Raw genomic sequence first — 121,510 nt, 5'->3', positions numbered from 1 at the left:
CCCCCCCCCCCCCCCCCCCCACGTCTCACCCCTCTCCGGAAAGTAAGTAGGCTCGTGGTCCGGCCCAACCCCGCTAGGTCCATAAGTCCTACTAAAAGCTACTTTCTACAAAAACATAATTGTCGTATACACAATGACAATTTCTGAACTGAAATAGCAAACTCAGTCCTAACAAACTATATGAAAATGGGCCTGCTTGGTCTACTTAATGTCGCATTGGCAAAGCCTGGATAAGATCAGTCGGGGGCACACTGGTGGGGCAAACTTTCCAACAAGGAAGGAAGTCAAATTACGTTAAAAACAAGACAAATATTCAGGGCCATGTGTCGCCAATATTTCCCTTTGTTATGAGCATTTTGGATACATCCAACATAAAGAAGTTTCAGCGAAGCGTTCAGCGTTCCATGTAACAGTAAGACGCTTAACGAGATGGATTAGTTGCTACTTCCACTTTCTATGCAAATAAAATTCCAGGTATACAACACACGCGATAATAATGTCTCCCCAACTAACCATCGACTTTTACGATTTCTGCCGGACGCCAAGACGCCAAGAAGGGCACTCTCTGGGTATGCCATATGGGGCAAATCCAAAATGGCCGCCATCTGATAGTACAGGTCAAGTGTAGTTACGAAAGGAAATGGGCTAGCTAGTATGATAACAGTTTATATATTTATGGGGTTTTCGGGGTCAGAGAATCTGATTATGATATTCTTTCATCGATTTGAGATCTCCTCGGGTCATACTGGTAATATTGGTCAAATCCAAAATGGCCGCCATCTGATAGTTACAGGTCAATAGTAGTTCCAAAAGGAAAAGAGCTAAAAATGATAACAGTTTATGTATTTATGGAGTTTTCGGGGTCAGAGAATCTGGATATCATGTTCTTTTACCAATTTGAGGTTTACTTGGGGATTTCATGCTGGTCATATTGGTCAAATCTAAAATGGCTGCCACCTTTGAGTAAAAGGTCAATCGTCGTTCCAAAAGGAAAAAGACCAGTATGATAAAAGTTGATAAATTCATGGGGTTTCCGGGGTCGGATAATCTGATTATGATGTTCTTTTATCAATTTTATGTCACCATCCTGTCCTAAGGCTACAATGAAGTCCATTTCCTGGTTGAAGAAGATGAGGGAAGATGCGCCAAATTCACCCTTGAGTGGATATAAATCTTGGCCTGCGCCCATTATGTTTCATCAATATGCAAACTTTCCTCTGTGAAATGCATAATAAATTCATTTTCGAGGATTGGCAAGGAAAGTAGATAAACAGTAGGACAGACCATGGATAAAGAAATAAACAGCTTGTTCGATTTGTTTTGAAGCATTATATTCAAAGACCCGGACAGCTTCATCTTTATCATCCATATAAATAACGTCTATAATCACTCTCAGATGGGAGATAATACCAATACGAAATGCATTAAGCAACGTCTAGTTGCATTGGCCCGCCCCCCCCCCCCCCCCCCACTCCGAGAACGGACGGACCCCATGCGTGTTGCCAAAATGTCCTTTTCGTAACAAAAAAAAAAGGTCGACCCGTATTGACTTTGCACACCGGACTTTTGCTGAAAGGGGGGGGGGGGTCGGTTGGAACACGCATATGCGTACCCTAAATAACACTGAGTGGGGGGCCGGGTGCATGGGATCTTAATCCTGTTTTTCTACATACATGTACATCAATGCCCCCATTTAAGCATACTTTGAATCTGGCCACTCTTCGAAAAGTTCGTGGCCTAGCATTTTGCTTCTGTTGATGATCAAATAGAGAAAGCACCCTTTATAGATCAGGGAGAGTGTGAACAAAGCACAAAGTAGGAGCAGTGCAATTTAAATATCAAGGGGATGGATTAGAGTTTATTTCTAAAATGAAATGAAAGGGCTATTTTATTTTCAAGAGTCATTTCACTTCATTTAAGAAATAACCTCACTTTATATCTTAGAGACACTTTCTCTTGAAAGTCAAATAAACTCGAGAGCATCCTGGGACGGACCCCGGTAGGGGCTCTTCCAGGCCCCTAAAGCTGTGTCATATTGTACGGATCCATTTGAAAGCAAAATAAGCCCAATAAATAATGTGTATATATATCCAGTGGCGGATCCAGGGATGGGCCGAAACGGCCGCGGCCCCCCCCCCCCCTATTGGCGGCGCAAACAAATTGAGAAGGAAAAAAGAGGAAGAAAAAAGAAAGAAAAAAAGAAAGAAAAAAAGGGGGAAAAAAGGAGAAGATAAAAGAAAAGAGAACAAAAAAGTAAAGAACAGAGAGAGAGAGTTCAAAAAGAGGAAAGAAAAAGAAGAGAGGAGCCGGGGAGAAAGAAAGACAACGAAATGGCATTAAAAATTAGTGACAGTAACGACGAATAAGGGAAAGACAAGGGGAAGGGGGTGCGTGAAGGCGGATGTATTGAGGGGAGGGGGGGGGGTGACTGGCCGTATTCCTTTTTTAGGTTATGCGAAACTGAGTCGAAATTATGCTTCTTTTCAAAAAAATCTTAGCATGCTTGTTTATGTTAAGCCGTAGTGCATGAAAAGGTTAGTGTAGAAACACTTCTGAAAAGGCCGCGCCCGGCCCCTCCAAAGAACGGCAGAATGGTAATCTATAAATTATGGGGTCATTCTTGATGGCTTGGGAGTCGTTATTAAGGAGGGGGCCGGCCCTACTCAAATGGTAGTGACGGTAAAGATGGATAAGGGAATAAGGAGGAAGGGATGCACATGCAGGCGCGTACGCAGGGGGGGGGGGGGTCGAACCCCCCTCAAATTTTTGTCAAGTTGTCAAGTTGGTCCTGATGTGTATAATGCGTAGACCAGGGGTTCTCAAACTTTTTCTTTGACGGTCCAGAAGCGATTTCTATGAAAGCTGTAAGGTCCGAAATGACACTTGTATACTGAAGATAATGAGGCTTGTTTTTGGTCTATATCTGATCCAAGGAGAATTGTTACAGTTTAAAAAAAACAGAATCGCCAGTGCTTCCACTCGTTTAAATAGAGTTTCCTGAAAAATAACATCCAATATCCTGGAATTTGAAGGAATTTTCTTAAAACTTTCAAAATGCCTCTTACGTCGATTTCTTATTTGGATGAATCGCTATGACGTTTTAATATATATTAATTATTGAGTGGGCTTATTTTGCTTATAAGAGAGGAAGAGAGGTTATTTCTAAAATGAAATGAAAGGGCTCTTGTCAAATAGCCCTTTCATTTCATTTTTTCTCTCGAAATAAACTCTCTTTTCTCTCTTATAGACAATTTTATGAGATGGAATCTTCAATCTGAAGCCTTTTTGTGCTCTTTGAAAATGGCACACTGAATGGGGGAAGTGCAATTTAAATTCCAAGGGATGGATTAGAGTTTTTATCGCTCTTGAAAGTCAAATAGCCTTTCATTTCAGAAATAAGGCTCCCTTTCTCTCTTATAGACAATTTTATGAGATGGAATCTTCAATCTGAAGCCTTTTTGTCAAATATCCCTTTCATTTCATTTTAGAAATAAACTCTAATACATTTCTTGATATTTAAATTGCGCTGCCCCTATTGTGACCTCTTTTTAAAGACCACAACAGAGCCCTCAGATTAGGCAGCAAGTAGCAAAACAAACCCGTAACACTGGACACAACATTCAATGGGATTATGCCCATATCATTGAGTTTGAAACGCACTTCTGGTCAAGAATGGTAGAAGAAGCATCTGCATAAAAAGGATGAATCCTTCACTGAATAGGGATTCTTGCTATACACTTTTACCTTTGTGTAAATAATAAAAGGTCCACGGGCGTGGTTGGTAGAAGCTTAAACTACATAAAACTCTCTCCAATTTTGCAGGGGGAGAGCCTTTGTCGGGAGTTAAGTAATACGCTAAGCAGGCGCGGATCCAGGGGGGGCCGAGCGGGCCTTGGCCCCCCCCCCCCCCCGCAAAAAAAAAAAAAAAAAAAAAAAAAAAAGAAGAAAGGAAAAGAAGGGAAAGGAAAAAAGGAAAAAAGGGAAAAAGGAAAGAAAGAAGAGGAAGATAAAACGAAAAGGGGGAAGAAGGAGATCGGGGGCCGAAAGGGCCTTGCCTCCCAGGCTGTTCCCCCCCCCCCATCAAAAAAATAAGAGAGAAGGAAGGAAAGGGAAAGAAAAAAGGAAAAGAGGAGATACTGGCGTACTGATAGAGTGGGGGGGGGGGGGCTTGGGGGAAATCAAATTCAAACGTGGTTTATTTCTAATTCCACAACGGTGGATTACAAATAATGCTGAAATGACATAATTTCCGAAATTTTTCCTCACTTTTTAGTAAATTATACGTTTGTATGTGTTTGTTGAAAAATGACAAATTCCTAAATTTACAACCAGGCAAAAAATATGATTCTTGAGATTCGTCGTGTCAGGGCCCGAGGTACGGCGGGGATCGAGAGCATCGAGCTCCCCCCCCCCCCCCCCATTTTTCTTGACAAAGTATGTTAAAGAGAAATAAAATAGAATGAGAGCAAGAAAGTGAGAATAGTTAACTGCCAGTGTTAACAAAATAATGAGGCATCAAAATATGCTCATCTGACCGTGATTAAATGCCTAAAACCCTTAAGCTTCCGGGGGCTTTGCCCCCTGGATTCCATCTAGGGCCCTACGGCGGGCCCTTAGATGATCATCTGACGGTAATTTAATGCCTAAAACCCCTGATTTTTTGGGGCTCCGCCCCCTGGACCTAACGCCAAATAGTGACTTGCCAGTGTCACAAAATAATAAGGTATACACAAAAATGTGCTCATCTGACCTTTATTAAACGCCTAAAACCCCTGAGCTTCCGGGGCCAGCTCCGCCGCCTCGACCCCACCAGGGGCCCTAAGGCGGGCCCCTGAATGCTTATCTGATCGTAATTTATTGCCTTAAACATCTGAGCTTGCGGGGTCGGACAAGGTATCAAGATGTGTTTATCTGACCACAGGCGCGTAGCCAGGGGGGGGGGGGAAGGGCGGTCCCCCCTCCAATCGGAAGAGGACGTAGGAAGAAAAAGGAGCAGACAAAGAACATCTTTGAAATTCAGACAAGGATTAAGAGTATAGAGAACGGTACAACGCATCGTTTCTTTCTCTAATAATAAAACGTCAAAGCCTCGCGCAGGAGGGGAGGGAGGGGGGGGGGGGGACTGAATTCAGACGAGAACGGTAATACGAATCTTTAATGAGTTAATGAAACGTAATAGCTTCTGCGCTCCGCGCGGGATGGAGGGGGAACTTAATTCCGATGAGGTTTATTTTCGAGAACGGTACAATCGTCTTCTTCTCTAACGATTAAATGAAGATTAAAACGTAAAACGTAGAAGCTTCCGCGCTTCGCGCAGGAGGGGGAGGGGGGAACTGATTTTAGACAAGGATTAAGAGTCGAGAACTGTACAACGAATCGTTTTCTTTCTCTAATGATTTAATGAAACGTAAAAGCTTCCGCCCTTCGCGCGGGAAGGGGGGGAACTGAAATCAGACGAGGACAAAGGGTCGAGAACGGTACAACGAATCGTCTTCTTTCTTTAATAGTTGAATAAAACGTCAAAGCTTCCGCGCTTCGCGCAGGAGGGGGAGGGGGAGGGGGACTGAATTTAGACTAGGATTAAGAGTCGAGAACTGTACAACGAATCGTTTTCTTGTTCCAATGATTTAATGAAACGTAAAAGCTTCCGCCCTTCGCGCGGGAGGGGGGGGGGAACTGAAATCAGACGAGGATAAAGGGTCGAGAACGGTACAACGAATCGTCTTCTTTCTTTAATAGTTTAATAAAACGTCAGAGCTTCCGCGCTTCGCGCAGGAGGGGGGAGGGGGAGGAACTGAATTTAGACGAGGATTAAGAGTCGAAAACTGTACAACGAATCGTTTTCTTTCCTTAAAAGTTTAATGAAACGTAAAAGCTTCCGCCCTTCGCGCGGGAGGGGGGGGGAACTGAAATCAGACGAGGATAAAGGGTCGAAAACGGTACAACGAATCGTCTTCTTTCTTTAATAGTTGAATAAAACGTCAAAGCTTCCGCGCTTCGCGCAGGAGGGGGAGGGGGAGGAACTGAATTTAGACGAGGATTAAGAGTCGAAAACTGTACAACGAATCGTTTTCTTTCATTAAAAGTTTAATGAAACGTAAAAGCTTCCGCCCTTCGCGCGGGAGGGGGGGGGGGAACTGAAATCAGACGAGGATAAAGGGTCGAGAACGGTTCAACGAATCGCCTTCTTTCTTTAAAAGTTTAATTAAACGTCAAAGCTTCCGCGCTTCGCGCAGGGGGGGGGGACTGACTTTAGACAAGGATTAAGAGTCGAGAACTCTACAACGAATCGTCTTCTTTCTCTAATAATTTAACAAATCGTAAAATTTTCCGCGCTTTGCGCGGGAGGGAAAAAAACTAAATTCAGACGAGAATTATTTTCGAGAACGGTACAACGAATCGTCTTCTTTCTCTAATAATATAATGAAACTTCAAAGCCTGGGAGGGGGAAACTCGCCCCCCCCCCCCCTTGCACCGACCCCCCCCCCCCCCCGCATTACGTCACTCTTGGTCGCCATTACGTACCAATATTTGGCTCGCATAATTTCAAATTTGGGCCCCCCCCCCCCTAAGAAATCCTGGATCCGCGCCTGACGCTAAGGCTCCGCGGGGGGCGCGACGTCTCCGCGAGCCTTTGTATTCTATTGTTTTTTAATGAGATCGCCGACCGAAGTTGGTGCGGCTATCTCCTCCTGAACCCTCCCCTCGGGGTACCCGTGCCTGGTGCCATCGTCCGTGGGAGAGCCTACTCTGTGGAATTGGCTATACTCCGCCCGAGGTCCTCCTCCGTGTCGACGTCCAGGGCGAAAACAGACGCTATATGCATAATTCAGGATATGCGTGACGACAGAGATATCTCATGGATATTCAACATTACATCCGTAGACACACCACCGATGACTATCCACTCACATTAAGTTACGTATTAAATGCACGATGCACAGGGTCGGGATTACCCGAGTAAATTAAGCATCTTTCTATAGGATATCCTTTGTAGTAGCTGCGTAAGCACAAAGCTAGAGAGATACACGGGCTTCCCGTCTAGTCTGCAAGCACAAACCCTGGTCAGTCGTAAAAGTGAGTCTGCACTATAAGACTACCATAGGCCATGTACTGTAGCTGCTCCTGACACACAAACAGTAGGTAGCTGGGCTAGACTTCTCTCAAGGCACAATGATTTTTTGATTAAGTGTCAAATTAGGGTCTGACACAAACAGTAGGTAGCTGGGCTAGACTTCTCTCAAGGCACAATGATTTTTTGATTAAGTGTCAAATTAGGCCTGCAGACTACTTCCCGTCCACGTCCAAACTTAGAGACATATTTCCATCATGATTGCCGCGATTTTGATATAGTTTTCGTGAATGGAGGTATGAAATCAAAGCTTATTTTGTGATTATTACGGCCATTTTTACTGAATTTTAATCATCATTTCTTAAAGGAAAGTTTTCACAAGAAAATCATTGGACTGACAGTTCAGTCGCAAGCTACCTTCAGTCAACACACATACATTACACACAGTGCAGTGTAACTCCTGGAAGCTCCAACACCGGCGCCGCACGCCTGGGGTGCCGGTGGAGCTTCCAGGAGTTACACTGTGCTGCTGCTGTCGCGCGGCGTGGACTTTGACTGAGTGTAGAGTCGAAAAGTATGGGGGGCCAAGCAGGCCAATATTCGTACAACTATACAACTACACATACATCTATCCATCCATCGAAGAACCCGTCAAAACAACAGCGTGCGGGCCGAAGTGCCATAATTTTGTCCACCTATACAGCTACAAAACTATACGACTCTACGTTTACTCGGCCATATCTACAGTAAATTAAGAGAAAGCATTAATTTTAAATAAGGTTATGAATTGTACTCAACCAGACAGAAGTATGTGACTTCATGCATTGCAAAACAGTTACGTAATGAGTAAAATCGTTTGGGGGGGGGGGAGGGCGGGTGCAGAAAGAAAATCTGAATCACCATGCACCATTCTTGCATGTTACATGCAGGCTCCAAGAAACGTTCTTCAAAGTGGGGGGGGGGGGAGAGATCAGATCGCAGCGAGTTGAGTGTATATATAATATAGGCGTGGGGTGCACGGGTTTCAAGGGGCCATAACCCCCCGAAAGCTCAGGGGTTTTAGGCATTTAATTATGGTCAGATGAGCATATTTTTAAAACTTTATTTGTGACACTGGCAGGTCACTAATTGACGTGGGGTCAATACGTAGTGTTGCGTAGTGTTGCGTACCAACTATGCGTACTTTTTTGCGTACTTTCGGCGTAGAAACTTGACGCAGAAAGTACGCCTTTTTACGCAACACTACGCTACATGCCTACGCAACAGTACGCTACCCTACGCCAGATCGACAAAGCAGTAAAAGCTTTCCACACAGTAAGCAACCATAAGCAAACCTGTACGCCAGCCTACGCATAACATACGCAGGGACTATTTTCCCCATTAATACGCAGCCTAATTTCTGCGTAGTCGGTACGCCACACTACGGAACTCTACGCAGTTCCAGTGGCTTAAAGAATAACTACCGGTACAGTTGGATTGTTTTTTTATTTTTATATTAGGCCAAATTAAAAAAAAAACATGCTTATAGCGTCCTGTTTTTTCGAAAAATGGGAAGGAGGAGGCTCTGTTGTTTGTTTTTTTCTTTCAAAATGGCCGCTCCGTACATTTTCCCTGACATTCGGGCTATTTTTCAAGGTGGCGGCCGACAATTTTTTTTTTTTTTTTTTTTAAATCAGAAATACATTTTAGCAGTGCTTTTCATGTTTTTTTTTCTTTCAAAAAAAAAAAAAAAAAAAAAAATAGGAGGCGGCCCCAAAAAAGGAAGCAGGCGGGGACGCTTAACATGTATATTTGTTAATGGCCTGAATGGCAAATAAAGTTCATGGTGGTTTTAATTTAGACAGTCACTATACTATTTACACCCCCGCCCCCCTCTAGAATCCCGCGGATTTCCGCGGGTCCTGCTAGTTAATAATAAGAGGGATAAATCCTTCACTGAATAGGGATTCTTGCTATATGTTACATTTCTTCGTTCCAGTAATCTCGAGGCAGCAGACAGCAAGAAATTGTGTAAATAATTTGCTGTTGCCGGGAGTCTTGCATGGGGCGGAGCCCCAGGAAGTTCTTGAACTTTAAACATTTTTAGGAAATTCCAAATAGTCGTCATGAGCGATAGAAATTGTAATTTCCTCCTTGAGAGTCACATAACCCCTTTCATTTCATTTTAGAATTTAACCTCTCTTTCTCTCTTAAAGACAATTTCATATAACTTCTGTTTTCGTATTGTTGTACTTTCGTCCGCAGACTTCTTAAGCACATGTCGAGCCAACTCAGTCGGAAATGTAATATGTAGGCCTAAGTGTAAAGTTAAGTTTCATGTTCTTCCTTTTTTTCTTTCTTTCTTTCTCTCCCTCTCTCTGTCTCTCTCCTTTTCCTCTATCTTTAAAAAAAAAACATTATTCTTTCTTTTCTTCTCATTTTTCTGTGTGTGACATGCGTTACGTGTACGTCTATCAATGTCTTAATATGGTAGATTTACATTTTGATGTTTCCCTTTGTAGGTGCACCTTATATTCCAGAAAGTGCCCTATTTTGATGGTGCCCCCCCCCCCCCCCATGTATTGATCTTGAAAAAATAACTTTCTCATTAATTCTATTTCCAATATATCTAATACTTGCACTAATCTCCAATTTTAAAAAAATCGTCTACTTTCTCTCAGGACAACATTATATAAAGGATTCATTTATGCAAGGCTATCTCGCGAGTAATCTCTCAATTTCTAACTTCCTGCATTCCTCATCTCCTAGTCTCCCTTGCTTTAATATTCCTCGTTACTTCCTTCCAAGATGTTATACACTGTATCTATTCTTCAACTACAGGTAGATGCAAATGTTACTCAAAATCCATCGTATAAATCACACTCAGGATACAGCCAACTGACGAGAATTGCTTCAATCTATATTTTACATGTATCATTAATATATGGTTTTACAATGGCTATGGTGATGAGTTGTCTAGGTAACATGTTGATGTGTTTGTTAAAATGTATTACCATGGTGCACCTTCTTGGTTACAAAAAAAATATGTGTATGTATTAACGTAAGTTCGTGCCTTTACATATCACAGTAGAAATCAATGTTTTATATTTGATGCAGAATAATATTAATATTTGGAGATTAGAAACACAAACAGTTTCCATAACCGTTCAAGTGTTTCAAGAAAAAGTTAAGCAAACTTTCTCCTGGATGTTAATTCACACTAGCGTATAGCACTAGCGAGCTCTCCGATCCAGGCTAGACTCTTCGCGAGCCGTTTCATTGGAATTTTAAGCGGTTTCATTGGAATTAATCGAGAAATTCCCCTCGCTAGCGTGTAAATAAAAAATACGCCGGCCGGCCATACGTAAATGGCAGTGACGGTAACGACGGATTAGGAGGAAGGGGTGCATACGTGCACTTCCTTTGCTAACTGCCCTTTTATTTTGAATCGTGCCCCTTTTCCTTTCTAATAAGGGACCTATCCCCTTTTCATAAATGCCCCTTTTCACCTCTGATAAATCAATTTCTGATGGATGCCCCTTTTCCGTCAACAAATGCCCATTTCCCATACTCATAAGTGCCCTATCTCATTTCTGGTGAGTGCCTCCTTTCAGGTGTAAGAAGTGCCCCGTTTGAACCTTTGATAATTACTCTTTGTACCTTGATACATGCTCCTTTTCTTTTCTAATAAGTGTCTTTATCCCTTTCGATATGTGTCCCCTTAACCTCTCATCATCAGGCACGTAGGCACGGGGGGGGGGGCACGTGTCCCTAACCTGCTCATCATTAGTCTTGCACCTAATTTAAAGCGACTAAGAGTAATTTCCCCTAAAGCTCGCTCGCTCGCTCGCATTTATAGATGATACAATTATATGTCACTTTAAAACAAATGTTTTTTCAGTCTTCCGTGATGCCCATGATAACCCCATCATGATTTGGTTTTTTCCTCTTTATAAGATGTAATTTTTCACTCTGCGACCTCACAGATCTTACATTTTTCTCGCTCGCTTTGCTCGCTCGCAAATGAATATTCAGACAATCACACCCAGCCGAAAGTGTGATGCTTAAGCAATATCTTGTATGATATATAAAGAAAAACAAATATTGAAATCGTCCCTGATAATGGAATCACAATGAAAGGGTATATACCAATGTCTAAAAAATAATTTTAGAGGGAGTCTGAGGGGTGATGTGCCCCCCTCTGAAGCTGACATTTTTTGGATTTTTGAAACTGGATTCGTGCGTTTTAGTTAATACTTTTTTGGGGAGTCTGATTTGATTTCAAAACACCTGCAGTTAATGCGGGATGGGGTTGCAGCCTCTCTTTCCCCGAAAATTTAAAAATTACCAATATGCGTTTGTTATATCTTATCTCGTATATTTTGGTGACAATTAACACTTTTCACAACAAAAAAAAAGCTCAAATTTCCGCTCACTCGCTAAATTATTAAACCAGGAAATAGTTATTGGGGCAAGAGGCTTCAGCCCCCACTGATGGAAATGTCAAAAAAATTGCGCGCGAGCATAACTTGAAAACGGGGAATGTTGATATCGGACAAGAGATGTGACGTGAGCATGTCCCCTTTCCAAAATAATTGTGCCCGTTTGTAGGTACCAGTACACTATTAAAGTACAGTGCTTCTAATATGACCTTGTCAGTATTGGTAAGTTTAAATAACGGTCTGCGCGAATTTCGAATTTCCGGCCCCCCCCCCCCCCCCCCCCCCCCTATTGGAAAATCCTGGATCCGCGCCTGCCATGCATGGTTTGACCAGCAAGAACCTGAAAGGCGTTTTTCATGAACTTCGACAGTTCGAATCGCCACACATCGCATCAGATTTATGCCCTTACATAAGACTGTAATACCAGCAATAATGTTGCAACTTCTTAACTTCTCATATCTTTTTGTGTCATTTTTTTGTTTTTTAAGGAACAAATAGCTCTACAAGTGACCATCGCTGGTGGAATTTTACGAACGCCATTAAAATATCCTCCACTTCGGTTACATTGTAAAGCCTTGGAGGGTCCACAAACAAAACAAGAGAAATTGTTTGCATAACTATCGCATCTAGAAATGATGAAATGAGTGAGATGCCAATTTCAGACTGGTTTGAACAGCAAGAAACCGTAAGGTGCTTTTGATGAAAAACGACATGCTAATATAAAATGGTGGAAGGGTAAAAAACGTTATGAAATAGAAGAAATATATAGGCCCTATACAAGTTATGATGAATTATTATGTTATCGACATTGTTGATTTCGTAATATCATACTAAATAATAAATACAAGACTTGCTCTCTCCCTCTATTTATATTTCTTCTCTCTCTCTCTCTCTCTCTCTCTCTCTCTCTCTCTCTCTCTCACTCTCACTCTCACATCTCTTTCCCCATCTACCCCAATCACTTTATTCCCTCCATCCTCATTATTTATTGTCCAGTTAACTTAAGCAAAACTTTGGAAACTTTACCTTGGAAGTCCTGCCTCCTCACAGTATTTCAAGAGCGCTCTTTGGGGCGGAGTCACGATCACGCCTCCGAGATCGAACAGCACAACTTTCTTGTCTATCATCTTGGATGTGTGCGACGACGTCGACGACGATGTGGATATCGATGAACAGTATGTTTGCTTAATTCTCTTCGGCTTCAGATGAGAGCGCAGGTAGGAAAATACTCTCCGGAATTTTCTCCGTGTCTTTCGACAATGAAAGCAAACGGTGTCGGAAACGGTGACGATTTCTCCCGCATTCAACTGTGCTCGGTCGTCGCTTCGACAGTTCGAAACGCACTTCTGGTCAAGAATGGTAGAAGAGGCATTAAACTACATAAAAACTCTCTCCAATTTTGCGGGGGAGAGCCTTTGTCGGGAGTCTTTAATAATAAAAGGGATAAATCCTCCACTGAATAGGGATTCTTGCTCTGTGTTACGTTTCTTCGCTCCAGTGATCTACCATAAAAATAAGCCCAATAAATAATGTGACCTCCACATACATGCGGAGTGTGCAATTACGAACTCGCTTATTGATAAAAGAACATCATAATCAGATTATCCGACCCCGGAAACCCCATGAATTCATCAACATAATAGGGCATTTACACCGTCTTCCAAACACGCCAAAAAATGCCAAACCGGAGCCTGGCCGCGATGTTACCAAGGGCAACTACGCTTTACCGGCAGAAACGCCAAGCCCCAAACATTCCAAACGAAGTGTGATCTTTTGGCGTGTTTTGGCGTGTTTTGGCGTGTTTGGCAAGTATAAACGCTCGCAGTTGCAACATCGCGATGTTAGGTAAAGTGACTTGAGGAGCGGGGCTAGATGTCGTCCTTTTGAAGACAATGATAGAACGATTAATACAAAGAATAACATAAGAGAAGGTGACATAACGAAGAAACTAAGAATAACATAACGATAGACAGAAAGAGAAAGTGATAGAAGGAAGAAACAAAGAATAACATAAGGATAGACAGAAAGAGAAAGTAATAGAAGGAAGAAACAAAGAATAACATAAGGAAAGACAGGAAGAGAAAGTGATAGAAGGAAGAAATAAAGAATAACATAAGGAAAGACAGAAAAAGAAAGTGATAGAAGGAAGAAATAAAGAATAACATAAGGAAAGACAGAAAGAGAAAGTGATTGAAGGAAGAAATAAAGAATAACATAAGGAAAGACAAAAAGAGAAAGTGATAGAAGGAAGAAACAAAGAATAACATAAGGAAAGACAGAAAGAGAAAGTGATAGAAGGACGAAATAAAGAATAACATAAGGAAAGACAGAAAGAGAAAGTGATAGAAGGAAGAAATAAAGAATAACATAAGGAAAGTGATAAAAGGAAGAAATAAAGAATAACATAAGGAAAGACAGAAAGAGAAAGTGATATAAGGAAGAAACAAAGAATAACATAAGACAAGGTGATAGAAGGAAGAAACGAAGAATAACATAAGGAAGGACAGAAAGCGAAGGTGATAGAAGGAAGAAACAAAGAATAACATAAGGAAAGACAGAAAGAGAAGGTGATAGGGAAGAAACAAAGAATAACATAAGGAAACACAGAAAGAGGGAGTGATAGAATGATAAAAAACAAAGAATAACATAAGAGAAGGTGATAGAAGGAAGAAACGAAGAATAACATAAGGAAGGACAGAAAGCGAAGGTGATAGAAGGAAGAAACAAAGAATAACATAAGGAAACACAGAAAAAGGGAGTGATAGAATGATAAAAAAACAAAGAATAACACAAGAGAAGGTGATAGAAGGAAGAAACAAAGAATAACATAAGGAAACACAGAAAGAGGGAGTGATAGAATGATAAAAAACAAAGAATAACATAAGAGAAGGTGATAGAAGGAAGAAACAAAGAATAACATAAGGAAACACAGAAAGAGAAAGTGATAGAATGATTAAAAAACAAAGCAAGTGATAAAGAATAACATAAGAGAAGGTGATAGAAGGAAAAACAAAGAATAACAAGGAAAGATAGAAAGAGGAAAGTGTTTGCATCGGAGTGCCGCGCATGCGCATTTCCAACTGAAACACGCCAAAACATCACTGAGCTTTTCAGTCGGTGATGTTTCCGCACAAGTGTAAACGGCTGCGCGAAACATCGCGGCTTTTCAAAATGAGATAATTGACAGTATAAATGCTGGTCCTTTTACTTTTGAAACTACGCTTGACCTTTAACTCGGATGGCGGTCATTTTTTATTTGGCCAATATGACCAGCATGACAGCCCCAAGGAGACCTCAAATCGATACAAGCACATAATCAGATTCTCTGACCCCGAATACCCCCTCAATATATAAACTTTTATCATACTAGCCCATTTCCTACGAAACTACACATGACCTGTAACTATCAGATAGCGGCTATTTGGGATTTGACCAATATGACCAGTATGGCAGTCCCAAGGAGACCTCAAATCGATGAAAGAACATCATAATCAGATCCTCTGACCCCCAAAACCCTATAAATATATAAACTATTATCATACCAGCGCTTTTCCTTTTGGAACTACGCTTGACCTTTAACTCATAAGGCTGCCATTTTGGATTTGCCCAATATGGCAGTCCCAGAGAGCGCCCTTCTTGACGTCCGGTAGAAATCGTAATAGTATAGTATAATCTACCTCTGGGCCAAATTTGATGCTTTAAGAAGAATCTACAACAAAATATCCCTAACAGTCCCCACTATAGGCCTTTTTCATTTTATGAATAACGACCCTCATCCCGTATTATGAATAGCGACCCTAACTCTATATTATGAATAGCGACCCTCATTTCGTATTATGAATAGTGACCCTCTACTCTTATTGTGAATAGCGAACCTCATTTCATATTATGAATAGCGACCCTCTATTCCTATTATGAAAAGTGACCCTCAATTCGTATTATGAATAGCGAACCTCATTCCGTATTATGAATAGCGAACCTTTACTCCTATTATGAACAGCGATCCACTACTTCTATCATGAATAGCGACCTTCATTTCGTATTATGAATAGCGACCCTCATTTTGTATTATGAATAGCGAACCTCATTTCGTGTTACGAATAGCGAACCTCATTTCGAATTATGAATAGTGACCCTATTATGAATAGTGACCCTCTATTCCTATTATGAATAGCGACCCTCTATTCCTATTATGATTAGTGACCCTCTATTCCTATTATGAATAGCGACCCTCTATTCCTATTATGAATAGCGACCCTCATTTCGTATTATGAATAGCGAACCTCATTTCGTATCATGAATAGTGGCCCTATTATGAATAGCGACCCTCTGTTCCTATTCCTATTATAAATAGCGACCCTCGATTCCTATTATGAATAGCGACCCTCGCTTCGTATTATGAAGGGCGAACATTTACTCCTTTATGAATAGTGAATCTCTACTCCTATTATGAATAGCAATTAACCCTCTACTCCTATTATGAATTGCGACCCTCATTTCGTATTATGAATAGCGAACCTCATTTCGTGTCATGAATAGTGGCCCTATTATGAATAGCGACCCTCTATTCCTATTCCTATTATGAATAGCGACCCTCGCTTCGTATTATGAAGGGCGAACATTTACTCCTTTATGAATAGTGAATCTCTACTCCTATTATGAATAGCAATTAACCCTCTACTCCTATTATGAATTGCGACCCTCATTTCGTATTATGAATAGCGACCCTCTATTCCTATTATGAATAGCGAACCTCATTACCTATTATGAATAGTGACCCTATTATGAATATCGACCGTCGTTTTGTATTATGAATAGCGAATCTCTACTTCTATTATAAATAGCGACCCTCTACTCCTTTTATGAATAGCGACCCTCATTTCGTATTATGAATAGCGACCCTCTATTCATTTTATGGATAGCGACCCTCATTTCATATTATGAATAGCGACGTTCATTTCGTATTATGAATAGCGAACCTCTTCTCGTATTATGAATAGCGACCCTCTATTCCTATTATGAATAGCGAATCTCTACTTCTATTATGGATAGCGACCCTCATTTTATATTATGAATAGCGAACCTCTTCTCGTGTTATGAATAGCGAACCTCTACTCCTATCATGAATAGCGACCCTCATTTCATATTATGAATAGCGACCCTCATTTCGTATTATGAATAGCGACCCTCATTTCGTATTATGAATAGCGAACCTCTTCTCGTACTATGAATAGCGACCCTCTACTCCTATTATGAATAGCGACCCTTATGAATAATGAACCTTATGAATAGAGACCCTCATTTCGCATTATGAATAGCGACCCTCTTCTCTTATTATGAATAGCGACCCTTATGAATAACGACCCCGATTTTGCATTATGAATAGCGACGCTCTTCTCATATTATGAATACCGACCCTCTTCCCTGATTATGAATAGCGGTCCTTATGAATAATGAACCTTATGAATAATGACCCTTTTCTCAAATTATGAAAAGCGGTCCTTATGAATAGTGGTCTTTATGAATAACGGATATTATGAAAAGCGGACCTTATGAATAGCGGTCCTTATAAATAGCGACATTGACCCTAATACATGGACACCAATCAATTCAGACAAGGTATTGACCACAACCCGGCCGAATTTTTCAAAGATTGTTCCTGAAACGGAAAATGAAAGTCAATTGAATTAAGTGTGGTGAGCATTGTGATTAAGATTGGCGACCGAGGAAGGGGGAGAAGGTGTGAATGAGAAAATAAGATGGGATGAATAAAGAATTTGAATATTATATTTTTTTTAAATTGAGAGTTAGAGGGTCACATCGAGACAGACTGAGAGTTGGAAAGAAAGGAAAAGCATGAAGTAAGAGGAAAACAGAGAGAGAGAGAGAGAGAGAGAGAGAGAGAGAGAGAGAGAGAGATAAACGTGGAGAGAGAGAGAGAGAGAGAGAGAGAGAGAGAGAGAGAGAGAAGGGTAGGGAGAGAGAGAAAGGAAAGGAGGGGCAGAGAGAAAAAAAAAGAGATACGGAGAGACAGAGAGAAAGAGGCGGAGAGAGCGCTCGAGATAGGGAGAGTGGGAGAAAGGGGAATGGAATAGAGGAATGAGAGGATAGAGACAGCTATAGATATACAGATAAAGGCAGAGTAGGAAAAATGAGAGAGGGGTGGAAGAGTGAGGAAGAGAGAGAGAGAGAGAGAGAGAGAGAGAGAGAGAGGGGGGTAGACTGTCCAGCAGTGTTCCTGGATCTGACGTCCGTTTGATAGGGATCTAGGAGGACCTGGACTTAATCCTAGGGTTTCCTGAACGCCATTGGATGGGGGTTCAGACTCTCATCTTGGCCCCCAAAACAGTAGGGTCATGCCTAATTAAATTGGCCTTCAAGCATGGGCCACTTGCGGTCAAGTTAACAATAACCATGGATGCATCAACGATGCGCATCAGCCAATCTTTATCGACGAGCCAAAATGATGCATTTTCAAATGTATTGAAAATACAGTCAAATCTGTCAATAGCGACCGTCCAAGGGAAGCACAAAAAGTGGTCTTTGTAGACAGGTGGTCTTTGTATACATGTTCCTTTAGTACTGCATGTTTCGATGAGAAACCATTTTCAAGGGGGAAGTGGTTTTTGTAGACAGGTGGTCACTAAAACAGGTATGAATGTACTTGTATTCTCAGAGTCAACTCCATGCAGGAATTTAACTAAAATTTCGTTCTGCATCTAGCAAATTTCTAGTCGCACTTTTTTGAGGATTTTGTTAGCAAGAATCATGACAATATGTTGAGGTCTCTAGACATCAGCATTATTACTGCTCTTCTCGCGAGCCCAGTTGACCCCAGCAATTCAAGGTTGAGAGGTCCAAATAAATGTGGGCAAAACTTATCCAATGATAAGCACCGAGCGAGAATCGAATCCAGAACCTCTCTAATGACAGTCAACAATTATATACCAAATGGCTCCCGATAGTTAATGAAACGGTTACTATAAGTAACAGGTGACGAAGATGAGAAACACTTAGCAGCCATCCAAAAACTCAAGATGGTTAGGCTAAAGATCCTAAAGACTTTATTGGTCTAATCTAACCTGTTCCGGAGAGCTAGTGACGTTGAACTTGCGACTTGACCTTAATTTTCGTTAACCGTGAGGTCACGGAGAATTCAGATCGCTCTCAGGCACGTTTCTTTTGCGGTAGATTTTAAAATAACGTTTCTCTTCCTCAAAAGCACAGTTTGTAATAACTTGATGGAATATATCTTCGGGAGAATAACTAACCATGCTAACTCCGTTCACGCATGGATACCGTTGAGGTCAATTTCATCATCCATACTATATATTTGGCGTAGATGCTTAAAGACCTGGTTTAAAGAGAGAAACGACACATGCTGTTTATTACTATAGATGAGGAAGGAAAACATTCATTCCTTAGTCATCCAAACGACAAACCAAATACCCCTGGCGATGATGAAGTGAGTGTATAAATTATGATTTGAATCATAAGAAGTGTCAAACCGTTCTCACATCGAGACCCGACAAATATTTATTTTATAATGAGACACAGCAAGGGTTCATAGTGATGATAGGTCTCAAGTTACACGCGAGTAGTGCAGTCACTTTGACTCTCCTTTCCAAGGCAATTATTTTTTTTTGTAATAGCCTCACAAAATGGTAAAGTTTTAAGTTTTAAGGTTGATGTGTAACTTTTTACAATAATGATTTTTATGGATTAAAAAAAAAAAACCCTGCGACGTGAACAAAGAAAACGGCATTTGACACGGTGGTAGGGGGCAGAAACTAAAAATAGGGAGACCTGTGTGTCAGGGAGAGAGAGAGAGACAGGACGAGAGAGAGAGAGAGAGAGAGAGAGAGAGAGAGAGAGGGGGGGGAGGGGGGGGGGGGAGAGAGAAATTAGGGGTGGTGGTACGAACCTGGATGAGCTTATGACATCATCTCGAATACACTTTCCTTCTATGAAATTAGTCTAAAGACACAGAACAAAATACTATCGACACAAGGAGTATAATGTTGGTATGGCAAAATGTTAAAATTCATTTCCTCTTTCAGTCGAACACGTTTGTCCTAATAACATGGAAACACAGAATTCACAAGAAATCCTCTCGTTAGAATGAGATTTGTAATTAATATTTACATTTCTAAATGAAAAGGTGATACAAGCACGCATTAAATATATGCTAAAATTTCGAACAGGAAAGTTAGACATTGGGCCTCAAAGAGAGTTCATGTTGAACATAGGCATTAACGGGAATAGAATAAAGGGCGGAGGTCAGGGGTGTCGCTCAAGGAAGTGGGGAGGGGGGGGGGGGGGGGGGTTGGTGGTATGATCAACCCCACCCTACTGTGTGCAAATCCAAAAATTGCCGAGCTTTATAGAACAATTAAATCGCAATACCGATGACACTTTTTTGTCCGAGAACTTAGTGTATTCATTGACATTTTCGTTAATGCTTGTTTGGAAAGTTTTGCCTTACTTGTTGGCAAATTTGATTCGAAATTCACCGATTTCTTTTCTTCCAAGAGGTACCTTACTAATTCCGCATTATAACAAACCATGACCTGATTCCTCACAGAAAGAACGCTCACCTCATTAATCTTTCCTTACCAAAACTTCAACTGAAATCGGAGACTTGAAAGGGATAATTGAGTTCTGTTGCAGAGGGCGCTACACAAAATATCTTTTGTGAGATAATGAAAACTGAGTGTCAAATTTGAAAGAACGTACAATTTAAATGACAAAATCATCTTTGTTTGATTAAAATCGGTTCAGAGACGGCTGAAATATCCATAAATATAACGATTTCTAATATTTGTGTACTACCACAAATATTCGATATTTTGAAAAAGCCGTTGAAAAAACGAAATAGCGCTTTTTACGTTGTATTTCAGCTAATGCCGATGTTTAATTTTTTTGTTGGCTTTGTCGTGTTGGTAAGTTATGCACAACCCAGCAGGCCCATGTATTGTTATTATTAATTAATTAATTAATTAACGGTCACCATATTTTTTTTGAAAGTGGAGCTGAATTGGTATTGTATTTGGCTAAATTTACACAGTTTGGGGTCTAAATTTACCTTCATAGAAATTTTAGGTCCCAAAAGGGCACTAGAAATGTCATAGATAAGAATAAGAGCAATAAGCATGCACTTTGAAGGCATTTGCGGTCTGAAAACATAACTTAACTATCCCTTTAAGTTAGCCCATACTGCTGGTAGGACTATGAATTTAGCATCTATAATAATTGGTCAAATATTAGAGTTACGCCAACTTTATCTGAAAGATGGGTATAAGAACATGCTATAGTGATGTGTAGTATTGATCAATGATTAAATCTGGCAAATGACCACGATCAAGAGGGATCGATTGATTGGTGAAAGAATCGCCAGGAGTATAAGACGAGTGCTTTGGCAGGTTTTCATGAGGAGCAAATGCCTCTGGAAATGTAGGCAAGGGTGTGCTATTAAAATCATGTCTGATGTAGTTATTATTTGGCGGCATGTGGACACCAGGAGACTCACACGGCATAGTGGAACGGTTTTGATAACGACTCTGAACCATTGGATCGTCCAGGGACTGATGAATATCCGTATCACGATGGGGCTGTCGATGAGGATGATGATGAGGAGGGTGGTGCGTGCTATAACCATCATCAAAATGAACTCCATTCATAGAACAAAGATTTGAATTGATGGGAGCTACATGAGATACCTCCATACTTGAATTAGTCGGCAACATTTGACACTCTGCGAAAACCCGCTTATGTTCTCCGTCTACTTCTGTCTCTTCGCTTCCCTGATCGATGGCGTCGGGCCAGTAGTCAATCATTTCATGAAAGTCCGTCGTCGGGAGAAGCCAATCAAGCGCTGCAGTGTCCGACGTCGAAGACGGTGTCGACAAAGGTGGTGATAGCAACGACGATGGCAATGACGTCGTGTCGCCGGAGCCATGGATGCTTATAACTCCCGAAGAGTCGGACACTGAGGGGATTCTTGGTTTCGGCTCTGCGAAAAATGACGACGGTAAGTTTCGAGAGCGAAGCGGCACTTTTTGACGATCCTTTTCTACCCGTTCTTCGGTCGTTGAAAGGTTGTCCAACACTTTCGTATCAAAGAGTGCTGTCAGAGACCGATTTTGTGGACCAGACCTCAACGTTTGTCGTCGACCTGTTCTATTACTAGCGACTTTGTTAGTGAAATGTTGACATGGAACTATTTGGGATATGACGGATCGCGTCTTCGTCGTTTTACCACTATCGACATCATCTACCGTATCATGCACGCTCACATCTTGCCCATCGTCATCATTCTGCTTCTCCTTCTTGTCATTCTTCTCCTCCCGGCGTCTGATATGTTTCTGAAGATACTTCCGATGGTTGACTTTCCTCTTAGATCTGGTCGGCCTATCAAGCGCCATCTTGATATCGTTTGAAGCCAAATCTACAAACGCAAGAAGTCCCATCGTATCATCCGGGTGTGTTGGCAGTATCCCCGACATGGTCGTTCAAATTTAAATAGTTATTAAAACACTTGAAAGAATCTTGTCCTTCCTTTGCATATCTGCTTACACGTTCCTTCTTTCGAATATCTCTGTTGTAATCCAAACATCAGACAATTTCACATTCTCTTGACTGATGTTCATTTATTCTTGAGCCAAGAAAGTAAGTACGTACTTGTAGGCAAGGAACCAGTGGACCTCCGGCGCCGAGTCATATGCGATGGATACCTTGGTCGAGGGATACAAACTATACCGATACATGTATGAATTCCTTCTGAAACTGTTTGAACGGATCTCTGTCAAACGTTTTCACAACATTTTTCCATTTTGTGCAGTTGGATGGTCGGATCAGGCTGCCTTTTACTGAAACTGCCTTGATTTCCGCATGCAAGGTTGTCGGATCTTGAGATTTTTTAATTCTAGCGCATCTAAATAAAATTCAGAGATGAAATAATGTGTAAAAAGCGGAATGATTTTTGCATGGTAAATCAAGATGAATATTGAATAAATGAAATGAAAAAATATTTCTTACCAACATAGCACAATTTTAAATACAGTAGTTACTGTTGAATCCATTTTGATTTCGGTGGTGATAGATTTCTTCATCTTTAATTAGCTTATCAAAAATTGTAGGAAGTGTTTTTGCGTATACTGGTTAATATCATAAACTCTTTGAATTGTGATTTTTCAGAATAAACAACAAAATACATTACACTTTTTTTTTTTCGTAGCTTCCTTTGGTTAGATTTGTTACTACTTTTAATTATACATAAATATCCATGTATGGCTCGATATATTCCAGAAAACCGTCTGATGAAGAGCTGCGATTGATCCAAATCACACATAAGTTGCGATTGATATCAACTCTTTTTAAGACGGGTTCATGTCTGTAAGAAGAAAGTAAGATCGATCAAAGTGACAGATATTGGAAAATCAGATTAACCGTGTAATCTTCTAGACGACATAATGTACATGTAGTGAAAGTATAACTTCATGAAACGGCATACCTTACCTTGCAATCATGAAATCTATTGCACAATAACCCCTTAAAACACTGTAAGTAGAATAAGTCCAACTGTTGGTTGATATAAAGCTTGAAATGATGGTACACGTCACGTGTGACATGATATCACCAAGGCTATCAAAACCAGAGAAGCTTGGTCGTTTCCATGGATTCGTCAGTTATTTTCATTGTTTGTCATGTGACAGGATCGCCTTTTATCATTTTCTTTCAATCGCAGGAAAAGTAAATAATGTGCATTTATTCAAGGATGTTTAAGACGGAATTATGACGGACATCTAGTGCAGAGTGTCAATATTATACTTGGGAGATGTTGAAAGAATGGGAAGTTTGAGAAAGAAGTCCGCATAGCTGGTAATTGCAATATGAGCCCTGCTTTTGTTACAGGGAACAAACTATTGATAATTGATTTACAGTTTTCTCTAGGGTACCATAAAAATGAAATATTCGATGGACACGCAATGTTTAATGTTAACTGTAAAGTAAACAAAAAAGGAGGGAGAAACACACAAATTACCCCAATATTGATATCTTGACTATTTTCATATGATTGTGCACCACCGTCGTAGAAGAAATAAAGGAAACAAAAGTAAATCGAAAATGATCGTCAAAATAAGTGATGAAAGTGTCGTCAATTGGCAATGATTGAGGGAGGGAGGGAGGGAGAGAGAGAGAGAGAGAGAGAGAGAGAGAGAGAGAGAGAGAGAGAGAGAGAGAGAGAGAGAGAGAGTAACATACACTTTGCTCTATTTATACATCACATACCAAATTTAGTCTGAATAGATAATTTTTGTAATAATTGTATGACATAAAAGTATTTGCTCCTGATCTCCTTCACATGTGCCTAATATGAGGGTTAATTGTAGCATAGACCTACCTGGTGGTAGGTCTATGATTGTAGTTACATATTCATGTATAATTATGTTGACCTTATCTTTATATTTTGTTTTATTTATGCACCAGCCAATGTGGAGAGCCTCTCGACAGAATTTTAAATTCTTTTAGGTGATCCCCAGGCATTGGTTGGTGATAAATATCATTACGTTAATGTTATATCATTTTGTCAACCTAGAGATGTTTTGTATGAAATGTTATCATTTTGCCTGGAAATAAAATAAATTGAATTATTTAAAAAAATAAAAATAAAGAGAGGGGGAAGGGAGAGGGAGAGAGAGGACAGCTGCACGTATATGAAATGCTCACAAACCAAACAATACAATGAAACCTTGGAACAATGATAACTTTGAGATGCATTTACCGTTTATTATAAAAACTGTTTACTACAACATGATTTACACTGCTTAAATTATATACATATCATGCAGGTTTGGCCGATTTGAAAAGCAAAACCACCGCTTTGAGTATGAACTATAAGATTTGGTGAAATTAACATACTGAATAATAGCAACTACATTAGTACCTGTTCAATCATGATTTTCACATTGAGAAATAAAATATGAATATCAAACTTTGACGTGATCTGGAATGTTGAGAGGTTTTCTATCCCAAACCTCATATGGCACACTTCCTCTAAGTACATGTTTTATGTTTTTTGTTTCTTTAAACAAATTGATGACATAAATAGAGGAATGTCCGTTTAATATCAATGAATAATCCTGCTTGGTCTAAATCATCAAATATCCCACCCATGCTTAGGACTATGTACCACATCTTAGTGAAAAAACTGTTTTATGTACTCTACAGACTATAACTACAATGTATTCTCTTAAAGTCTACAGTATTTTTCTTTTTATGAACCAGTGCAACCAAAATGAAGGAAAATAACTCTCTGAATTCCAGATTAACTAAACAGAGTAGCCGAACATTCACAATGACATTGACGCTATTTGCTACAACTTTTTATAAAAATCACACAAATTTCACTGGCACCAACTACATTTCTTCAGAATATCTCTTTCTTTCTTTTTTCTCAGTATGTTACAGCACAAACCCTGGACGGAATAGCCTCTATACCAAGAACTTTGCTGAAGGCACAACATAAGCAACATAACAACCATAATCATATTTTATGTATACATATTCTGCTTTTTACAAACACTATCACAAGATAGGTTACAATGTTCAAATGCTGAAGTACGAGAAAGACCCATTTGAACACAAAAGAACTTGGGTAATTTATCTCTTGATAATCATCTTGTATCAGACATTCTTGATTGAGAATACCAGTATGCTACATGTATGTTCGAACATCATACGATGACAGAGGCATTTGAAGGCTCATACAAAAATATATCTTTACACATCTACTACGCCTTTTGAATGCCCTGTCGGTCATCTTGTAAAGCAAAATGCTAACCATTTGCCAAACATGCCATATACATGCTGCAATGAAGCATGGTAAACTTCTTATAAAGATACCAAATACTCAAGTGGAATGATGGTATACACTGTGGTAAAGTCTAAAGATGAATTGCAGTGGGAAACTCTCCTGGATAATTTTCCACTCAGATGCCCCCCCCCCCCTAATAGTTTTGGAATTGACTAGGTATCCAAAGTAGCATAATCATCTAGTTAATGCAATATCCCTCCCCTTGTGATTGTGAATATGAATCTGCTTGCACCCATTTCCCAATAAATTTAAATGTCTATAAATATGCCTATTCACAATTCAGGATTAGAACCTACCAAAGGAACTACCTCAACCAGAAAAGGAATATCTCTCATGAAAACTGTCTTGGATGACTATCCATGTCTATACAAAGGGGAGAGGAAGGGTCTAAAGTGTAGACAAAAGTTAGCCCAGGGAGTTGGAATTAGACTGATCTAAATCAATGATTCATGTCTTGCAAGAAAAAGGAATAAGTTTTTCACTGAAGCCAAAAACAAGAATTTGACAGAAAGTGTTTCATTTCACACCATTCCAGCTAGATTGACAGAAATACAATCCTTGCCTACTCACTCGATAACAGGATATGATTTCTTTTTGGCAAACTGGACCCCTCTAGTTAACAGGACCTTTTAGATCTCTTCACACTTGCATATCTTTTCACACTTGCCAATCTACTATCCAATCTGGGGGGTTTAATTGGGACGATTTGACCACAACCATGTGTTGATTGCAAATCGAGCACCATATTTTTACAACAAGCGTGCTAGGTTCGGGTCCCCTTTACTTAGCAAGGGTCGTTCTCATCATAAATATAGCTCTACTGTCAACTTCCTAACATACCCGATTCCTCACTTCAACCCAGAACCTGATCCCATTTCTAATTTAAAAATTAACCTTAAACCTAACCCAATACCAAATTTGAACTTAAATGTTAACCCTACTTTCTTTTTTGACAAAAAATGAAGGCATGCCTACAATGCAGCCAGAGCAAATAAGAGATCATCCACTGCCACCCATATCTTACCAACAACTTATACCTTCATGACGTTTGTGGTACAATTATTTTAAAGTGTGGCTGCTTGTAGCTCATAATAAGGCTGTTAATATTTTGATATTGTCACATGCACACCATAAGGGGGGGGGGATATTGCATTCTGGTATTGAATAATTTTTTTTGGTACTCCAATAAAATTTACACTGAATGTTAAAATTTCAAGAAGTGATATCTGTAAAACAAAATTAAGGAAAATGTCTAGCAGAGTGTAAAGTACAGACATACATCAAAGTGCTTTATAATGGGAATACTTTGTGTCATACATGTACATGTATGTGTTAATATCTGCTACTTTTCAGTGTACATTCTTATCATGTTTTCATCAGAGATTTCATTTTTCCTGTAACTGGTCAAAATCAATGTACATTTGCGTACTGCGTACTACATAACAAACAATAACTCAGGACATTTAAGCCATTGCCAACAATCTAATTATGGTATAACATGTGTTTTCCATGCACCGGAGCCTAAATTATCTTGGGATAAGTACATGTATATCGTCCCTATTTTCACAAAGTGACGGTAGTGAATGAAAATCGCATTCACTTTGCGTTACGATTTTCCTCACTACCGTCACTTCGTGAAAATAGGGACGATATGTATTCAACAGGTTAAACCGTAACTTGAATTTCATTACCAGCACTCAACATTACATTAAATGGACTTCCATGTGTTAACAGCAATGACAACATCTCCTTTATGACTTGCCACAGCATGAGAAATAATTGTATGTTCAATAGAACACTACTCTCTGTACTTACAGCATTATGAATATTTCATACATTTTAAATTCCATCCCAAAATATACATGTATTCACTAGAATTATAACTTTCTGAACAGAAAACACAAGAGAATAAATGAGGGCCTTCAATGATATCTACTCAAACTAAATTTACAAATTAGAACAATAAAAATCTAAATATAGAATACAATATATATGAGCAACCTCAACATCAACATATCACAGCAAATTTATACATACACAAAATATTTGATTTGTATACAAATTGAAATAGGAAAATATCAGAACATATATCATTTACTTCACTCTGATAATTTCAAATGACATAAATTTGAATAACTGAATACAAAATAATTTTGGATTATTTCCTCAACTTAATGTACATGAAGGAATAAACTTGCTGCTCCTACAATTTTTTTCTTCAAATAAAAATATTGCATTTTCAGCCAGCCCTAAAATTGCCTTGGTTCAGTCTCCATTTCTAAAACAAAACATTGCTCAAAATACAAAAAAAATGTATAGCTATGCTATAATGCATACTTAAAGGTGTTGATTTCAAATTAAAAAAAAGTATATATGGAGTGAATTCCTTTGTACAATAATACAAATAGGAAAATTTAACTACCTCAGCAAGGAGCAAAGTTATCTATTCATTAAATCATCTTTTTCATCTTGGTCATTGCAAATTCATGGTCTTACATACATGGAAAAATCAATCAATTTGGTAAATTGTGAAGTTTCATAAATGTATTACTTCGTTGTCTTTATAACAGTAACAACAAAATGAAATGAACTTTTGGTACATAAATGCTGAAAGAAGGAAACTAGCACCCATGTTAACATTAACAAGCAATTTGAATGCTTATTAAACAAATGCTTCATTTCTGATGACTTACTTAACACTATGAAAATATAAAACTTAGTACATGATTTCATACACAACGATATAATAAATGTTTTCCCAACATGCATGCACACTTGAGTTTATATAAATCTTCAAAATTATTTTTATTTCTACAGAACTTTAAAGGGAACACAAGTTGATCCTTATCAAATGTGTTTCAATATCTCAATGCACCATATCATTAGAATCACCATTATGAATCGATTTATCATAGATATTGAAAGATCAAGGTGCCTTTACTGTGTAAATAATTTGGTATTTGCTCACTTTCTACACATTCTAAACTTTTTTTAGAGGAGATGATTCTTGACAGGGAAAAAATATATAAAAATAAGCTCTACATTTCAAAAGATAAATAGAAAAAGACTTGCACTTTTCTGGGTAAATGTTTATAGAATATCTTGCACATAATGGGTAACAGCAGCCTATAAGCAGTTTAAAGCAGCCTACTTGGACTAAAATAAACAAGAAATGTATTCATGCAAAATCAATAACAGATTCAGCCATTCACTTAGCAGTACAGTACATCCAACAATAGAATAAGTGAAAATCATTGCAATGTCTTTAATGCAGAAATATACTTTTAAATCATAATGCTATTTAAATTGCTTCACTGCATGCACGTTGGACATGCAATATCATTTAAACATTTCTGAAAAACAAAACAAAATCCAAGGTGCCTCGCTTAAAACTTTCCAAGGTGAAATTGCCACACACTTCCATGAAACAGCATACATTGACAGTTTCATTATGTGAGAACATTAGAACAGTAAAAGATACAAATATATATGCATACTAAATTTGGACTTCTTGTTTTGGCCATTAGATTTCCTTTTTTTCACGAAATAGTGATATTCAGAAATAGGAAAAAAGAACAAACTTAGGAGGAGAGATCAAGACCTCTGAATGAAAACAAACTTTATAAAATAACATGCTTCAGCTTGTGGTCCAACCCTTGAATTTCGCTTATTTTTCCGTTTTTCCCTAGCAGCATATCAAAGCAAAAATGAATCTACGAGCTTTTAGGCTATAATAACACTACAAAAAACTCCTTGGTGCATGCAGCTTTACTTTCTCATAATATCCTATAAAAATTCACATCCAATTGACTAACAAAAACATTTGAATATTTGAGCTTCAAAAAAAGAGGAAAAAAAAAACAGTAAAATATTCTTCTCATTTTTTTCTTCTTTATGGAATATGTGAAGAGAAACAACAAATCGACTTGAAGTAACTCACAGTCACTCCACGGTGGTAGTGGAATCTCTGTTTGAATAGGATATTAAGGTTAAAGTGTCTTGTTAACATAAGCTGCTTGTCTCGTATCTGTTATTGTTTGTTCACCACCGGTGCACATAGCTTTCCATAGCCATGGTTCAAGTTTGAATAGTCTTACTTTTCTGTATCTATTTCAGAAAAGTTTGGTCTTCATGCTAATATATGTTCATGTTTGAATGAGAAGGTATTACACCCATGTTTACTTTCTTCTCAAAGTCGACCTATGGCCGCTTCCCCATTTTCAAGGAGTACCGGTATTTTTTCTTATCTAATGGTTTTCATAATTGAGTTGCAGTTGTATCTTTGTTACTTTACCCTATTTGTATATGATTATTCAATGATCATTTATCAAATCTGACTATTAAGAAAGCAGCTACTTGCATGTGCAGAGACCTACAACTTTAGTCCTATTCAAAGGACTTGGTAATTGAGAATACCACATCGAATTGGTTTTAAACCAAGGCCCTTGCATAAACATGAACACTGCTAAACTAAAGGGCTACCACTAGTCCTCAAACGTCGACATTGAGGAAAGGAATATTTCTGATCAGAAACCCATTTATCATACAATTTCACGACAAATTTTCGCTGCCACGTAAAGATATTAAGATGCTATCACTATTACGGCTGCAGAATAGACTAGAACATTACAGAACTGTCAGTCAACTACACAAAAACAAATACTTGGATAATGTAATACTTCCCATGTGAGTGTGTGTCTACTTGAAGTGGATTATTGAACAATGATAGACTCTCATGCCTCGTATTGGGGACACCATGTCTGGATATTATTTGCTTAACAAATAATAGCTGCTAGCTTGAATTGTGCAGAAAGAAAAATTGAAGTATCCTTGAAATGCGTCCAGCGCTGGATGACTGTTTACTAAGATTTTAGAAAAATTGTCAAAAGGTGTAATTCTCCATCTACAAGTGCAAAATCAAACGCATTAAATCTAAAAATTATTAATGTGAAGTATTTCTCTGTACACAATGAACAGTGGATATACAGACGGCCAAATATCAACATGTTCCTAAAATTCTTGATAAATTGAACAGAAAGACTGTAATAACAGCACCATTACATTCTGACTAAATTTGACTTAGTAATCTGAAAAGGAACATAAAACTGAATCTTGAACATTAAAAAAAAAAATCGTTAAAATGAAAGAATACGATGTGTAGTTACAAAATATGGCCCTATAGTAAGGACAACAGCACCCACTTGTTGGAAAGAACTTTCCTACTCTGTAACTAGAGCATTTCCTTGAATAAAAACCATGTACCATAAATAAAGAACAGAATTACTCATGATAATAGTCTCACTTAATCTGGCTTTATAAGGCTAAGCAAAGGATCAGACTCAAAGATAATTAAAAATAACATGGAGATTTTTTTTTTGCTGCCAAGAGGATTTCATGAGGCATCGGTTGCGGCAATGTCAGTGCTGAAGCATACGCAGACTTCTCATGAGGGCAGAGAGGAGAGCGGCCATCGTCTGGGCTTTTCGGAGCAGCTGTTGCATCCTGGGATCACTCATAGGCTTCCCATGAGCCTCGCTGGCTGCCCCAAGGGTAGCTCCGAAATTTCTGGCCACGTCTTCAACCTGTAAACAATCATAATAGTCAAATGTCAAAATGAATGGGATTGAATCTTTCACATTAATTACAAACTTGATTTTTTTGTTTCCACTTTAAAACTTTATTCTGGTACACAAATTGGTAACTGACCCCCCCCCCCCCCCCCCCCCTCCCCCCCCCCCCCCCAAAAAAAAGAGAAAAAAATGAAGGAAAAAAATTAATAGGAAAAATGGAAAGAATGCATCATTTTGTTGCAGATGATAAAGCTGTATTCCTGGAAATATTTGGTAAACACAATGACCAAAGAAAGAAAAGTCACAATGACCTACATAGAATGAACCCCACTCATAATTAATCATTTCAGGATTACGACGCATATGGTCTTAATTGTTTTCCTTATTGCACATTTTATCATCCTGGAAGTTAAATGAGTCAACACCGACAGTTTCCATCCCAAAGTATGACTTAACTCATCAACAACTCATCCTTAAAGGTAAAGATCAGTATTGGAAACGCCCCAATTTCAAAAATGAAATGGAAGCTCTCATTACCAATCATGTGAAAGCATATGTTTTGACTAATACATGATGATAAAAAATTTGCCAGGAAACCGCCAGGAAACCGCCTACTAATTCATATATTTGGTAAATTTGTTTCTCTCATGGTCTGTGAGAGATATAGGGTAGTCCCATATACATCTTTCTGTGTATAGTGCTTGTAACTTTACTAAGAATGGGCCAAATTTCTTATCATTTTGATGATTCCAGAACCTTGCAGATGCTAGATGCTAGAAGATCAACCTTTTTGATCGATTCCACAACGTTTCTTTCACAATGCAATCGCATGACCATAACTGGTCTTTACCTTTAAAGAGCCATCATGCAACCATGCAACTGTATAATTTCATCCAGTGCAATGTTTTCATGCGAGGTTTGCATAAACCATTGGCAAGGGGAGTCAGAATTGGTTAACAGGTAGCTTTTTTTAATAAATTAGAAAAGAGGGGGTACTTAAAATGTATATACTGTAAAATAAAGAGTTGCAGGATACAAGCTAAGGAAATGGTCTCCAAGTTTGACTCTTATCTTTTCCTTGATGCCCCTCAATACCTTTTAAAACCTCCAATAATATCACTAGTCAATCAAGGCCAACTCCTGAATAGCCACAATAATTAAATGATAAATGATGAATAAAATATAAGAATGAAGATGGATGACTTTTGGAGTGTATACATGTATATGTGGCCAAAATTCACTTGAAAATAATAGAATATAATAGAATGAAAACTTGCTCTGATTTATGATAGAAACAAATATATGCACTACATGTAATTTTAAGGGTAGGTGTGGGAATACCTCAATATAAACTTTCTACATACAACTATACTCATGTACTGTATATACATATGACAAATGCATTCAACTATGACAACCCTAATTGATGGACAAATTAAATGTAGATTTAAAATAACTGTACTCTTTCTAATCTACAAAAGGAGAGGGGATGGGGAATACAACTTCTGTACGAACAATTGAAGTTACAGCAGCTACAATTAAAATTAGACGTGCACAAACAACTGGGTGCATTTAAAGGGTAGTACTAGAGCTCCATGATTCAACTGGGATGCCATCTCGCTTCAACTATTGCAATATGTTGGTGCAGTATTAAACATTTTTGGTGCAGTATTAATACTTTGTTTATCATCAACATTTTTAAGAGTAATTCATAATACATAACAATATTATTTTCCCTTCTGTTTTATCTCCTTTAAGGGCTACTAGTTTTTAATTGTTTCCAACCAATTATGTTGATAAAAAAATGACCTGGTATAGAAATATGAACATGATTTTGGACATTGTAAGCAAGTCAAATGGAATAGCAATACGAATTACAAAACTTTTCTATGTAAACAAAAGTTTTTCAATAACGATCTTTTACAATGGAAAGAACAGTTTCAGGGAATATTTTTTGTTGTTGTTGAAAACATTTAATTCTTGCCCAAGCAGCATTTTCACTACATTTTGAGTATTTTCACTCACTTTGGAGACAACAATAAGCCAAAATATTTCTACTAAAATACACATGCTACAATCTACTTTTGAACAAAAACAAAAGCAAATACAAATACAAATATCTATTCCTTGGAATGTTTTACATGTACAGCCCATGATAATATTGATCAATGGGAAGTTGAAATATACAGTATTGTTGACTTTTGTTGTGATTAGAAACATTAAACAAACAAAAACAAACAATTAAGCAGTGTTTTTTAAAAGCAGTGTTCCTAGTCAGAAATTAAAAGGCATGCTTTTTTAAACTTACTATGATTTATAGAGTGACATAAATAATATGCATGATTTGTGAATGTGTTTTCTCTGTAAATGGGGTTTACAAGCCAACATAGAACATCATCTTTGTTTTCCACAATGTCATGAACTTGATGCAACATGAAGCACCCCCCCCCCCCCCCTTCGTGCATATGAGGTGTACACATGCAACATAAGCAACTTATTACATCTTCTATTTTTTTGTGGTGACTAGTCAATGTAAAAGGTTACCTTCTGATATCTTTTCCTTCTATGGTTCCTTTCAAAGCTGAAATTTTTAAACAATTGAATCAATACATAATGACAAGATCAACTTAATTTCCATCTCCTTTCACAAGGGGCTGAAAAGGTGTAGATTCAATGAATCCTACATGTATGAAGCAATACAGTATTCACATTACAAGTATAGTCAAACTTGTCTATAAAGATCACCCAAGGGGGAAAAAATGGCCATTCTAGACAGGTTCTACAATACACATTTATCTCTCCAAGGAGACAACATGCATGGCCACTATAGACAGGTGGTCTTTATAGAGAGGTGTTCACTGATACAGGTTTGACTGTACATGTACATGAACATGTATGCAAATCTTTCCAGTAAGAGGTTCTCTGTAGGTTTCCAATGGTGGGTGAGTATTCAAGACAGTGTGGTAGCTTTACGTGGAAAGGATTATCCTTTGTGAAAGGATTATCCTTTGTGAAAGGATTATCCTTTGTGAAACGACTACCAGGAGACACATTAAAGTCACATAGAAGTCAGCTCTCATGGGGAATTCGACAGAGTTTGGGTGTTTACCCAAATAACAGGTGTTGTCAATCACCAGGGTTATCCTTAAGTTTTATGACCATTATACCTTATGTGACAATGACAATGACAATGATTTTTTATTTCTTTAACGGCCCCTACTGGGGCATGGAAGAAATACAGTTGAATAGTACTTATATAATGTTCAACAATGATATTCATATAGAATTTTTTTTTTTTAAACACACACAGAAAATCTTTAAAAGCAAGAAAAACTTTGGCAGCGAACAACAAACAAATGAAGGCAAGCTTAAGGGTATAGGTCTACTTTAACAAAAATTAAAATAAACCCTACATCTCAACTGGCAGTACTAACACTACTATATACATGTATGTACACTATGCTACTAAAAACGGCAACAACCAATTAAAACTCTAAGGTATTAAAAAGGACAAAACAAATTATCCAAAATTAGACATAATGATCTTACAAAATTTGGAAAGGTTCTTTAACTGCTTAACAGAATTTGCATTGAATAACTGATGGACTTTGATAACGTTAGGTCTACTGTAATGCTTTGCTTTTCCTTCACCCGAATAATCTCCGAGCATGCTCCGAGAGACTAGGGGGTAATTCTTGACGGGCCAAAGGGTTTGCTGTGTGCAGATTTGTACTCCCATTAATGGTATTTCCACCAAGTCTGGTGTCAGCGAATTATAGCCTTCTGCACATGGAAACTGACTACCCACTCCCTTTAACAAAAGACCATGTCCGTTTGACAAATTAATTGATCAACAGTCTTCATTCAGCAGCTACCACATGATTTTCCAGAAAGCTTTCAATGGTGACTCCTTCAAGCCAGTATTAAGTACTGTTTGGCTGCATTATCATCGGAGAACATTCCATTCAGTTTATCACCCAAACAAGTACTTGGATCCTTTTATGAGCATTCAGATCAGGCTGTGATCAGGGGCCCATTTCACAAAGCCTTTTTTCAATGAAAAATGACATAATTAATCAGAAGCAAGGATTTCAGTAGCTTATAACAGAAACTGTCATTTGTCACTGATGACAAGTTTTGTGAAACGCCCCCCTGGATTGGGGTCCAGGTGAGGGGTTATCATTTGGGGTGTGAGTTGCCTATGGGTAGCACATGTACATGGTTCATTTGTGGTAGAGAGTTCTTTACTTCAGAATTTTTATTTCCCTTCTTAAACAACATACATAATTTGTAAATTTTCCTCTAACATTAAAGTTTAAGAGATTTAGGCAATCTCTCACTTTTTCATTTTGACCCAATTCTATAGGGATACAATCATTTCTTCAAACTCAATCACATCACTTTTTCAACCAAAATAGTCAGATGGGAATAACAAGAATTCATGATTCAATATTATTCCATCATAATACAAATTGGGAAACGAAAATGCTGATATAGCACTTCTAATGCAGTTCAACAGGCTTCATTAGACTTTAAACCGGTACTTTAATCCAAAACTGCAATCTCAGTGTTTACAACACCATGTTGCCATTTTCTAGCACTCTCTTGGGTCTCTAGCTACACTTTCTCAATGCTGTTCCACTTCATGACGTTATTGCATACTCTTTCAATTAGGCAGCTTGGCTGAGCTCAACAACTACATGTGTGGAAATAATTGCTTAATTTGCCGCAGTCAACCTCATTGCTTGTAGCCATAAATTACAACTTGGGCACACCTCTCCAAATTAAGAGGTCACAGGATTGACTAGTTCCATGTAATTCTCTGATCTCACTTCTGCTATGGCATGGTTCTGGTTAAACCTACATGTACAGGGGGTGTTTCACAAAGATCCTGAAGTCAAACTTAACTCTAGGTTGGACTTAAAAGTTATGGAGAGCCATTTGTAGCCTTATAATGATAAATATTCAAAAGCAAAAATTCATTTATTTTAGACTTTTCATAAATTCCACATCAAGAACATGAAATATACCATGATAACAGAAAATATGAATGATTTTAATCAACATTTTATGCCTTTTAAAATAACTTTTACAAAATATTTTCTAAGCTGCTAACTGCTTGTCATATTTGTAAAGCCTAACTTGAAGATAAGTTCAACTTAGGATCTTTGTGAAACACCCCCACGTGTGCACTTTTACTCTGACTGCAGGATTCAAAGTAACCAGAAAATAGTTAGATGTCGGAGAGTCGAAAATATCCTTCTCAAAATTGAATATATATCTAACCTTCATCACATTCCTTAGTTTACAAATTAAACAAAATTATAAAATTGTGAGTTAGAAGGGAAATTACCCCATTTGTAGTAAAAGTGAGCATGTTCAATAATAATAATAATACATGAGATTTATATATTTTTAGCGCCATTATTTATTTTAATTAAATGCTATTGTGAAAATCCCATTTTTAAAGGGAACCTTGTTATGGTCTTGAACAGTATTTGCCATCTTTGGCACTGAAAAGGCTAAAATTGGAATTTTGAAGATCTTTCCAAGGTAAATAGTCATGATAAACACTGAAAATCCTTTGGTTTAGTCCTGTCATAGCTATCCCTATTCGAAGTGACGGAGTGCAGACGTGTTTCGTTGCTGCTCTGAATTTCCTTCGCTATGCTACGCCGAAATTGACTTAAACTTCATATTTTCCCTGGAATTTGTGCTAGAATTGTATATATGGTGATCTTCAGAAGAATTTTATATTGACAAGCTTCTGATTCTAGGGAATTTTTGAATACCCTGTACTTTCACTATCCTGAAGTTTTGTGAGTCACTGTGAAATATGGCTAAACGCACAACACGGTCTTCAATGACGGACATGTCGGAGAATATAAAAGATGAAGTGCGTAAAGTGCTTGACATCAACGGTGAGTTGGTAGACATTCTTACGCTAAGGATCAAAGATATTTTCATTGATGAATTGACAAATGTTATTGCTGACAAGGTTGCTGAATCTATGAAGGAGAGTATGGAGTTTGATCTTGCTGAGAGAGAGATGAAAAGATATCTGTTTTACAGAAGGAGCTACATGAATGTCGCTGTCAGCAGGATGAAATGGAGCAATACTCCAGGAGAAATTGTTTGATTTTTCATGGTGTTAATGAGAGAGAAGGAGAAATCACAGATGTTATAGTGAAAGACCTATGCAAGGATAGGCTGGATATTGACATCAGCGCCAAGGATTTGGATAGATCACACCGTTTGGGTCAATCAAAGGGGAAGAACAGAACAAAACCCCGTGGAATATTAGCCAAATTCACAAATTACAACATTCGTAATCGTGTCTACCAAAGTAGGAGGAATTTACATGATCAACAAGGACCTCCCATTTTCATCCAGGAAAACCTCACCAAACTTAGGACTGATTTATTCTGGGAAATCAAATCAAAACTGAAAAATGACATCAAGCATGTTTGGACTCAAGATGGCCGCATCAAGGTTGTAACTAGTGATGATCGACGGATAACGCTCACAAACAGAGAACGCCTAAAGCAGATTAAACCGTCTTCTTAGTACACATTTCCGGAATGTATACCATAATTACTGTACCTGCCAACTTAGTAAAACTGCTATTCTTTACGCTTCTTAAGCCTCCGCCCACTATGAGTTCCTAAGCAGTTTTAATTGGCCAAATCTTTAGTACACGTCATTATCTTTTCTTTTGCCGTGTGCATACTGAACAGGACCATTCACCCATGTCATACAAAGGGATCAAACTCTATGTGGGCGTCATAATGCACATGTTGGTCGTCGTTTTAATTGGCCAAATCTTTAGTACACGTCATTATCTTTTCTTTTGCTGTGTGCATACTGAACAGGACCATTCACCCATGTCATACAAAGGGATCAAACTCTATGTGGGCGTCATAATGCACATGTTGGTCGTCGAACTCTAGTCTGTTTAATTGGATAGTGACTGAATGAACTTTTACATTCGGCGTAGACTTAAAGTTGTTTACTTATAATCCTTTTTTTTTTATCCTTATTCCTTTTTACATTACTTTATTTTGTCTTTGTTTTTGCTTCTTTACGTATATAGTTAAATAATGGTAGTTTGTGACCCTCCTTTCCCTTTTAGTAACCTATCCAACTTAGAATTTGACTGTTTATTCCAAGATACGCAAAATGAGTTTGATAATAATAACAAAAATAACATGTATGGTACGAATATGAACCCGAATGAAGAGGATAATTTATCGGATGTAGACCCTGACGTTAACTGTCCTGTACTTGACAATCCAAATAGATACTGGCTACCAGCTGATTTTAATTCTGAAATGAACTTTGATAATGATTCATTAAGTTTACTCCATTTTAACGCAAGAAGCCTAAACAAAAACTTTGATAATATACATGATTTTATTTCGAAAGATATAAACACAAACTTTTCAATATATGGTTTCAGTGAAACATGGATACACCCATTGACACCAAAAGAATTATTTCATGTAGAAAATTACAGTTTTCTTCATCGTGAGAGAACAAAGAGGTGGTGGAGTAGCCATGTTAATTCATGATTTATTGAATGTAAAAGAAAGAGCGGACATAATTTTGGCGCAAAATTTATGTCAGTCTCTCTTTCTAGAAATTGAAATATGTGATAGGAAAAAGGTTATTGTCTGAATTATTTATCGTGATCCTAGTTCAAATATAGCTGATTTTAATGATGATGTAAATACGTGCCTTAATAAAATGTCAAATGAAAACAAGGACATTTATATTATGGGTGACTGGAATATAAACTTACTGAACGCCTCATCAATTGCAAATGTTAATGACTTTGTAAATATTATATATAATAATTCTTTTCGACCCCTAATTAACAGACCCACGAGAATAACACGAGGCTCGACAACCCTTACTGACAATATATTAACAAATGTCTGTGAAAAACAAATTTCCTCTGGAATATTATATAATGATACAACTGACCATTTACCTATTTTTTCTGTTACCCATAATACAAGGTCCTATTCTAAAGCTGATGACAATATAAATTTTACTGAAAGATGTTTTAGCCAAGAAAATATCAATAGTTTTAATAAAGATTTACTCTCATTTGATTGGATTGATACACTATCATTACGTAATATTGATGATGCATATAATAATTTCTTTGAGGTATTCAAACTAATGTTTGATGTTAACTGTAAAATGGTAAAGAAGAAAAAATCTAGATCTTCAGCTAAAAAGCCTTGGGTAACTCAAGGATTAGTAAAATGTATTAATAGAAAAAGTCGTCTACATAAATTATTTTGCCAAAAACGTACTGAATCAGTTGAAATTAAATATAAGAAATATCGAAACAAATTAAATGAAATCCTAAGAACGGCTCGTAAAAAGTATTATTGTGACTTGTTAACCAAGAACAAGTATAACCTTAGAAAAGTTTGGCAAATTATAAACGATTTGATGTGTAAGAAAAATAAAAAAAACTTTCCATTATATTTTATGAAAAATAATGTAAAAGTGTATAAAAATGAAGATATAGTAAATGAATTTAACAATTTATTTTCTAATATTGCTGCAAATACCTTAAAACAAATTCGTCATAGTTCTAGAAAACAATTTAGCCACTACCTTAAAAATCCATGTCAAACTTCCATGTATTTTTATCCAACCAATGAATTAGAAATCATCAAAATTGTTAGAGATATGAAAATGAGTTATAGCACTGGCTTTGATGATATCAATACTTTTGTTGTAAAAAAAGTAATCTATTCCATATTAACCCCTCTAGTCCATATAGTTAACCTATATTTATGTTCAGGAGTAGTACCTAATAATCTGAAAATTGGAAAGATCATTCCTGTATTTAAAAAAGGCGATAAACACTTATTTTCCAATTATCGACCAATTACATTATTACCATGTTTTTCCAAAATCCTAGAAAAAATAATTTATAAAAGATTAATTTCTTATTTGGATAGAAATAAAATATTAAATAATTGTCAATATGGCTTCAGGGCAGGACATTCGTTTGAACATGCATTAATTGATTTAAATAATACTCTTTTAACTAATATTCATAATAATTTTCACTCATTTGGTATATTTCTAGACTTGTCAAAAGCCTTCGACCTCATAGACCACAACATACTTTTGTATAAATTATCCCATTATGGTATCAGGGGAGCAATGTGGGAATGGTTCCAGAGCTACTTACTTGATCGACGTAACTATACTTCATTTAATAATTATAATTCCCAATACTCGACAGCCCAGTATGGTGTCCCCCGAGGCTCCATACTGGGCCCGCTCCTCTTCCTAATTTATATTAATGATTTATGTACAGCGTCTTCTTTTTTTGATTATGTCTTATTTGCAGACGACACAACTATCATTTCAACCCATAGCAATTTCATTTTTTTGTTAGAAAAAACCAATAATGAATTATGTAAAATAGCCGATTGGTTCGATGCTAACAAACTGATTGTTAATTATGAGAAAACTAATGTTATGTATTTTAGAAAACCTCATGTATCACACAATTCTTTAGATTTTTATATAAAAATGAAAGATGTTACTTTAAATTTTGTTAACTCTGTCAAATTCCTAGGATTTATACTTGATGATAATCTATCATTTAAGGAACACCGTTTTTTTTATAAGTAATAAGATGTCAAAGAACATAGGTATATTATCTAAATTACGCAGTACCCTTACAGAAAACCACCTGTTAATGCTTTACAATTCGTTAATACTTCCCTATATTTATTATGGCAATATTTCTTGGGCAAGTTGTGGCACTACTAAATTGAACCCTATATATAGACTGCAAAAAAAGGCTTTACGCATATGTTCAAATTCCCCTTACTTAGCTCCGTCACGCCCAATATTTGCAAGATTAAACACATTGACAATTTTTGATATTCATGAAATCCAAATTGCGATCCTGATGTATTACGTGAAACATAATTTAGCACCTCTTAATATAACAAATCTATGTCAGTATAATAAAGACTACCATCAATATAATACCCGTTCCCACTCCAAATTCCATTTTCCATTAGCACATAATCAATCGACTCTTATTGCATTAAATCTGCTGGCCCTCGAATATGGAATTCGCTCCCTTCTGATGTAATCTCCAGCACTAATGTTACTTCATTTAAAACCAAACTCAATTGTTCAATAATAACTACCTATGTCAAATAAACATGTAATTTCATCTCTCCTCCCTACGTTTTCTTATTTCGCCTTTTCCTTTTCCCCTTTACCTGTATGTTTAGTGATTAATGTTTTAATGTTTTTTTATAACTAAGTTTGTTTGTATCTCATGTTTATGCTATGTTTATTTCTTTATGTATTGGGGGCCCCATTCATCAAGCCTTGGCTTTTAGGGGCACCCTGACCATTTACCTGTATCAATAATGTTCATACACGCATAATTTGTATACTGTTTTGATTTTAAATGGTTTAATAAAACAAATTGAATTGAATTGAATTGAATTAATCGTGTTTTCTTAAACTTTGAAATCAAGTATGCTCAAGCAAATCTTACTTTTCTGCCGAGATTCTTTGCTTGAGGGGTTGAGGACATCACATCCATGGATGCCTGTGTAGCTGAGCATAGCCTTGCCAGGGTGTGCATGCTGCTGTTAGTACAATCCTTGAGCTGCTGTCCAGGCTGACCTGCTGCACTCACCACCATCTTGGTGTTACTGGTGAACTCCCGCACCTCCGACAACAAGCTCTCCTTGGTCTGTCGGAACTGCCGTGAATTCGGCTGACTCTCCACCGTGGAGATGCTATCCCTCATGTCATCTGCAAGTAGTTCAATGTCCTGGATGGCCCTACTGATGGCTGCTTCCCCATCATAGTCTCTGCTTTCGATATCCATTATAAGATCAGCATTGTCGTTACCGTTGCAGTACTGATCATCAACTGGTGAAATGTCCCCTTCTGGTTTAGAGAAATCTGGAGGATTTGTCGAAGGTAGTGGAGGTGGTGTTGGAGAAGAGACTTCAGTGTCTGTATCAAAGCTGCTATCGAGACTTGGTACAGGCTCGGGGGATACTACAGGAGATGATGGAGGTATTGGTGAGATAGGTCCTGTCTGGACATACATTCTAGTTGAGAGTTTGCTAAGGCTTGCTGCCTTGAGGACAGGAGGATTGGAAGGTCTGGGAGGGGGTGGCCTCCTTGGGTGATAGAACGGAGGAGGGAAGCTCTCTGTCAGGCTAATCATGGATGACGGACGCTCCTTCAAGGTACCACCCTGTCTGAGGTTCGGTGAACCCTTCGGCGTTTCCATATCAGACTCAGAAGTTGAATCCTCACTGTTGTTTCTCATCAAATTCATTGAGAAAGATCTTGCTCGTACTTCCAAGCTATAGTCTGGTTTTGTGTTGAACTCTGCCGACTCAGACCTCTGAAACATCCCCCATCCACCTTTCTCCAATGTGTTGCTACGATTTTCTGACGCTTCTTTCGTTGCATTGCCTATGTCTCCTGGAGTGTCCATTGTCGCCGATGGCCAAAGAGCCTTCAGTGGTTTCCTAGACTTTGACTTGGAGCGACTGCTGCCGTTTCCCTTGAATGATCCTTGCTTGAACGGAAGTGCATCTTTAAACTGTCCCCAAGTTTTATTCTTTGGGGTAAGTAATCTTGACAGTGATCCAGTAAAAGACTGCTTCTTAGATAATGATGGAGAATTACTTGCAGATGGACTTCTTTGGGAAAGTCTCGGAGAAGATGTCCCTGAACTAGTAGGTGACGCACCTGAGGTTTTCTTTGGTTTAGGAAGGGGAGCCGGAGGAGCTTTTCGAAGCGGAGCTGGCTTTATACTGGAATCCTTTGTTGGAGAAGAGTCTGAAAAAGTATGACTGCGGGTCACAGGTTTACCACTCTTCTGCTTTTCTTGTACATCGACTTCACAACCATAGGTGGCTATATCAGAATGAAATCTTGTCAGCTCTGGCTTTTGAGAGGAATCAATATCACCATCTATGTCACATGGAGGGGCAAAGGACTTTGGTAGAGTTGCAAATCTTTCAGGGCTCCCTTTCTCATGAGATTTATATACATTGGTGTTTTCAAACCTGGAAGCTTTGGCTGCGATGCTTGGAGCTTTGTAGCGCTTCCGAGGAGGAGGCTGGGGAGGCTGGGGAGCTGGATACTTATTGCTTTTCCTCAGGGCTGTGTCACCTGCGTACTCATCCAGCTTCAGTTGAAGATCCTTGGGTCTTGCCGGCTTGGGTGGTTTGGGAGGAACATTAGGCTTGCCTCCCATAATCTTTGGTCTGACTACAGGCTTCTCTGCGTTACTGTCCTCCATCTTCTCTGTGGTACTTTCTTGGATCGTCTTGTCTTCAAGTCCATCTTTTGGGTGAGCACTGGCACTCATTACCAGGGCATCAAGGATTCCTGAGCAATTGTTGTCCATACCAGTCACGGACGATGTCTCAGATGGAGAGGTCACTGAAAGCTGGTCTTGATCGGGCTGATGGAATCCACTGTCCACGCTACCCTGTAGCTTGCTCTGTTGAATCCCACGAGGCTTTGCATCCAAGTCATGAGGAGAATTCAAAGGTTTGTCATAACTTGGGGTAGATCGATTTGATGAACTTGATACATTTGGAGATATGCCACCTGAAATGATTGCATCTAATATATTTGCAACTTTCTCTTCTGGAGATCCATGGCCTCTCAACTGCCCATAACTATCATACTGAACCTTTATAACTTCACCCTCTCCATCACTTTCAGCATTATCTGGATTCAATGATTTAGGCCTAGGTGTAAGTTCCTCTTCAGTTTCATTACAGCTCTCAATTTCACTGATGACATCCTTGTTATTTTCCCATTCCAAGTGGTCCCGAACAACTTCGGAAGGAGTGATAAACCCTTCTTCACTAAACTCACTTGGTTCTGCATGATGTATACTACCAATGGCATTTGACAAGGTGAGCTCTAGGAGTTCCCTCAGACCAGCCTCTTCCTCAAGATCTCCCATATCAGAATCAAGATCTTTGTCTTCTTCATCATCATCATCTCTGCCATCTTGCTCTGCATTCCAACCAAATGTTCCTTCACAATCTTGGGGATCAGGAAATGAAGATCTCAAGTTCATCCCATTGTTGGATTTAATACTGGTGGAGGTATCCAATACTTCCGACATGTCGGGCTCATCACCTGGTGAAGGCATCTTCAACAAATCCAGTGAGGTTGCAAGTTCTGTGACGGCTCTATCTTCCTCTTCATCAAGTTCCCATGATTTATTTTTCAGGAAGTCTATGTTAGGATTAACAATCTCTTTCTTCTCATCTTCATCATCTTCACTCAGATTCATCTGTGGAAATGCACCTTCTATAGCACCCTCGTCAAACCCTTCTAGGGGTGGAGGAGGGAGGATGGCCTGGAGAAGTTCTTCATCAATTTCTCCACTGTCCAAGAGCGGAGGTGGCTGTACCGCCAAAGTAGCGATGAGGGCTTCAATGTCATCAACATAGCCACCTACCCCTGCACTGGTTTCTGGTGCTGCAAGTGAGGGGAGAACATCATCGATGTTCTGATGGTGTACTGAAGGAGCTCTGTCATCTCCTACATGCATGTCGATCGCGCTCAGGTTTGGACTGCTACCGTGCAGAGTTGAAGTACTTTCAGTATCTGAGCTAGTTGCACAGCCCGCTGCACAACCGTAAGGCTCATGAATATCCTCATCTTTGAGAGAAGTAGTACTGCTCGATTCAGGCTCCACTAAATCTACGGAATCTGTGAAATTAGATGCTGTATCAAATGATGCATAGTCTCTAGGGGATTGGTATGTGCTGGTGTGCTCTGTGTTATTATTGTCAATTTCTGAAGAAATAGTCTCGTTTCCAGAGTCTGACTCACATTCGTTGTCAGGACTCTTTGCAGCTGCTTGGAGCGATTCTGTAGGTTCTTCCAGACTGGCATTTAGCGCTACCAGGGCTGCTAGCTGCATGCCATGTGCCTCATCAGAAGTATCCATAGGTGATGTTAATGAAGGTGATGGTGAGACTGTATCTATGACTGATACTGGTATGTCATCTTCATCTTCTACTTCCTCTTCATGGTAATCTCCTTCTCCGTGGTTATCCATCTTATGTTTATTTTTATCAACATCATCATCATCATCATTGTCAAATCCTGGTAAATCAAGTTCTACATCACTTTCATTGCACAGGGCTAGCATTTCACTGTCATCTTCCACTCCAGGAGAGATATTATCATCTGGCTCTGAGCCTACATGGAACTCCACTTGATGCATTTCACAAACTCTGTCTGAAACCTCATCATCATCCATAAAGACATCATCGTAAGCATCAACACTCTTCGTGGGTGAGAGATCCGAATCAAAATCAAAATCACCAATGTTTGTCAAATCAATAATGTCACTGTCATTTGACTGTCCCTCTGTGTTTTCAGAGGACACCTCGCTGTCTTCGCTGTCCCGACGCCTCTCTAACCTAGGACTGATTTTCCTGTGCTGAATCAAAATAGAATCCCTTGCTCTTAATCTTGAGTTTGGCCTCTCCTCACTTGCTTCATCCTTCACAAAACTTTCTTCAGCAGAATGGACTGAATTGCTTTCACTCTCCAAACTTGTGTCCTGTGTGGGAGAAGCACTAATAAACTTTCCCTCAGTGGTTGTCACATTTTCAGAGTCATTGGATGCCACTGTGTCCTTCACATTGAATTTCATCCCGGTGATAGATCTAAAGATCTTTTTACTGATTCCTTCGGTCAGCGACCTGTCTCTCTTCTTGCCTGTTTTCTTGGACTTTGCTTCACTCTTCCTGTTGCTGTCGATTGCAGCAGCACCGCTTACGCTTGAGACGCTACCATCGCTCTCTGGACTGGATGCGCCGCTGCTCAGAAGGGAGAGAATCTCTTCCTCCTTCTCACTGTCTGCCTTCTCCTCAGAGAACTGACTGTCTTCTGACTGGGGACTGGAATCGTCCAGCTGCTCCGGTGAGACCTCTGGCTCTGCTGCTGCTGTCTTGGGCTCAACAGGAAGAGAGTCCTCCACATTTTCTTTGGTATCGTGCTCCTCTGCCAACTCAGGAATGTTTTGAAGACGGTCATGCATCTTCAAGCTGTAAATGTGAAGAAGAAGATGAAGACAATGAACATTATACCACTCAATAATATTAACAACAACAACAATAATAATAATCAGAATAATAATATGTCTTGTTTAACCAAGGTACCCTCATCAGTATTAATATTGTTCTCCCTGAGGGCCCTGCAATCATATTATTACCCAAGTTTTAGCCGAGCTACTATAAGGTGCTCAAGCATTCAAGAGATTTCTTCATATAGGGTACCTATTTACCGCATCTGGGTACAGATCAGCAAATGTAGATTAATATCTTGCCAAAGGACATTAGTGCCCCGGAGAGATTAAAACTGTGAACCATGTGATCCACAGTCTAGCAACGTATCTGCTAGACTATGACACCTCTTCATAAAAAGGATGATATTGATTGCCTGACTTTCTTCAGTATTTAAAAGCCTGATGTTGGGACATGTACATGTAGCATGAGTCTTACACAGTAGTAAATAATATTCATAAGATATCTACATGGAATATCTGCTTCACACTTGTCCTCCTCTGTCTAAGATTTGTTTTATGATATCATTTTATAGTTATGATACCTGTTTGGAAAACTTGCTGTCACGGTTAAAGTTAATGACCCAAACACACACATGTAATTCTTTAACCCTTACTGTACTGGGCTATTTTGAGCACCTCCTGACTGGGGGGGGGGCCTGGGAGGCCCCCCCCCCTATGATCTCGGCCGTCGGATGTCCGATGAACACGAAAATTTGCATGTTTGTAGATATTTACGTAACGAACAAGATGGTGTAATTAGTTTTTTGCAAATATGCAAATTTTTGTCGTTATAGCCTAATTAATTATGCAAAATGCTAATTTTATGCATTTTACAGAAAACGTGTCAAACTTCACTTTTTGAACGTTGAAACTCATTATTCATATGAAACTTCTTTTCTAACACAAAATATTTATTTGGATGTAATTAATAATGATAATTTATGCAAATTTGATGCGATTTTCAAATAATTATTTTCTTATGTATTTTATTGTTTTTTTATTTCTTATTATATCTATTGTTTTTATTTCTTATGTATTCTTTTGTTCTGGAATACATCAAGTTACTTTGAGAAACACATAAAAGCAATTCATATCAATTCATATCACCCACTTAGGAAGGAATACATCTAAACCTGTATTCACATTTCTGCTTGTACATGAATATATGCAATTATAGCATATTTTTGATGACATGCGCATACTAATTGTTATGTAACACCTCACAGGTATATCCGATTGCGACGAAAATGGTATCAAAACGTGCGTAAGACTTGAGGGAAAAAAGTCATGAAACGACAATTCAAAATTTCAAGCGGTTGCGGCGCAATCTCCGAAAATGTCGAGGGGGGGGGCCTCCCAGGCCCCCCCCCCATTACAGTAAGGGTTAATTTGTATATGTATATATCAAGACTATCATCACCATCATCATCACCATCACCATCACCATCACCATCATCCTCATTACCATCACCATCATCCTCATCCTCATCATCATCATAACTTACTTTCTGATATATGTCAGATCAGGTTGATAGGGAGGGGGTCCCGCTGACAGGTCAACCCACTGCTCCCCCTCTCTTGTTTTCCTTCTCTTTGGTGCTTTCTCAAACTCAGATGAATCTACATTATTGACCTCTTCCGATATGACCTCCGACACAAGGTCATCTGGGTAGTTCCATTTGGCGATCGAGACATGGTGTTTCCCGTAGTATGGTGGAGCTATGTGGAAAAAGGGAAAATAAGGACAGTGGCGTGAAAATTAAAAACAACATTAATCTTCAGAGAACTGGAATGAACACTTGAATAGGACAGGCAATTAACATTATGAAAATAAGAAACATCATTATAATTCTCATTTCAAATTAATCTATCAGTTATATGCAAGACCGCATCTTTGCTTTTCCTCACTTATAGACGGGTCAAAGGGGAGTAGTTGGCTCACAGAGATTCATTACAAATTTCATCCCATACCCTAACAATTTTGTCACACTTTTGATCAAATGGTGTCAAATGACAGAGGATAGATGCCTATGATGGCAGCCGTAGGTAGGGTAAAACTATTACATACAGAATATTCTTTGCCACTGATGCCCTTAATACATTCCTGCTAAGAAGTAATGGCAAAAATTTGGCAAATCTGTGTTCTTCTGTATAATAGGGATGAGAGGAGGAAGATTAAATGGGGGTCCAGGGGTTAAGGGCCTTACAATATATTTACTTAAAAGGACACATTTTCCTTGCATTTAAATTCTAAAATTTGAGAAACATTTGTTACCCCATCTTGTTTAAAGGGACTCTATAACATTCTTCAGATGAAAGAAAAATACTGCTACAGTAGTGAGGTCAATAATAGATTTACAATTAATGATAATCTGGAAGTTTCAGGGTTTTTTTTTTCTTGAAATCTCAAAATCAGCGAAAATATGCCAATCGGTAGAGGAACCTCATCCCTGGTATAAACATATACATCTAACTACTGTTACAGGTGTAACTTGGTATTTCAAGCCTGGGTTAGATTTGTGCATTACCAGACTTTCAGTTAAATGATTATAAAAATTATGTACATTTATAATCATTTGCAGTGAACTAAAATGAAGGACCACTTCATATCTTTGTCTAAAGTAAAAAGAGGAATTGCATGGTAAAGTACCTTCTGTTTTGGCAGCTGGCATCCCAAGACTGGTTTCAGTAAGGAGTGTTCTACTCCTGTTTACCAACAGTCTGTAGTATCCATTGATAAAGGACGCCATCTGTTGGGCATCTTCACTCTGCATCAGGAATATAATAGCCTGCATGTAGAAACAAAAGTCCCGCATATATCATCATCACTGTGACAATAATATATCAATACCTCAAAAGCAACAAGATCCCTAAGTATTTAACACTTCTGTTTTGCATGTCTGTTTTTATTTTAGAATATGTTTGTCTCCTCCTACCTGTATTAATATAACAAATTATGCAATATTATTTAGAGTGCATAATTAAAACAAAACATAAAGTTGAGCTCTCTTACGACAACAATTATTCATCCTTGTGACACAATGTCTAATCCTAGTCTTGACCATTGGAAAATAGAAACCATAAAGCTCTAACAGAATCTGAAACACCTTAAGTGTAAGTTCACCATTACACACCACTACAATTTAACAATTTCATCAAAATGATTTAGATAAGAGGATTGTGCAATTTTTGCATGGTTTCATGTTATTTTTTTTTCTCCACCAAAATATTAATCTTATAACTTGATCATTCTTGGGACCATGATCAACCTGTCAAACCTCAATAGGTTTTTAATGATGGCCCTTTTATTTTTCTTATTTTATATGAATTCATTTAATGAACGTTGTATTTTACAATGAAATGCTTTTGTATATATTTCAATGTTTATCATGTTTTGAAACTAAAGAACAAATAAAGAAAGAATGAACTTAAAAACAGTGATTAGAGCTGGTGGCAGCACATGATGCATCAATTCTATTGCACCAATCATAGGCATGTAGGAAACTACATTCACAGCAGAGCCACCAATGCAGTCTCAAGGCAAAGATGCGAATTCTTACAACAGGTGCACTGGCCTAGCACAAGTCTTCATATTTGTCCCGAATTGTATATGATAGCAACACTGGCTTTATGGTTACTCAGTAAATCTACAAAAGTCACTGCGTGCGGGGAGGAGATTGGCTAGACTCCCTACATGTATCTGCTGCCAGCCCTGTCTGCATTATTCAATGTCTCATCAAATCAATTATATTGAAAGGAATAAATCAATTGGAGGAAGAGGAATGATGCGATGTCTGCAGCCAGCATCATTTCCATTTTGCTGCTAGATGGAAGTACATGTACCATTAACTACATACAAGAGGAATTACTTGGAAAGGACGCTGTGGTATGTTTGAAGTTTCTCTTTTTTTCTCATTTTCATATTACCCAACATATTCCTGAATTCATTATGTTGCATATGTTTCTAAACCAAATTCACAACCCTTTTGTGTCAGAGCAAGATGTCTCTATTTTCATGTATTGCACTGTGTATTTATTTTGTTTAAAGGTAAAGACCAGTATCGGAAACGCCCCAATTTCAAAATATGAAATGGAAGCTCTTTATTACCAATCATGTGAAAGAATATGTTTTGACTAATACTTGATGATAAGAATTTTGCCGGGAAACCGCCTTCCAATTGATATATTTGGTAAATTAGTTTATCTATTGGACTGGGAGAGATAAACGCACGTGTCGCGCAAGTGTGCGTAGTCCCATATACATCTTTCTGTGTACAGTGCTTGTAACTTTACGAAGACTGGGCCAAATTTCTTATCATTTTGATGATTCCAGAACCTTGCAGTACACACCAATACTTATATGCTAGATGATCAACCTTTTCTGATCGATTCCACAACGTTTCTTTCACAATGCAATCGCATGACCGTAACTGGTCTTTATCTTTAACTTAAAATGTAAACAAACAAACAAACAAACAAACCTGTCCACTTTTCTGATGCAGCTCTAGCCTATGAACCCCTTCCTCCGTCCCGCACTCAACGGTCAGCAGGATACGGGTCAGGTGGTTGAACTCTAGGACCGGAGCCCAGTCACCGGTCTTAGCTAACAGACTGATGTCACAGTGTGGTCCTATGATCACGCTCGCATCCGACTGCTGGTCTACATCAGGGAAATCCTACATAACAGGGAATAGAAGAGGATAGTGACATAATAAACATACCTGGGGAGTGTTTTACAAAGACTAAGATCAACATTTAATTTGGACTTTACTATGGCAGGCCGTTCATGCCACTAGTTCCTCTTACCATTCCAAGCATTCTTTTTTCAAAGGACGAACAAATCATAGTCACAAATCTACAGAATTTCCATTTGTTGATATTTCATTACTGAAGGAAAAAATATTATCTAAAGATCATAATTGAAGTTGATCTTAGTCTTTGTGAAACACCACCCATGTCTCATACTGAAGATAATCATACTTCCACAGAATTTACTCTACATCCACCCAGGAGCTTGGTAACTTTCTTTCATTTATGTCAATGAGAGATGCACTCATAATATATATGTTAATCACCATCAGCAATTCAACAGACGAGAATTTAAACTTAATCTCTGTCAAAGTCAAACTTAGTATATGTAAAAAAGCATGGAAGCTGCATATCTCTCCCCCAAAAAAATCAACAAACAAAAACAACAAAACATAACAAAACAGAACGCCTGTAGATGAAATTACAATAAATGAGCATTATCTAAGGACAGAATGTGACCTACCAGTATGGTTGTGAGGAATGTCCTAGTCCCAAATGACTTGAGCGTCCCAAAGATCTTGAGGTAGTGAAGCTTGGCTTGCAACTCGGTCAGATGCTGTGGTAAGAATCAAATAATGATAATAATAATAATACTCAGTTTTTATATAGTGCTTATTAGAATCACTAAAGTGCTTCCAAACTTGGAGATTATTAACCCGGCTTTAGCTGTGCTGCCATTGCGGCGCTCTAGCATTTAAAGAATTAATTCCTGCCAGGTACCCATTTACATCACCTGGGTTGAGTGTGGCAAATGTAGAGCAATGAAAGGTTTTATTGTCACAACTAAAAAACACTAGGAGAGAATATGGTTTGATCTCCCTTTATACTAAATGGGTATCAATATTTAGAAAGATATTACATACATGGTTTGATGGTTTGCTTTACCTGACTGCTAAGAGGGCATGTGCATGCTTGTAAGTAAGCAATCAGGGGACCAACAGATTAAAGTCCTCTCCGAGGGACATGGTAATGAGGATTAATGTCTTACCAAAGGGCACTAGTGCATCGACTTGGTTTAGAATCCGGGACCCTCCAGGTTACGAGATCAATGCTCTACCACTGAGCCACCATGCCTCATTCTTTGAATGAATTCTCCAACATATTAGCAACCATTTACTTTATCCAGCCGATCACATAAAGGAATAGTGAAGAGAGTCCCAACAACATTGAATGTCTTAAAGTGACTCGGTAACATTGCCTCAGATTCTGAAACAAAACCCTGGATTTAGTTCATGCTGCAATCATATATACCTTTTATATTATATTATAAACCTTTACGTCAGTCAGGAATCCCATGACTTTAACAAGCCGATCGCCTGTCTGATTATCAAGATATTTATGATTGGAATTCAAAATTTCATTTTTTCATTTTCCTAACGGTTTTTATAACACTACAGCCTGAAAATGAGTATGGTAAAACCGGTCACTCAAAGATTTGTAATTTTTCGAGGCAATTCATGAGCATTTTGAAGCGCAATTTGTTTAGAGCTTCAATATGACACCATATCACAGACACCGATAAGACGTAGGCCGTGCATCTCAAATTTAACATTGTAAAACAATGCCTTTAATATGACACAAGGATGTGCTTCTCAAATATTTGCACAATATCATTCACTTGCACAATATCCTTGAATTCCCTTCCCTACCTTCTGCCCTGGAGCGGCCAGGTTTTGGTTCTGTTTCATGTGTTGTGAGATCATCTTCCTGAGTTCTTTGGCCTTCCAGTGAGACAGGATGTTCCTGGGTAGAAAACTTCCTAGACCATCTTCCTTCCTACAAGTCACAAAGAAAATAGATAAAGCATGATGATGATGATGAAATGTGTCCTAAGATGGAGAGCCACATGTGATTTGCTTTCATCACATGAAGTTCATGGGGGCAAGCCTAAGTTTCTATCATTCATACCAATCATGAAAAGGACGTTCCGTGCTAGGAATCTTCCTAGACCATCTTCCTTCCTACAAGTCACAAACAAAATAGATAAAGCATGATGATGATGATGATGATGATGATGAAATGTGTCCTATGATGGAGAGCCACATGTGATTTGCTTGCATTGTATGAAGTTCATGGGGGCACCATCATAACCATCAAGGGAAAGGATGTTTCTTATCAAGACCATCTTCTTCTCCTAACAATGAAATTCAAAAGAGAAGTCATTAGAATGATAAGTGTTTAAAGGCTGGAAGCAACACTTAATTTGCTTGCAAGGTTGAGGTTTGTTTCTAAGGCAAGTCTACATGTATATTTGCTACCCTACATAGCCACAATGGCACTGTGTTAATAGAAACATCAAGTGCTTGAAGTGTGCATAAATTATGTACACTTTCAGGCGCTTGAAAGAGAAGTGTTAAGTTTCAAGCATATAACAGAGGTACCGGTAAGTCCTTTTAAATAGATATCTACTTCTGCTTTTTGGGGTTTTCTAAGTCTGGCTATGAAATAAATCACACTTTTTTTTTAGACTAAAACAATAATCAACTACATGTAAATTGTGACAGATACAACATGTATTTTCTTAAATTGTACTTAGTATTTTACGCAAATACGCAAATAATTGTTTGCTGAGATGATACCACTATCTAAGTACAGGTAAGTCAAGTTTGCATAGTCACATGAATATTTCTATAATTTGAAAAATAAAGAAGCTCAACCTAAATCAAAATTGCAGACAGCTCTGCAAATTTTCCAGATGACCAAAACACTCCATGAAGGTGAAAAGTGACCTTTTAGTTGACCCTTTAGTTCTCAACACAACTTACTCAATGACTTTAAGAGAGAGTTTGGTGGTTTGCTTGCTGGCTAAGTGATGCTGCTGGATGTGGAGGGATGCTAGCCGCATCACAGTCTCTGGTTTCATCTCGGTGGAGAACCTCTCCTGAAGAACATCATTGCAGCACTGTAAATAGGAAAGAAAAGATACTTGATAGCTCTCTTATCAATCTGACCAATCGCCTATCGATCTTATCACTCTCAACAATGTCATCAATCTCTCAATTATACAACAAATTATATGCACAGCATCAACCAATATTGATCATCCCATGCTTCGTAATCACCTAACAGTCACTGATTCTCACCCTTTTGTCTACGTTTCACTGCTCTAAAGAAGCTTGTGTATTAGTGATATGCACTGCACTTGGTTTTTTTTTTTAAATCACAATTGGCCGGATAATGAGCTTGACAAGTCTTGTTTACTATCCAATTGTGACTTTACATGCATGTAATTCATATTCATTAAAGGGACTATGTCCCATTTGCAGGCCAAAAAAATGAAAATGTTAAATTCCAACAGCATTTGAAAGATAATACTAATTTAGAACTTCCATAAAAAAGGTGGGGCTTTAAAATGTCTTCAAGTAGGAAAATAATGACTATTAGTCGTCAAATCGACTTAGGGGCTATACACCGATTCGGTTTTGGGGTTTTATGTACCTGCCCGCCGGTGGCGGCGCTATAACTGGGGGGCTTCTCCGATCCAGCTGACAGTACAGAGAGCTCGAGAGCGGTTACTAGCTAGCGGAGCGGCGACCCTGGCCGGCCTGGGCGAGGTTCGGTATAGGTATAGCATACCCGTTGCAATGTAAGCTAGCTAGCTGCAGTCAGACGCCCCCCAGTTATGGCGTCACCTTATGAGGGCGCACTTCCACCAGAAGTCGCCCGAATCGGTGTATAGAGCCAATAAGTAATTGTACCGAATGGTCATACGTTTTATGCTGCGCAAAGATTCAATCAGTTTAATTTTGGCCATCACAAGAAGTGGGTTATTGATGTAGACAAATGCTCATGTACCCTTTACAGCTCATTTTATGTATGTTATTACCAAAGAAGAAAAAAAAAGCCAGTCAGTCACTCAATAGTGTCTGACAGTTAAGTCTAGCAAGTAAATAGGTCACCTTGCATAAATTGAATATTAGGACACTGCTAACGCTTAAATTTCACAGATAGGACATACATGACATATTCAAAATTCCTGCAAAGTTCTACAGAATTTGAGGTTGGCTGCAAAAGGGACATAGTACCTTTAAACTAGCAAACATAAATTATTTGTGAGCTATAATTTCAAATCATAAACAATGACAATTGACTAGCTTGAAAACTGTTATGTCAAACGTGCAACTATCTAATTAGCAATTGTTTCAATACAGAAACTATCTATAAAGCAACTATGTCAATACAGAAACTATCAATTAATGTGCAACTTCAAGTGTTGATTACATTAAATGCACGTATGCCACTGTTCTACCAGGGGCCCAAGATCGGAAAAGACAGCAAGTACGCTCTCACATTAATTGATTGTTGTACCATATGTCAAAGATATCGTACCTAGTGTCATCAGTACAATCAATACATTTCCTTTTGTATACTGTCCTATGCCTACACGATTCAGGATTAAGATTTGATATCAATACAAGTAATTAGGTAAAGGTTGTCCCTATGTCACAGAAACCAAACAAGTCCTAAAAGATACATAGACAAAGATAAAGGTAAGCCTAGACATTGTCTGTGGTCAACAAGTGACTATTACTAAGGTCAACATACTGCTATGGTCAAAATCAGGACCAACTAGCCTGCACTTTGAAAAATCTTCTTGGGTTTTTTAATATCAACTCATACCATTTAAAATTGGATCAAACCAAAAATGTTGTTTGATTTGGTTAAATAATAAACATAACAAATTTCTAACTGTGCTCGTCACACATTAAATAATGACAAAAATATACAGGTCTCATATTCATAGCTCAATCGGTATGTTGACCCCCTCAACATTCTAACTTTTGGCTAATATCATTCAACAATAGAGTCTCAGAATGTCTGAGGTAGACTTGAGATGGACTGACCTGTTGGTAGAAGTAGTCAAAGGCCTGAGCATCTTCATTAAGAAGATCATACGCATCAGAGGGTATGTAGGTGATCCTCAAGTGGCACTTCCAGTTCTGACTACCCGGTCTCTCTGCAATCTGGTAAGGACCAAGTAATCAAAGAGCAATTATAGCAACAATACATAATCAGCATCTTCGTTAAGATGATCATACACATCACAGGGTATGTAGGTGATCCTCAAGTGGCACTTCCAGTTCTGACTACCTGGTCTCTCTGCAATCTGGTAACGACCAAGTAATCAAAGAGCAATTATAGCAACAATACATAATCAGCATCTTCATTAAGAAGATCATACACATCACAGGGTATGTAAGTGATCCTCAAGTGGCACTTCCAGTTCGGACTACCTGGTCTCTCTGCAATCTGGTAACGACCAAGTAATCAAAGAGCAATTATAGCAACAATACATAATCAGCATCTTCATTAAGAAGATCATATGCATCAAAGGGTATGTAGGTGATCCTCAAGTGGCACTTCCAGTTCTGACTACCCGGTCTCTCTGCAATCTGGTAACAACCAAGTAATCAAAGAGCAATTATAGCAAGAATACAAAATCAGAAAAGTTCTAAACCAAATAGAAAAGTGGAATACTATACGTTCTGACTACCTGGTCTCTCTGCAATCTGGTAACGACCAAGTAATCAAAGAACAATTAGAGCAAGAATACAAAATCAGAAAAGCTCTAAACCTAATAAAAAGTGGAATACTTTACGTTATTAAACTTGCCATTGATGTGTAGACTTTCACTTATTAAGTATTTGGCATCGCCTGTGCCTGAAAGGGGGGAAGTGAACCAAATCGCTGTGACCCTAGGGTCTATCTTCCAGGTATAATTGATTGGGGTTGTGAAGATGAACCACTAAACTGGGTTTTTCCCCCTACTCTTATACAAATAGTGCAGTGTGTTCTTAATGTGCAAAGGTAGCGACTCTCCTATACAAGGGACCTCTATTTAACGCCCTACCTGAGGGACAGAGTGTTTTCCCCTATAACATATCCTGCTTCTATGAAGCAGGGGAGGGGCATGTTAACACCGCAGGCTCCAGTCATCCACCTGGATTGGATTCAAACCTCAATCTTTGGTTTGAATGGCAGACACTTCACAAACTGAGCCAACTTGCCTCCACTCAACTATAAAAGCCTGCTCTTCATCTGAACAAATGGTCTTGTTTAACCCATTTGTAGTATTATTCATTATGCAATTGCTGCAGAAGTAGAATGTATACCAGCTTTTTGGATCTCATTGTAGAAGATGGTATTACTATGAATTTCTCATGCAGTTTTCTGGCTCAAATTCTTCTTCCAACCTTAACTGCCATAAAATGGAATCACCATCATCATTATATGATGAGTTTAAAAAAATTCTATTGTTATTTTCAAATCTGCAAAGACTATGAATTAAGCCTGGATGCTGCCCAACACCAAACCCAGGACAGAAGTGAATGGAGGCAGACCACCCAGGGACACTCCGTCCTGTGCACTTAAGTCAAGTAAGTCAAGTTATTGGATGGAAAACAGTCTCTAGTCATGTCAGGTAACAATTAAATTGATAACATACTGTATGTTACATAAAATAAAATCAACTGCACAATATGGAGGACTAACCTGTCTGAGTGATTCCTGTTCTTGTAGGATGATGAACTTATGTTGGGATGGAACTCGTACATCCTCTACTACCAATGAGAAGTATTCCAGGCATTTCAGTCCTAGCTTCTCCTTCAGATTCACCAACACCTCCTGGGAATGGTAGCATACAAGCACAAATAATGAAGGAAAATAAACAGAATCATATTAAGACTTTCATACTTTTGGAGAAAAATTGTACATGAACATAAAAAGAGCATAAAAGCATGGATAAATTGAATCTTTTTCTATCACAGTACATTATGTCATTGATGTGTTTAAACAGTTTAAATGAAAACAAGCATTGGATCTTTATATACTGGTGATTTCACAAACCAATTAGATCAATGTCCTTTTTTTAATAATTTCGATAATACTTTTTTTAAACGGTATTTATTTTTAATTTTATGTGAATTTTTTAAATTTCATTTGATTTTACTTACTATAAATGCAGAAATATTCGCAGTACATTAATTTCACGGATTTCGCGCTAAAGTCGGTGTTCACGAATTCTAGAACCCGTGAAAATATAAACATGACTTCTTATGCATGTTCTGAACGGGCTGAATTTGATGCAACGCAAATCTAAGAACCAGCGAATATGTTTTGGGGTTGCTCAGCGCGAAAAAATAACAGTGTTTACAGTAAGTTAATTTAATTTAATCTAATCTAATTTATAAAGAGTTGCGATTGATCCAAATTACTCGCAAGTCCTCCAATCAATCGCAATTTTGCAGTCTCCCAATCTCTTATGTACATGTACATACATGTATTTGCGTTTGAAACCAATTGAAAATGAGTTGCGATTGATGTCAACTCTTTATATTAAAGATGGGGGCCCAAAGGTTAAAGGAAACCAAAACCTTCATACTAAGTTACTTTTATTGTAAAGTTTAAAAGATTTGAATAAAATCAGTGAAAATTTGAACAAAATCGGGCAAGGAATAAGAAAGTTATGGCTTTTTGAAATGACTAGTCACTAGAGGGCGGTATTCAATTTGATGACATCATCTGTGAACAACTCTCCATGCCTTTTGTACATAAAATTTCACAATTTTGTTGTTTTCTTCGTAGATATTTGTGTTCTTGATCCGACTTCATAACATGTGAAGTAGAATATCATTTTGCATTCCAAATCTTGCTTTCAGGGGAGTACATTATCTCAATCACAAGAAAGAAGGAAAAACATGAAATTTGATGTACAAAAGGCATGGAGAGTTGTCCACAGATGATGTCATCAAATTGAATACCGCCCTCTAGTGACTAGTCATTTCAAAAAGCTCTTACTTCCTTATTCCTTGCCCGATTTTGTTCAAATTGTCACTGATATTTTTCAAATATCTTAAACTTTACAATAAAAGTAACTTAGTATGAAGGTTTTGGTTTCCTTTAACTTTTCGATTTTGGTTTCTTGTGTTTGCCCGTAGTTGCTTAGCAACTTCCAAAGAACCACAGAACGTGGATAAAATCAACGATTTTTGCTTGCAGTGTAAATGCAGCTAATGGGTAATCAATTCCCTTTCATATGCACATAATTATACAGATATACCTTGACTGTAGTGGAGTCATCATACTTGAATGATTTGGTTTGGCCGTTCTCGAGATAAACCTTGAGGACGTTTGGTAAGTACACCAGACTTGGTGGCATCTTGGGCTGTTAGAGAGAAAAGAAGATAGATAAGGGTTACCTCTTGAAAGGTATTGATTACTGAAAGGCATGAATAATCATCCTTCCATTTGAGAAAGACATCTTCACATGAATGGATGCAAGTCCCAGTATTAGAAAGTGCACAGTACTGTACATATCACTGGTGTGGTAATCCACTCACATAAAATCCATGGCATCGTTTCACAAAACTGTCAAACTTCAACCGACATCCCATTCAAACGTGTACATATCAAAATGTACCCGCGTTTCAATTGGATATCGGCCAACTTGTACTTATGACAGCTTTTGTCAAACTGTACTCTAGAATACATTGACCCAATTTGTAATCAAATAAGTAACATCCACAAACGGAGTATACATACATGATGTCTTTACATGCAGGCTGTTAAAGATACTATATAATAACAAGATGCAATGAATATACAGTCATCATTGCTGATTTGTGTATGTTTCTCAATCATTTTGTTAATCCTTTAGAAGCATATTATGACAAGATAGGGAAAAAAAAGCTGTCAAAATAACAGAAAATGTTTATCAGTCTCATCATAATTAGCTATACCGTATTAAATAGAACAGGAAATTTAAGTCTGATTACTTAAGATTTCAAATCAATAACATAATTTTTACATGATATAAAACTGTTTCCTTTTCATGAAGGCTTACATGTATAGTATGTATCTCTGTAATTGTGGCAATGTAAATGTTTTCTAAAGACTTCTGACTTGATATAATAATTGAAAATGCAAATACATGTACATGTACATGGTAGATATACCAAGGTTTCAATTTAAAAAAAAAAGATATTCACATTGACCAACATGTATTTTTTTTAAAACATTTTTATTGAAACAAGTACATGTATGTTGATATGAAGTGATTGCATACATGTTCCATTTCCATTTACTGCCTTGAAAATAGAGTCTTTCTGTTATAATATAGTTTTTTTTTTCAAATCCCAGAACCCTATTCAAAATGCCAATGTAACAAACTCGTTAATACAGCTAGCTTGTTTACAAAATGTTTTATAGGCTTCCAAGGAAGTACACACCATTGCCCCCCCCCCAAAAAAGCACGACTTCTTAAATTTCTATTGGCGCATGACTGCAAACACGCATGACTGCTCACAATACAATTGTGCATCTTTTGATAAGCCAATTCACCTTGGAAATATCGCCTGATCCTGATAAAAGGCAATTTGTGTAAACATAGCATTCATTTGAATGATGTCGATGAAAAATATGAAAGAATACACCTATGGCTTGTTACAAAAAGTGTTTTCATGCAACATGGGCTAACCAAATAAATCCTGCATCAACCATAATCGCAACAACACCCAGCATTGTATTTTAGATCCGTACATGTATCACCGTCATGTACAACTCAATAAAAACAACCTCTTTATGGTAGAGCATGATTACAAAAGTTCCTTCTATAACATTGCAAAACATGTTTGTACCCAATCTCTGAACAACAATGACGTCAACTCTTAACAGATAATAATAACGTTTCATTTATAAAGCATCTTTTCATAAGATGCAAAGTGCATGAAATAGATGGAAGACTTAAGCGCCTGACTAATCCGGAGCCATCGCAGTAAGATACTGATCACAAGACTATTAATATCCATAATGTTCTCTCAGTAACTGTGTTAACTTATTATGGACTTTTCCAACTCAAGCTATGCTTTTCGGGTTTTCGCCTCCTTCCGTATCTGAATTACTTACTGTATGTTTTCTATGTTGAAATCATTGTTACATATTGTGTTTCATATATACTGTTGAGAAGGAAATAAATGTTAATAAATACAACAATGTATCAAGTATGATACATTTAGCCCAGTCTCAGACTAACAAAGCTCCAAACATAAACAAATTGAAAATAAATATGTCACAGAATATTGATGTTCTTGCATTAATAACTCCAGCGATTTATCAGACATTAAAAACAGAAAATACATTGTTTAATATGGACAAATGGCAAACTTTAATAACATTTATAATTATACTAGCCTTCCTGTATACATAATGTACATGCACACAAGTTTATTCCCCCCCCCCCCTCAAACAGAACACTAAAAATATCATTGTTATTGAAAATAATTACAAAGACCATTAATCCTATAATGAGTGTCACATTGCATGGTAAAGTTACATACAGTGTACATGTACAAATGGTCTACAAACTTTTCTCCGACACAAGACGGATATATCTGAATAATATATTGTCTAGTTTTGTAGCATTCCTGTCAATAACGAGTGGGTGGATGAAGAAAAGGATTGTACATAACAAAATTCCTTTGTTCAGTACATTGCCTTAAAATAGGTGTCTATTTCTTGTGTTATTTACTTATCACTTCATCTGTTCTACTGAGCTCTACAGACACTGTCTTCACAGAGCATGAAGAGAGATGGCATTTATTATAGATACAAAATCATGAAGTAAATCACTATGTCACAACTACATGAATGTTGGGTTCAAATTAAATAAAGAACATTTTCAAAGATTAATGAGTCTTGAAAATGTGATAAATTAAAAGGCAAAACATATAGTTTAGGGAAGAGATATTTACCAAGCAGAAACTTCCAAACTGCGTCATAATCAACCCTGATGTGTGTACCGTATGTGCAAAGTAATTCTTCAACTGAAGGACTCAACTGCATAATGCAATACAATAAACATGCAATACATATAAATCAATAGCGTTGAAATAAAAACTCTTGTGAAGAGAAATTAATGACAAATTGAGACTCAAAGAGTTTTATAACAAGAAATACCCAGGGACAAACCAGCTCATACCCACTCCAATCTTAGACTTTGACAAATTGAACATTGGAAGCTGAGAGCTGAAGAGGAATTATGATTTATCTGAGGAGCCAGCTATCCAGAGACAACTCATGACACGCAGACTGATTGGTTTTCAGAAGCTCCCCTCCCGTAAGATAGCTTGATGTGATAACAAAACACTTACCGCATTGGAGGGAAATGTGTTGACACTGTCAGCAAAGCGTACACGAGGGGGTTTGGCTTTCAGTTTCTGCTTTTTTGTCGCGCTGAGGAATGACGACTTCAGGCCCGTCTTGTCGATGTAGGGCTGAATAACGGAGAGAGCGATTTCATCAGTGGAGTATCTGTGGTGGAGGAAATAAGGGAGAAATTGACATTTAACAACATTAGGCACTAGGGGATGGCAGGTTTCTTTCTCCTGAAGCGTTTTAAAAACGTTCAATTTCAATTTCTGAGGGTGCAGAGAGAGAGATGAAGAATCGTATCAATTCATTCTCCTTTGTCTTCCAAGGCAAGACTATAATGGTCTTAAGATTCAGAGACAACCTCCTGTCAACCTATCAAATTTGACCTTTTCCAATCCTCAAGAAAATCTAAGAAATGTTAGGAAATGATGGAATAATCCTCCAGCATTCATCCTGATGGTCTATAAGTAGAATTATCTGTTACCCAGTGTGGATACTGTGCAATAACGTTTCTAAGATGACTGAAGCAAATGTGTGTATGATGCAGATATATGTATGTGTGCATGACTTTTTATATACACACACAAACATAAAATTAAAATTAAAAATATGCAAGCATGAAAAGAAAAATATAAATCCATGCATTCGAAGCATTTTGTACCCTTTTGTTACCCTTGTATCTACACACATTGGCAGCCACCTACATGTACAAATGTAAATGTACCTTTAATAAGTACATGTGTGTCAAGTCATGTAACAACGACTCATCTTAATTTTGATATGTTATGACATTTACAAGTAGAATATCTCTCAAGTGCTAAAATGACAAAAGACATAGCATTTTCAGAAATACTGTCCACTGTCACCGAGTCCATTAAGTCTTTGAATAAAGGTAAGCCACAAATATGTTTGAATAATGTACATCATATATCAATGTTCAATGTTATTAGTTTGACATTAATGAGGAATCATAATTCTCTTGCGCAACTTGCAAAAACACTAGCAGATGGAGCTTTATTGTTCTGACATCCTGTACAGTAGCTGTAATAAAATCTTTTAAATACCACATTTAAAGGCCACCTCTAAAACAGAATAAAAGTATTAAAAAGAAAAGAATACACATGTATTCTATTATTAAAGGTACTGACGACATGTTCCTTAACTTCCTTTTCTTTGCAGTATTTTCCTTATTCTTGTCCAGTACAATTGAGCAAAACACTGTGAACTTTACATAGAAGTCATTTTGATCATACTGCTACAAGTTCTTTCTGTTGATTACATACCCATGAAACGACTCAGTGAATATTATTAAAGAATTAATGTGTAATTTTGCATCTCATTGATCTACAGGGGCCACACCCTATATTGCCAATCACCAACTCTTTGGACTTAGATACAGGTGTTTCATTGAAACGTATTGCACCCATTACTCATACACCACTCCCTTTTCTGAAATCAATGGTTGCCATGGTAATATGTATAGATTTTCTTCAAAATGTACATAATGTAGAGAAAGCAAAGTGCAAAGTTCTAATAATGAGGAAGAGAGCAAACGACATAGCGCAAGCAGATTATAACGGCCGAGAGCTAGCGTACTGAAGATTGAATGCTTTCCCAAGTCCCCATCACCTGTTGCTTCAGCTCAACAAAAGAACCGAACGCACGGAACCATTATGAAGGGTAAATATGAATGATGAGAGATCTTTTCATCAGCGAGAGAATTTATGTATGGCCTATTTTCCCACATGCCAGCAAGATCAATACGTGTCCCTAATCATCTAAGTACGTTTCTTTCTCTGCCACCTCCATTCAGTCAAAGGAATATATGAATATGAACATGAAGAGATGTAGAGTTCTAAGGCAAGTCTGGTATCGGAAATGAAAAACAGTACAATGAAATGAAACATGATGAAAATTTGTTCTCTGCTACATGTAAAGGTGGAAAATGTTTTCACATTAATTCCAACCCGGCAAACATGCAAATATTAGAGCGCAGCCAACCAGGAAGACACCGCTCTGTATATATACGGTACGATACAGGCACAATCTCCCCCAACATGACAATAATGCTATTAAAACAAACTCAAAGGGACATGATCAAAATCTGGAACAATTTTCGGAATTCACCGTTTTCACTGCGTATTAAAGCAAAATCAAGATCACATGTCATATTTAGAATATGAAGGCATTTGAAGAGCCATGCTTTTCAGGGAAAAGTTTTTTTCTCATGTTCTTCCACGCTCACAAATTATTTGTCATCTCTTTTTCTTCTCCTGTAGTGAAAGAGGGAAGGGTATTTAGGAGAGCTTTTTGAATCTCTGATTTTCTCACCTTATCTTATCAATGATGTACTGACGATCGCTGTTCCTCACATCCTCTCCGTTCACCTTGAGAATCTCATCTCCAGGAAGTAGTTTACCGATGGAGGGTCCACCTGCGAACCAAGAAGAATGCATGTAAACAAGTAGATAAAGAAAGATGGCTCAGAGAAGAATGGAGCATGTGAGAGTGAAAGAAAAACTGCTTAAAGATAAAGCTGTTTTTTTGAAAGGGGAGCTGAATTGGTATGATCGTATTGGCTAAATTTCACACTTTTTGGGGTCTAAAATTACCTTCATAGCAATTTTAGGTTCTAAAAGGGCACTATAAAATGTCATACACTGTAGATAAGAATAAGAGCAATAACCATGCACTTTGAAGGCATTTGCGGTCTGAAAACAGAACTCAACTATCCCTTTAATTACCCTTCTCTTTATTTGTTCAGATATGAAGTGGTATTACGTAGCAGTTTCTTATTATACAACGTGTTAATAAATGGCAACGCAACAAAGCTCCCAAGCACATTCACTGAGCTCTGTGTTTTAAGACGTACACGTACATGTTGTATTTTATACAGAATGTGAAGTGTACGACACTGTGGTTTACCACATTATGTCTCAACAATGTTTTAGTGAGTTTGAGTTCTGGGGGGTGTTTCACAAAGATCCTAAGTTGAACTTATCTCTAAGTTGGACTTAAAAATTATGGAAGGCCATTAGCATCTTTGAAAATATTTTGTAAAAGTTATTTTGAAAGGCATTAATTGTTTATTCAAATCATTCATATTGTCTATCATCAAGGAGATTTCATGTTCTGGATGTGGAATTCATAAAAAGTCTAAAATACTTGAATTTCTGCTTTTGAATATATTTCATTTAAAGACTCCAATGGCTGTCCATAATTTTTAAGTCCAACTTAGAGTTAAGTTCTACTTAGGATCTTTGTGAAACACCCCCCAGGAATCAACCAAATTCATGTATGTTAAAAACAATAAATTACTATCTGAAACCTGTAACATTAACATGGTAGAAAATTTATATGAGGCTGCAGAGTAATCTAAGCAAAGAAAATGTGGCTCTGTTTGTAGTTTTGGGGAGTGGTCGTGACAACAAATCAATTTTGAACATGTCATAATCTTGCTCGAACTATATTGATCCGTATGTCAATGGGTGTGTTTACTGTATGTGAATTTGATGTTAGGGATATTTCTTAATAACATATATGTATTTACGGTATGCATTTCGTGAAAAGAGTGATTTTTTCCTATCACTCATGTTTTTATACAAGTCAGGTAATTTCTGAATCAAAAAGCAAACACAAGTAGCATGCAGTGTGATCATGAACAGAAGACAAGCAAATACGATGAGAAATGTAAAGTAAGCATTGAATAATTCTCTTTCAACGGACGAAGAACAAGTGTACATGTACGTTTTTGCACGACTCTGAATCAAAGAGCGGATATAATGTGCATGTACATGTGTATTTATAAGATGTCTTGATGAAACAAGCCTAATCAGCATGAAAGTGCACGCATAAATCTTGAATGGTTGACAAGCGTGGCACTCTCCAATAATCCAATCAAATCAAACCTGCCAGCTTCCATTTCATTTAACAGCAGAATATTGATAAACCACACAATCTCAACAGAACGATGCTAACAAATGTATGAGAAAGTTTGCCCTTTTATGTTTCGTTCAATATTTGTTATGTTTGACAAGGTTTACAGTGGGCAAATACATCTGTGTATGTACATGTATATCATATTTTCATCGCTTCAGCTTGGATGTGTTTGAGCAAACAACTTTCGATCTTACAAATTTGAAAGAAATATTTTACATTAATTTCAAAGCTGATTCTCTCGCTCTGCCCCTTTCTCTTTCTCTCTCCCTCTTTTTCTCTCTCCATCTCTTTCTGTTTCATTATATAAGTGAAAGTGTCTTTTTCCCTATTATAAAATAAAATAAGCTGTAATGCAGAAAGCGGGTGAAGTAATAGTACTTATAGTTTACAAGTGCCGTGAGCATCGCCTGGATGGATACATGCATAGTTACATGTAGATATTAATACATGTATCATCATTAATCAAAGTGAAAATTGGATACCCCGGTACATGTGCAATTGTGTATCCCCAATGCAACAAATGATGTAAATTGAAAATGCATCTATTAAACTTTAAAAGGGCAGAATATCCCCCCACCCCTCCCCCCTTCGAGCTCTAGATTTATATAAACTTCGCACTCTTTAATGTACTTCCTTTCATTTTAAGTTCCAGATTTCTTTGATCTGTGCCCTTACCGGATCTATTTCAACATTTTTTTCAGTCATATTCACCAGCCATATTTCAGATCTCCCATTCATTTTTTACAATTAAGTACCGGTAACGTGAATTTTACAGAAGACAATTAAGATACCTTCGGTGACGGATCGTATGACGACCGGTCTCTCGCTGCCTGCGATGAAACCGAAACCCAAGGCGGTGTCTCTGACCAGGATCACATCCCTCTGCTCAGGGGGTGCTTCCTCCAGGTCAAAGGGGTCTTCTCTTGTCGTGGAGGACGTCCTGTGGCTGCAGGGTGAGAATGGCAAAGAATCATTGATAAGATCATCAAAATGTTAATACTGCTGCTTACTGTAACATTTAAACTGATGATTAAACAGGGACACATATGTACATTGTACACTGTATGTGTCCAAACTGCATATCTGAAATAGAAACAGACCTTCATCTTTAATATTCTTATCATTCACTGTCCATTTTAATAGTGATACATGTGATTCAGTTAACCCAAAGAAATACAAATCAATTTCTACAATGCCCACATCATTACATATGATTTTCATGAACTATCAAATTTGAATCAGACAAACAATTTTTCAATGGAAGAAAACAAAAAAAGTGACTAAGATGTTGTAAAATTTATCCTACATGTATTTCTTGAATTTTCTTCCCCCCCCCCCCGCCACTTTTATTTAAGAAAAATACTAATTGAATCAATACAATGATTTAAATTTTAAAAAAGAAATAAAAGAACATAACATATGTACATGTGTATGTATGTATGAAGGAGTGGGTTACATACTGTACAAGGTCAGTGGATTACATTAGATTATTTTACATGATATTTGAGATACTTCAAGCCTCGAGAGTCATTTTGTCATTAACTGATACCAATCTATGTTGTAAACCGAGACAATAGGGATCTCGAGAAATGGACTTTCAAGGTTTCAAGGTTCTAGTATTCCAAATTAGATGTGATATATTACCGGTAATTACTTTGAAAGTCCTTGGTATGCATCCATCTATAGGTTATAATACATATGGTATTCAAAAGCCAAACAATGAAAATTCAAAACATGAATATCATGAGATATAACAAATTCAGTCTTCTTCTGGAGAATTTATCAACCTTCCATAAAAAAAGAAGTACTCTATATATATACTTGTAGACAATCTATTTAATGCATTAACTTGAGAAATACAATAGACTATCTACATGTACAATATAGATCTCTAAAATACATGCAGTATACATGTCCATGTAGGTTTGATTAGACTATTGTTCATTTTATTGGTGACATTCAAAAGAAAGAGAAAATTCAAAGAAGAAACTCATTTGATACATGTACAGTATAGAGGTGTCGTGGTCTAGTGGATATGTCGTCGGACTGATGATATGTGGTTCGCAGCTTGAGTCCTGCTGTAGTAGTAATGCCCTTTGGCAAGACATTTGAATTAATCTACATTTGCGCCTCTCTCCACCCAGGTGTTAAATGGGTACCTGCAGGAAGGAATTCCTTGAATCCTGTGAGCACTGATAAGGTAGCAGGCCTAGCAGAGCCGGGTAACATTGGAGCAGCTTGAGCACCTTACGTGGTGGATGGGCCCTATACATGTATATCCAATATTCTTATAAACTGTAATTAATTCCATGAGGAAAAACAAATAAGATTTTAAAAGCAAGGGAAACGCTCTCGGCGGTCTCACCTGCATTACGCAACTCGATATGATGACAAATTGAAGTTGGAACATTTATAGGCAGGGTGGCCCATTAGCAGGCCCCCAAAAATGAAATCCTCTGAATATAATCAGCATTTTAAATGGACTAAGAATCATCATCAGAATTATTTACTATTATTTGTACCAAGATCAATAACTTTAAAAAAATATGAACAAATAACAAAAATTGATATATTAATTCTCATATTAAGTTGTGAAAAAATAATCCAAAACCGGAAAAGCGGCGCCTACACATGTATGTCTCACTTTTTGCTACACAGGCAAGACAACAAGTAGTGAAAAAAGTGATTATACTAATTTCATGTTATGTACTACAATTTAAAAGTAGAAAATGGGTGTTCACACTTGCCAGTTTAAATCTACAAACAAGAGGATTGAGAGAGCAAACACAAACGACTCCAGAATATAAATCCATTGCGTGAACGCAGTATCCATATCCGGTGAAAATTGGGTCCCAGCATCCATCGCTTCCAAGAACACACTTATCTCTCATTCTACTTTTAATGACCAATAATTAGATTATATGATCCTTCTCATCAAGAAATAATTACAGCCTTCTCCTCGTGACTAGAGTTGGAGTTGTTGCACAGGTTTTGGAGCATGTTCCATCTACGTGTATGTTTAGCGGGAAGGGTGGTGACAGTGGTCCATAATGCAATTACAATCAAATGAACGGTGGGAAATATGACATGGAGACTGCACGTCCCTACAAAATTTTAGAGGCGACTTTTTAAATTTCTCACGTCAACGTGTTATAACATAAAAGGCTTGTGTAACAAGTGTCAAGGCTGGTATCTTTCTCCTAGCACCTTGTATTGTACGAGCACCCAAGATAGAAAAGGATGTTATTTTTCTTTTATTGTGAGGGGCAAAGGTGCAGTCAATGGATCTAAAGCAAGACTTGCTCTAGAATATTGAAAGAAAACACATTCAAAGTCTAGACATGTACAGTGTTTTGTTTTTATTTTGTCTCTGTCAATAATTATCAATTTAACAAATTACTGTCTCCATCACTCCATACTATGTTCTGTAATTTTGATCACCCTGTAGCTTCTCACCATCACTTTAACAAATTCATGTACCGTAACATATTTTGTTTGCCATTTTACCTTCTGCAATCATCATTTTGGCTGGCCTTTTTCCTCTTAAATTTCTATTCAATTATCTGTCTATTATTCTCTTCAACACTTGTCTGTCTGTTTCTATCATGCAAGAAAAGAATTTCTTTCTTTATGGTATGTATCTAACCATGGACCTACTAATTTCCATGATCTAACGAAAGAAAGTCATATCTTTCACTTTTTTTTTTCCTTTGGAAAGTGGAAACTAAAGGTTACATGACATGTGCATGATCTTCTGCTGGCTCCCAAGGGTATTGCAATTTACATGAAACTCCTGACCCATCCATTTTCCCAAGAACTGCATGTATGTTTTTCGTGTTAATTTATCTTCCGGATTATGTACGCTACTTCATGGATTTTCGGCAAGATCAAAGTTGTTTGTCCAAAGCACATCCCCACCCATTCTCTCTCTACAAAACTTTTGCTTTCATGATCTTTTCTTTTGACTGAAATATGTAATGTAAGGCTCTTAAACATGTTTGCCTCTCTCCCACTCACTTTCTGTCTATCTCTCTCTCTGTTTCTCTCCCCACCTCTCTGTCTGTTTCTCTCTCTCTTTCTCATTCTCACTATCTCTGCTGTTCTCTTCTTCTTGTCCTATACCACTCCTTGTCTACTTTTCACCCTTGAATAATTGACATGCAGGCATTTCAGATTGGGACACACCGACACCACGAGGGTGGTTCCACATGAATATGCAACCCATTTTTTGACACTCTGTGGGGGGTGCTGGCCAGGTGACCTTAACTTCTAACACCCAAGGCTGTCGCTTCACCCCAGCAGGTGAGACAGTGTGGAGAGGCATCTCACACCATGCACAGACAAAATAAAATTTAGACTAGAAGGCTGATCAAACTAAACAAATTTTAAACACAACTTGTATTTATATAAGGAAATGTTATAAAGAATCCTCATATATATAGCAAAGGGAGCGTACAGATTAGAAAACAATATTGTATAAAGAAACTAATTATGGAAAAATGTGGGTATTATACAATCTAATCACTTTTTGAAGATGATTTTTAATCATTTTTCAGATGAAGCTCCACTCCCTTTCTCACAAATGCATACAAAGTACAAAGCACACTTTGTTACAAAACAAAATGGAGAGAAGTGGATATTCAAGAAAATTCCCACCATGACTATTGCACGAGATAACAGATTGTGTTTGATCTGAACAAGAGATGAACTCAAAGTCAAGTATGGATGATGAACATTTACAATAGGATCAATTACATTCACTATCCATGCCCAATGAATGAACACTGAACTTGAACTGAGAAAATGAGCCCCCCAAAAAATACCAGGGAAAATTAACTCTTAGTTTATCAAGCGTGCAGGTATTCATCGGGGGAGAGAACTTGATATTATGCAAAGTCAACAGCCATACATAACAAATATCAAAATATGCTCATTATTACCTGCATATTCCAGGCATATAACCTGGTGGATAATGAAAACCTTGTACATACCAGAATTGTATAATTTTCCAATTATATGCCTGCACACGTACAGGTAAAAATGTACCATGACATTTGAAATCATGTTTGCCAGCTGTTTCACAGACATATATACATAGCTGTGATTAATATTATTTGAAGAACTACATGTACATGTACATGTATATATGAGCATGCAGGGAATAATTTTCTTCAAATTTTTTGATTAGCAATTTCAGGCGATGGATAAATATTTCAAATGAAATTCTGTACATTTCTATGGAAGAAAACTGCTACGTAAAAGATATTTTGTATAGCAGTCATGCAAAAATGCATAGCAAATTGCGATGCGATACCAGGAAAATTATTCCCTGGCATGTATTGGTAGCTTGAATTATGTGTACTGTACTCTGTAGGTTCAATTCATGTGTTTAAAAAATGGGAGAAAAAATTAAAAAGAACATTCATTCAGATTCAGACCAATAAATTGTCAATACCATACTCAACATTTGTAAACATTCACTGTTTTTCATGATTTTCTCATGAATGCAATACACTGTATATATCTGTCAAGACTTCAGAGCCAGAAGGTACTACATGTACATGTACATGTGTATGTGTGATATATGGCATGTGAGTTAAAGCCTTCTGACTCCAAACAGACAATGTTTTATATTGTCAGCTATCAAAATAGGCGGTGTCACACAGAGGCCAAAAATCTGAATTTTAGTTATCCGGTTTTTAATTATCCTCTTTTTGGCTGTCTGACATCAATTATCCCTTCAAAAATCCCTTCAAAAAACCTCATATGAAGCAAGATAATTCTCTCTTGAAAGGATTTTTCAAGGTTTTTTTTGAAGGGATTTTTCTGTCTGACACCAATGTTGAAATAATCCCTTTTAATAAGCATTGTGACATCACACGTTTAAATGCGCGCAGTTAAACGTGTGATGTCACAATGCTTATCTACCTTAACTGCGCATATACTTTCGATTGAACGTATGATGTCACAATGCTTATCTACCTAAACGGCGCATACTTTCGATTGAACGTGTAATGTCACGATGCTTATCTACCTAAACGGCGCGTGCGCAATGGCCCATCAAAAATCTGGATTTTAGTTATCCGGATTATTCGTAGCCTGTCTGTCACCGACTCAAATGAAAAAACTAGATTTCTAAAATCTGGTTTATTCAAGATGGGTCGGGATTTTTCTGTGTGACACCGCCTAATGTCTCTCCATGAATTGACACACATGACAATCTTGAAATATAAGTCAGTATGGACAAATAATAAAATAGACAATGGAATGATGATTCAGCATTACAATTAATATAGCCAATTCAACATTTTCTTAAACTTTCTTAAAAGTACTACTACTTTTATCAACAACCACACTAGTGAAACAGTAATTGTCTAGAGTAGCACACATTATTATTAAATTTGGCTTCTTCTTTTTGGTACAAAATCTTAGCTTCATTGCAACACCAATATGACATTCAGCCTTCAGGGCTTATAGTAGATTTAGAGCTAGGCCTATATACATGTAGCAAACATGTTTTCATGCAATATCAGTCAAAATGTCCCTCAAATCTTGACACGTGATAAGTAAAAGTAGCACTACATATTCACACATTCAAACAATGTACAATGTTGATTGAAACCATTCACCTTCAGAGAAAAAAGAAGTCATAGTACAGTCAAGCAGAGATTTACCCTACGTTCAGACTTCCAGAATTTTTCTGGTATGAACGTTATATTGTAAAGAAACATTGAATGACAAAACGTATATTTGAGCGTCGTTTCAAATGGAAACTCAATAAAAAGTCAGGGTCCAACTCTAGTCTGAATGTCATATCGTATAGAAAAATGGGGCGGGGCTTAGTGAGTGCACACTGGTGATTGGCCAGCTGTCATGTCAAGTCACCTCTTCAAAATTAGTTTCTTCAGACAAAGTTTCTAGTACATGTATATGATGCTGTTTTATAGTCTGTAAGTATATGTGTACCGGTACATGCGTCTTTCACTGTACAATGATTCTTTATACATAAATTTCCTTTAGTCCGAACAGGCTAAAAGATGACTTCTTTGGTTTCAGGCTTTAACACTTGAATTCAGACACAAGCAATGCTATTCTTCTTTTTCTTTCAAGACATGGAGCAGCGGGAACAATTGATACTTGTTATAGTATTTAGTAGGGTGTGGATTATGATAATCGCCTACTGTCCAGAGCCCCCACCAAGTAATCTCTCAATTTGCTTTGCTCTGTCTGTATACAAACTAAAGAGATTATTCTTTCAAGCTGAAAATGTTCAATATTTATCAGGCCTTCAACTCACGACCATAGAACTACTCCTTCGACTCACAATATACTTGTATTTTTTGTGTTACAATACATTTAGGCCTAGGCTCTACTGTACACACTCAAGTGAGAATAATTTATGTTATTTACTGTACCTTCATATACAGGTACAGGTACAACGTAGCAACAGATTTATTCATACCCCATGTTATAAATTTGGTGGGTCTTTTTTGTTTTCTTTTTCGTAACTCAAGAATAAAACATGGACAGAGGTTGAGTTAAAGATAAACTCCAGTTCTGGTAAAAAAAAGAAAATTAATTCTCACAGAATGAAACAAAACTTACACTGAATGTTCAAGATTACAAATAAATGACATGTGCCAAACAATTTTTCGAAGAAAATGTATACTGGCTGAGTAATGAGCATAGAAAGACAAGGAAATCAAGGTAGTACTAGCCCCGACACCATGTGTGTTGTCCCATATATAGCTTTCTGTGTACAGTGCTTGTTACTTTACCAAGACTCGGACGAATTTATTATGATTTTGATGACTCCAGAACCTTGCAGTGCACACCAATACTTCCATGCTACATGATCAACTGTTTCTGATCCTTTCCACACCTTTTCTTTCACAATGCAATTGCATTACCAGTACTAAAGTTTATATTTAAGGGCCTTTGTTGAATACTTTTAGATGTACAGTGTAAGCTTTAATATGCCAAATTATCAAAAAAGTGAAGAAACATACAAGTTCATTGCTCAACATGTACTTTATCAAAGTAAAAGTGATAACTGGATAAACACAGGAAAGTGTCCATATCAAATAATGAATGACCGTGGCGTTAATATATTTTATATACAGAAAAGAAAGTAACAGAATAGTGGGCGGGTATAGTGGGCGGGGTGAAGATGAAATACATGGACTATATACATTGTACACATTTACATTGTAAGCAGAGAAAGTGCTACATATATTTCCTTGTATTTTCAAAAATGATGTAAAAACTAGTAATTTGTGATCCTCATTGCACTCTACTTGTAGGATGACACAATCACAAGACAAGATCCTGTTCTAAATTTGCTTTTAAGCCCCACTGCACTACTTACATACTGTATAGCTACTTGCGCCCTCTACATGTACACAACAAACAATGCCTAAGTGGTGACCATTGATCCCCCCATGGTCCCCCTTTTCTTAAATGTTAATTGAGAGCTGATTTGATGAGATAACCACCTGTCAGTGACCATGCAGGGAGGTCTAATACTTCATGGCAAACTAGAGCAGATAGGCTTTAAAAGCCTTTTGTATTGTCATTTTCTTTGTCCTTGTCCATTAAAAAATGTACCACATGCATGTGCACAAAGCATTGTGTTTGGATTACTAATGTAATCATCCTCTTAAGAAAACATAATTACTTTAACTCCTATTTAAGTGGATTAAAGTGGCACGTTCCCGCCAGTGTAGTTATCGCTGCTCTAGTCATCGCCATCTTGGTTCCGAAGATCGACTTCTAATTTGCATACAGCTGTCAATCAAAGTACGCGCGGCCTGGCCTGCCTTCGCGAAGCCAGCTGATCGCTGACGATCGCGACGTCACGAAAGTGGGCGGAAACAGCAGCCGAATCTTAGAGCCGAACTGCGATTGGCATTACTTCGGCACATGTATGCGATAATCGGTGTTGTCCGGGCATTCGGAACATGCCATCTGCGTAAGAGCCGTATTCTGTTGGTGTCAATAGGCAGCTAGCACCGTCCGCCAGCGGGTACGTATTTTGAACGCCCTCTGGAATACGGGGAACATGCCTCTTTAAGGTTGAGATTAAGACACAGTTATAACATTATACCTTCATGAAGGCTCATGAAGGCTCAGGATGTCTCCCTCTTTTACCTGTTGGCTACTGAATTCTCTTGTTCCAATAGGTTTTACACAGGAACCAACCTGTTTATGTATGCAATGGGTTAATATAATCCTGGAATCTCAGGATTACAATTCATGTACATGTACTACATGTACGGATGTGTACAATAGTTGGCTGTACTAGAACTAGTACAATCCTTACACTACAAAGAAAGGGAATCCTATTGTTACGCCATTGTGCCTTCTTCAAAGAAAACAAACAAATCTACAAAAGTAGCAGTATTTACTCTGAATCTTGGTTGCAAGCTAGTTTGACAGGAATGTATGGAAAAGAACTATTATATTCCTTCTTACTATTCTACATAGGTGGGAAATTTAATTTGGGCATGTACCTTGACAGTTATACAGTAAATGTAATTCAGCATGACTTTTATTTGATTTAATTGATTCCCTGTATAGATCTACCTGTACAGTAGGTCCTGATGTCAAAACAAAAGTTACCAGTATACAGGATTATACAACGCCTACAAAGATTCTTGCAACCTCATTGGTCATTTATTGATCACATGACATGCGCTTTAAGTACTGTTGAACAGCATTATTCTCCAGCCATGCAATGCCGTTTGATCTTTTCGCACCATTGCACGCTGACGTCACTAACGATGTACAAAGTATATGGTGAGGTAAGTGACGTTGCCGTGCAATGGTACCAAAGGATCAAACGAAATTGCACTCCGCGTCAAAATAAACATAAATCTGTGTATGCGTGGCGCATGGTATGCGCATGGTTTGCTGCCTGCTTAATAGTGCGCGCTCACTATTGGCAATTTAATGAATTAAAAACAAACCAAAAAATTGCTGAGATTTAGGCCCAGAAAAACTGTTTTAAGCCCATAAACGTCCGAGGTTAAAACAAATAGTGAATGGCCTTTATTCGTGCAATGGAACAAGATTTTGCATTCGGTGAAAGATGAGACGCTCACTATTCAACTCAGCTGCGCCTCGTTGAATTTAGCGTCTCTTATCTTTCACCTCGTGCAAAATCTTGTACCATTGCACTCATGGCCATTCACTATTTGTATACTACAGGTACATGTATGGTAGTTATGGTAGTTTTATGAGTAATTATGAGATCCCATGGGCAATTTGTTTGTTGCATACATGTAGCTTGTATTGTTGTTGAACTTTCTAATAGCTTTCATTTGCCTATTGCTGCAGTGGAGTGAGTCCTATTGTATTGATCTACACTGTGATTGTACTATTGACTGTAAACAGGCAATTAAAGATAGTTTTCTCATCCTGCATTTACCAGTACATGTACAAAGATTCTGTATGTAAACAACAGCAAACCAACACAAAAACAGTTCAACTACTAAGCAGACTAAACATAAATAATAATAATAATGTAGCATTGGAAACTTTTATTACAAACTTATTCACCACCTGGCAAGGTGCTCCAATATTTTCCTGACTCTGCTATAGGCTACCGTTTTTAGTGCTCACAGCATTCAAGGGATTCCTTCCTACCGATACCTATTTAAACACATGGGTGGAGAGTGGCAAATGTAGATTAATGTCTTGCCAAAGGAGATTAGTGCCATGGTGGGACTTGAACCATGAACCATGTCATCCACAGTCCGGTGACGTATCCGGTAGACCACAACACTACCAGAACTGCTCCTTCATTACTAACAGGATACAGAAATCCCCAATTCATTTGAATATCCATTCTTAATGTGAAACTGGAAAGCAAAGTCAAATAAAAACAAAGATATATCCGGTACTTACTTGATATAGTATTCTTTTCCATTCTTATCACGAGCAGTCTCCCATCCATATGGGAGATCCCCAACCAGAGACCAGTTAGACAAAGGGGGAATCCAGTGAGATGTTTCATTGTTGTGACTGCAAGTAAAAAAGGGAATTGTTCAATCCAATATACATGTACTGTACATGTAACATGTACATCTATCATCATAACTGCTACATGTAGATGTGTATGTAAAATGTACAAGTACAGTGTACAGTAGGCCTACCTACAAATGTACAGCACCTGGAAAAAAAGTATTGTAAAGCTACAGAAAAAATACAACTTTTGAATGGGGACCAGAAGTTCAGATACAGTATACAAAAGTCATATGCCCAAAAAAATCTCACAAATAACAACAATTATTTTTTTAAAGCAAAATGCAAGTTTCTCAACATGCAATAATCATACTTAACGATTTGAAGGAAAAAAATATGCGAAAGTTTCTGTTTTTTCAGGCTCATTGCCAGAGAAATGGCCCTTGTACAGTATGTATACCACTGATAACCCATGAATCTGTTTACAGCATAAGATGTACATTATAAACTATAAAGGGGACCAATTTTACTTTTAATTAAAAGGTAGAGCTCTTCCTCCAGTCATTAAAAGTCTACAATACAAATCTGTTTGATTTACCCCCTGTATCTCCCATCAAAAGACAACCAACTTGAAAGAAACGTGCTGTGTACATACTGTACTCATCTACATTGTACGTTAGTAACTACTTGATTGTACATGTACTGAATAAAGAATATACTGAGTTGTTTTATTACGGTTGTCAAGTACTCCTTGAATAGGAGTTGTCAATGAAGATGTCCCTGACATTTTGATTACTCTGCAGCTTGCATCAATTGGAAAGATTTCATATTGTAAGGAATGGATTTTAATAATCCAAACTGTAATTTCAGACACAATTGAAGGTTTATGAGCTATCAATGGATTTTAGCTTCGATTCTACATTGTGGCTTAATCTGTTTATAAAAATGTCAATTGTAATTCTCATATTTTTTGTTCTGCTTCCACTGAAACAGAATACACTGAAAGCAGAAAACACAATTATATGACAGTCACAGTTTGACAAATTTAAAAACAGACTTAAAACATATTTGTTGAACAGCAGTTTTGATTAAGTTTATGTTTATTTATAATTTGGTATCTGATTTGAATTTTATTATTGTCTAATTCTATTTCTGTCCTTACACCTCCAAAGCACAAACAGTACAGTAGGGACTGAATAGTGATATCAGTATCTTACTGTCATTATGATTATGACTCTCATCAGTGCATGTAGGCCTACAAAATATGGTTCCTTCTCAATTAAATCAATGGTCCTCCCAAACAAAGCAGATTTACATTAAAATCATACATACAGTACAGTGTAGATAGATTTGTGATATCATAAAGTACTTCTGTATTTCTTGTTATTGTTGTTGTTCTTAGAAATCATATCTTTGTTACCCTTCCTCTTGACAGTTACTGTACAGTATATACATGTACTGTAGGCCTAGCTCCTTATCGACTACTTTTAATGGATGTTGACCTACATGTAGGCCTACATGTAAAAGTAGGTTTCCCAAGAAACCAAAGTTTAAAAGGTCAAAACCACACATTCTTTTGTATCACTGCACACAATAGGTTGTTCATTCAGAGGTGGTATTATCAATTTACTCCTCTCTGGCATTCTAAATCCTCTTTCCAAAAACCCTACAGGGACTACATTGTACAGTTATCCACCATTTGTCTAACATGAACTCTCAACAATGGTGTCTTTTATTTCTCTTTAAGGTCATCCCACTGTGCCACTAACGGATAGTACAGAATTCATTTATTTAAAATCAGAAGTGAATGAGTCTTCTTCAATCCCCCTCCCTCCCAGTCCTCCTGCCATTCTTGTTTTCTTCCAAACAAAAGGACAATAGCATCCTTCACTGAATGATTTGAACTGAGACCTCAGAACAATAGTTCCACCACAAAGCCTAGCCACTGGTCTCTTTGAATAGAGAGAGATTAATAGTCTACACTTCCAGACACAAAACTACTCTATAATTCATGGAATGACATTATACAATGTACATGTATTTAGCACTATAATGCAAGTATTTTTTAGTGGTACATGTATACTTTTACATGAGCATCACATAAATGTACCATAAATGTAATCGTGATTTTTTTGTTTTAGGTGTCAGTGTACAGACTCTACAGAGTATGGAGTAAAAACTACTCTGTAAGTAACTCAAAGTCTGCTGTACATACTATGGGAATGGGTGTACTATTCCGTATTTAAAATTTAAAAAATCGAAGTTTCCTTAAGAGGCATTTTTTGACAATAATTTTAAACAATTTTTCCAGAGTTCAATTTCAGATCGACAGAGCTCCAATATTACAAATGGTGGCATGCTCCAATTTGTATACTTGAGATGTCAAACAAAAATATAGCATTATTCAAGTAATCAACATAATAACAAAACAGAATATATTCTTGTATTATTTAAGTTTTAACAAAATTTGAGAATTTTGTTTAAAAAAGGAAAAAAAAGGGAAAATTCACATTGCCACCCCCCCCCCCAACACCCAATCTCAGTGAGAGAAAATTATAATTTGCATGTTCAGTGTACGGGTACTCAAGGACAAGATATTTCAGATAAAAGCTAGAAGATCTAGCCTAGCACAAGGGATTTCTTTATGTTTCAGTGTTTCAGATTGGGTGATTGTCTGACAAGTGTGGGTGGTGGAAAAAATCTCTTTAGGCCTGTCCTCATCAGCTTGACTTTGCCAAATAGCCCGCTATTTTGTGATTCTGGACATTAGTCCGAAGTTACAAAATCGCGCCTTCATCAGCTCGAACCTCGGTCTTTGGGCTGTTGAAGACGAACCACAAATAGCAGGCTATTTTGGAAACAAGACAAAGATTTCTCAGGATATTTTCTGATTGCAACAAATTGCAACTGCGGGCTGATGGAGGCGCAAATTAGCTGGCTATTTTGAGATCGGGCTTGTAAAAATAGCGGGCTAATTTGGGAAAAACCCGAGCTGATGATGACAGGCCTTTTGAAACTAGAATTAAGAAAAAGTCAATGATTCACAGTAGGCTAACCAGTAACCAGGATGTTTTCTGAATGAGACAAAGTCTTCCTGTCAAATGCTTTGAAGATCCATCTAACTTTGAAGTCACTGCCAAATAAATATTGTGCAAAATGTGCAACTACAGTACGTGATGATTTTAACAAAATGTACACTGTCAATGTAGAAAATCTGTATCAGTACAACCTACATGTATGTAAGGCTATCATATTCAAAAATTTCTATAGCTCTGAATGAAAACTTTAATACATTTATTATAGGCCTACATGTACCTATTTGTAAAAGGGTAAAAACATGTAATGTTATCAATATCAATCCATCCTCATTCCTCAAACGTTCTATTCTTTTACTGGATATTATAACCACATTATTGGACTTAACATGTTTGTTTTTTTTTAATGTTGAGAAAAATAGAGAAAACATTTACAATGCATGCAAACAAGCTTTAAAATTAAAAGGCACGAATTCATATTTTAAAATAAAAAGGCACAAATTCACATTTTAAAACTTACTTTAAATAGTAGAGACGTCCATCTTGTTTGAGTTTGCACTGCCATCCAACCTCCAGTGATTTGTTGAGACGGGTAAGGAATGTATCTCTGGCTCCGTCAAGCTCCATGACAAATACAAGATTCTCATCATCAGCAGAGACAAATAGTCACTTCAGTTACTCAGATGCATTGCCTTTCAGGTATCAGCAAGTTAATTGATGAAAATTGTGAAATGCAGAAGTAGAGTTTGTCCCACAATCAGTCACACAGGATTATCGTTACTAGTACTAATAAATCAAAAAGCACTTAATTATATGGCTAATTTCTTAATCGTCATAACAGTTTTTTAGCTCGAAGTATCGCTCTCCCGGGTTGACGTCACATACATGTACATGTAAATAGCAGATAGCTTGGATCCCTCGGGATTGAATTGTCAGATACACAGTCATCATTCATCGGTAATCACAGCCTTCTGCGCACATTGCTACATCTCTCTAATCAAACGCTCCACATGACCCATTAGCAGTCAGTCCGGACTGAAGAGAGCTTGTCTTAGGAGCAATGCATCTCTCTCATCGCGTCATACACAGTGAGACTCCTCTCTTTTCAAAACACAATCCTCTCCGAGCACAAATTGATGAAACACAAATTGCCACCGAGCTCCAGCATGAGATATTTCCGGTTACTGCCTAATCTGTAATGTCTTATTGTCCGCTTAATGCCAACTTCATACTGAAAAACGTTTTTGATGTAATATTAGCCAAAGTGGATAAAATATTCCTGGCAGGTTTTATGCACCGGGGAGCGGTAATTGTGTTAGATCCTTGCCTCTGTATCGCTGGAAATGATATAAACTGCTTGGAATCCGAGGATGAGGCAGTAGCCCAAGTTGAAAGGAATTAGTCGGCAGGGGTTGAGCGCCACCGCGCAACCTTCCTTGGCAGGAGTACTCCAAATTTGATTAAGAATCACTTTGATTGTGATCCTATTGAAATCTTACTCACGCTACAAATTCAATTGCCCATCACCAATTGGACAGTATCAGCGGCACCCCCATAAATTATGCTGATGAGCCCGGACTGCAATTTCAGATGGGTGTGGGTCAAACGAAGACAATTTTCATAATTTTCTCAGTGGTTTCCTCCCCAACTTATGCAATTACAGACAGGATGCCGTGTGAATGACCTGTATGTTAAGCCATAATTTAACCCTTTTTTCAGTAAATCAATTACATTAAACTGGTAGTACTTGTGCTTAATAGGTAAAGTGGATGTACTTCTTTCCCTTTCTAGCAATCTGGAGCTCATTCAATTATCTTCTGTTGTTCATGCAGGAAGATCCAATCCTTAGACCTGGAAGAAATAGAAAAATGAAAAACTGGTAAAAAAATCTGTAAAAAGCAAATGTTGGAAAGATTCAGCTTTATATGATGATTGTTTACAGTGTAATAAGAAAGTTGTCTCTGTTTTTTCTGTGCTTCTGGACATGTAGACAAAAGTAAAGTTGCCTTCAAAGTTGTTTAAATCTTTTTGTAAAAAACATTGTACAACACAATTGAGTAAATCATTACCATTATCTTCATTTTCTAAATAAATTAGGTGTTTGTTTTTCTGATTTATCTTGGGAGTCACATACTATTTGGATTAAGCTTCCACCAAAGCAGAAATACATGTATGACAATTATTTTTTTTATATCAACAAAACTTACAAATTATTTTGCTTGGGTTACATTGCAAAAGGCTGAACTTCTGAAGAGCTCCATATTACCTTTTAGCCAGCCAATTAAAATAATCTTCTTCTATATCTTATATATCTTATGCTCCAAACAAGCAAGCCTTAGAACTTTTAAGATGACAAAGACATTAAAAAAAACATGAATGCTCATTCACATTGCTCTTCCTCTTTCTTTACAATACACAGACCAGCCTGTAATTATTGTCCAAAAAAACATGTTACATTTGATATAGTACAATTGGGTCATAAAGTTTGACAACCCAACTTTTTTACAAAAAGCAACAACAAATAATGGAAAAAGTACAAGCAACCATATCAATCACTTCCTAATGAAGATACAAGAACATTCCTATGATGTCAACATTGTGTAAATTGTAACTTCATGCGAACAAGATTTAAGGACTTAGAACTATGATATCAGATGTATTTCTAGGTTCACTTTGATTTTTCCCCCTACATTCTTAAAATGTACAAATCCCCTGTATGTACAGGTAGCTAGAAAAAATAAAAAAATAAAAACTTTGCCTCGCATTCTATACAATATATGTAAACTGAGAAGGAGTATGAAGAAAATAAAGGATAACATTAAACCCTGGGTAAAGGGCGTGCACGAAATACAAGTCGGACTGGGGCTTTGTGCTCCTATACATGTAGATTTTATGCTCAGTGTGTGTGTAGTTCTTAACTAGTCTACTCCGCAAGGAACAGTGTGGAATTGATCAGAAAAGGTTGATCATCTAGCAAGTAGCATACAGTATTGGTGTGTACTGCAAGGTTCTGGGATCATCAAAATGATAAAAAAAAATTAGCCCAGTCACATAAAGATGGGACTACACGAACATGTACCATAAAGATCTGTCCGATTGTTATGCTGTTACATGCTATATAATCTTTAACTACAGGTTTAAGTGTAGTTTGGATTTTTTTGGTAAAATCTTTGAAAGAAAAGTTTTCAACATATATTTCTACTATACATATTTGATGTCTCATGAATTCGCTTTCAAATACACTTAGTACAAATGCAAACCTTACTTGATGGGGTGAAAGGGCATCGGCAAACTGTAAAAAATGTGAAAATAGAGAAACAGTACACCATGTATTGAACGCATGCCCTGTGTCACTTGACGAGGGACGCTATACTTGGCGCCATGACAACATACTTTTGTATCTTGCCGAAATTATTCAAGAAGGCATCGCCTCTCTTAGCGACACTATTATGTACACAGACCTAAAAATAGAGCGATGGACAAAAAAAGGCATCTCCACAAGTACCCAAACCAACCTCATCCCATACATTTGTGTTTTTTGGAAAAACTTTTAAAAAATCCTCATACTTGAGTTGTCAGTTCCCTTTGAAATGAATATAGTTAAGGCACACGTATGAATATAAATCGAACAAATATGCCAGTTAGTTACTGATATAGAGGCTAATGGATATTCTGTGGTGTATCTTCCTTTGGAAATCGGCTCTGGAAATCGGCTCTGGAGGTCATATTTTGCCAGATAATGTGACAAGGCTAAAGCAGCTGTTGAAAGAAATTGGAAAACCAGTCAATTTGAAACAAGTTCGACAGAATTTATCCAAACTATCTACCGGAATTATTTCTTCGTTTGTCATCTACTACTCAAAGAATGCCAATAAATGGGAAACCAAAATTCCCCTTCGCATTTCAAGTATGTAAGGGATTAATTACTCACACACACAAATTGGGTTTAAATACACCTTGTCACCAGTCTTATATTTCTTTCTATTGCTCGCCTCTTTTCATTGCCTGGCACTGACAAAATCCTCTTTGTATTAAACATTAACTCAAATCAAACTTTTATAATACTCATTATGTATGCTTCGTATTTATTAAGTTGATATATCAAACCAATTTTCAATATTTAGCTCCTCTTATTTCATCAATAACTAGAAATATCCATAACTCCTCAGTCTTCACTATGTTGTAAAATTAGTTAATTTTTGTTTTGACGATGTATGTACGGTATATAACATTATACACTTCATTTACTTTTAATGCCCTGCATTTCCCAGTAAAATGGAATTGTCCTGGGCTATTGTATCTTCTCCTTTGTTGTGCAAGTTTGAACAATAAAGTGATGTTTTAAAAAAAATTGCACAATTGTGAACTCAGCTACGGTGTTTGCACTGTTCACCCACTATATCTGCAATTTGACCAAAAAGCACCGTTAAAAATTAAAAAAAACTATAGGTACCCAATCCATGTTTATGGCATAAATAAGAACTTTCTGGACATTAAACTTTGAGAGCAGAATACCTTACATATTACTATTGCATCTGCGCTCTCATTCTAGAATGAAACACATTAAGGATTATAACTCTTGTATAATGCTAAATTTTTGTGTTAACAATTGCAATTTTCTTTGTGCGTACATGTACATTAACATGCATGTGAAGCAGAAATGTGCGCTGCTGTACGCTCGTTACGCTTCGGTAATCAGCGCATTTACTTACATGTAGGTCAACTCGTCATTACACGTTGACCTTTGAAATGCATATCATTTTACTTCTGAAGATTTACAGGGTGTCCGGTATTACCGGTAGGTCAAGTGACCATACTCTTAGGGCGTGTTGAAGCGACAGTTTTTCAACCTAGAATCACGTTTTTCAAAGACGTTTAGGTTAAAACACAGTTGCGTTTCAGCGATTTTTCATCGGTCGTAAAAATAAACAAGTTTCAAAACGTAAAAATAAATCGCTGAAAAAGATGCTTTTGTAATGCTAATATTTGCTTCAACGAAACGGAGATCTCAAATCTCAATCATGTCCGTCATTACGCGTCGCGCGTGGCCTGCTTCTGTTTTTGCCCACAGTTGAACGCAAACAAATTCAGAAAGCGCACGCAGAATTTCGGAAGTTGACCTATAAATACTGGTCAAATTCCCCCATGTGATGCACAGTGGTATGTGGTTGGGCTTGAAATGAGCGAGAATCAGCGATGATGGGAAATCGCTTGAACGATCTCCCGCAGTAACGGCGTTTTGATATAGACCTTCTATGTGATTCTAGCTTTAAAAAATTTGGCAAGAACGTACCCTTAGCCTTATTCCTAAATTAATACAAATGGTTACATGATTCAGTCAACAAGTGATTGTCCAGCACAGGCTAATCACATCACATCAATTTCATTCTTGAATCTTCCTCTTTTCTTTTGAAGAAATTGAACAAGTCAAGTGCTTGCACTTGCCATATTGTTAAAAAAATCCCCTCCCCCTCCCAACTTCCAGTTTAAACATGTGCACAAGGTTATCATCTTTTCTAGATCTACATCCCCCTCGGTCTAGAATGTGATTGCATTCTTTTAGACCTATTCCGAACTGAGTGATAGTGATAGTGAGATGAGAGTGAGAAGAGGACTCAGCAGCTCAGCTCTGCGTGCACTGTGAACAGCTGTGACTGAGCTGTGCTAGCTAGCTGTGCGGTGGGGAGAAGAACTGTACACACACACTCTCACTCAGTGACAGTCTCCCGGATTCAAACGAACTTCTCTCTTTCTCACTCTCTCAAGACATGCTCTAGAAAGAAGACTGAATGTGCTCTTACCAGGATTTCAAAAAAATCATCCATTAGTTGAATATATCCTTCAGAATCAGATGCTGCATTGGAATAGCTAGCTGTCGATCGGTTTACTTGATAAATGGATGCAATAATGTTGAAAACATCTGTCAAGCTAGCGGCTATGCGATGGCTTCCCTTCACCATCGATACGTAATTTCTCGTTCAATATAAATTTAATTCGAGGTTGACGCCCAGCAATAGATGGCGCTCTACATTTTAGAGCATAGAGATCCTATATACTATCTCTATGCAGGGAGGTGAGACTTTAACTCACATGCCCTGCTCTATGGATTGATTGATTGATTGATTTTTATTCGCCAAGCTTCCAACATGCTACAATATAGGCCTACAAGAATAACAGCTTGAACAGGATAACCCACGAAAGCTCGAGAGCTTATTTCCAGCGGGATCTCCGACAGACATGCACACAATATTTACAGACTGATAAGAAAAAGAACAAAAACTTAATAAAGATAATAATTATGATATTCAGTTTCAGTTTATTAAAAAACACATGGCATAGTATTAAATAACAACATTAAACTGATGATAGAAATGATAAGTATAAGAAGAAAAGAAATAGGAGAAGAAGAAAAGGAGGAGGAGGAGGAAGGGGAGGAAGAGGAAAATAATGTCGACTCTACTCTGTTTTCCGTGTGTGGAAGACTTTTAAACAATTATGTTTCACAATAACATCAGGAAAACTACATCAATCAATAACCTTTAACAATGCAAAGAACAGAATCAGAATGCATTTACAACTGAAGGATGTTGTAATTTAAAAGGTGAAAGCGAATGTCCGTTTTTTATCGAGGGGCACTCCACCGTATCCAGTGGTAGCACCACCTACCCCGCCCCTTCTCTCTCTCTCTCTCTCTCTCTCTCTCTCTCTCTCTCTCTCTCTCTCTCTTCCTTAAAAACTAACATTACATGAGGTATACTCCTTTTTATAAAGGTGTCATCAGGCCGAGAATGCGATTGAGATAAATTCCATTTTATGTTGTAGAAACATCAAAGTCTAAGTCATTGTGAAATTTCAAATTTATATATATGAAAATGAGCCAAGAAAATTGTTTAGAATATCATTGAAACAATAGGGGAAAATACATATCGTAAAATAAGCAGTAAATGAGAACGATCAGAGTGAGCTCGAAAGAGGAGAAATAAATATGTTAACAAACACAATTAAATGCTCTATAAGAACCAGTCTTTCATTTGTTTATACATCATCTGAACATCAGTTAAAGTCTATCCTCAATTTTCGAAAGTGAAGAGCAAGTCCATAGTATATTAAAATCAAGGGCAATTTCAACAAATCACGTTTCGGATTAAGTAACCCTTCATTGTAATGTTGGCACACTTAAAAAGGTGGCGCACAAGGCTATTTGAAATTGCCTTAGCAAAATTATAATTTCGGAAATCTATAAGGCCCTTAGGTTTTCCGAACTTAGCAGTTGCGATCGTGTTAGAATAACAAGAGGAAAAGATACAAGCTGGAACTGATAATTCAGGATATTTGTTTCATAGGCGGAACCACTTTTGCCTCCGCTATATACTTATTATGATTGTGTATACAGTGCGAAATTAACTGTGATAATGTCAGAGGCGCAGCTTTATGTATACACTAGGCGCGGATCCAGGATTTCTTAGGGGGGGGGGGCGAAATTGAAAGCCAAAAATTGGTACGTAATGGTAACACCGGCAGTGGCGAAATGAGCAAAAACGTTTTTTTTTTTTTTTTGGTTGGGGGGTGGGGGGTGGGTAGACAAAAAAAAACGCATCACCCCACTCTTAAATGCAGGCCCCGCTAAACGGTTCTCTAAGTAGGGGGGGGGGGGGGGGCGGGGGTGGTATTCACGATCAGGGAGAGCGTAGCGTAAATTGGCGTGAGTCTAGGGGCGAAGCCTCGGCGGGGGGTCAAGGGGTGGATCCCCCAGAAGCTCAGGGGTTTTATACATTAAATTACCGTCAGATGAGCATATTTTGATACCTTCTTCGTGACACTGGCACGTCACGAATTGGCGTGGGGTCCAGGGGCGGAGCCCCCGGAAGCTCAGGGTATTTGGGTAATAAATTACGGTCACATGAGCATATTTTAATACCCCATTTGTGACACTGGCAGGTCACGAATTGGCGTGGGGACGAGGGGGCGGAGCCCCGGAAGCTCAGGGGTTTTAGGCATTTAATTACGGTCAGATTAACATATTTTGATACTGGCAAGACATTAATTGGCGTGAGGTCCAGGGGGCAGAGACCCCAGAAGATCAAGGGTTTTAAGCATTAATTTACCGTCAGATTAGCATACAAGGGTCAGCCTTAGGGCCCTTGGTCGGTTCCATAGGTCAGATGAGCATATTTTGATACCTTATTTGTGAGACTGGCAGGTCACTATTTTTTCGTTAGGAATTTGCCATTTTCCAACAAACGCATACAAAAAGTATAATTTACGAAAGATTGAGAAAAATCTCGGAAAATTATGTCATTCCAGCAACATTTGTAAATCACCGGTATCGAATTAGAAATAAACCAAGTTTGAATTATATTTGGGAGCATCTGTTACCCCGCCCCCTCCCCCCTCCCATCAGTACGCCAGTGCCCCCCCGATCTACACCTTGTTGGCGAGAAAAATCGCATCTGATTTCCCCTACCTTTCTTCTTTCTCTTTTTTTCTTTCCCTTTCCCTTTCTCTCCTCTTTTCCTTTTCCTTCCCTCTCTTCTCTCTTTTTTTAGGTTTGCTGGGGGTGGCAATAACAAATTCTTCTTCCTCTTTTGTGTTCCCTTTTAGCTCTCCTATGTCCCTTTCCTTTCCTCCCCCCCTTTTTTTTCGGGGGGGGGGGGGTGGCGAGGCAAGGGCCTTTTGCCCTCCCCACGAACTACAAATTGTTGGCGGAAAATTGCAACTGATATCTCCCTTCTTTTCTTTTTCCTCTTTTTTTCCCTTCCCTTTATCTCCTCTTTTCCCTTTTTCTTTCCCTTTCCTCCCTTCTCTCTTATTTTTTGACTGGGGGGGGGGGGGGGAGGAAACAGCTGGGAGGCAAGGCCCTTTCGGCCCCGTCATATCTCCTTCTTTTCCCCCCTTTTCCTTTCTTATTCCTCTTCTTTCTTTCCCTTTCTCTCCTCTTTCCCTTTCTCTTCTTTTCCTTCCCTCTCTCTCTCTCTCTCTCTCTCTCTCTCTCTCTCTCTCTCTCTCTCTTTTTGGGCGATGGGGGGGGGGGCAAGGCCCACTCGGCCCCCTGGATCCGCGCCTCGTATACACCTCCTTTCGCCAGTAGCCCCCCCCCCCCTGTTTTAATTATTTTTGTTTGCCAATATTTTGTGTGTGTGTCTATAGAGCTAAGATGATGAGCAACGGTGCAGGTAGAGCTACAGCTGGGAGGCAAGGCCCTTTCGGCCCCCTCATATATAATTTTTTTTTTATATCTCCTTCTTTTCCCCCTTTTTCCTTTCTTCTTTATCTTCTTTCTTTCCCTTTCTCTCCTCTTTCCCTTTCTCTCCTTTTCCTTCTCTATCTCTCTCTCTCTCTCTCTTTTTTGGGGGCGGGGGGGGGGGGGGGGGCAAGGCACGCTCGGCCCCCCTGGATCCGCGCCTGGTATACACCTCCTTTCGCCACTAGCCCCCGCCCCTGTTTTAATTATTTTTGTTTGAAATATTTTGTGTGTGTGTCTAGAGCTAAGATGATAAGCAACGGTACAGGTAGAGCTACATGCAGCTACTCCTCCACCATTATCTTGCTCTCTGCTTCAGAGGCTGCCTAACTGAACACCCGCAAGGCTCGGGTGGTTCTAGACCGGGGGGCTTGAACAGTGGCGGATCCAGGGTAGAGGTGCCCTTTGGGAGAAAAAAACGTGTAAAAACACGTTAATTTTACCTTTTTGGGGAGATGGGCAAAAAAAAAAAAAAAAAAATTGTGCTCACTAACCGTGTTTTTACAAGTCCTCCCTCCCCCCCCCCCCCTGGCCATACACCGTAAAAACACGTCTATTCAGGAACAATAATTCAGTTTTTAAATCTCCGGTTCATGATCATGACGCTATATGGCAGATACCGGCATAATTGTTACCGGCAGAATAAATTTGAGAGAATAGAAGCGTGATGATTATAATTAGTTCTGTCCAGTGGCGTACGCAGGATTTTTTCAAAATATCGCAACGACTCAGGAAAATTTGAAAATCGCGCCGGCCAAAAAGTCGCTCAGTGGGGGGGGGGGGGGGGGGGGGGGGGGGGGGGGGGGGGGGGGGGGGGTAAGCGGACACTTTTTTTTTTTTTTTGGAGGCCAAAAAAAATCGCAACGACTCAGCCAGCCGAAAAGTCGCTCAGTGGGGGGGGGGGGGCTGAATAAGCGGGGGGGGGGGGGGGGGGGGGGGTAAGAGGACACTTTTTTTTTTTTTTTGGTCTCGAAATTTGAAAATTTGACATTTTGCTCCGTTGGGGGGGGGGGGGGGGGTTTAGGGATTTTTTAGGGGGGTTTACACACGTAAAAATACCAAAGGGGGGGGTTAACCCCCCAAACACCCCCCCCCCCTGCATACGCGCCTGGTTCTGTCCCATATTGCTTACTTAAAACAAAAAACATGTTTTCTTAATTAATTAGCGGTTAAAAAGACCTACAAACTGCAAGACGAGTGATTTATAACAAATGTATTTTCCTCCCCACCACATAGGCCTACGCCCTAACCCTGACCCATCCTCTTGGAGACGTCATTTTTTTCTGCGGCACAGATTGGGTTTTTAAATTTTTTTTTAAGGGGTCTTGATTTAACCCTAACCCTAACCCTAACCCCAACCCTAAACTTTTAGGCTCAACACGCACCTAACCCCAATCTGTGCCGCAGAAAAAAGATAACGCATCTCGAAGGGGTGGGGAGGGGGTCAATCATTATGCTAGGCTTCAGTCAAATTGTACGTTGTCTTTGTTCTAATTTTATTGTCCCTCATTTACCGTGATATTGTTTTAGGAAACGATAAACGTTACTATTTTATAGTTTTATCAAGTTAATGTTCAAACTTTATGTAAAAGCTATAGACATGAGGGATTTATTCGTAGATGACTTCGAGATACAAAACCAAGCATTGATTTTGTCTGGTATTCTCCCCTAAAATTTCCTTACAAAAGACTACATATCTATATCCACGTCCGTATTTCTAACCTTTCATGTATGTGCATGTCGAGCGAAATCAGCTGAAAACAGCTAGCGCGCTGCTGCACTTTCACCATCGGTACTGCACAACTCGATTCCCCGCATTGGCAGGCGTCGATCTGCGGTGTTTACGCTGCGCTATTTGAGCTGACGGAGTTCAAAGTGAGACACGATCCAGTAATTCTGAAGGAACGAGGCATAGTGTTCATCATTCTTGATGAAAAAATGCTGAACTTTATTCATACATAAGCATTTCAAGATGCCGAAGGTTTCAAAGAAGAGCACGGTAGCACAAGGAGCTAAAATTACAGATTTTCTGACGACTTCAAGTTTAGATGCAGAATCGAGCATCTCATCATGTTCATCTAAGAAAAAGAAACCAAAACACACGGGCAGAGTTGATCCGAAATTGACCAGTTCTTTCTCTTCACTTCAAGACAAACTGGAGGATGTGTTTGGATATGCTTCCTTTAAATCAGAACTGCAGAAAAAGGGAACAGAGGAAGTGTTTAAAGGTAATCAATGCCTAGTCCACAAACATGACAAGTCATGAAGTCACTCAAAAGCACAGTGACGGTGACAGTGGCAAATGTAAAATATAATGTATGAAGGGGTGACCAAAATTCGCGGACATTTTAGAACAGCTTACAAAATGTGATATTCGATCTATGATGTCTCATATTCTACACAAATTTATTTATTTAAATTATTACCAAATGGACGGCAAAGTTTTTTACTACAGATTGATGGAACTACAAAATTTATCGTCGAAGGATTTCGGAGATATCGCGATCTAAAAATTCGATGTTCGATCGTGCGTGCGCGCTGCATCTAAAAAAGTCATAAAAAGAAAGAGACCTAACTTCACGCACGGGGATTTAGATTTACAGTTGATTTACCAAAAAATGTGATCCATCAAAAATAAGGTAATATCATAATTTGCAAGGCAATATATCACACAATCAGTTGGTACCACTTTTTACTTACAATTTTGAGGAAATGTGCTCTTAAATTGAAGATTTCTGACCCTTTATCGGTAAATTGATAATTTTTCGGAACGGACGCAAAAGATGGCAAAATTTGCCGATCTTTTGTCTATATCTTCACAATTTCGTACCCAATTCCAAAGAAAATTTCATGTTCGAGTAGTTTTATGTTCCTCTTTCCATTGGTGATATCAGATTTTCGAAATCTTACTGATTTTTTGAAATAGCGAACTTAGGTCACGTCACGCGCGAACTTTGGTCACACCACCATAGGTATAGGCCCTAGTAAAAATATTATCTTAAACTCTCCTCAATTAATGAAGTAAAGAATAGAAAGTGAGTAAGTAAGTAAGTAAACACTAGTCTACACTCATTGCATCTAAGTTAGGGTACAGTGTATGCTTTTAAATTTTAATAGTAGGGTCTATTAATATTATCATTGAAATTCAGTAATCAGGCGGGAACAAATCAGTAAATAAATAGATCTAGGTCTAAGTAAAAGAATCCACAATCATGGCTTTATTACATTTGTTGTTACCAAATATCTTTGGCATCGGATTATCTATCCAGATTTTGACTTAAACAAAATAGAGAGTACCAGTAGATTGTGAGAGAAGTAATATAATTCCTGATGCAACCATTGACTTCTACTAAACGTTGACATCAAATCCAGCACAGTCTTCAAATCTGCAACCCCAAAACTAAATCAAATAGCATAACCCCTGAAATTCACAAATCTATACTCTCGTCACGCCAAGTTATACTTCCAGTTTTAGTTCCTAGCGGACCTTTCGGAAGAGACGAACACAAGGTACAAGGTACAAGGTACTACTACGCCGGTACTTAACAGGATCCATCAGTCAGGATATAACGCCAAGCATTTACTGTAAATTGATAAGTGCTTTGTCTACACATCATTACTGCACTTCATGGTGCTCCTTGTACTTTGTAGCTACTCGCCTTGCCTACCATTCCAGTATAGCTTCCCGATGTGAGATGATAAAAGGGATAACTCCTTAAAGTATCACGTATCAAGAGAGAAGGGAGATAGAGAGAGATGAAGGTGCATATTTAGTTTTAGGACCTATTAATTCAATACACTTGCCACAGGATTTAGTATCCACTACTGACATTTCTCTAATAATAACGTTTCATTTCCCTCAGAATATTGTAAACAGAAACAACAAAATATAGGGGTTTGTAAGACTTTTCATAATCTGAATACACGTTGCTTGACTCTTGGTTCCCCATGATGATTTATGGCTATTTACTCTTGAAGAAAGAAGAAAACAGGCACGGTTGTCAATATTCTACAAGATAGCAAATAACCAAATTGCGATACCAATACCGGATTACATCAAACCGAGGGAGTGAACTACAACGATATATGAGACTAGGCTCTTCAATGGACACTTACAAATTTAGTTATTTCCCCAGGACACTTAGGGACTGGGACGAGCTACCTCAGATCATCGTTGAACTGCCTTCTTTGGAGCAGTTCAAGGTGGCTCTTGAAACAATTTAGTTCCCTTTTCAGGAACTGTACCGCATAGAGCTGTATGTAACAACTCTATGCTTTACCTTCATCTAGATGCTGAACGGGTGTTGATGTGTATTACCATAGAAGTAGATGTAGAAGTTTAATGATGGTGACCAATGCTGTGCTTTTCCTCTTTTCAGCAAAGAAAGATGTCTTCATATTGATGCCAACAGGAGCTGGAAAGTCCCTCTGCTACCAACTCCCTGCAACCTGCAAGAAGGGTGTTACTCTTGTCATCTCACCGCTCATTGCCCTCATAGAAGACCAGCTCACACACTTAGATGAACTCGGCATCCGAGCAGAGAGTCTCAACTCTAAAATCCCTGCTGCTAAGAGAAAGGTATAAATTTGGCCCAGTCTTGGTAAAGTAACAAGCACTGTACACAGAAAGATGTATATGGGACTACACAAATGGTGTCAGGGCTACTAACCTTGATTTCTAATCTTTCTATGCTCATTACTCAGCCAGTATACAGTGTACATTTTCTACCAAAATTGTTTGGCAAATGACATTTATTTGTAATCTTGAATATTCAGTGCAAGTTTTGTTTGATTCTGTGAGAATTTTTTTTTTTTTAATTTTTTTTTTTACCAGAACTCACCTTTATCTGTAACCTCACAATGTATTGTCACTATAATTGTCTCCTATAGATGGTTATGTCTGACCTATACAGCAAGAAACCCAAGATCAAGATGCTCTACATCACTCCAGAAACAGCAGCAACCTCCACCTTCATGACAATCCTCAAGAACCTCGACAACAGAGGGCTCTTCAATGGCATCGTGGTGGATGAAGCCCACTGCGTGTCACAGTGGGGTCACGACTTCCGACCCTGTTACCTCAAGCTAGGGGCTCTCCACAAGGAGTATCCCAGCATCGCTTGCGTTGCCCTCACCGCAACAGCCACAGACAATGTCCGGAAGGATATCATCCAGCAGCTGCATATGAGAGCCCCTGTGACAGAGTTCAGGGCAGGATGCTTCAGAGAGAATCTCTTCTATGATGTGGTTTACAAGGATGTCCTGGAGGATCCATTGGGGCATCTCAAAGACTTTGGGCTGAAGCTGCTCCAGAAAGATGAGGCTCTCGGGGTAAGTGAATCAGATTTGGAAGGGGAAAAGTGACAGAATGGTGCCATGATTAATCAGCACCATAAGAATTCTAAAGGCTTAATGATGCAGAAAGTGCTTATTTGAAACTTCAACATCGAATAAAGAAAATAGGTATCTCAGACAATGTTATGTAGTGACTTATTAATAATAATAATAGAGTACCGAAGCTGTGACGTCATAAAAATCTATTTTTAGAATTTCTCATTTTTTTCTTCATTTTCCGAAAGAACATAAAAAACAATGTCCAAATGTCGAAAACCAATTGAATATGTTAAATATTGGCTGAGATATGACCATCTGAATAAAGATACTCCCCATAGGAATTCAGTGTTATATGCTCTGGCTCCTAATGGTTAGGAGCCAGAGCATATAACACTGAGTTCCTATGGGGAGTATCTTTATTCAGATGGTCATATCTCAGCCAATATTTAACATATTCAATTGGTTTTCGACATTTGGACATTGTTTTTGATGTTCTTTCGGAAAATGAAGAAAAAAATGAGAAATTCTAAAAATAGATTTTTGATGACGTCACACTTCACCACTCTATAATAATAATAATAAGATATTTGTATACCCGATTTGCAAATTGCCTTTAAGCAGTTTAGAAGAAAATAGCTGATAAGCGAAGGAAACAGAATGTCTAACTGCCTTTATACTTGACTTATATTATGTGGCTGCGTACAAAAATTGAAATAACCTTACCTTGATGTACATGTTATATCAGTACATTGCTGAACAAAGGCCTACATAGTTAAACATATCTGCATAATTATATAAAGGCCACCCAGGGAACACAGTTAATATTGGCAATTCTTGAGACAAGCTGCTTCTCTGTTGAGCTGTTCAACATACAAGGTTTGACTGGACATGTGCTATCAATCTAAATGAATTTGAAACATATTCTATTCACCCTTCAGAATGCATCAGGCTGTGGAATCGTCTACTGCAGAACCAGGGATGCCTGTGTGACTGTTGCAGGGGGACTGAGCCGGCAGGGACTGACAGCTAGAGCATACCATGGGGGAATGAAGGCTGCTGATCGGACGTCGGTCCAGGAGCAATGGATGAATGGCGAGGTCAAAGTCATCGTAGCTACCATCAGCTTTGGAATGGGTGTAGACAAGGCTACAGTCAGGTATGTCCGTTATCTTGCCTATACAGCGACTGCTATTTCACCTCCTCAGATTTTGTTTAGCAGTCTTCATTTACATAAATAGTCTTGAATATTCAGTGCAGACCTTGTTGAGATCTGTAGAGGCTCATTCATACATGCCATACAGCAGCAGAATTTCTTGTAATGAATGAAGGGCAAGTAGGAATGACAAAAAGGAGCTGCATCAAATAAAGGGGTCTTACATATACTCACTTGTTTGTGTGTTGGAAAAATACACAAATGTAAAGGGCAGTACATTTGATAAACACCCTTGCACAGTAAACCATCACACTTTACCCCTGCATCTGTGAAAAAGCCATACAAAATGTCATTTTCATTTATCAGAACCCAACATTAAGACTGTATGGTATACAAAAGTACAGGTTAATTCTACAACATTTCCAGGAGAATATAAAGCCTGATTGTGAAGTCCTCTTTTATATGCAGGTGTCCTGTACATATTCAGGTTCCATAAAATTTCCAATAAGGGTTCCTAGTAAAAAATTAAAAAAAACCTATTAATATAAATATGGTCTTTCTCTACAGGTAAATATTCTGAACAGGTGCTTGCTACTAAATTAGGTATGACTTTCTTGAATCTGTCAACAAACGTCTTTTCTTGCAGATTTGTGGCACACTACAACATTCCCAAGTCTATGGCTGGTTACTACCAGGAATCCGGTCGCGCAGGAAGAGATGGCATTCCATCTCGATGTCGTCTCTACTACTCCAGACAGGAGAGAAATCAGGTAGCTTTCCTCATCACACGGGAGATGGCTTGTGCGAACAGCAAAAAGGTAAACGTTAATAATTCATAGCGAGAGTAAATTCACTCATTCCGAAACGGTGCTGTAGAACATTAATACATCTACTAACTGTACATTGTAAACAAAGTACTAATTGAACGGTCCTATGAAATCAAAGATTCTGTCAGTGAACAAAGATCGCATTGATATAATTTCCTTATACATTCACTAAAGAAATACAAGCTGAAAATAAAAGGGAAATTAATTCCAGTAATCATGCCAAATGAAGACAAGATACCCCATTCTCTCATCCCCTTTTAACTCTCTATGTAACAATTTTACATTTCATTAATTGCCTGTAATTATAAGCTTATCTAAATATGATATTTATTTCTGTAACGTCTGGATGAACAATACACACTACCGGTACTCACCAAAAAAAGGTTTGAGAAAACATCAACGTTTTTTCTGTGTTTTTCCAGTAGTGTAAGTAGCAGTCAAGAAAATCAATGATTTTTCAAAATGGTGTTTTGGATGTGCAAATGGGCATACAAGTTGTCATTTCATGTTGATGAACAGCGCATGACCTTCCAGTGTGTATAACTGTTGAGTGCATAGGTTTGCCTGCTGAGATATATGCGAATAAACAGGTGTATACAGCGCACATACATGTACACAGTACACAATGCACAATACAAAACACCTAGCCAGCTGTCCAGAGTTACCCACCCTTCGCCCAGCTATCGATAAGTGTACCGTAAATCTCTGTGTATAAGGCGCACCTGTGTATAAGGCGCACCCCTATTTTGGGGAAGGAAAAAAAAAAAAAAATCGTTTGTTGTTTTGTTGCCGAAAACCCACGCGGGGAAGGACCTTCATTTTACATCGAGGTGCAGTTGAAGGCGCTGATTTGTGCTTGTGAACTTGTCACAAATAATAGTAACAATGTCGTTTTTAGAAGAATGTGTAAGATCATTAATGTAAATTAAAAACAAAAGAGTACATATGGTACCAGTGGTGCACCTTGTGGTACACCATTTGTTATAGAAAAAAATATTTGAGGAATTATTATTATAAACTACATTGAGATCTATTAGAAAGATTACTTTCAAACCAAGATGACGGACAAATTTGAGTGTTGTTGTAGTTTCCGAGTGGTGAGTCAACACACTGATTACTGAGCTGGGTGACATTGCCAGGCATAGCACCCCGACTTTCAAATTTTTTTGGCGGCAAAAAGTGTGCCTTATACAGGGAGATTTACGGTAGTCTCGTGCTATAATACATTTCATTTTGAGACAGGAATTTCAAACTCAAATATAGAATGAAAGACTTGCAGATTTTTAGTACTGCAATTTTTGTGCAAATAAGAAATATGATTTTTGTTTTAATACAGAGAGAAATGATTACACATTTGAATAAATGACTTACCATTTCTCAACACCTCTTTTGCCTAATAGACAAACCCAAAGGCAAAAGCCCAGTGTCTACGAGTGTGGATTATTCCACTACCCCAAAGGGTATGTCCGTTCATACATGACTAGCAATACATGAAAATAAGATATATATCTGAATTAAAAATACACATTATCAAACTTTGAGATAGCAGAAGTTCAATGAAAAAGGGTTCATAAAGATTTAATTTCCATTTATTTGATGTAAATCACAGACATTTAGCAAAGGTCTTGTCCCCCCCCCCCCCTCAAAATTGTATCTCCCTGCCAGTGAATGGTGTGTTCCTTGCCTTGAAAGCCGGTCGCCATCTTTGAAGAGCGTCCGTCAGGATCCATTTTGAGAAAATGATGTCGCGAAGCAGCACTTCATGCGGAATCCTTTGTTTGCGGCAGAGGCCTTTTTAAAATGATGTACATTTTATAATGCAGAACCCTGGCATGGATTACATAAAGTGAGATTTATTTATGTTTGAAAGGTTACTATTGTACTTTTATAAAAGGCATGAGTAAAGTTGAAGAGATTTGACAACACTAATACATGTAAGTAGATCTAGTACCTTTAAAACATTTACCTTTTTTTTGTTTCAGAGAAAGAGAAAGTTTTCATCATCGCCTGGAAAACCTAGCAAGGCTTCAATGCAAAGCTTTGAAGCACTGGTTAAGTTTTGTGAAGAGGCAAAGTAAGTTTAACTCTTTTATTTAAATTCCAAGATGTAATTAATTCTTACGGGTATGTCATATTCATTTGTGATTAATTCATCGAAGTTTGAGAATATTGGACAAATACAAGACTTTAAACCAATATCAGAATGGGAATATTTGAAGGTTGTAAAATGAATATATTTGTATGCTTTGTATCATCAATCTAACATGTACATGCAGCTGCATAAGTTTGAGTAGTGCACCTCACCTCTATTTTAATATGAATTATCTAAATTTTAAGACGGAAAAGACATGTTTTCTTCTGTATTACAATTTGCAAGGGCATGTATGTACAGGAATGTAGTTGCCCCAAATATACCTCAGTATTTTAAAAAGAAAATTAGATATAATGATATTTGTTCATATATAATATGGACAATCGTCCTAAAAGGCATCATACCGGTAGTCACAGTCAAATTTACCAATATGAGAAGGGAACACAATGTCCAATAGTCCTTGTATTAAAAATGTAATGTTTTCTTGTATGCATCATTAAATTGAAAGTTCAAATGTAAAGCATACACCTTTGAATAATCATTCTCTATGGAGTGAAGATTGATCCTCCATACATCAAAGGTCTCATAGTGATCATGGCTTCTCTACTTTTGTGAAGCGTTCATGCATTGCATGGAGATTTGCCCCATGTCCACACGCAACACTTTCTGTGATTGGATTAAACCGTTTGCATTTGTAACTTCAAATCCAACTGTCATGATTTCACTGAAGTCTATATAGGCTAACACCAAGGGACATCATGTTATGAACTGTGGTGTAAATAGATGCGATGTATTACATTCCAGTACCAATCTTTCTGAAAGCAATGTAGAATAATGTCACTCTGTAATTTAGTTATTTTCTATATATCCATGGAGTAAAATGCTTTATAATAAATGCATGCCAGGCGTATCTTTAGGCATATCATCCAAATTGTTTACAATTCAAGCAAATACATGAAACATTTTTTGGCATGAAAGAGGTGCTGTTTTGAATTTGTAAGATGTGTCAATCAACACATCTATAAATTGAGTTGTATTGATATGTCTCTTCTTTGTAAAATATTAAACAGTTGAATTAAATCTTCCATTAAGCAGAGCCAGAGGTGAAATTCAAAGGCATTCTTTTTTTTTATATTGTTGCAAATATGTTGAATTAAAGAAATAAACCATTTAAACCAGTGCACAATTTGTTTACAGTAAATTTGTAGTTATTGATTTTAACCGGGAAGAGCTTGTTATCCATTGTCGCTATTGTTCTGTGCCCCTCATGTGCTTGTAAGCATTATTTTTTCCTGTTTTCGCCCTACTAGATGCAGGCATGAATCCATCGCTAAGTACTTTGATGACAAGCTGCCCTCGTGTGGCAGCATGTGTGATGTCTGCAAGACTCCGGAGGTAGTGAAGAAGCGTATCGACGAGATGCAACGTGGGATTATGGGTGGACCAGCGAAGAAAAACCATATGGGACGGACGTATATTGAGAAGAACCCCCTTAATGTTCATGATGATGATCTGTATGGTGGAGGGAGATATGGCAGAGATGTGTAAGTAATGTATATTAGATCGATATTATATCAATGAAAATAAAAAGTTAAAGAAAGGATAGTAATGAATATGATTAGACAAACCATATGGGAAAGACGTAGAGTAATATACAAATAATACATAGCAGTAAGGGCATTAGTAAGATTTAGCCACACAAGGTACCTTTGGAACAGTCTAACACTAGTGTTTGGACTGTTTTGAAGGTACCGAGTGTGGGATATTTTACTAATGCCCGAACAAAATGATGTGTATTATTTTTTTTAAAGATTTTGTTTTATAACATCATTTTACTAATGACCGGTCATTAGAATTGGATAATGACCGGTCATTATCCAAATTACGCGTTAGGCAAAATAAATGCCTGGTCACGTGTATGCTTTCAACCAATCATTTGACTAGGATCCACGTCATCTTATAAAACCAACTCCCTCAATGTATTATAGTAATGAAGTGTATAGTGTATATGGCACAGATTTGTCCGTTTGAATGAACAAATGACAGAATTGCACCACCAATATTAGATCATGATACAGTTCACATTGAAAATGCATAATTTCTATGGAGGCAGAATACCACAAGATAGCAGTATTGCTAGTTGGAATATGGTATGGTGGCAATGATACAATGTACTTCAAATGAAAGTTTTAAAACTTTAAATGAATAAGATACCAGTAAACATGATACAAGAATAGAAGTGGTAAAAATGTTAGTTTAAAAATGTAATGTGTATCGTCGTAATGAACAATCCCTTGTTCATAATATGTGTGCATTTTTTAACATAAACAAACTTCACATGTAAGTTTCTTTTCCCCTTAAAACCTGCATTGTTGCATGTGGCCTATATGTGAATTTGGATCTTAAACTGTTGTTTATTTGTTATAAGGAATTAAGTATTCTTATTTGCTATGTTCTATTTGACAGTACATATGTCGGTAAGAAGAGAAAGCCAGGAGACTGGTCAGACGATGACGACTTCAACACCGATGATGATGACGATGATGATAACAGCTCTGGCCTGAGAGACGTCGTACAAGCAGAATTCAGGAGGAGAAAAAGGGTAATTAATTTCTCCTCTACTGCTCCCAAACTCTGAAACAGGCCCCCTCCGCATTTAAAATCATCATCAACAGTAGAAAAATTCAGAGTTTGGAGACATATATCTATTATGAAACCACATGTATTTGTTGGACTCATACTGTTACTGCTTGGTAACTTGTTTATATTCTAACTCTAGCACTGACTCATGAATAGCATCCCAAAGTGCTTTGTATCCAGCGGAAAAGGTGCTATATAATTTGCAACTATCTTGTACTACTAATTAATCAGTTAACAGCAGTATTTAGTCAGTATTACAAATTAGTTTTGTTGTTGTTGTTAATATGTGAGAATCAATATTCTACTTTGGTTCGGAGGAATCTAGCTATTGTTGGTATCTGTAATATCTTTTAATTGTACATTTACTGTACATTCATAGATGGATGAACTTTTTTTTATCGTCTTGTACTTTAGAGTCCTGTACTGAAAAGGTCAAAGGTTATTGAATGGTCTGTGCTAGTTCTAGTGGAAATTGGAATAAACTTGATGAATATGATCTCACATATTCGCATGTGTATCAAAATCTACATATTTATATGCCCCAATTATTTCTTTCTGTCTTTGTTTAACAATGAATGCAATTTTAAATATCCAAAGAGTCCAAGTAAAGGCTGTTGTGTATTTCTGTCTATGCCATAACTCAATGCTGCAATTTATATCTCTTTCAGAAGAAAATGAAAGCAGATAGACGACAGACAGAGGAAATAGGTGAGTATAACACAAAGCACATGATTCAGTCCATATCGATTTACTCTTTACAATGAAATAACATTTTCAATAACATCTATGAACCCTTTTATGTATTGGACATGAAATGAACCATTTATCTTGAACTTGCTCATTCATATCTAACATCTTATGATGATCACTGCATCAAGTTTAGCAGAACAAGTTTTGGGGCAATCATTTTCAGGTTGTAGTAAACATGGTGTTTTTTCAAATAATGCAATGAGCACCTATTGTGCCAATCTTTAATAAAAGTATAACACAAAGCACATGATTCAGTCCATATCGATTTACTCTTTACAATGAAATAACATTTTCAATAACATCTATGAACCCTTTTATGTATTGGACATGAAATGAACCATTTATCTTGAACTTGCTCATTCATATCTAACATCTTGTGATGATCACTGCATCAAGTTTAGCAGAACAAGTTTTGGGGCAATCATTTTCAGGTTGTAGTAAACATGGTGTTTTTTCAAATAATGCAATGAGCACCTATTGTGCCAATCTTTAATAAAAGTACTAATTAAATTATTTCAGCATTGAGGATGAAAGGAATATTGACTCACCCACCAGACCTAATGTGACTTATACAGAGATTAAAGAACAAATAAGAAAGTTATCCATGTTTATGTAAGACCTAGTATTTCAAACAGCATAGCGTAGTACAGTATATTATGATAGTAGCTATAGTATGCTATAAGGTTGTAGAACCATCATGCTATCCTCAAAGATTCAGTTACCAGTAAAACGTTTCAGTACTTTTGGGGTATTGTCTAATCAGTTTCACCTTGTTCAAATAGTCCTGTAGAGGGCTTTTCATAGATTTTTGCATTGAGTGTGTGCTGTTTATGAAGTAATGAGGTAAATCCATTTTCAGCACTGTTCATATTGAGCTGATGACAACAATATTATTTCAATGAAACGTTTAAATCATGTGCATTATGATTAAGTGTTGGTGATTTTTAATTTTCTTTTTGTTTCCTTTTGATTTAGATCCTAATTGTAAATTGAAAAATCCTAAAAGCAACACAGTTCCAGGGCTAACCATTCAGGTAAAAGAAATTATATATTCCTCATTTCATGTCAGTTCTATCTGGTCAAACTAAGATGAGAATCATTTTTCTAATTATTAGGATATCTTTATTCTTGATCAGGAGCCATCTTCAAATCCCCCTTTTTTGTATATTGTACATTATTACCCGTATCAGACATCTGAGCTGGTCATTTACAAAACCGTATTGCCCTAGTTTTCACTAGCAGTGGGAACGGAGGGGTATATTCTTTGTATTTTCCTTGGTCTCCCTGCGCGTATTGACTTTGCGTGTAGAGACGAGTGAAAATATACCTTGGTATTTTCCACGGTCTCGCATCCAGGCATCTTGTATTGACCGCGTCGCATTTTCATTGCGCATCTATTATGCGTACGAGAACCTGCGCACTTTGCGCGCACTCTATTGTGACGTAATAATCACACCAAATACACACTGTTTGCAGTGTATCGAAAATTTTGTCAAGCACTGGATGCACAGTGTTGGTTTGACAAAGTTTGTTCAGTTCTTGAGATTGTCATGGTGGATGTCTGTATTTGCTCTAGATGTCTGATTTGGATAACAATAAAAATATTGACTGGCTTTACTTTCGGGGGATATCAGAAATATTGACCGCGCTAAGACCATATTGCCCTCGTCTTTCGACTCGGGGCAATATGATCTGAGCTTGGTCAATATTTCTGATATACCCCTCAAGGCCAGTCAATATTATATAACTATTGAATATTTTGAAGAACCATATAATTAAATCCTTAAATTATGATACTTCAGTGATAGTGCTATCTGATTATGCTTGCTTGTTTTAGTTATAAGAGCTTGGTTGAAATCTGCATTCATTTATGCTGTTGAATAGATTCAATTGACCCACGGACATTATTCCTAGAGACTACCCTTTGACAGATACATGTATAGACCCCCCACCCCCCCCCCCCTTCAAGGTGGATTCCTTCCAAGTAACCTTGTCCACAGTGTCCCTGGGACAACTTCCAACTTGGACAATTAAATCCAATGACATTTACCCATTGACATTTAATGTAACCCCAATTTCGTCTTAGGTGTGGGAGGGGGGGGGGGGGAGTGGGAGGGGGAAGGGTAATCGTTGTGGGGGTAGTAAGACAAGCTGGTGAGTTATTGGGAGGACAGTTCACAACTTTGCTAAAATGATAATGGACTGTGTCGTTCAGAACTTGTTTTTACAGAAATGTGCATAAATGAGGGAAGATGGGATCACATTTCCAACATCTAATTTAAAACCAATCTAATGGAAAAGACATATTCAACCTCGTCCTTAAATTGTTACCTTACCTTGTTATCTCATGTTTGATAAATTCAATTTTGTTCTCTTGACATTTCTCTGTTTAGTTTTACTTGCATCAATATTGTAAAGTGCTTTGATATAAATCTTTTATGAAAAGCGCTATATGAGTAGAAGTTATTATTATTATTATATTCTCATTTTCTCAGGTGAGAGAGTACTGCATGCAGCTACTCGACAAGGCTTTGAGAGAAAACATCAGAGCTGCCTTCTCTGATGAGTCAAATGGACTCACCTCAAAGTAAGTTTAATTGTCCTCTAAATAATGCTGGAAGTAAAAAGACCATCAACAAAAAGTTGTGTAATTCCTTTAAAAAGAAGAAGATATATGTGTGTGTATGAAAGAATTTAAGTTCTGTTTATCTGGATTGATTTATCTCAAAAATGCCAAAATAGGATTTTTATTTTTATTGCTCCATGATCTCAGCGAATTCTTTGTAGATCTACACACTTGTGCCTTTTACAAATTTCTACCAAGATACTTCTATTTCTACTGCACCAAGCCTCAATTATCAACCACATGAGTGTAATATTTTGTGCTTTTGCAAAGGGAGATATTTATTCATAACCTATTGATTTCATATTTAGATAAGATTGTTTTATTATTCTGAATCACTTGCTTATTTTGATAGTTAAAGCCCCTCTAAAGTGTAGGTAACCCTAAATGCGCCAACAATTTGATGGCAAAGTTTCACTTAAAAGTATCGTAATGTGAAAAAATTTGATGTCAAAATTTCACTTAAAGTATCATAATGTGAAAGAGGATGTCATTTAAGACCCACTTCTGCAAAGATTTTTCCTCAAAAAATGTGTTTGAAGACAAATATTGATTTAAAAAATACAAATTTGGGTTTTCTGTTGAATGCAGAAAACCTAAATTTGTGTATTCTTTCATTAGTATTCAACTTCAAACACATTTGTTTTAAAAATTCTTGCAGAAATGTGTCTTAGATGAGATCTTCTTTCAAATCATGATACAATTTAATTGAAATTTTGGGGGCTCCCAACACTTTGGGGGGCTTAAAGCCTGTCTGCACTAGTTTGGCAAGGAGGGATTAGACCTCCATGTGTGGTCACTGACAGGTGGTTATCTCATTAACATAAGAAAAAGGGGATCACGGGGCACCAACAGGTACTGCTTAGGCATTGTTTGCTATATAGAGGGCACAAGTAGCTACAAGTAGTGCAGTCCCGCTTTAAGATTGTTTTGTAATATTTTGTTTTCCTTTCAGTGAGGACAAAGCCCAACGATGTGCAATATCAGCAGAGCACAGTGCAATCCAGGCAGCTAAGACATGTAATCTCTACAAGGCCAAAGTCTTTGGTCAGGTAACATAAATACAGAATTACTTGTATGTCAATCTTGTGGTCCCGCCTTCTCTTCACTCCTTATCCGCTGCTGTCTGAAACCCTAGACTTTCAGACTGTTATGAGTGTATACTGTTATATATACTGTATATTAACAACTAAATTATTCATCATACTCTTGTAAATTTGATGTTATTTTTTTTTGTCACTCAAAAATGAAAGGTGGACTGGTTATATTTATTAGGGCCTTTAATGAATACTTTTAGATGTAAGCTTTAATATGTCACATTCTTTAAAAAAAAAAAAAATTGGGGTATATCAATTTTTCACATACTGGAATAATGATAAAATGATTAAAGACAGGTAAAATGAACACAATACTATTTCAAACAAACAACCAATTTGATGTATATGTTTGAACAAAATTGAAGCAGTTTTTTTTTTAAACACACACCAACTAACAGAACTCATTTTTAGCTTTGAACATGCTAATGGGTGCAAAAGCTAATTTGAAGAAGAAAAAACAATTATTTCTTTCTTTTGGATAGGTTGGAGAAATCAATAAGAAGACAAAAGAGGGCAGGCTTCATGATCTTTTTATTTCCGCTGCAGATGAAGAGGATACAATGAAAGGAGGGATTCCACCAAAGGTAATATAAAAAAAACCATCATCTTCAATACTTTATGTTAATAATTGTAATAACTCAATTCTATGTATTCATTTCATAAAATAGAGAGATATGATATATAGTTAAATTGTGTTTGGGAAATCACATGCATTGAAAAGCCAATGATTTGCACAAAAACTAGCGATTCCCCTTACAATCATAGTAATGAAACAGCACATACAGAATGCAATTGAAGCACAAAACAAAACATAAATCATAAGCACACTTAAAACAGTAAACAAGTGAATATAGAAATAATAATAATAATAAACTAGAAATTTAATTCGTCACGAAGACGAATAAGGTGGTCTGTCTAAGTCTTATGATAGATTTGAGAATGGGAGAAGTTATATAGACATGTAAACAATGATGATCATGATGAACATGGTGATGGTCATGATAGTAAAGGTGATGATGATGATAATGATAATGTTATATGATGATAAAAACGATAATGTTAATGATGATGATGATAATGATCATGATCATGATGATGTTGATGATTATCATCTTCAGACCATGATGGTGATGATGATGATGGTGACATTGATGATGATGATGATGATGATGATGATGATGATGATATTGATGATGATGATGACGATGATGAGTATGAGCATGATCCTGACATCTGATTGAAAAAATGAGGAAATATTTAGATAGCGTATAGTCTCAGCTACAACATATTAAGATTTGGTTGAAAACTGTTTTGAATAACAACCGAGACACTGGTCAAAACACATTGTCATGCAGATTCATGTTTTGAAAAAAGTGACCTCCCATAGACATAACACGCAAATATGACAAATTATGCATTGCCGCCTTTAATCGAATATTATACTATGATGACGTCATCTAAATGATAATATATGACAAATTTCTGATAGAAAATTATCTCAGCTACAACATATTAAAATCTGGGTGAAAATCGATCACCGATACGTGAGATAATCTCAATTAAACAATGACAAAAATGACGTCATCAACAAAATACATTTTTTGGAGTTTAGATGCCAATATTAAGACTTTGTTTCACTTTGTACGAGTCAGGGTGGTATGAAATCATATGTCCAACTCATGCTTTTTCCAACCATGATATAAAAATTGGGGGTCAATGGACTATCTGAAGAGCTATTTCGATTTTTAAAATGGGATGTTTTTGCCCATATATGCTATGTATTACAAGAGCTCGCACGCACGGACATTATCTTAAACGGACGCTCATTCCGTTATTAATGGGCAGAAAAAGGTGAACAATGTATCAAAATGCTTGAGAGAATGTGTCAGATATGATGACGGAAAAAAATTGGCGATTTCATGTTGCCAAATGCCAGGACACGCAAAAACGCCCGCCCATGCGCGTGTGCGCGTTTTTTGGCAAAATGCTTAAAATGGCCTACAACGTATGCAAAATGAATTTGAGACGATTTGAAGCATTTTTATTTTTTGCGCGCGCATTTTTTGACCTGAAATTGACCGGACTGATATTGACCTTGATCATGGTAAATATGAATGAGAAATGACTTTCAGTTATGAAGTTATGATCATTTGAAATTTTCCAAAAAAAACACAAAATGGCGCCTGGATGACGTCATGAAGACTTGATGACCTTGAAAAGGTTCCTGTCACGTCTTATGGCAATGACCTATGACTGTGCCAAAATTGAAAGAAATTGACTGGACGGATCTTGAGTTATCGTCGGAACAAAAAAGTGGAAGAAATAAAAATAAAGAAATAAAGAAAGAAAATTCTGACGAAAACAATAGGTAGTCTAAGACAGACCACCTAATAATGATCAAGAAAATCCTTCAAAGTTCTAGAAAATGTGCAATTTCAACTTTCAATTGAAAATTCCGACATGATCCCAACATCTGATCAAAAAACAAAGTACACCGGTTTTGTAGCCCATTGTCTCAGCTATAACATACCAAAATTTGGGATAAAATAGAGCACGAATAAGCGAGATAGTGCTCAAAGATTAATGCCATGTAGATTCACGATGTGAACGAAATTCACCTTCCATAGACAATACACGCAAATGAAGAAAATTCTGACATGTCGCCTTTAATTGAAATTTTCACCATGATGACGTCATCAAAATGAAAAACAATGGACACTGATCTTGTAGAGAATTGTCTCAGCTACAACATATCTAAGTTTGGAAGTAAATTATTTAAAATTTACAGAGATACAATCAATTTTTCCATATATATGATGACGTCATCATATGCAAATTCGTTTTTTGAGTTCCAAGGCCATGGTGATGATGTCACGATATATATAATGGCCAAATGAGACCTAAAATCATATTTCCAACTCATATTCTATCCAAATATGAGAAAAAATTGGGGGTTTTGTGGACTTCCTAAAGAGCTATAATGGATTTTGTATAGGCATGTTTTTGCCCATATATGCTATGTATTACAAGATCACGCGCGTACGGACATGTATTTTAAACGGACGCTAATTCCGTCAATAATGGTCATGGAAAGCTAAACATGGTATCAAATTGTTCGGAAAAAGATAAGGAATACCCTCGTCAAAAAGACGTACTAGAAAATTATTCTTCGTTTGGCCGCTACGAACGAAAACGCGCAAAAATGCGTGTTTTGCGTGATTTTTATGAAATGCTTAAAATGGCCTGAAACGTATCCAAAATGAATTTGAGGCGATTTGGAGCATTTTGAAATTTGCGCGCGCACTGACGCGCGGACGTACGCGCACGCGCGCATTTTTTGACCTGAAATTGACTGGACTGATATTGACCTTGATCATGGTAAATATGAATGAGAAATGACTTTCAGTTATGAAGTTATGATCATTTGAAATTTTCCAAAAAAAACACAAAATGGCGCCTGGATGACGTCATGAAGACTTGATGACCTTGAAAAGGTTCCTGTCACGTCTTATGGCAATGACCTATGACTGTGCCAAAATTGAAAGAAATTGACTGGACGGATCTTGAGTTATCGTCGGAACAAAAAAGTGGAAGAAATAAAAATAAAGAAATAAAGAAAGAAAATTCTGATGAAAACAATAGACCACCTAATAATAAAAACAGTGCTCATAAAGCGCTTACCACCAAAGTATCTAGATAGATATATTTTAATTATCTATATTGTTGATTTTTTTTGTAGAGGAGTGTATTTTTTAATTGATTTCTCCACACTAATCATTTAATGTATGTAAAGTAGGGTGGATTAAAAAATAATAATACCCAGTCCATTGCAAGACCTACTTTGAAATAATTTATAAACAGATGTTGGTCGTTCAGGTAATGGAATTTTAAATTTTGACAGGTTTTCGTGCTGAGGTATATATGATCAGTGTGTGTTTACACTGAAAGTTCTAACTCTTCTCATATGTGACCGGGCTCCATAAAACCACCAAAGAGTAACTAGATGTCTCCAAACTCGGCAAACCAATTAATTACATCCTGTTCTTTATTTTGACCAAATACCAATTTAACAGCTTACTCTATTGTAGTCATTTTTAAGTTAAACATGGAGGGGACCAGTAGTAGTCATTACAACCAAGTCAAGTTCAGACAAACAAAGGTTTTAAAAAAACTGCCCAAAATACCGCTTATGGATTATTTAGAGCTTCAAAATTTGAAATACATAGAAGAAAGTATACTGTTTTAGGAAATACTATAACAATAACAAATTTGACCATCCTGACAACATGCACCTTAATGGAGCACTAATAATCACACTATGTGACTTTTAGATGGTTTTTTGGTGGCTGATCGCATATTCCGCATTGGTTTTACATAGGAGCCACTCAGTTTAAGTAAGCCATTGGTAAAGAGAACTTTTCTTTTTCTACATGTACATTATAGGTGTCTTCAAGCAGTACATCTAATGGTCCAAGATTACCAAGTTTATCTGGGTTCTGCACCGCTTCGTCTCTGCTTGCTGCACAAGAACCCCTGAAGGGACGAGACAACTCAAAACAAACAACTCTTAAGTTAGGGTCTACCAAGGGAAGTGGTGGTAGCAAGAAAGGGGGAATATTTGCCACATTTAAATCGAGTGGAGGATTTGTGAAGGCATCTTCTCTCGTGCACTCAGATGGACCAATGAAAATGGAGATGACATCCAGGGACGATGAAGATGGGAGAAGATGGGAGGTTAAGAGTGATGGTGTGGAGGAGGGGGTGGAAGGCCCGTGGAATGGTGATGTTGGAGGAGACGGCACCTCCACCGAGGAAGAAGGGATGGAGGAGGGCATGGAAGGTTTTGAGGATGGAGACTGCGATGATAACCTGGGATGCAGCTTCTTGGAGGGGGAGGAGTTTGATGTCGAGGAGTACAACGCATCTGATGAAGAAACAGAAAAAGACGATGCAGGCATCGTGACAATGATAGATCAGAAAGAGAGAAGCAATGAAAGAGAATCTACTAGGTTGTCTGTTGAAAAGATAAAGATGGAAGCAAGCACAAACTTGGTAGAACATAGAACTGAAAGACATAGTGAACAGATGCACCAAGGTGACCAGGTACTTGACAACAAGATGTCTTTATTAGCTGGTAACGGATCAGATTCTACCAAAGCTGTACGGACATTGGAACAATTAGGTGAAATGAGTGGATTTAGTACTAGCATCGGCTATAGAGAAAGCACTACAGACAGTGACTCGCCTGGAAGAAGCCAGGACGCATCTTGCGCTCACAGGGACATTCCGTCCGAATACCACCTCAAAGAGGAGACATTGTTATCAACAAAAGGAGATGTGCATGATGTTGAGGAGAAAGAAGAAATGCTCCCATCTCTGAGTGACAATCCTGTATTAGTGAAAGATGAAGAACAGTTACCAGGCAATTACCAGTCTTCCTTGGTTCTTCAAAATGGGCTTGAAGGATCACATCAAGCTACAAGTGACAACAGCCCACCAGGCAATGCAGCTGACTGTAGTAGTAGAGTAGGTGTGGGCACACCGTCTAGAGAAAGAGAGGTAAGTTCTTGAAAATGTGGACGGCTTATAATGTAACTTGTACATATATTTTCTTAGAATCACTATATGGCTATAGAGCTGAAGAGTAGTGTTCAACTTTGAGAAAAAACAAGCATGTAATACAGGCAAGCTGTAAATTAAACAATAATAATGCATACAATGAATGGATTACCTCTCCTGGCTTAGAGATGCCACTGGCATAAGGCCAATGGAAATCTTAGGTCATTGCCAGTAGAAAGAAGAACATGTTCAGATACACAATGTCAGGTTCTGACAAGAGAAGTTTAATGAATGGCTGGAAGGTTTCAAATGATAACAATCAGTGTCTGATCCAATTATTTTATGTGATATCAAAGATCAATGTGTTTAGAGAAGAAAAAGGAGAAATTTGAGTGAGGATCTGGATAGAAAAGAAATAAAACTAACTGAAAAAAGGAAAATAGGTATAATAGGATTGAAAATGAGAGAATGTCGCAGATGAAATCACATACCGTGCCTGCATGTACCATCCACAGAGAGTTTTCCCTCACCATGAACAATGTTTTTTACTGTGCGATGAAATGGTAGCCTTCAGACTTGATGAAAAAATATCCAACTAGAAGGGCGAAGAACCTTTAGCAGTTTCGACCTTGGATTAGACGGAACCAAAGTAATTGCATTATCGAGCATATATTTCATATCTGCTTGTGACTCATAAAGATTGATAGCTACATTATTTTCTTCTTCCTTTCCTTTCCCTACCATTGTTTTCATGTGGTATTCAGATCAAGTCATCACTCATCAACAAAAGATCAAATTACAATGACAGCAGCGCCCTCACTGGTAGCCCAAGAAAGCATGTGACCTTTGACCCAAAGGTAGAAGACAATGAGAGAGCTCCGGGCACTTCGCTGGAGGACAAGCGTCAGGAGGAAAAGATGTCTAAAGGATTTCACAAAATTGTTGCCGATGCCGTGGTCAAATATCTAACTCCGCACTACAAAGAGGGCAAATTTGCTTCCAAGGTGGGTCTTATTGTATATGTGATCTTTATTTCAGTGGAAGAAAAATCAAAGAAGTTACACAGAAATTATCCAGGGTGGTGTTTCACAAAGATCCTAAGTCAAACTAAACTCTAAGTTGGACTTAGACATTATGAAGAGCCATTTGTAGCCTTGAAATGAACTATATTCAAAAGCAAAAAATTAAGTATTTTAGACTTTTCATAAATTCCACATTCAGCACATGAAATCTCCTTGATGATAGAAAATATGAATGATTTGAAACAACATTTTATGCCGTTTAAAATATCTTTTACAAAATATTTTTAAAGATGCAAGTGGCTTTCCATAATTGTTGAGTCCAACTTAGAGATAAGTTCAACTTAGGATCTTTGTGAAACATCCCCCTGCAGTCAGACCGCAGCCGGTGCGAAAACCCTCTATTTTATTCAGCACGTATGCAAGAATGTACGTGTCTTGCATACGTAATGAGTAGTGCAGACGGTCTTGCCGATCGGCAATTTTTGCCTTTATAATTGTTCATTTCTCATGAAATGGGTCTTATTTTAAAGATAAGAAGTTGCACTCTCTATATACTTATATGACAATCATGTTAGATATATTTTGGAAACAGATATTTCGCCTTGAAAATGAGGTTTTTCGACGATAAATCTATCTAAAGAGTAGGGCTGATTTTCACATAGAAATCATTCTTGCGTCAAGAAGATGTAATAATCAGCATAAAGCATAAATATTTTTCTTTACAATGATATCAAAATTATTATATTTTACGCTGTCCCAAAGTCAGGAACCAAAAAAGATCACGCTCATGTTCATGAATAATTAAAAAAAGTAGTAAATTTTGCCGATGTGATAATAGAGAGTTCTGATTGGTCAACTACGTCAACTACGTCACATATGTTTCGCTTTGGTTTATTAACATTCTGATTACCGCATTTTGGTAACCATGCGTTGTGGCGTGCGCCTGTAATACACGTGCGCGTAAGCCGTCTTGACAACAATCTAAGGACCCGAGATCAAATACTTCACCTGCCATGTAGAAGATTCTTTTATACTATAATTCTTTTTTAATCATTTTTCTAATTTTTTTTTCGGCTAGTCGATGGCGCGGCGGAGCTCCCTGGAGTTTAATAATCAGTTATGCATTGCCATTGCTCAGACGGCGAGCGTGCACGAGTATGAAATCACACAATTTCGCGCTATCATAAAAAGAACAAATTGGTAATTTCCGGGTTTTTAGGGTCTTAATTACTATGATTATAAAAAGAACATGATTTTGCGTCAATTAGGTTTTGACATATTTTTGATCAGTGACTTTTCATCTTTCGAACGAATCTCAAAGTGGACAAATTTATTTTGTCCCAAAGTCAGGAACCAAAAGTGAAATTCCCGGGTCAAAACAGCAGTTGAAATGTTACAAAAATAACGTCAATAAAAGTTGTGAAAAATTATTGTTTACAAATTGCGAAATATGGCAAATTACATATCAAACTGATGCTGAAAATCTCGAGAGTGACTTTCCGTTGCATGCTGCCATGTTGAATGAAGTTAACGACCCAAAACGCAGCTACATGTACACCCCTACAAATCTCACTGAAAAGCGCATGGAAATTCAGCAGACGTAAATGTTATGTGATCGCCAGATATCGCTGAATAAAAATCAGCTTTCAGCCTCATTAACGCGCGCGCTGCGGTCTGACTGCCTGGTCCTCTGCCAGAAGGAGAGAACAATCAACTGCTAAGAGGTGTCGTGGTCGAGTGGATATGTCACCGGACTGTGGATCACAAGGTCCGCGGTTCAAGTCCCGCCGCGGCACCAATGTCCTTTGGCAAGACATTGATCTACATTTGCCACTCTCCACCCAGGTGTTAAATGGGTACCCGGTAGGATGCGAAAGCTAATGTGGTTTGATTAGCAAGTGGCGCTTGTAAAATGGCGACTGGCTGGAATGCTCCCCAGGGAGTGGAGAATGTGCATACCTTGTGTGCGGGTAAGCCTGGATCCGATGACCGGGGTAATAATATGTTCCGCGCCTAGAAACGTAGTATTAGGCGCATTATAAATGTGAGCTATTATTATTATTATTATTAAGAGGCAGGGTCACAATTACAATAACATATACTGTACAGTAACAATTAGAATTACAATCAAATGAACAGGAACCAAAAACAAAATCAAACAAAACCACAAAAAATAATAACAAGAAAAGTTATGTAGTAATTTATAGAAAAGTTTGAAACAATTATATATATATATATATATATACAGTATGCATGGGAATAACATACTTAAATTTTTGAATTGTCAAGTAATTAGTATATTGGTGTTGAGGGGAAATTCTCGGTTTTAAGTTACATTTAGCTGTTTGAGTGAAAGTGATTTGATTCCATTATTTCTTAAATTAACCAATAAAATGTACATTTACGATTCGGGACTATTGTTAAAAGGAAAATGGATTCTTACAAGTCATCATTATGATTGTCTCCAATGATTCATTTCATTTGATTTGTGACTTTGAGTTAACCCAAAATTTCGTAAACATGAGTGCAACTGCAAGATAACTTTGAAATTTAAAACCACAACTTAAACTTTAAGTTAACACAATGTCCTGTGAATCTAACTATTGTTCAACAACTTACAAGATAAGAGTGTAATGTTCCTGTATGTTTTGTTCTACAGCTTCTATTCAAGTCCCTAGCAAGAAGTCTGTCACATCAGCTAACAAGCAACAAGTTGGTCACCAAAGTCACAGGTACGAAATTTTTGCGAAAATGTCTTGTGTCTGTATAATATTTCTTAAAGCCGCACTGCACTACTTATAGACACTTGTGCCTTCTATATAGCAAACAATGGCTAATCGGTGACCATTGGTCCCCCATGGTCCCCTTTTTCTTATGTTAATTGAGAGCCGATTTGATGAGATAACCGCCTGTCAGTGACCATGCATGGAGGACTCATCCCTCCTGGCCAAACTAGCGCAGAGGGGCTTTAATTTAAAGTGGTCCACAGTGTCTGTCACAGTCATAGATTTGGTGTTATGACATATTGTTTCATTGGTATATACCTATTCTTAAAGGTAGACATTTTTAATAACTTTTCTTTATTTTTATTTGAATGCCCAGATGGGACGAAATATCAGGGTTAATGCCGGTTGCACTAAGTTGTTGCTATGTTTGGTAGATACTGTGATTTTAACAGCTATTTTTTGACAAAAATATGCATAGAAATTGAAGAATTTATGGAATTATCCAGTTGGTAAATCCTTCATTATACTCCATAAGAGGGCTGATTCTCGAGAAAAAACAGAAAGAGTGTTATGACCCCTTCTCATGTATAATATAATTAAAAGCATCGTTTAACAATGTTAAATCTGAGATGTATGGCCCTACGTGTTATCAGTGTCTGTGATATGGTGTAATATTGAAGCACTAAACAAATTGCACTTCAAAATGATCATGAAGTGCCTCAAAAAATTAAAAATCTTAAAGTGACCAATAGACTGTAGTGTTATGAAAACCGTTAGGAAAACAGACTTTAAAAAAAAAATTCAATCATGAATATTTTGATAACCAGACGGGCAACCAGCTTGTAAAAGTCATGGGGTTCCTGACTGACCTAAAGATTTATAATTATCATTGCAGCATGAGCTAAATCCAGAATTTTGTTTCATAATCTGAGACAAAGTTACTCAATCCCTTTAAATCTTATGAATCTTCATATTTCTAAAGTAGTGACTGTTCAAAGCCTCTCTCAAACTTTTGTTAACAGTGAAGAAGCATGCTAAAGGACTTGTTCGAGATTACTTCAAGCATCAGCATAAGTGCCTGTCAGAAGATGATATACCAACAGATTTGGGAAAAACATGACATGGACTACTCAACCAGGGGCCTGTTTCACAAACCCCTTTTTCAATGACAAATGACGAAAACCAGTGACAAATCTGCTGATCGCCAATCAGAAGCAAGGATTTCAGTAGCTTATAACAAAAACTGTCATTTGTCACTAATGACAAGTTTTGTGAAATGCCTCCCAGAAGTAAACTCAGCAGCTCAAGTTGGCATTCACAAGAAACAAGCAAAGCACAATCAATAAGCCCATCTTCTTCTTCCTGAAAAGTGCAGGCTTTTTGAAATGAAGATTAACGCACCGTGGGTTGATGCACGCACAGTCAACGGTATGTAAGCAGACGAGAATTTCTGGTGCAGATATGATATAGAAAAGAAGAAGAAATATCTGTCAGTATCTTCTATTACTATCAAGGAGTAGTCATCAAAATGAATGTGATATTTGATTATAAAAGTAATAGAGGGATAATATTATGTTGTCACTTGTCTCAAAATGTAATATTTTAAGAAATGGTTTATATCAAAGATTTATTTTGGTACTACGTAATATTTCCATATATATTAAAAGCTTGATCAAATTTATCTGAACATATACATGTATATCGAGTACGCTTATATACAAAGTGGTCCTAGCCCATATTCATTCAAATATAATGGAGATTCTGGTTTTTAATTTGATAGACTTGTCTGCGTTAGTATGCTCAATCAGTGCAATTTCTTATCAGTATGAAGCTGAAAAAAATGTTTACAATAGGCCATTTTCGTAATGTAACCCAACTTATACCTAAGTGTCTCGATGCAAATTATTTCATTTACCTGTTACAAATAATTGTATTTCAATAGCCAGAATGCAAATTTAATATATTACATGTTGTTAGGTAGGGCAAGCCATAATGTTTGTCCTACCTAGCAACACCTAATGTATGTAATTTCAATTCTGACTATTGAGATACATTTATTTGGGTATCAGGTAAATGGAATACTTTGTATTCAGTTGCTTCACAATGGCACATGCATAGATTTGGTTACAATTTACAAAAATGGCCTATTAGAGTAAAGCCATGAATCTGATTGGTCCATATTTATTGTACTAGTCTTGTGTGTATTAGATACGGTAAAGCAATGCTTCACTCTACTGTGTGCCTGGTGCAAGTGAGCCCCCAAATTCTAACTGCAGATCCCCCGAATTCCAAAATTTAGCAGCAGGCCCTTGCACGCAGACCCTAAAAATATCAAGTTGGATCCATGGGTAAAAATGCCATAAGAAGTCCTTCCCAAACTCAAAGACCTCCTTAGGACAGACAAAGGATTCTTCATAATTTTGAAGATGAGAGTGTTTACCTATCGTTTTCATGTTGGAGTCTTGCCAATCATTCAAAAATGTGCCAAAAGACATTATCTATAAAAGCATATCTATTTTAATATGGGGCTGAGTTTGATGAAACTTACAGTTTTCTTCTGTTTTTCTTTGATATCATGTCTCCCTTATCTCCATTCATTGTGGACAATTTTGGCCCTATGTTTAAAAACACACTTTTGTGAGCTTCTATGTGCATGTGTCACAGAGGGTTTACCCGAGTGGAAAGAATTCCCAAATAATGAGAGCACAAGTCTTGCATGGAGCAAAGAATTCTGCTAGTTTATCTTCCCATTCTGAATAAGTCAAAGAATGACTCCACAAATAATTGGATATCATCCAATTTGGTTTGGTTGAAGAGTTTATGATTATGAATTTCTCTTCTGAAGTTGGTGAAGGGTATGCGCGTTGCGGGAAACCTGATGGTCGTAAATGTACATGTAAGTTCATTATAAGTTATGTAATAAATCTCTTAGCTTATGTGACTGTAAGATACACTGCAGTGATGGATGAGTTTGTTTTAGCATTTAAAAATTGACACGAGTTGTTTAAAATCTGGATATTAAGTGACCGATACATAATTGATCTTGTAGGACCCTATGACATTTACAGAATATAAACGGTCTAAGCACAAGATTATGAATTTATGATATCCTCACATAACAAAAATAATAATGATAGTAATTATAATTCAATAATATTAATGATAATATTAATGAAAATAGTAATAATAATAATGATGATGATGATAATGATCAAATAGCCCTTGTATAGATGCTGCTTGTAAGTATCGGCTTGCATGGTGATGTAGATATACAGTAGGCTTGCGGTTGCACCATCTGAGAGAGAGGGAGGATTGAGGAGTCCTGAAAAGGACACTCGGTAATCTTTCTTGAGGGTGCATCTGCAAGCCTACTGTATAGCCGTTGTGTAGCACATTATATATTTTTTTAAAGGACTCTTCACACGTACAAAAAGGCGAGAAAGTAAAAAATACAAAGCAAGAGATAGATATGTTTTAAGTGCAGTTTTGATTGCCAAACTTTATCAGCTTCTGGGGCAGCATACACCAAGCCGAATCTTCCGAATGAGTATCAAAAGAGATTGTATTATTCAATAATGGAAACATTTTACAAAAAACTTGTGATAGTACTTGTATTTATGATTGCAGAATGGGATATGTTGAGTGTGTGTAGTGTGTAGAAGTCATATTGCAGGTATATATGCACTTAACCCTTTCTTTAAGATCTAAAGCTTTTTTTATAAGCTCATCCTTCACTGCAGGGCTAGCCATCACTAGGGCAGTGTGTCACTCCCTTCCACTCCCAACCTATATGTCAGGTAATTGATTGATGACCTGGAGTTACTACAACTGTCTAAAGAGCCCTTCTTTAATAAATGTATAAAAAGGGAGAATGAAAAATTGAAAATATGAAATTGTGTTGCAATAATTTTTTATTTTTATTTATTTTATTTTATTTATTTATTTTTTTTTTGGGGGGGGGGAGGGGGGAGGGGGGGGAGGGGGAGGGGGGGAGAGACACCTTTGTTGGAAGAAATGGTCTAGCGATGTCTGGATCTTTATCCATTTTCTGTGACTATGGTCAAAATTTGAAATATTTGATAGACTCTTTCCTCCATTAAAGGTAAAGACCAGTTATGGTCAAGCGATTGCATTGTGAAAGAAACGTTGTGGAATCGATCAGGAAAGGTTGATCATCTAGCATCTAGCATCTAGCATCTGCAAGGTTCTGGAATCATCAAAATGATAAGAAATTTGGCCCATTCTTCGTAAAGTTATAAGCACTATACACAGAAAGATGTATATGGGACTACCCTATATCTCTCACAAACCATGAGAGAAACAAATTTACCAAATATATGAATTAGTAGGCGGTTTCCCGGCAAATTTGTTATCATCATGTATTAGTCAAAACATATTCTTTTACATGATTGGTTATGAGAGCTTCCATTTCATTTTTTGAAATTGGGGCGTTTCCAATACTGGTCTTTACCTTTAAAACAAAGATACGATAAGTTACAAATTGAAATGATCCATTATTCTGTACTCTGGAAGTTGACTTTGATTAGCTATATTTTGCAATGTTTATTGTGTGAAATGAAAGAGAATAACACAAATAAATGCCAACAGTGAAAGCAATTTTTGCAGTCTATATGTGATTTATTGATACATATTTGCACAAAGTAATATATATATATAAAGAATTAACACATGTATTTGTCATAAATCATTTGAAAGCTTCACCAATTCTGAATACAATTTGTGTTTACAGTAACAAAAAAATGCACTTCGTAATAAACATTCAGATCCTGTCTTCATGATATCCCCCCCCCCCCCTGCTCTCTGTTCATGTAGATCTATATGTTTTGTGTTCAAGAAATAAACTAGATGACTTTTCAGAAAAATTATGGAATAGAAAAATAAATGAGGAACCCTTAAAATGAATCCCCCTATTTTTCATCTCTTAAAGATAAACTTGAGTTCTGGTAAAAAAAAAGAAAATGAATTCTCACAGAATCTAACGAAACTTACACTGAATGTTCAAGATTACAAACAAATGTCATGTCCCAAACAATTTTGGAAGAAAATGTATACTGGCTGAAGATTGAGCATAGAAAGATAAGGAAAGCAGGGTAGTACTAGCCCCGACACCATGTGTGTTGTCCCATATACATCTATCTGTGTAAGTGATTGTTACTTTACCAAGACTCTGCCAAATTTATGATGATTTTGATGACTCTAGAACCTTGCATTACACACCATTACTTACATGCTATATGATCAACTTTTCTGATCCATTCCACACCTTTTCTTTCACAATGCAATCACATTACCAGTACTCAAGTTTATCTTTAACTTGGGTGTAAGCATAAACCATGAAAAGAGGTCTCTTATCATAAAATGTTGAATGAAGTCCTCTTATTGAAACAAAGGATAAAATATAATCCATTATTTTCACCTGTTGCACTTATACAATAGTTGAATACTTGACCTGGTAAAGTTGTTTTTGTTTTTCTTCATCTCAATCAAATTTACACATGTACATGTCAGTATACTGTTCAAATGCAAATTTTAAATCGATCACAGTTACTATTTTGTAACTTATTTGATGTCGCATTCAACATGTCCTTAAGCAATAAAAGTACATGTATTATACATTCAGGTCCATAATTATAAGCTGTATACTAGAAGTTATACATCTGTCAAAATACACATGTACAGTAATAGTCATACTCCACACCCATCTCTATACCATGATAAATCGCACAGGGAGATTATTTGTGTAGTGTATGCAGAGTTCATAGTTAACTCTCGTGCAGTTTTAGATCGACTCTGACTCGGATATTATATGGATGTTCCCAAAGGGAGCATGGACAAATCTGTCAGAAATACATATAAAAGTTATCTTGCTTATGGTAATTAATTATGCTCCCGGGAATCTAATGATAGTAAGATAACTTGCCGTGTTTCCATCATATACTTAACATTATGAATATTCAATAGATTAGTGTACTGTAACCATGTTGAGACCCACTACCATGCGATGAACAGTTTAAGAACCTATCGAAGGGGTGAGCTGACATGGGTTAATGCATTTCCAAAGCAAGACCAATGCTTTCAGCCCATGCGTGCAGGCAAGGGTGTCGATTTGTATCCGTGGTTGGGGGGATGATAGGTGCCAAAATATTTTCGGCAATGGATCAAAGCAACCAAAGTGGTAGAAGCGTGTGGCAAGTTGCACCCCTCCCAAGCGCGTAGCCAGGATTTAATTTAAGGGGGGGCGGTAGTTAGCACACGAAGCGCGGTTCCTAGGGGGTTGGGTGCAGGGAGGGGGAGTCCCCCCCCCCCCGCAAAGCGAGGAAGCTTTGACGTTTCACTAAATTATTAGAGAAAGAAGACGATTCGTTGGACCGTTCTCGACTCTTAATCCTTGTTTGAATTAAATTCTCCTTCCTCCGCGCGTAGCGCGGTAGCTCTGACGTTTCATTAGATT

General features: G+C 37.5%; 2 protein-coding genes across 2 annotated transcripts; one reads left to right on the top strand and one right to left on the bottom strand.

The window, feature by feature from the left end:
- Nucleotides 1-29,046: 29,046 nt before the first annotated feature.
- LOC764891 lies at nt 29,047-85,965 on the bottom strand. Its single transcript, XM_030981146.1, has 18 exons — nt 85,776-85,965; nt 80,495-81,825; nt 76,883-76,999; nt 66,766-66,920; nt 64,367-64,469; nt 62,035-62,194; nt 58,947-59,051; nt 57,380-57,511; nt 56,193-56,280; nt 55,732-55,763; nt 53,653-53,789; nt 52,537-52,663; nt 51,351-51,443; nt 50,560-50,754; nt 48,729-48,867; nt 47,584-47,797; nt 41,498-46,058; nt 29,047-30,951 (listed from the first exon to the last, which is right to left on the bottom strand). Exons 2-18 carry the CDS (start codon nt 80,599-80,601, stop codon nt 30,787-30,789), a joined length of 6,630 nt encoding a protein of 2,209 aa, XP_030837006.1. The 5' UTR covers nt 80,602-81,825; nt 85,776-85,965; the 3' UTR covers nt 29,047-30,786.
- A 4,952-nt stretch (nt 85,966-90,917) lies between these two features.
- LOC590609 (ATP-dependent DNA helicase Q5) lies at nt 90,918-116,961 on the top strand. Its single transcript, XM_030981145.1, has 17 exons — nt 90,918-91,443; nt 93,595-93,794; nt 94,106-94,546; nt 95,488-95,705; nt 96,349-96,520; nt 98,512-98,603; nt 99,932-100,165; nt 101,088-101,223; nt 101,930-101,969; nt 102,987-103,045; nt 104,507-104,598; nt 105,590-105,686; nt 106,214-106,315; nt 110,175-111,290; nt 112,055-112,294; nt 114,972-115,044; nt 116,061-116,961. The coding sequence occupies exons 1-17, from the start codon at nt 91,188-91,190 to the stop codon at nt 116,156-116,158; spliced, it is 3,666 nt and encodes a 1,221-aa protein (XP_030837005.1). The 5' UTR covers nt 90,918-91,187; the 3' UTR covers nt 116,159-116,961.
- Nucleotides 116,962-121,510: the final 4,549 nt, after the last annotated feature.

Source organism: Strongylocentrotus purpuratus, unplaced genomic scaffold (assembly GCF_000002235.5).
Source record: "Strongylocentrotus purpuratus isolate Spur 01 unplaced genomic scaffold, Spur_5.0 spur5_scaffold_11, whole genome shotgun sequence".
Taxonomy (NCBI): Eukaryota; Metazoa; Echinodermata; class Echinoidea; order Camarodonta; family Strongylocentrotidae; genus Strongylocentrotus; species Strongylocentrotus purpuratus.
Note: the sequence above shows the minus strand (reverse complement) of the source record. Positions and strands in the feature narration are given on the sequence as shown.

Excerpts from the sequence above, each read along its gene's own strand:
- LOC764891 (XM_030981146.1), bottom strand. The coding sequence starts at position 80,601 with ATGGAGCTTGACGGAGCCAGAGATACATTCCTTACCCGTCTCAACAAA. Across the intron at positions 57,512-58,946 it reads ATGACTCCACTACAGTCAAG|GAGGTGTTGGTGAATCTGAA; the intron begins GTATATCTGTAT and ends TACCATTCCCAG. Across the intron at positions 47,798-48,728 it reads GCCAGCTGCCAAAACAGAAG|CTCCACCATACTACGGGAAA; the intron begins GTACTTTACCAT and ends TTTTCCACATAG.
- LOC590609 (XM_030981145.1), top strand. The coding sequence starts at position 91,188 with ATGCCGAAGGTTTCAAAGAAGAGCACGGTAGCACAAGGAGCTAAAATT. Across the intron at positions 98,604-99,931 it reads AAGTTTTGTGAAGAGGCAAA|ATGCAGGCATGAATCCATCG; the intron begins GTAAGTTTAACT and ends TCGCCCTACTAG. Across the intron at positions 104,599-105,589 it reads TCAAATGGACTCACCTCAAA|TGAGGACAAAGCCCAACGAT; the intron begins GTAAGTTTAATT and ends TTTTCCTTTCAG.